Genomic DNA, 121,896 nt, shown 5'->3' with positions numbered 1-121,896 from the left:
TGCCGGATTACTTATTAGCCAGGATGAGTTACTTCCTGGAGTCTCCTTTGGTTGCCTGGCAACTACTCAAAGACATGAAATAGTCATAATTGTACATACTACCCGTGTTTTTACACTTTGTTTTTTGTATGAATTAAACTAAAAATAGCGTGCTAATAATTAGTGGGATTCAGAGGTTCTATTTTGTATATGTTGTTACCTTTGGGCAGAGCCAGGCTAGCTGTTTTGTGTTACTGGTCTTCTGTGAAGTGTGAACAGCAGCCTGACAATGCACACCTAATCCTGACACACAGATTTTTAGATTAGATTAGATTCAACTTTATTGTCATTGCACAGAGTACAAGTACTAGGACAACGAAATGCAGTTTTAGCATCTAACCAGAAGTGCAAAAGAAGCAGTAAAAGGTGCAGTGCAATGTGCCAGATAAATAACAGTATAAATAACAGATAAATAATAATAAAAAAGAAAAATGACAGTATGAGTAGTATGAACAGTGGATATGAAATGCAAGATATATACAGTATATATATATATATATATATATATATATATATATATATATATATATATATATATATATAGTATAAACAGTAAGATGTAAGCAACATTAACATGCATTTGGAGTTGGGTTTCCACCTGATGAATGTAAATCCAATAATCTCTCTATTAACTATCTTTCTTTCGGTTTTTTTGTACAAAACTGGTACCTGCTGATAGAGACAAAGGTTAAACAGTAGCTTTAAATGACATTTTTATTATAATTGTGTGGACCTGGAGAGCTGCTCTGTAGGTCAGCGACACCTTAAGGCTACATTTCACATAGTCAAAGTAATTAATATACAAACATTGATAAGTGGAGTTCTAAATACCAAAATGTTATCTAACATCCTTGTCATAATCCTCATTATATGCTGCTACATATCCCAACCCCCATTGTGCCCGCCTGCGCCGTCTGTCCTTTAAAAATCATTATTTCCCCTTTGCATTTTTTTTTTTTTTTTTTTTTTTTTACATCCCATCTTAACGCGGAAGTCAGTGACGCACCACTACACACAGCTGCTCAGCGAGGGCAGCGCAATAAACACAACGTCGTCATTCGGTGCCAAACACGGAGGTGAGTGTCTTTTTGTTCTGTTAATTGGAATATGGAGGAACATTTGGTCCAATGCAGCGACGCGTCCGTCCTCACTCCTCCGTCTCCGCTGCGCCTCTCGCGTTATTAACACCAACCGGAGGCGGCTGACGGTCGGACGGTCGGTCGGACTGACGTGCGTCTGGACTGTACTGGGGATGTGAATGTGTGAGAATTGGCTTTTTTTTTAAATTATTATTATTGTTATTATTATTATTATTATTGCCCGTTGTAGAAGCCGAGAGTGGGATCGTAGCCTTTCTGATTTAAGGTATGGAAATGCAGTTTAATGGCAGCGACCCGGTGCGCTCTGCAGCAAAAAAAAAAAAAAAGAAAAATCACCAACGCGTTTGTGTCGGTTTTTAATGAATTTATTGTCTGCATTCAGCATGTGATTGTGACTCAGGAGAAGACGTAACGTTATTGTTGACTGTAGCCTTTTGTTAGTCTTCCCCGAGCCTGTGAAACGCTATAATACATGTCTGCGGTGGAATAAGATGGGACACCGATTACACATCTCATTTATTGCACTCCGACATGATTACGCCTTGTTGGAGCGGATGCTTTTTGGGGGCATTTCTTAACATCATTGCAGTCTGGAATGCTGTAGACTTTCATTTCCATGCATTTGAATCAGGGGTCACAGTGCGATACATCAGTGGGTCTGCCTCCTCTTGAGTTTAACATGTATTGATTGGGATGTTAATTGTGAAATGTGCATGATGGCCCACAGCAGCTTCCTTTATCCTACAGAGCATTTGCTAATGTACTTTCATATTTTCACATTTACTGTAGACTTCATGTTTGAGGTGCACTGTCCGGCCGGATGTTCAGTTATTATGAACCATAAAGCAAAGTGCCCATGGCTGCACTGCTCCCACATGCTACTGTAGCCATATATATATATATATATATATATATATATATATATGTATGTATATGTATGATAAAACAGTGTTTTCTAGTTGTATATAATCAGCTTGATACCAACAACACAACAATTCCACAAATAGATTAAACTGTACAATGTTGCTTTGCCTGTTAAATAGTGACATTTACCCTTTTCTGCCACCAGTAAATTGTTACAGTGTCTCTCACATTACACTCTGTCTTCTCATTGGCTGCAGTGTAGTCTGTGTGTGTGTGTGTGTGTGTGTGTGTGTGTGTGTGTGTGTGTGTGTGTGTGTGTGTGTGTGTGTGTGTGTGTGTGTGTGTGTATATTGCAGTTGCAGCTTGTAAAAAATATTTTTTTAAAGCAGAGCACTCTTGTGCACTCTTCTGTCCTCGCTACCATCTTGTGAATTCCTACTGTGGTGTTTTCTTTTTTTCTGTGGGAGGGCCAACCTTTCACTTATCTTCATTCCAAGGTAACAAATCTAGGCGTCATGTCAAAGACAGCTTCTTGTAATCAAACCTTTATCAGGATGCATGCTTCAGTGTGGTGTTCAGCTACTGTCAGGGTTAGAGGGATACCAGCTGTGTCTGTTTGTGTTACATCCCTATAGCCTTTGGTATTGTCTTTGACAGTGTTTTGAAATACTGAGGGCTTGTTGCGATAAGAAGCCTCATTGTCCCGTTGGTATCTGTGGCGTGTGCATGCACAAACTTGCAGAAAACACAATGCGTATTCTCTCTGTCATGCTGCGGTGTAACCAATCCTGCCCCCTCACATGGGATTACAGCATGTACACTGGCTTCTTATTTGCACAAACCCTGTTATAGTTTCTGACACAGTTTATACAATAGAGAAGGACGGTGGCCTTTTTGTAGGCGAGCAGTTGGAGCTTTAATAATCTTGTTATCATGCGTGGAGTTGAACATAGGACAAATCTTGACTTTGAACAAAATGAATCAGGAACTCTTTTAATCTACAGTAGCAGAAATATTAAAAAGCAAAAAAAAGAGAAGTCAGCCATTTTATTCATGAGCTGATTTCAACACTTTCGATACTTTATATTTTTTAGTTGAATTATAGAAGTGACTTTTTTAGCTTTTATACTTTTATAGAAGTAACACTTTTAAAGTGTTATATAGTCGTGTGATTTTTTTTCCAAAAGGTGTCTGCACTTGCACCAAGTTATTTGCAGTATAAAATCCCTTTTATATGAATACATTCTACACTCCAGACACTGTCCTCTCCCTCTGGTTTCCTCTTCCTGGTATAGTCTTCCTTCATGACCGGCTGACTTAGTGCCCTCTGACAGGGAAGGATTTTGCAGGTATCAACAAGCTATCTGCTGTTATGAAAAATCTCATCTATTCCAAACCCCGAGCTGCCCAAGCTGACAACGGACTCAGAAGTCGTCAGCCGTCCTGTCAGGACCGACTGCAGGGTGAAATGAGAAAGTAAAGTCGTGATTATGATTCCAAATGGGAGAAAGAAGGTGACTGAGACTGTTCCTAAAACTGCTAGCGAAGGAGCCTGCAGTCTTAATGGGCTGTGCCATTGTGCTTGCAAATTAACTCATACTTTCTGTCTTCAGAGATAGGTTCTGAGGAAAGTAATTGGAGGGTAGAAAGAATGCAATCAAAAGTATCTGAAGGCTCCAACAGTAGCTTTCTGCCAATTAACTGCCGTCATTGTTTGACACAATTGGTTGTGATGGTGAAGTGTGCCTCCCACAGTATTTAACAATATGGAACAGAGGATGTGTATGACAGCCCCCATTGTGCTATTCCATAGAGGTTTCAATCAAATTCAATTTAACAACACCCAAAAACATTTCAACTCGCACAAGAGTTTCACAAAAAGTTTTTTAGCTCTAGTGCCCCCAATCTTTATCTTCATTTTGCCTATTTAAATTGTTACAATAGCTGATGTCTGACCTTTCAGCACATTTCAAAGGGCATTGAAAAGCCTAACCAGCAGTTTTTTGTTTCGTTAAAAGTAATGGTCATTTTCTTGACTAATTGTTTTGGCTATATATGAGTTTCCTTGAGCCCAAGTTCACGTATTCAAATGTCCTTTTTTGTTCAAACCAATAGTCCAAAACCCAAAGATATTACATTTACTATTATAAAAGACAAAGAACAAAGCAAAGCCTTCCAACTTGTGAGAAGCTGTAACTAGTGATTTTATTGGCATTTTTCTTGAAAAATGAACTTAAAGGTACTATGAGGAACTTCCATTTTGTGTTCATTTGATGGTCCAGGTGGACAAACACTTTTGTGTTTCAGAGCACCAGAGTCACTTTAGAAAAAACTCCTTATTTAACTGCAGCAGGGTCGGACAGTCTTCCCCGCACTCTCCTGGTCCTGCCCTGCCCCACTCTCCTCCAGCAGGCCAAGTATAAGGGCCTGGTCCTCCAGCAGCATGGTGTCTGCTCCTGGCTCCTTGGGCCAAAGGAGGAGTATCTGCTGCTGGGCGCAGACCTCCGCACCCCCACTGGAGCTCCAACTGCAGGCGGAAGGCTGCAGCAAAGCGGGATCTGGACTGATGGAGGTTCGGGTGAAGCGGCGTGCCCGAAAATCGTTTTGTCTATTTACACGGGGAATAGGACCTGATTACAGGCATTGAGAATAACCACCATCACTATATAGAAATAGCTACTATTCTAGCCTATGGTCTTGTTTTTTTAAGTAGGTCATATAGAGGCATCAGTTTTTAATAGACATTAATAAATAACCAGTTTAAAGTTCCTTATAGTAACATTTACCAATTATACCCTTTTGAGCCAATACATTTTTCATTACTGTTTCAGCAATACCAATACCTTTTTTAATGATGAATTTATTTGAAAAAATAAGGTTAATCTAAAACATTTATTGATTTTTGTTTTTCATATTGTTTAAACAAGTGGATTATTATTATCAACAAGACAATGTAACCCATCCAATTCAATTGAAAAACAAACCGAAATCTTTTAGGGGGAAAAAAATTAAATAAAAAACTTACAATAACCTGGTTGCATAAATATGCACACCCTTAAACTAATACTTTGTCTATTAGCATGGCACATCTTGACTTGGCAATATTTGCCCACTCTTCTTTGCAAAAGCGCTCCAAATCTGTCAGATTGCGAGGGCATCCCCTGTGCACAGCCCTCTTCAGATCACCCCACAGATGTTCAATTGGATTCAGGTCTGGGCTCTGGCTGGGCCATTCCAAAACTTTAATCTCCTTCGGGTGAAGCCATGCTTTTGTTGATTTGGATGTATGCTTTGGGTCGTTGTCGTGCTGAAAGGTGAAATTCAAGAAAATGTCAGGAAAATCCTACTAGAACAGCTGAACTTTATTTGGGATTAATCAGAGTCACTTTAAATGATGGCAGGTGTGTACTGACTACTATTTAACATGAGTTTGAATGTGATTGGTTAATTCTGAACACTGCCACATCCCCAGTTATAAGAGGGTGGGCACACTTATGCAACCACATTATTTTATTTTTTTATTTTTTATTTTTTCCCCCTAAAAGATTTCAGTTTGTTTTTCAATTGAAATGTTCACGTTATAGGTCACATTAATGGTGGAAAAAGTTCTGATATGATTTATCTTGGTCTCATTTTTTTACATCACAAAAACCTGGCATTTTAACAGGGGTGTGTAGACTTTTTATATCCACTGTACATTAACTCTGGAGGAAGTGATAATGGTCAAATGAATCCTGCCACTTGTCATTTGAACCCTATTCTCACCAACACTCTTCATTAGTCCTAATATATTTTTATTTCAATATACAATGTCAACCTGTTTCAAAATGGCACCTGCAGAGGCCGTTCTCTGACTCACACTGCAACTACCCCTCAGTTGTTTACGCCCGTCTTCTTGCACCTTGGTGTTTAATCTGTAAAATAATATTGCTTGCATTCCGCAATGGGGCAGGAAATAGAACCAGCCAACGAAAATCAGTCGTCACACGTATCCTGTTCCCTTTTACCGGAATATGTGCTTGCGTGAGTTTTTCATGATGTGGTTTTTCCTGGACTATGGAACTGTAAGGAAGTTGTAACTGTGTCAGTTGTTACATCACTAGACTTCCAGTTAAGCAAGTTTTACTTTTGAATTGATTCTTGGCTAAACTAATTAAAAGTCTATTAGCAATATTGCCACCATATGGCTCTCTGCAATCGTATCACAAGGTTTCCTGTGCCTCGTAGACTGTGTGCAGCTGTCCCATACTGCTTTTGTGATCTAATCCCGGACTATAGTCGTATGAACGCGTCCCCTGCTAGTCGTTTTGTATCAGCCTCTGGCTGGGCTGTAATCTAATAACATGATAAAGGTATGATACTGTGTCGCTTCTCTTTGCCTCCTGTGCACTAACTCAATCCTGGCCTGCCCTGCTGCTGTGCCCCACTGTGGCTGGTCTTCATCCGTAGGGAATACAGAGTATTGATCCAATCTAATGACTTCCTCCTGTGGATGATGTCATACACCTGTGTGAACTAAACCTCACTGGGATAAAGCTAATGGCAGTAGTTAAAACACATTGGTTATCGGACCACAGGACAGTGTTTATATTGATATTTCTTACAGATCCTAAGTAGCCTTCCTCACTCAGACTTAAAACTTTAGTGTGTGTGTGTGTGTGTGTGTGTGTGTGTGTGTGTGTGTGTGTGTGTGTGTGTGTGTGTGTGTGTGTGTGTGTGTGTGTGTGTGTGTGTGTGTGTGTGTGTGTGTGTGTGTGTGTGTGTGTGTGTGTGTGTGTGTTGCACGGGTGCAATGAAATGATAATGTACGGGATGAAGACGGGGGGGGGGTGCTCGACAGCCGCTATACATCAGCCGAGCAGAGGTGCTGGCTCAGCTGAACGGACCATGGGATGGCACTGCTTCAGGTTGAGGGTTATGGTTGATGATGTCATTAGGGCTTTCACAGTCTCCCGAGGTTTCTGTATGCTTGTTGCAGCAAAACAGGAAGAGGGTGTGGAGAAGGAGCCACATCAGAACAATTATGTGTGTTACTGTAGCCAGACACAACACACACTTGTGCAATTGCAAAGATGTATGTTTTTGACTTTGATATATATATATATATTTGATACTGTTTGTGGATTTATATTTTTATCAACAATCCAGGAAATTCAGAATAATACCTAGCTGTTTTGTGCCCCCGGCTGCTCTGCTATTGCTGGATATGGATTGTCTTTTGTTATAAAAAAAAAGAAAAGCCCTATCCAAGACCAGCGCGTCCACTGTGCTGTATTTCCCTACTGTGTCTGATTGGCGGACTGACTGCAGACTTGACACAGCGTACTTAATCAGCATTGTTGACAGTGGCGTCTTGAAACAGGAACAACTGAGGCCACGTCCACACTAACCCGTTTTCAAATGAATCCGCATATCTTTTTCTCCGTTTGCACCGAGCGTCCACACTACACAGCGTTTTAGCTGTGAACCGAAAACGAATAAGTTTGAAAACGCTCCCGAGGACGGAGAAGTTTGAAAACGCCGCGTTTTCATGATAGTGTGGATGACTGAAAACGAAGAAGTCCGAAAACGATGACGTAGGCACCGGCGTTCGCTATTTGATTGGTTCTTAGCAGTTATGACGTGTCATTCCGTGATTCGTCACCCCCTTACCACGTGACCCCTTTCCGCAAGAGAACAACAACAGCCTTGATACCGATCGACTACCAGGTTAATTCAACATGGATAATGTGGTATTGGTTACAAATGTTTGTACATGGATGTTCAAACATGTAGGGACTTGGGACCCAGGGGAGCACAGGTGACCCATGGCAACCCGGAGGGGGTTAGGTCTTTGTCTTCTGCTGTTATGGAGAGATTAGAGGGTCGTGTCCCGCGGCCTTATCAGCCCTACAGAACACTAATCACGTACTTGTGTTGACCAAATGTATGGACCCATAATCTAGTAAACTTCGTTTAATGACTATTCATTTAAAGTACATGTGCTGTCTGTGTGGAACTAAGCTTGAAAAATAAAACTTCTAAAAACTTCCACGAAATGTGTCTGTTTAGAGTTTATGGAGGAAGATTTTAGAGGAAGTTCTTAAGTATCAAGCACGACGAGTATCAAGAGTAGTGTAATCGTATTATCTGTAACCAATGTACTTCCTGTTTACACCGGCACGCGCATGCCCAGTGTACGTGAATAGTCACGTGATATTCGTTTTCAGGGGAGCAAGTCTGGACGCACATAGTTTCGAAAACGATGCTGAAACGCATGTGTGGACGGAGATCTTAAAACCCCGTTTTCATTTGAAAACGAGTGAAAACGGGTTAATGTGGACATGGCCTGAGAGCAGGGTGACAAGCGAGTGTGGAAATACGGATGAAAATGGTCTTCAAGCTCCACATTAAGAGCAGAGGCTGTGCGTCTTTCATTTATATAGAAGTCTTGTACATGTCTGTTGACAGTCTCTTCAGTGTAACGTCACTACATTATATTTAGATGTACTCCATAAAGCCACTCACATTTATTCAAACAATATTAGATATAGTTTTTGACAGCTGTGTGACAAGAAGAATCAACCAATAGAAAAATATGTAGCCTTTTTATTATAATATAATTCCTAGTTTGTTGAACCTTGCTGTTTTACTGAAATTTTATTCATAAAAGTAAAGCCTCAAGCTCCAGTCCTTCTTTTAGTCTAAACTAATGCACTATACTGCATGCTGATTTACATCTCTGTCAACTATTTTCCACAGTACATTGAAAGCCAGTCAACTGTCTATTTTCATTACTTTTGTTGGATTAAGAAATCTACTCGCAGAAATGTTTTTTGATAGCTAATCCATCATAGCACACATAGCAATTTAATTGATGCACACTGTTATCAAAAGTGTTCATTTCTTTGAGTACATTCCTGTGTTGGTGATAGCCTGCCAAATGTAATTTCCACTTTGACTGTCACAACTCGAGCGAATAACAATCAACATAATCATTTTGATTCTTGATAAAGAACAGAAGTTTCCTCCTGCATTCAATCACACTAGAATCTGACATTTCAAGTCAACATGTGCAACAGTGAAGTCCGTATTCTGATCAAGTAAATCTAACCGTAATGTTCAACGTGATTTATTTTCTCTAAGCCAAACACTCTGTTGTCGTTGAGTTTCAGAGACTAAGGCTGTCTTGGAATAAAGACAATATAGTGTGATGGTATGCTTTACCTATAATCTGTGAGCTTTCTTTATAAAATATATTTTTCAAGCCACTGTCTGCGCCACTGATATAATGCAGTTGCAACTCGTCCTTCAGGCATCTCATGAAAGTTTAAAGTTGTCTCTAAACACGTGGCATCAACAACAGCAGTGCTTTGTTAGGACTAACTAAAGGAAAAACTGTGTAATTGGCCTGAGCAGCAGCAGCCACTGTGGCCGGGCAGACAAAGAAAATAGTTTACGTGTCGTTGTATTATAATCACGGATTGTCATGCAATCTTTGGAAAAACTGTTTTGTTTTTTTCTCCCTTTGGAACATTATCAATCCACCATTTATATATGTAATTCACTGGAGTGATTGTAAACAGAACATGTATAATCAACTGCTTTAGATGTGGATTTCTGCAGAACCAACCAAGGAGATCTCAACAGAAGAGTTCCTGCTCTCATTCAATGTGAATATGGAATTAGTTTTTATTACTAAAGTCTTTTCTGTTGTTCCCCATCGATTGTGTCTGCTCGTGGTGTTTGCATTATGTCAGGAAAAAGGAATCGTCTGTATGACTTAAATCTCATTTAATTATACATTCACGTCAGAGACAGTCCCCTGTTAATCTGGCAAAAATTATCCGTGCCTTAGAATACAGCACTCTTCTATGATTATTTTAAGTGTGTTGCAGGTTATAGTGATCTAAATAATTAATTCATCCTGTTATTGCTTGTGCAAATTGGTTTTGTAGACCTAATGTCATGTAGAAGGTTTTAATTAGGTTTCCCAGCAATACATTTGTTTGTTTGACAAATGTATTATTATGGTAATTATTATTGATTCAGCTGAATGAATGCAAGTTTCTCAGTATGTGTGGAGTTGATGATGCTGGTGTGATCACTCAGACAGCTGTGGTAACATTCTAACCATTCAGGTGAACAGCTGTAATGAAGGCTCAGATGGGACTACTGATTTCTCTTGGTAACCATTAGCATAATATGTGCTGACCTGGGAGGGATTGGCTGCTCGCTGAGGTCTCGGGTTATCAGGCTGACAAGACACGACCTGCTGCTGTATATGACATTTTTTAGGAGTTCAAACAGGCAAAATGTGGTTATGGTGGCTATGAAACCACCGCCCGTTTTAGCCTCTTTAAGGATGATCTGAGCTGAACATCATAAAGCCACCAAAGTCGCTGGTTGACCAACAAACATTGTATTTGTTTGAGTCAAGCGTGTAATCTGTGCCCATTGGTGGATTTTGTTTTGTCAGGATGTACAGCATTGGGGGTGGGTTACGTTGCTGTCACATTGGTCTGATTATCCCCATTACAAAGAGATGAGGGGTGTGTGTGTGTGTGTGTGTGTGTGTGTGTGTGTGTGTGTGTGTGTGTGTGTGTGTGTGTGTGTGTGTGTGTGTGTGTGTGTGTGTGTGTGTGTGTGTGTGTGTGTGTGTGTGTGTGTGTGTGTGTGTGTGTGTGTGTGTGTGTGTAGGATGCTTGGGTTGTCAAACCGACCTGACATCCATTCTTTTGTACCGTTGGATATTGTTGCTGTGCTGAAAAGTAGGAGGATGAGGATCTAAATCAAGACATGTCTTAATGTGTCAAAGGTTGTGTGATGATTCCAACCCTCGGTTTGTGCACCATGTCTCATCACCCCCAAAAAATCGATGTCTGATCTCCAAAGACACAAAAAAATTTCCCACAAAAACACATATTTTCTACATTCCCCGTAGTGGAACGTAGCCAGCATGCAGAAAGCTCTGGTTTTATTTGCAGAGATGTCAGGATGTTTTTGGTGTATCAAGTGTTCACAGTCCACAGAATTTAAATGAGCAATTTCGACAATCATTTAGTTGTTTCAGTGATTTTCAAGCATAGATGCAGAACATTCTCCTGTTTCAGCTTCTCAAACGTGAGGATCGTTTGCTTTTCTATTTCATAAAGGCTTTGATATCGAACTGAATATCTTCTTGTTTGCATGAGACATGCATTTATAATTTGTCTTTCTGGCTCCTGAGCAATTATTACACTGTTGTCTGAAATTTAATAGACAAAATGAATAATCAGTTAATCGAGTAAAGAACAGATCAGCTGATTAGTCGATGATTGTGATGTCAGTTGCAACCCTAAATGGAAGTCAATGGCTTTTGTGGTGTGGTTCTCAATTCATTGAACAACACAGAATCAATGTCCCACTTATTCAGGATAATCCACAGACTTTGTTGTGAACTGTGAACACTTATTGACTTTTCTTTAAAAATACTTAGAGGGCAATTTTTTCTTTTTATTAGATAGAGTTGACAGGAAATAAGGGAAGAGAGAGGGGGAATAACTTGCAACAATTTCCTCAACCAGGCTTGAAGCAGTTCCTGCTATTACACGGTCACTGTTTGAACCCCAAGGCCATAAGGACATCCTGAAACTGCTTTCCTTATGAAGAATAGTCCCCATAAAAAGTCACTTGATAAGGGAAAAAATATGTCTTGTATGTAGTTGTGGGTGAACTAAGTTTTAACATTTTTCAAGTGTAAGCCTCCCTGGGGTCATGAATGAGACTTGATCATCTCACAACAACAGCAGGTTTATTAGGGAATTGATTGCTGTGATAAGTCATGTGATAGCCTGTAAACACAGACTTTGTTGCTAGCTTTATCCTGTTTTTTTAAACACTTGGAGGTTAAAACTGTCTTTTTGGCATCGTGACATAATGTTAATTATTGCAGATTTGAATTGCTTATCAATGACCAAATTGTGTTTTAGAACCACACAATGTTTTCTGCTATTTCATATGAGCGGACACACCATTTTTGGAGTGAAGCAATCTGTCTGCATTAGAAAAAACAAAATGTGAATTTTTAGGAAGCATGTCCTAAAATTATTGCAAGCCCATCAAAATAGTTAACAGGTTTTCATGAATTTTGCTAAATGGCTATGTTGGCCATTTTCATTACACCGATTAAAGGGCAGGAGTGTACTGTTTGGGTAGATACCTCAGATCATGCCATTTTATTTGTCATAATTTAGTTCATAAGTAAAGTGAAACCTCTTCTAACAGTACTGTCTTTATTTTTTCCCAATTGTTCTTCCAAGTGAACAATTGTTCAGCACCAGTGATAAGAGCAATGCATAACAACTTATGTGCTTTACTTGACAACACCAAAACACCTTGTTGTCTAAAGTAATTATTGCATCGGCATTTATCTAATTATATTTCAAAGCAAGGTCGAAACAACATAGAGTAAAACACAAACTGTTCATTGTACACTGGACCTGCAATGAGAAGTTAGTCAGTTGTGAACTGTTTTTGATGACAAATCATTTTAAAATAAAGATGACAAACATTTAATGTTCCAGCCTCTGAAATTGAAGATTTGCTGCTTTTCCTTAACTTAAATTTTTGTTAAATATATTTGGGTTTTTGTTTGGATAAAACAAGACATCTGAAGACGTGACCTTGGGCTTCCTTTCTGGGGTTTAATCAACAAGTGATTAATCAATAAAAAAAAACAGCACATGCACTAGAAGGGATTTGTTTAACACCATATACATACACACTGAAATCCACAACAGAAATCCAGTAGTGTCACACTTTTTATTTGGCAGCGCCTCTCTTAAAATTAACAGCAGGTGTCCTCAAATCTTTCCTTTACAACTTTGACACCATCTTGACCTGAAGCAGACAGCCGAACCAACAATGAAGGGGCTCAGTGCGGTTTAGAACTCAGCGCTGCTGAGAATATCTGTCACTGATTGCATTTTTATTTCTTGTGCCACAGAAGTTTTCTTGGGTTGCAAAAATAATTTGCAAGTGTGATTTTCCCAACATCTAGACGCTGCACTGCTGCATCCCTACCGTAACTCAATTTGGATATCAGCTTAGGCTAACTTCACAAAATGCAAATGTGAACCTGTACCTGTGGGTTTCGAGTTTGAATCTGACTTGTGTGTTTGTTTGCCTTCACATAAATATCCTCTAACTACAGGCTAATTGACCTTTTCGCTAAGTCCTGCCCTTAAAGGCAGACTGGCCGACCATAGCGTAGCATCAGCAGGCTCCAACCAGGGCAGCACAACTCTCCTGCTCGGCTCTTTACACTCTCATACAATTGTTTCAGATTTTCAGGTTGGTTTTGTGGATTTCTAGCTAGTCTATGTTTAACGTTGTGTAATTGTCATACTTGTTACCCGGAGAGGCTGGAAGGAGATATGCGTTTCTATATAAAATACCTGTATAGCTAACTTTAGCATAGTACTTCAACATATCATTAACTAGTGTCAGCACTTCAATGCTACGCCAGCTACTGAAGACATACTGAGTGTAAGCTGCTTCTGCATTAAATTATTGAAATGGGGAATAAAGACTGACCCTGCTTTACAGGAACAGTGTTGTTCCTCTATTTTATTGCCTTCCTATCTCGATCAACAGGTGGTGTGGCGGTTTACTTTAACACTGTGATCTGTAGCCTTCTATCATTATCTTCTTAACCTGTTGCCACTGCTGAATCACTGTTGACATCCTGGATATATGCTTCAAGAGCATATTGTAGACGTTTTTCCAAAATATAAAAAAATAGTTATTCAGGGCGCAGTGGTAGCTCTGACAGCTTGACATGGTAGCAGCAGGGAGTGAGGCATAGTGAAGGGTAAATTGGGATTAAATTGGAAAAGTTCTTTGAAAATGAGGTTGATATTTAAGTTTGTCTGCATACAATAAAGTTAGCATCTGTGGCTTTCACTGTGTTCTACTTCCCCTTCACAGTATCAGCTGAACAAAAGATTACAAAAGCTGCATACTCAGTGTGTGTGTTTTGTGGAGTTTAACTACAATGCAAGTGTCTAACAATTTCAGTTCCTGTCTCCACGTTCTGGCTTTTTGATGCGCTTGCACTTTTCTCTCCTGCTTTAGCTCTCCAGATATTTCAATCTGCTCCTCCAGCAAAATCAGTACTTATTCTTCTTGCATACTGTTTACACTCTTTCTTTTCCTTATCTTCCCTTCACGCACACATACACACAAAGAATTGAACAGCATCATGTGTTGTTTTTTCGTTTTGCTTAGTATTCAAATGTCTTTCCTCCCTTGTGATGGCATCTTGTGAGGTTACTGGAAAAGGAACAAGATTTCCCTGTTAACGGAAAAGGAGGTTTTTCTTTTCAGAAAAGACAAATGTCAGACAGAGAGAACCCTACTTTGCCTCTTTGAGCTACAGCTGGTCTGCCTGCATTTGCCCGTACTACTACACAATCTCCTGTCAGTAACATGTTGTCTGAACACCTTTCATATATCTTTAATTGTTAGGGTTCTCTAACATTTTAATTGAATCTGAATCCATCTAAAATATCTTATCAAATCTCTTTATGCTCAGACTTCAACATTTCTAAAAAGAGTTACAATTAACCAAAACTGATTTTGAGATCAGTAATCACCTTAAATTGGATGAGAAGGCATGAACACTGCTGTTTTTTGTTCAAAACAATACATAATAACCATGTTTTTGGCCTGGGTAAGGTATTTAGGGAATTACCGTTAATTAACTACAAGCTGCAGCTGATATAATCTGCTGCTGGCCATGTTTGTCGTTTCAACCGGGTGAAACAGTTATCGTTGGATAGAAAATTATGCGAGGCCTGCTGCCTGAACATTTTATTTGTTCAGACTATAGTGAATAATTGGTGTGTTTACTGACCTCTCCTGAAACCAAATTCAAAATGTAGAAATTGCCAACTGAAGTAATGGGGCAGTTGTATATTGTTCCATAATTAAAGTTTGAATGCTTTCACAATACATTTACTTCCAGTTACAAGTCACAAGTAAATGGCATTTCACTAGGCTCTTGGATCGATCTATTAAACAAATATTTTAACATTTTGGGAAATAATGCCTACTTGCCTTTTTGTGAGAGTTAGATAAGAATATTGGTACGCTGTCACAGGTTAGCTTAGCTTTAGCTAGCAAATGGACTAGAAGCAGCTTGGCTCTGTCCATAGGTATCACAATCGACCTACCAGCACCTCTAAAGATTATTATAAGAACACATTTTTATCTTGTTTGGTTTATCCTCTGAACTCAAAACCACAAGTTGTGTTCTTTATAGGGAGTTACGTAATTTTTTTTATGGCAACAGTGTCTAACTTTTCCTGTAAGAGTGGGTGGGATAGAAAAAAAGTTTTCCATGTAATAAACTGTCACAAATTTTGAATTCTTTGAAATCAAATTCTAGCTACCATGGTGTCTTGGGGAGAGGGGGGCTGACAGATTTTTGGAAGTTGACACACAAAAATGCATGATGCTGTATGAATAGAACTTCTGTCCTGCGTCATCCTGAAACGGAAAGAGATCAGATGAAACTGCTCTTCTTCGAGGATGATGGGAAATTTTAGTTTTCTGGGAACTTTAAAGGAAGTTTTATGATTTCTTCTTGCGTCTGGAATTCGGTGATCAGTCTCCTCTCGTCACTAAACTGATTTGGGGAATTCAACAAGAGTTCATTGAAGGGATTGTGACTAAATTAAGTAATTAACTTAACTTTGAATGACCCACTTGTAGTAACTGTGTCGATTCTGGTAGCGATACTGAAAATGAAACGTTTACTGTAAATGAACGGCTCCTTCCTTTTTTTGAGATTAACAGGAGGGGAAGTTACTCTGGGTGTCGTGTATGATTGACTAGTGCGCACTTGCATTTGTGTCATCCCCTTCGTTCCTTTCTTGGCAGCTGAGAAAAATTGTAAAAAGTGAAGGTCATTTTGTTAAATGGTGGTAAAATCCCATGTTGGTTTATGTTCCTGCGTTTCCCTGACCAACAAGTATGTTTATTCCAGATGTCTGCTCATTTCACCAACCACACAATTAATCACATCTAAACTGGGACTCATTAGCATATAATCAAATAAGACAGCTAACGGAGGTATTATGAATAAGGTAAATTTATATATCAGATGCTTTTGATTAATCCTGCATACAGGAGAAATAAGCATGGAGATATTTAGGAGGTATAGCAGAAGTCACAGTTATATTCAGACCGCACTGGTGCTGATAAATAATGCAGCTACATTTGAAATGACAATGAGCTTAAAGAAATAGAATTATGATAATTTATTCCCAGTGTGTTTATGAAAAAGAGTAATCACCAATCTTCGAGCTCAGTGCAGCACAGGCCTGTATGTTTGCGTATTATTTATGAAATTATACAACATCTGTAACGGTTAAATTATCTCCCTGTTTAAGTTTGACAGTTAGATTTGTTTGACAATTTATCCAAACTCAAGAAGAACCACAGCGTCAAATGTGATTGAGTGTGTTAGGAAGTGAACTGCAGCAGGCCTTTATCAGAGGAGTCCATCAGGTTTTACTGTTAATCTGTGTGTGCGTGTGCGTGTGCGTGTGTGTGTGTGTGCGCGTGTGTTTGCGTTTCTGTGTGTGTGCGTGTGTTCTGGCAGGGCATTAAGTCCAATCACTGCTGCCAACACAGCTATAGGATCTGTGTCGCGATGAAATTAATGTCCCCTTCTCTCCCCTGATTCTCAGCAGTGGCACTGGTCCAACCTACAGGCATATTTATAGCATTTTATTTTTTTATAAAAAATCCTTCATCTCTGGAAAATGATTCAGAGACAAAATGACATATCCCTCAAGGGAACAGCGATCAAACCAAGAAATTACATTTACAAGCGTTGTACTGTACCTGCCAAATGAACAGTGAATACATTTCTGTGGAAGTCAAATTTATGAGAATTGTCTTAATGAGGAACACTCTGTGTTTTTGTGTTATTGCATTGGTTACGATAGTCAAATCAAATATTTTTTTAACAGATTGCAAACGATAATCTCTATTGTATCGTAATATCAGCATAAAATCACAGATTTAGAGGCAGGACTAACTCTTCCCTTTTGTAATGAGGCTTGATTGAAATCTAGTTTAGTTTTGCACGATAAAAAAATACACAGAAGTAAAACAGAGATAAATAATATCACGGGGCAGGACGAGGCAGAAAACCCGCTGGGCTTATTTGAAGCTTCCACCTAAATAATGTAAAAATGTCACCACATTATAGAGAACATAACATAAATATACATAAGATATGATTACGTAATATTTATCCAAATCCAAGTTATAGTTGCAATAGCTCCTTAACTGAATCAATCTTCTTTGTGCTTTAGATCTTTCATAACCAGCCAGTCCTCGGGTAAGACACTCCTTTAAATAAATACTTTAGCTGTAGTGCAGTAATGTTAGGATTGATTGATTGATACACAGCAGAGTTTTTCTGCCTGGTTGCGCATCAGAACCGGAGAACGGGCTCTCAGCCATTTCACGGGTCTGATCTGACAGCAGGGACACAGAGGGTTCTCCCGGCTTACTGAATAGCAGCAGAGATCAGCAGCGTGGAACGTGGAGGAGACAGGACTGTGATTTAAGGGGTGAATTGTGTTACTCAAGAATAGCAGGAGCTAACGTAGCCTCGAGCAGTTAGCCTCAGATAGAGTGCACTACAGCGGCCTGCTAAGCTCAGAATGATTAACTACAGGTTATTGTTTAATACAGTTTTACTGAAAATTACCCTCGCTAGTTTGACAGTTACGTATAACCTGTCAGAGGTGCATCCGTTTATCTGAAGCTGGTGCCCCCTTAACAGCTCACGATGACCCTGGAGTTGCTGCCATGGCAACAGGTCAGCATCAAATTGGAGCCACAGGAGATCTGTGATTGGTTGGAGTGTTGTTGGACTTGTAGCTATTAATATTGTTGCAGTGAACTCTTTGAACGACAGCCAGCCCGGAAGACACGCATTAACACACGCACACAAACACACACACAACCGGTGATCTCACATCCTGGCGACCTTCTGACAGCCTTATTGACGGTTTTAGTTTAGCTTTATTAATCCTATATATCCTATTCTCTCTTTGTATGTACAGATGTATTAATGACTGAATGAGAGAAAGAGCCATCCTAACGTTCTATCCAACGCATCTCTCTCCCCATTACTGCATCCTCACAGTTCAACACAGAGCGTCGGCTTGAAACACATTGCCAATTAAGAGTGGACTGGAGGGTTTTTACTGCAGTTGTTATTCTTTGGATGTACATTAACGACCTCTCTGGTGCAGCAGCGGTCTGTGTTGCGGCCGCAGTGATGGATGTTGTTTCATCGCACTGCCGCAAAAATATTTGAGTGAACCACAGCTCTAAAAAAACGTAGTGCACAAATACATGGCACAGACAGTCTTTATTTGTTTTCTTCATCCCTCTTGTTTACTTCACAACATAGCTTGGGAAATGACACGGGAACGCCAGCTTCTTAATTAATACAAACACTTGTGACTGAAATACAGCAGGAGCTTTGATGATGTGATGATGCCCTGCGGCGGGAAACTTTGCCCCCTGACCCACGCTCATTTACTGTAACTCATTAGCATCACACAAACACACACAATGTGACTCTGTGTGTTCTCTACCCATCAAAGTGTCTTGTAATCTGCAGCCATGGCTCACCAACTCGCAGTGAGGTCACATAAGATACTATATTACTATATGGCACAAGGTTGCTTTACTGGCTTTGTATTCACTTTACTTTTATAATAATAAATACTGATGGCTTTGGAAGGAAGGAATCAAGGCGTGCAGACAAAAGAGAGTTGGATGATTATAGACTGGATGTAAACGGACCATCCTGGATTTTCATGCCTCCATGCCATGCTTCTCTCTACAACTAGCTGCCAATCTGCCACCGCACGTTGTACAGGGCGTGAGAAGGATTATCCAAGATGGCTTCGATTTTGTCCCTCGTCCTCCTCACCTCCACACTGTCAAGCTCTAACCTTATCACCTAGCTGGCCTTCCTTAACAGTTTGTTTAAACTACTCACCCCCAGGCCTCGAAGCCACCACCCATAGCTGCTACAGACTGATAGAAGATCCGCATTTTATCTGATTTTAGTAATCAAAGCTAAATAACAACAACATAAGGCCACCGTTCACAATCAAAGAACACATTTGTTAATAAGAGCATTCACACAAGAACGTTGCAAAATCAGAGCGCTAAATATTTTTTACATTTTGGATAGAATGAGTTGTTTGCGACTTGCATCCCTCTCTCTCTCTCTCTCTCTCTCTCCCCCTCCCTCCATCCCTCCCTGCCTCCCACCCTCCCTCCAACCATGAAAAGCAATCAGGCTAAGAAATTAAGCTAACTGACATGTTCTTTCTGTTGATCTCCTCTGCGCCGTTTCATTACTACCGTCAGCGCGGTATATGTCAAATTGCCCCACAGTGACCAACATCGTTTGGCTACAAGTTTTGAGAAAAAACACGGATACAATTCTAGCTTTTATTCATTCAAATGTTAGGCCTATATCAGACTCCCTGGCCCCCCTGGCCAATGACTTTCAGTTGCCAGCACATGCAGCTACAATAGCATTGTAACATGCTTTTAAAAATGCAAAATGGAGGTTAAGGTTTGGGTTGAACATCAGTCAAAAAAGATGAGTCATCTAGAAGAACTCCTCCACCATCCTGACCTCCACAAAGGGCTTGCTGCCTCCTGCATTACCTCGGTAAATCGTGCACTGCATTGTTTAATATGCTTCTTTTTGTTTTTTCCTCCGGGAGACTTTGCAGTGTAACTCCTTTTTTATGTTTCACAACAAACAAACACTGTGTGGGTTTTTACTGGCATGTGAATCAGCAGATCAAATATAATATAGTATGAAAAAACAGGTTTAGGAAAACCAAAATGTCAGTCTTGAGTGAACACATATGTCAGTCAGTGAACTCTTCTTCAGTGGATGTTTTTTTTTCCACCTTGTTGTATTGAGTTAAACATGCCACTCAATAAAATCACACAACTTGCAACTTGCAGACTTTTCAGTAGTCTGCAAGGATAGAAAGTAGGAGTATTTATGGATGTTAATCTGTGACATGAGCAAACATAAAGGGGTACTAATGCTCTAAACGAACAATCATCATATATTTGTTTTAAATAAAAATGTTCCTGTGATGAGGTTTGTGATTCTGGTTCACCCTCGACTACGTCCCTGATCTTTCCACCGTGTCGTAGTGGATACTTTAGTTTGCCAGGGAAAAATATTTAATGAGTTCTAAGGGGCTTTCTGGTTGGTCTTTATTAAAAAATTATCTTTGGCACCGAGCTGAGACTGCCAGCTGTTGCACAAGAAGCACAAATGACCACTGACTGTTTTTGTTTATGAGATCATGTGAACATAATCACCTCTCCATCTTAATAAATACTTATCACAGACAGATGAACTGATGTGGCAGCTCCGGCTGTGCCGGTCTGAAGCCTCTTAGTGGACCTGTGTGGCATTCTCAGTCCAAAGCCTACAACACACCCAACCCCCCCTCCCGCCATCAACGCTGGTTTCTGATTACTGCCATTTCATTGACCTCCCATCTGTCTGCTTGCTTTTTGGTTTCCTAATCCTGTCATTTTCATACTGCGGAGCTTGAGGATCTGCTCGGTAAACGGGCCTGCGTGCAAACACACACACACACACACACACACACACACACACACACGGACTAGTGGTGAGAAGGAGCTAAGGCTTAATTGCTGTCAGTGGCAGTACAAATGGCCGCATTAACTGAAGTTAAAACAGCCCTTACGTAAAACCTCTTGTGTAACTCCCCAGAACAGCCCCACACTGCTGCTGCTTTCACGACTCTGTCTGTCTGAGTCTACCCAAGAACAACAGGGAAATCAAGTGCACTCTCAGATTCACCTCTATAGTGATTTAGTACACACTTCAGTCGATCACCTCTATGATCAAATATTACACCCTGTGCTTGTGCTATTTTGAGACAAACTCCTGGTCTCTTATTGAAAGTCAGAAGAGACTGTCCCTTTGGTGGTTTGAGATTAGCAAAAAATGTCTTACAATGTACTATATTTCAGCATATGCATGGTGTTTCTTTTTCACTACAAACTCAGATATATGACTTATATTTGTCAATTTAACAAAGAATATGGTACCCGAAGTACAAGAAAAATGACAGTCGGCTATATATTTAAAAAAACTTGATTAGAATAGAGCATTTAATGGCTGTAAGAAATAATGTTTCACTATTTTTACACACAAATACAGCAGCAAATGTCAGGAATACAACTAGTACATTCTATTTACATGTGAAAGTGATGAAGCTGTGACACTTTCATTTCATCGTGCTGACTTTCATTTCCTGTTTATTATTGTGGACTTCCTCCAGATGCAGTGATTTTAAACAGTATTAGTTATTTTAATGTGATTTTCAACTACATCTCAGCTAATCTTCACCTGTCCTCTGTGTGTCCTTGCAGAGCAGCACGGGCAAGGTGTCGGAATTCAGACCATCATGCCCTTTGCTCTGGTAGCAGAACAGGAAGTGTGTGTGTGAGCGTCCCTGGTTGGCTCTGCTGGGATGAACATGCCACTGCACCAAATCTCTGTCATCCCCCGTGATGTCACCTCATCGCGGGTGTCAGGCAGCGGGAAAGCTAAGGACAAGGACAAGGACAAGCAGGTATGTGAAGAGTTAAAAGGCTGGGGACTCAGCTGAGTATTATGGGTTTGTTTCATCCCATAAAGTGAAGTATTTATCCTACAGAGACATGATATAGTACTAAGGGGGGATCTGCACAGCTCCCAAACAAAGCCAGTAGAGTAGAGAGAGACAGAGGAGTAATATCGAGTGAGTCTTGTTTTTATCTCCTTCCAGAAAACAGTATGGGCTTCCATTTATTTTTATACACATTGAAAAATGGTTACCTCAGTTTTTACCACAGCAAAAAAAAAAAGAAATCCAACTTTAATTTGGTTTTAGGACAGTTTTAGATTTATAATTGTGCAAGTATGTTGACTGTTTGCATAACAGTGCCACTGTAAATGATGCTCTGCTGACTCACTGTCACTCACACACCCACAGGAAAAACACTGTTGCCAGATGCCTTTAAAACTTCATCATATCTGTTCCTTTTTTGTTTCCTTTGTCATTGTTTTTAAACTCGGTTTGGCAGTGTGAAATTAGTATTTTTGAGAAAACAACTCTTTGTTGAAAGAACCTATTGAAAGAATGTCAACTAGATGTAGAAAAAAAACAAATAAGTTTTAATTTTAAATTAATTTTTCTTTTTTTTAAAAAGGGGGTTGGCGGGTGGAGAAAGTTACCTGAGCTGTCCTGTAGTCATTCACAAGAGAACAATCAGGAAGTTAATTTTCTAATGCCAGGGGTGTCAATCCTAACACAGCGACAAATGCGATAAATCCTGCAATACAACATTTCTCTCACAAACAAATTATTTCTGTGCTGCCTGTGGGTTGAGCAGAGGTTTTCATTTAATGAGGCTGGTCAGAGTCTGGTCTTCTTATCCATTTGCAAATGGTGGTAGTGGACCAAATACCTGATTTTGTACCTTTCATCAGGTTTTTTTTTTTTAAATCATCTCTACTTCAAATTTTACTAAATCAGTAAAATACCAAATATTAAAATACAGTCAGGATAGCCACAAAAAATTGGTCTAAAATAAAAGCCTAAAGCCATATATCAGGCCTTACAGAAGAGGATTAGTGCCACATTTAAAAAAGTTAATCTGAGTCTATTACAGATTTCTGACTTTATTCTTTGAAATCTGACTTTTCTCAGAATCCAAAGATTACCCTCAGAAATGTTTAAACCTCTCACATCTGGCCATCATTTTGAATTATCAGGACGTTTATTTGTTTCTGAGGTAGTTATCACTTTTTATTTGTCAATATCAACAAAGAAAGTCAGTTGTACAATCAAAATTTGTTCTTGGTCTCACATGCAGCCCATCAAGCTTTATTGTCTTTTCGTCCCTCTCTGTCTCCTTACGTCAGCAGCATCAAACACCACAGTGAAGTGCTCTCAGAGTGCAGTTGCTTTTTTGAGCTCTGGAACAAAGCGAGGTGCTAAGACAATATGTCCGTAGGCTGCCCTTTCTCCTCGGCCTCATCAGCTCACAATAGATCCTGGTGGCTAAGTGCAGCAGAACAGGTGTTCTTAAGAGGCTTCTTCGTGCTACATATTGTGCTGTGTTTTGGCCTTCTGCTCTGTAGAACTGACTGCGAACAAACTGTAAACTGGCGCTAACTTGTATTTTTACTTTACACACATGCACAATCATTTGCTGTTCTCTATGAGGCTCAAAATAATGCCTTGTCATTGCAGAAGTAAAAGTGAAAATGCGATTCACTCTGAGCTAGTTTCATTTCTTGCAAAGTCCTCAGTCAAATAAAGGTGTGAGTTTGTGTAGCTGAGATAACTTTTTGTACAATGCACGGTTAACAGGATTAAGGGGTTTAAACTTTGAGAGCAGTCGTAGCAAAGGTCGTTTGCTGGTGAATAGAAGTGAAACTGTAAGCTGTATAATGTCTGGGAGGCATTTGGTCTCTGCCGCCATGTTTGCTAACAGTGTAAAGACCCAACCCTGCATCTCTCTGCTCAGCATCACTCTCTCCCTCTTTCTGTCTCCTGCTGGCTGAGCCTCCCTTTCCCCCGGAGGAATAAAGTGGATAAACAGCAGCAACTCCAGTCCTCCCTGTGGAACCATCAGCAGAGTAGAGAAAAGGAGAAACAGTGTAGGAGAAGAGGAGAGAGTGTTTTCTTTGAATGCTGATTAGTGTGTGTGTGTGTGTGTGTGTGTGTGTGTGTGTGTGTGTGTGTGTGTGTGTGTGTGTGTGTGTGTGTGTGTGTGTGTGTGTGTGTGTGTGTGTGTGTGTGTGTGTGTGTGTGTGTGTGTGTGTGTCTGCCCAGAGTTTAGTCACAGAGCGCAAGCCCATCTGGCCCTCTTAGACAACACGACTGGTCTTTTAGCGCCTCAAGAAAAAAAAGCAGAACTTTCCTACTACTTAGAATTCAGAGTTGGTCAGCTGGTCCTTTACAGAGCAACACATCTTTAACTGTTGCTTGCCCTTAACTTGCCCCTCTCCTCTAGCTCCACTCAAGTTAATTTGTCATCTTCAAAAATCCTCTTTGGGTTTGTACGTGTGGGCACTTTGTCTGTGCGCTGTGGGTCCTCCACTTCACAACTCCTGCAGATAAATTGAGGTTTAAGAAATATTTTTTAAAACGGCTCCAAAAGACTTGGAGAGGAAGAGTTTTATTTTGTGAGGGGAAAAAAAAAAAGAAAAGTTCCCTGACAGTTCTCAGGGTTGGCAAATAATATGGTTAGATTTATTTGAGTCCGGGGTTTTTGATAAGGTGAGCAGCGATTGAATTATGCATGAGTTGACAATAAATTAATCTCTAGAAGAGGTTGGCAGGTAGGGAAGGAGAAAGTCTTATCTGATATCTGAAAAATGCATATTTGCTGAGCTGCCAATGTTTGTTTGTTGATTATTATACATCTTTAACCCCAACAGCAATGTCACATGGTGGAGGTTTCTTTACGGTTAATACAGTAATTTACATGAGCAGCATGTGATTATTGTTCTTCCAGAAATATAGCAGAGCTTCAGTGGACGCAGCTGTAGCTTTCATTTTCACACATGTATTCACACCAACATGCATGACCTCCCTCACACTTATATTATATTTAGCAGTATATCTCTGTGACTGCGCACTCCCTGAACACTGTGATACTTGATACCCGCCCTTTTGATCCTGCATGTATTTTTCATGAAAGCACAGAGAGCGCTGGAAGCTTTGTCCTTCAAAAAGCGTGTGTCGGAGTCCAAGGACAGTTATAATAGCCGCAGAGCTCCCAACACTGATCTTGGTCTCCACAAAGCATCAAACACTGACCCCAACAGCAAACACTTTCAACACAGCCTTCAGGCTAGATAGGGATGGTCTAATGTGTCTGTTTTTGCTAATTTAATGAAGCGCTTCCTGTATAGTGACATAACTAGTTCACTTGAAACCGTGTTCTTGCACTTTTGGTGCAGTTGAAGCTTTTTTGGCTGAGATGGCAGATAGCAGGGTAGCCTTTTTACACTAAGCGCTACTAAATCTGTATAATATTGTGCATAAAAACTACATTTGATTAAATGTGTTTAAAAATATTTGAAAATATGTTTCTGGGCCTTGAGGCAGAGAAACCTTTTCCAAACATTTGGTGCATCTAAACTGTCCAAATCCTTCTCTTCCAGATTGCAGTGCCCAGAGGCTTGCAAATGGAAATGCCATGATTATCACCCAGGAAGCCTTGGGGCTGGCTAAACTAGGCATGAAATGCTAAATTATAAGGAAAATAAGTATTTACATGTGTTACTTGAGTACATAAGGACTAAACTCAAGGGGGTCACTTCTAGTTAGAAGGTGTTCTGTTTATTTTGCAGACTTAAAGGTGCAAATACAAAATATTCTGTCATATTAGTGTTTTTACTGGTGCACGACTGTACATTCACAAACTATATGTTAGTGTTAATCTATTTAATATTCAGGTAACACAAATGTAAACATGTGTGCACATATTTTTCTCTTTCTCACACACCTGCATATAAACACACATACACCAAGCAGACAACCGTTCGTTCATCCTGGTATAAATGTTCTGAGGTCAAACAGGTTTCCCCTGCCTGTCTACTAAGCAGAAGCTGGAGAGAGAAGATAACACTTAGGCAGAATGGGATGCTCTTTATTCTGGCAGATGTTTCCATCAAGGTGTGAATGTTGTGTGTCAGCAAACTAACCTACTCTGTGTATGCCTCTCTCGGAATTCAGAAAGATCAACGAACTCTGCAAACATGCCGTCTTAGCTGACATACAGTAAATACAAAGTTAAAGTTGAAGGGTAAATATTTTTCTGTGGGGCGTCTGTGTTCCAGTATTAGACAGTGGGGCTGTAGCTAACTTGATTTTATTCATTTCATTAGCTTTTAAAAGTTCTGTTATCTTTTTTATATATATATACTGTATATATTTGTGTCTATTTAATGTGAAAACATAGTAAAAATGGCCATCACCAGATCCCCACAGCTCAAAGTTACATCTACACATTGTTTGTTTTGTCTGACCAAAGGCTCAAAACCCAAAGATATTCAATTTACAATAATAAATAACAGAGAGAAGTAGCACATTTTCACATTTGAGAAGCTGAAACAGCTAAATGTTCAAATTTTTGCGTGATACATGCAAACCTATTTGATTAATCAACTCATTGTTTTAGCACTAACTTGCCGGACACATAGTATATTTATTGCATCCCATTAATCTGCTGTTGTTATTTTTCTTCCTCTTGACTCTCTGTGTCTCATTATCAGAGCTGCTCTTTCTGGAAACACACATGCAAGGACGTGCAGGTACATACAAACACGCGCACATGTCAGCAGCTGGTGTTGTTAGTCTGTGCAGGACTTGCTCGAGTTCCCTCAAGGACCTGGCTGCGATGAGCCTCTTGTGGTTGAAGTGCTAAAAAAGATAATTAAATGTGAAAGAGCGGACATGACGGCCAGGCCTTTGAGTGCCTTCAAAGTTGTAAGGAAGGACTTTACTTCCTTACCTTTTGTGATGGCTCCACAGGGTTATTTTATTTACTTTTGGAAGCTCTGACTGTGTGATATATTTATTTTTATATATGCGATTACAATTGACCCATAGCAGCAGAAATGAACTTTAAAAGCATGGCAGGAAATAATTACAGTCCCCTTACCTGCTCTATATTCTAGTAGGAATGGCATACTCTTGTATGATTGTGGAAGGAGAGTTTGCTTTGTCTCCACTGTGTGTATTTCAGCTCTTGGTTTCAGAAGAGCAGCTATAAGCAGAGGGAGAAACATTCAGAGGAAACTGTGTCTTCTAATTAACCCCTGCCTCATTGCCCTTCACCCACACACATATAGACACACGTTCATAGCACAAAATAAACCCTTTACTGTTGAATAAGAAGGCTCAGTAAGCTGCTTTCAGATGTTCTCTTTGGTAAAACACATTTACAAATGATAATCTCACGATTTACTATGTGGGCTGTTGTATAACCTAATCCGACATATGTATAGCTATTAACCTGTTAACCTACAGAAATTTGTTCAGCCTGTCACACACCGCAGGAACAGAAAGTGCACCTGAACACAAAAAGCTCTCAGCTATGAAAGCCACTGATTTTGCCAGAATGAATTTCTAAGAACCAATTTAATTTTTACACATGGTTACCAAGGTGCATTCTTCAGATATTGAATATCTCAGTTGTAGGAGTGACTGTGGATAAAGAGACACAAGTGAAGAGCCAGCAGATAACCAAGGACAGACATGCAGACAGACAGAGATGAACAAAAAAAACCAGATGAAGTTAATGAAGTTATTTCCAGGTTGGAGAAATGAAAGGCTGCATCTGCCGCTCCCCTCTCCTCTTTCAGACGCTGCTGCCTCAGTCTTTGAGTGCTTCTGTCGCACTTCTGTTCACTGGAAGGTGTCTCTGCGGGGAGTCTGAGGAGACCGTTTAATTGAGACTGTGACATGCTGATTTGGCTTCTGTGACTCACATGGCCCCGAACATTCAGCCACTGCCAGCCAGATCAATGGTGGAGGCTCTCTGAGCTCTCCCACAGCGGCCACATTCATCTTCCAGAGGAGACACAGCACATGCTCCCCTCACAGCAGCCTGTCCTCTGGTTCTGTGGAGATTGACGCACAATATCTGCCTGATGAATGCATTTTCTATGCAGCCGTACACCCCAGCTGTGTAATGAGTCTGATAGGACTCATAGCTGTCATACTCCACAGTGGTGGCCAGTTTATGGCGAGCACACAGGCTCATAATACGTCTCTTGTGCATAAAGGGAAAGAAAGTGGGCAGTCAGACGCTTTCCAGTAAGATGTGATGATGAGATTCCCAATTGTCTCATTTAGGGGAGGAGGAAGTTTATGCACAAATACACACTAGAGTCTCTTACAACAAGGCTGCATTTTATTTTTGTCCAAACCCCGTCACCCTTAACATCTTGGACCGTCTTTCTCCAGCTCCTCCTCCACTCCCTCCTCCCACCACCTACTCTTTTCATCCTCCTCCATCATCCTCTCATGGGGTTATCCAGTGGAAGATTAGCGCAGTTAATCTCTCAGCCTATGAATTCACTCCTGTGACCACACTGTGAACTCCTCCTTGTTGCTGTCTGTGGAGACAGATGCCCAGCAGCTGCAGATGTTGACTCAATTACAGACTTTTCTCACTTGTCTGTGTAAAATGCCGTGACTGCTTATGCTGTAATTCTGCTACCATGAGCTATAGGGCACACAAAGTGGGATCATCTCCTCAGTCAACCCACGCTAGTGTATTCTGTTGTTGTGGAAAGCAGCATTTTAGACCGAGCCTATGAGTAGAACTAGAAGCTAGCTTCTAGATATTTTGCAATGTCGGTCTGTCGATCCTAGTGACTTTGGTGATCCACTGACTTTGCATCTAACGCAATCGTCAAGGCAAATTATAGATTTTCCTTTGTCCAATACTTTGTTTTATGACCAAATACCTGCTACCAAAAAACTACCAAAAAACTATTGACCCATCAGCCTCAGCTGGACTTGTATTCCCTGATAATCAATTAGCAAATGTTAGCATGTTAACACATTAAACTAGACAGCTCCCATGGTAAACATTATACCTTCTTCAGAACTATTACATTAATGGGTACGTTGTTTTCTATTACCGATTTAGAATTATGGCCAAAACTATTCAAATGAGACTCATGTATTGATAAACTGTTTCTTGGACAGTTCTTGTGTATAACTGGAATGACTTGACTTTGACCTTGCACCTCTTTACTGAGAGCCTAAAATGGCACAGCGGAGTAACCAATCATTACCTTTGATTAAGGCTTAGGGTGGAACAAAACAAGACCGATTTAGTCCAGTTGTTTATGCTGTAGACAAGAGAGCCAAAGAATGGAGGCAATAATTGACATCTGCCGAGTCAGCCTGAGAGACTGAAAAAGAGACGGAATTTAGACATATTTTAAATTTAGCCCAATGTAATTCCCGTCCTCTGAGTAAATTACCACTGTCAGCTATGCACATGTTTTCAAAGGTTTAAGGTGCAGCTGAAATCTGTGAAACTATTTTCAAATTGAAAATCTGCATAATATGTAGGTACCTAATACCAAAAAAACTTTAGGATGTTCTGTGCTTTTCTTTTGTTTTTTATATTAGTGATGGCTATAACATTTTAATTGGTTTGTGCTGTTTCAGAAAATGAAACCACCAAAGCTCTAAAAGCTACACAACATTTCTAATTGCCTTTTGAAGCACATCTACAATACGCATAATTGCTTATTGCTTTTAGGTGTGATGTAATAATTATTGATATCAAATAAGAACAAGGTATTGGAAAAAAAATATCAAATGATATATATAATTCTCTGTGTGCACATTATATGGAAACAATACATCATTTACACTTTTATTAATTGTGAAAAATGGTATTTCCCTCCAAATGATGATTCTGAGGGATATTTGTTGTTCATCTGTGTTGTGCTGATCTTCATCTGTGATCTTTAGTACCTAGATTTCATTCAGATTAGTTATATATCCTATTGTTATAGGAGAGGTGCTAAAGAGCAAAGTAAGCTTTCATCCCACATCTTTCTTCCAAAAATATTGAAATCTTTGAATCAAATGATGGACAGATCAGAAAAAAAATCCATCAGCTTTGTTTCTAAATCAAAAGTGAGAGCACCATTGTACACCAAGAACATTTAACTAATGGACCAACCTGCTACTTTTCCTCTATTGTGCTTTACAGGAGGGGAACATCTGTTCTAGTTATGATGTAAAGATTGAAGAAGGACAGCTTTCACAAAGAGCTCCCATAGGCAGAGTGGAATACCAGATGTTTGGAAATTTCTGCTGCTTGAAGTCCAGAGAACATTTTTGAAATCTTGTGATCCATTCTCAGCAGGCAGACAGCAAGTGTCTCAACAAAGATTTATCTTACGAGGCTTTTCTAGAGAGATGAAATCTACTGTCTCAAGATCAGTGCTTAACTCTTAGCCATTTTTAGGCATAGAGAGTTTATGTCAATTCATTTCTATTGCAGGAAGTGTTTGAATCTAATGTTGACTCTTGAGCCCGCAAAGTAAATATACTATGTTGCAATTATTGCACCACTGGACAAGTTCATGATAAAAGAGTAATCAATGAAGATAATGGCAGCTAGGGTCATGATGCCATGTATCACAGGTCATAAGCCACTTTTCAATCCAAACAGTTGTGTGCACAGTGCTTGTCTAATCCCTCCTCAACCTGTGGACAGTACAGCTGCATGAATGCACTATTAGTACCTGGTCTCCTGATGAGGCTTTCACAGAGCTCTGCAGAGTACTGAGCACTGCAGCCCGGCATTGACATTCACCTCACAGCACAGAGAGAGGGTCCAGGTGAAAGAATAAAAAGATAAGGTGAAAGAGAGCACAATTACGCTCAGTTGTAAACAACTTGAAGGAAGCGAGAGCGAGAGAGAGGAGCATGTTTGCTGCTTTAGAAACGAAGCAAAGGCCGAATAATAGTACTATTGGTAAGACTGGAGCAGCAGAGGCAGAATGTGAAGAAGTAGTGTGCTGTTCACTCCACCATCCCTCGGCTTGGCTTCTGTCAGAGCTGTCAAGCGTTTTATGTGCCAGGAGCGCTGTGGTTTCCCACTTTGCCTTAGATAGTGGTCTCTTGAAGGACCAGTGACATCCGCCATCCAAACCAATGCCCTGATTTCAAGCCTTTCGCTAAGGTAACATGAATGAGAAAGATGTTGTCTCTGTGAAATCGAGGTGAAGCCTATTTGTAAAAGCAGGAGCTGTCAGTCTTTTGTCATTCTGATTGATGTGTTTATTTGAACCCACAGGACCTTCCACACGTGCATAAGGAGGCTGGTGGCTACTCCATTATCTGTTGCCCCCGGTCACGCTGCTAGGGCTGACAGCAATCAGGCTGTCTTTTGAATGCTTGCTTGCACGAACACACTTTTTTACTCTTGCAGGGCTGCGGCCTCCCTCCGGCTTGCTAATAGATTATGACGGTGCTATGTGTGACACATGAAAATCTCAGGCCACTGAGACTAGAGGAGCATGGTGGTAATGCAGGCAGAGAGAATGAGTCATCGCCATGAAAACTACCTCCCAAGGACTTTGTGGAGCTACTACCAAAACCAGCGTTGTTTGTCTCTTTTGAATTCACACCACAAGGAAATCTTTAATACGTTTTTATGTAACAGACTCGCTTAACCATTGTTCAGTTAAAGGTTAACAAACTCAAAATGACATATTTGGCTCACACCGAGAAGCACACCGCTTATATTAGCACTAATGTTTGGGAATGCTTTGTACACATTTGCACATGCGCCCATTGTGAAGGATGGAGATGACAGTTCTTAACCCAGAACAGAGTCCGCTGTGTTTAAGGCTGCACATACTGACTCCAGGAAGTGTGCAGATCTGGGCAGAGGAAAGGGATTTTACTAGTGGAATGGCAGCAAACCTGTTGTTGTTGTTGTTGTTGTTGTTGTGTGTGTGTGTGTGTGTGTGTGTGTGTGTGTGTGTGTGTGTGTGTGTGTGTGTGTGTGTGTGTGTGTGTGTGTGTGTGTGTGTGTGTGTGTGTGTGTGTGTGTGTGTGTGTGTGTGTGTGTGTGTGTGTGTGTGTGAGATCCGACATAGAGATAAAACAAAGCCAGCCACATGATTGAAAGCTGAAACTGCAACGCTATGATCAACAAAGATATGTGGTGATACAGAGTGGAGCGAGGACAATGGAGTATTAGTGGCTTGTGGAAGAGGATCCGATGCGTTCCTCCTGTTGACCACTCGAAGTACTCTGACTGAATACAAAACTTCTAGGCCGCTGTTGGTCGCCCAGGGAGCTGGATTACTCCGCTGAACAAACAACTGAAACTCTAGCTGCAGAAAAGGGGCACTTTGTACAAGTGAGGAGAATGTAAAAGATGCTGCCTCCATAAAAATGTTATCACTCTTTTCCTGAGGATATCTGATATCTTGTTATTAGCTGGTTGATGTCTTTTCTCCCAGCTATCTCTCACAAATTCGGAATGGCCGCTTATGTCTCTCAATTTTGCAATACAAGCACTGTTATCTAGGTGGAATTAATATGTAATCACCACTTAGTCATTCTACTGCGCAATGTGAATAATGCATTTTGTTTTTAGTTTTTGAGCTTGGAGCAGAGCAATCCCCTGTTTCAGTTCTAACGTGAAATGTAATTCCTGTGTGTGTCTTTTGGAAGCATCTTTACTCTATAACACGGTTTAATCTGGGCTGAGATAAAGAGCAAGCAGCTCACAAGGCTCTGTACTTTGAGGAAAGGTTGTTGAACTTGTTGTAAGATCTCCAGTGTGATTTTTTTTTTTTTAAAAAGGGAGTGATGGAACAAGCGGTGCTGAATCGCTGTAAAAGCCAAAAGATGTGATCAGGAAAATATCACCATCTGCTCCCTCTTTGAGAGCTGATTTCAGTCCCATTATGTGTGGAAAAGGTGCTCTTTACCATGATATTTGTTTAACACTGTCTGCACACAGATGGAGAGCTGACCAGACAAATATTGACAGGCTGGAGTGAGATTGGTAGGAGGTATGCGTAGAGAGAGAGAGAGAGAGAGAGAGAGAGAGCGAGAGAGAGAGAGAGAGAGAGAGAGAGAGATTGATTCTGATGGCAGCAGTGGGAGATGGAAATTAAGAAAAAGTAAGGGTTGGAGTGTGGACCAGCTGGGAGCGATGGGATTTTGACTTCATGCTTATCACTTTAAAAAGACCTGCTGTAAAATGCGGTCTGCTCTTCTGCACAAACCTTCCCCCATCTCCCTCTCTCTGTCTCTCTCCACATCACCCGGAGGGGAAGTGGATCATTTTGGAGAATGTGAGGCCTAATAGTTACGGTTTGATGTGCTGTGCAGTTATCTTTCACAGCAACAACCTCGATGTCCCAAGGAGCTAGCGCATTCAGCGCTGCATGTAAGCTTTGGCCCTTTACTTAATGTGAGCGGCAGTGGTCATGGAGGCCATATTTGGAGTGTGACATTGTTGCTGTAACAGTTGATACAATCATCAAGGGAAGTTTGAGACAATCAAAATGCAGCACATTGGTTTCAAAATGCAGCACATTGGTTTCAAAACCAGCGTTGTTTTGTTTCAAGCCAAGATGATGTGCCTCACATCCATTTTACCATCGTATTTTAGTGTCTTTAAAAATGATCTGAAGTAAGTCACAACAGCTCGCTGCAGCCTCATCGTGAGGCCCTCACAGCTGTGTCATGTGGCCCAAAACAGAGCTTCAGCCATATGGAGATGAAAAAATGTGGCACACATGTTGATGAGCAGAGAGCTATGTGAAAACCTACGTCAAGCTTCAGTTCAGAGACAGCTGTTTGGATGTTTGAGACTGCAGCAGAGGAGAATGATGAGTTAAGAATGAATAGAGGTTCTTGTTTCCTTGGGTTGAAAGACACTGAAGAGTAGACTGTCACATTTTATGTATCTTGTAAAGAAGTCGGCATGATGCACCAGAAACCATCAATACTGTAATTATGTTGAAATACCTGAATTTCATAGCATGAGTCATTACATTTTACTAAAAACCTGTATTATTATCTTATTAACTCCTATTTTGGTAAATTTCTAATATTTTTAATTCATTTAATTTAATAATAAATTTACTTTTCACTTTTTGGCAACCAACTATTACATTTGACAGTAATTTGAACTTTAATAGAGTTCAATTGCTACACTTTCAGTTAAGTAATTCTAATTAAATGCTAATATAGGATAACCAAGAGTCAGTCACACCATTCAACAAATGTGAGGAATATGATATGTAGAAGTATAGTATAGTACTTTTTATAAACTCAACTACCCTTAAAAAAACTAAAATAACAGTATCAGACATTTGTATTTTGTAGTTCTTGTCATGAAACTTTCATTCAATATTTTGAAGATAATCAGGAAAAAATTGACCCGTAGAATAAAGCCTCACTCTTTTGTCCCCAATAAAAGTTTAGTTGTTTTGTTGTGGAGTTGAGTTGAGGGTATGTACAGGACCAGGTCAGCAGAGGGCAGTAGAGAAAGCAGTGTATCTGAGCTTTGAGCAGCTCTTTGTGCCTCTGCCCTTCCTTGTCCAGGGGATTTGAACCAGGAACTGCCCTCTAATGCATCACAGCACTCCCTCCAAACCAGTATAATGGATTTTCCCAAGCTGTGGTGCAGCCTCGAGAAAGATTTTCGCCAAAATGTGACCTGGTTTCTCCTCATACTTTGTAAACTTTATTTTAACATGTCCTTTTTTTTGGTTAAGCTATAACAGCCCTTGAAAATCAAAATATTTTAGCTACCTGGTTTTCCCATCTAAGCTTTTGAGCATTTTCAGAGATTCAAAAAGCAAATGTACCTTTCACTTAATTGCAGGCATGTGGCATGTAAGACGACCAGACTTTAAATGCAAACTGCTCCGGTGGACCATATTTATCTGGGAGCCAAATGAAGCCGACCCTTGAAAATGGCGATTGGATTAGGTGGGTGGACAGATTCGTGGCTTCATCCTTCAACATTAGCACATGGAGAGGAAGAGCATACGTAAATCCAAGGTTACTTTGCTCAGATAGCTGTAGTGTAGAGGAATGAATAGAGTCGCAGCTCACCGGTATACAGAACATCAAAGCATCCAACGCTAGAAACAAGAAAAGAAACTGTTGGAGTAGTTTCTGTTCACTGTAGTCCTTTGTTCATCGGCAAAATAACACACCTCTGAGGAGTATGTCCTCTAATGGTTGGACTCAGAGGAATTAGTTATACTTCCTCTTTGTGTAGTTTTCCTTTCTGTGAACAGATGAATGCTGTGTTTCTGTTCCGCTAGATCAGAGATAAAGCAGTTCAACTTTGTTCCATTTCAACATAATGCCTCTGCTGTGTCTCCACGCTGGACTAATAGCTAACACTCTTCACTGAGGTTATCTTGACCTGTTGTGTGCTTCAAGTAAGGTAGGGTTGGAAGGTTTTCATGAGGGAGCTTTATAACCCCGGGCATGTTTTTGTGCCAGGAGCTCCACGCTGAGGGGTCGAATGCTGCTGGGAAGCTGCTTACAACCCTGCAATCCTGATCAGATCTTTGAAATGCAGGAAAAGGAGAAGTGCAGCTGTGGTCGAAGAGAATATTATTGTATTCTGTGTGTGCATGTGTTTAAAATACCCCAATCATTTTATTTGCAATGCAGACTTCTCCACCTGTCCAGGTTAAATAATGGTGCACCATCTGTTTCAACAGCAGGTGATGATTGATGATGTCATAGCTAGTGGGCGAGGGCCAAATGGGAGTGAGGCGGTTACTGAGGAGGGGGATGCGTTCATGTTTGTTTTATTAGTACATATGTAAACTGAGGTCCTTCCCCTAGTGATGCACATTTATAGCAAAAGTTCAGCACCAATGATAGATATAAAGTTTAAAGAGATGGCTGGATAGAGTGTATCAATCAATTTCAGAAATCCTTTGAAAGATCCTCTGTTCTCCTTTCCTGCAAAGGCTGATAAGGTCTGGGAAATTGAAAGACTGACATGTGAACCTGCTAATGTGTCTTATTGGAAAAAATATAGGATAGCATTTGTAATTATCTTTATCAGACTGCGGATGTTTATAGGAGACAGAGCTAAAGCCAGATGATTTTACTTCACATCAAACTGTTATTATATTTAGTCAGTAAAAACAACGTAGAAAAAAAAGTGTACATTTCTAGTAATTTGGTTTCAAATTTGAATATCTGTGCTGGTGTTTTAGCCATTTCTGTTCATCTATCCGGTGGTCAGACTATGGTCTAATCAAACACACACTCACATGCTTATCGTGGCGGTTTAATTAAGTTAGAGAGATTCTTGTTCCTATAAGCACTCTGCAGCAACTTGGGAAGTATTTAGGATTCATTGATCCACTCTGAGATTGTTACTCAGGGTCTACTTCTGTCACCGGTTTCTGCTGTCATCCCATGCTCCTCATGGGACCTAATGCACCGGTGAAATACTAATCTAATTTAGAAGGTTATTGTTGGCTCCAGGTGCTGATGTGCAGACTGATAGAGTCAATGCTTCAGTCTACACAGCGAATGCTGCAGGTGCTTTTTTTTTTTTTTTTTTCAAACACTGATAAACCCAGATGATGGCAGACGTTAAATAGAGGCCTGTGAGGCTGCTGGCTGATGCATATCTTTAATGTGAAGTTTGTGTGTGTGTGTGCGGATGTTAGTGCACATTAAATAACAAACATGAGCCAGGACCTAAACTCTGAGGAAATCATCAAAGAGCCCAAGATCAGTCTTTTTCACCATTGACCGGCAGTTTGTGGTGCTTTTAAATTCCAAATTTAACAGTAAGACACGCTTCTCTTGCGGTTAAAAAAAGTCTTCATTGTCTTCTGTACTGTCCATGTTGAGTAAAAATACATATAGATAAATAAATCGCAGTGTTTACAGACTTGCTCACATCCTCCAAGACACCATGTGTTTGTGATACACAGGCTTTTATTACATTGAAATGAGATCCAAACCTGCTGGTACTTTTTAATGTTGTAGCATTTTATGAGATCATGATTATACAGTACTGTTCTAGTGTGCTCTGGCTTAAACTTTCCACAAACTGATACACTTCAGTATTGTCTTTTCTACTTAGTTGTATTGTACTCCAACTTGCTCTGGTGAGACACCCCGACCCTGTCTATCACAACATTTATTCTAAGTACAGTGTGTTATGCTCCATGCAATGACAGTGAGTCACTCATTAGTGATACAGAGCTTTATCTTTTCTGTAACGAAGTCTGCAGCCAGGAAAACACTAGGAGACTGTGAAAAGAGTCGACCTCACGACTGACGTTTGCAGATTGCACTCTGAGAGAAGAACACTGCGTTCAGTTTTTCCTCAGGGTGGACAGATTGGACTCCAGATGAATTAAATTAGACATGAGTGACGTAAAAGTAGCAGCTCAGACTTGTTTGAGGCCAAAGCGGGAGGTGAGAAACTCAAATCCCTAGTCCTTGAACATTACAAAATACTTTAACTTGTGCTGAACTGTTCAGAGGAATTGACATGTATTTCAAAACCGTTTTTTACTTATGAGACATTTATTTGAACAGAGAACAATTGATGCATATTGTTCATAATGACCAGATGTTGATGCCATTTTGGCCCTCCTACCTACCACACGCCCCGTCGCCTCACACTTCCCTTTACATCCAGTGTATCCAGATCTGCTCCCATAATGAAATAAATACCGAATTTGTGTTGTATTGAGGTAAATCGCTTTGAAAAAGGAAATGAATGATAATGAAATAAAAAAAGTGTTTTTCATGCAACAGTATCTATGGGCAACATGAGGGCTGTGAGTTTGCGTGAATGACACCCATGATATCCACCTGTTGTCCCAATCAATTCAAGTCAAGTCAACTTTATTCAAATAGAAAAAAATGACTTTTGTATGCTTCTCATGAGTAAACCATGTAGCTTTTTTTTATTGTGACTTAAACAAATAAATGTGTGCCTGAAGTTCTTTCTGGATCTTTCTTGACTTAAAACTTAGTTATTGTGGCCAAATTAGTAATCAATAATAATTCAACACTGAGTTGACAGCTTCCTACTCCTTTGTTTGGCTGAATGAATCATTATTTTAAATATTTTAATTGGGAACTCAGTGTTGTAATGATCATCTCCTACATCTTTCTTTACTGTTTGCATGTGCATCATCTTGCCACCAGTGTGAACGTCTGGATTTTGTCTGTTAAACGCAGCAATCAGGTGTCACGCTCCACAATTATGTCGCCAACCCAGCCAGAAATAGCCTTTTGAAAGTGTGGCTCCAAGAAAGAGGTCATTTATAGTCACCTGATCATCTTAATAGATGTGCTCCATTGCGTGTCAAAATTTAAGAGATGGCGAGATATCGGGCAAGAGGACAGTGAGCTGTGAGGAGAGCCACAAATCAATAAAGCTGCTACAGTCAGCCACTTGATATTTTGTGCGGGTGAATTGGTGGCATTGTGTCGTGGTGTGGTTGCCGCAGCGACGGCCCACTTAACGTTTGTGCTTACGTATTCTGGTCTGAGGATTATGTACCATGAATACACGAGGCTCAGAAGCCATCCTCCGCCGCATTACACAGATATGTAAATGAAAAGCAAAGCTCCAGATCAAAGCCTTGCATACGGTTACAGAAGATAAGTAGCAAAGGATCCCCGTGCAGTTATTCAACATTTTATAGAATATTAAACAAGGAAAAAACGTATTATTTCTCAAGAGTTTGTCTTTGATTTTTCTCACCACCCATCTCCCCCCTTCTTGTCTGTCTCTCTCTCCCCTCGTCTCGTTTCTCTAATTTGAGGTAAATTTGATTGAAAGGCAGACAAGCTTTAGTGTTGTAGTTATCAGTATGCATGACTGTATTTGAATATGAACTCAAAAGGCTATTACAGAGCAATTTCACGCCCAGTAGGATATCTGACATCGCTCCCACTCAGTTTTCTCTTTCTGCTTTCTTTTTTTCCTTCTCTGTCCCTTCACACTTTGCCTTAAATTTCTGTATTTACCTCTTCACCCAACTCTCTGATATATATATATCACCTCCGCTCCTCTCGGGTCTCTGACTTTGTACGGCCCTGCTTTCCTGTTTTAAACTCGATCAGTCTTTTATACATCAGCTGTGATTGATATTTTCTGTCAGGGGCTATAATCAATCCAACCACTGTTTTCTATAACCCACCTTTACCCCTTAGCTTTACATTAGAACGCCAGGCAGTGCTGCTGTCAACCTGTTCTGAAAGATCACCAGCTCATTATATGTTGTTAACGTGACGGGGCTCCTAGCTGGCTAAGCGACCACAATACTGCAATATGAATGTATTCCATCACATGTAAAGGTCTTTTATTAAAATATGTACTGAAATAAAAGTACAGAAGAATTATCAACATGATAAACTTTAAAATGAAAGTACTCATCATGCAGAATTATATATAATAGTATTTTATAAACTGTTCATATAGTGAGCTTGTAAAATATGTGAAATCGTTATCTGCAAATTAACTAGCAACTAAAGATAGCTGTATTATAAATGAAGTGTGAAAATGCTATATATTCATCTGAGATATAGTTGAGTAGAAGTATGTGGTAAAGCATAAATGGAAGTCGAGTAAAGTACAAGCACCTTGAATCTGCACTTGAGTAAATGTACTTTTGACCACTTAAAGTTAGAGACTAGTATAAAAACTGCGATATGGCATTTGAAGTGTAAAATCTCTTTGTTGTGGTAGCTGGCCAAAGTCCACGAGCCAGGCCTAGTGGACATGCTGTAAGACTATTTAGAGGCCAAAGCCGTTTAAGCAGTGTTACTCAATGAAAGTAAAGTGCTGCTCAGCTCATTAGCCAATGGAAAAGGACCTGGACTACCCTTACTGTAGAGAAAAGTAGGCCTCACTTCTTGCATAACCTTCTTATCAAAGTCCTCATTAAGGCCCCGAGGTAGTAAGCATCCAAGGTATGAATCTAAGCGTTTTATCAATATTGACCCTTTGAACAGGGTCAATTCTGCTAAATTTGGTGGCATAAAATAAACACAGCATGAATTTATACTCCACAATAACACAGCGTTGAGTCTTAAGGATTTCTTCAAATGCCTGTGAATAGTGATGGCTGCAATTAGCACACCATGTTGGATTATTGTTTATCTCGGCCCTCCATGATTCTATCCATCAAAAGTTGGTAGCATCTTGCTCCTTATCCGCTTACTCAGAACAAACATCATCATTCTAACCCATATAGCTGTATTAGAAGGTTTAATTGGCGTGTTTATTAGTGGCCTGTAGTATTGCTCAGTATTTGAGTGATTGTGCTGTGCTGTTACTCTGCCCTTGAATACAGCTGTGAGGACATGTGTGATACATTATCCTCTGTCATCTCTGCTCCACCTTGCATCCCTTTGTGCCTGCATGGGATTGGTAGAACCATCAGCAACGACATCTTTGATTGGTGGACAATGATAGTGGTTTATAATAGGTGTGGCTGACTCTTTGTCATAAAACAGTCAGATTCAGAGGAAAGAGTCTGTATGTTTGTGTGTGGTGTGTGTATGATAGTGTGTAGAAACTGCAGGACAGGCTTAAGTAGAGTTACGGGAAGGTACTTTAGGGTTAAGCTCAGTGTGCAGAGCAGAGGGAGTCTATTTAAAGGACACCACCTCCCTCTCATGAATAATTCAACAACAGTTTGCCCCTCCCCCACCAAGATCAGCTGGAGGAAGTGGATGCTCGGCCAATGGGATTACAGTACAGGATTGTGTGTATTTGTGTACGTGTGTTTGTGTGTGTGCAGCTGAGAGGGAGAACAAGCCTGGACAAGTAGCAGCAACACTAGCAGCTCTGCATCTGTGTTGTGTGTATGTGTGTGTGTGTGTGAAGAAAATGTAGGGCAGACACTTGTTCTCCCTCCCTCTACCATCTCTCTCCTATCTTTTCCTCTGTCTGTCTTTGTTTCTGCCCTGAGCCGCCGTAGCTGCAGTCGCCACGGCGACGGCTGACATTGTTGCCGGGGCTCCACTTCCGTATATGCAGAGGCTTCTCTCTCCCTTGCTCTCTTTCTGCGTCTCCGGCTCACCTCAAGGATTTACAGAGGGGGCATGCAACCTCCCTGAGGAACCATTGTCTGAGTGAGGGTGAGGGTGTGTGTGTGTGTGTGTGTGTGTGTGTGTGTGTGTGTGTGTGTGTGTGTGTGTGTGTGTGAGTGTGTGTGTGTGTGTGTGTGTGTGTGTGAGAGTGTGTGTGAAAGAGGTAGCTTCAGGATCCAGACATGAATTCCTGTTGGAAAATGAAGATTCAGGTACAGATATCTTGTTCTTTGATGGTGTTGCTGTTGTCGATGTTTGTCTCTTGTGTCGTTTTTGTTGATGGTGTTGATGATGCCGATGTTGTCATTGTTGTGATTATTTTCATCACTGCAGGGTGTACGCTCTACATCCATTACATAAAAAACCCACAAAGCTTTATATAATACATACATCCGCTGACGATCAAATATAAGGCGTGTATGAAGAAATGACGATCTTATTAAAAGGAGAGGGGACTCATTGTAGTTTCCATTGAGTGGTCGTTATGGTGAGGCCTTCTGTCTCCGTGGTGATGGCAGAGCGCTTCTACTGCAGTAGCCGAGAGATGAAAGAGTTGCCAGGAATGTGTGGTTTTGTCCATTTCATTTGTGTGAGAAAGAGAGAGAGAGAGAGGAGGAGGAGTAGATAAATGGAGAACAAAATGAGTGGAAATGGTCCGTCTCTCCATCCAGTCGAGCAGAAGTGGCGATATCACAGTAACGTCTGGGGTTGTGATTGTGTTTACGTTACGTTTGTTTTGCACTTCTTTCATATCAGCGTGTGTCTTGGTGTATTCAGCGTTATCTATCGAGGACTCTGAACCCTGTATATAGTTTTTTAGAGTCGGTACATGTGCCTGGGCGTGCATGCATGACAGTGCTATACATGTTTGTTTGTGCGGTTCAGAGGAGCATCTGCCACCGCTTCAGTGTGAAAGGTTGACCCACTTTCTCTGGTGCCTCTGCCCTTTGTTCAGGATGAGTGGGGGTGCACAGAAATACTGTACATGACTCATGAAGTTGAATGTCCCATGAGGATTGTTATATTGACTTTACTGCAAACATAGTCGTCTCCTTTTTTAAAACAATCATTGTTTTGTGCAATAATCTCTTCGGGCTATCTGTGTGCTGCCATATCTGGTAGGATTCAGCCCACATGAACTCAGTAACCCCTCTGCTCTGTCATCCTTAGTTTTTTCTATTTTCTCTGTGCTCATGTGCTCTGGCACCCAACCCTACCGATGGTGTGAAAGGCTCAAGAGAGGCAGCAGTCTTCTCTTTAAAGTGTGTGATAGCTGCCAATAGGTGCACAAATGAACTCTTCACAAACACTTAAGGCCTCAGTGGCAGAGTGACCTGACATAAATATATTTTTCCCCATCTATCGCTTAGCATATCACATCATCTACCGATGCACCAAATCATAGAGCTTTGTGTCAAATCTGCAGCTGGGGGGGAGGGAGGGGGAGATTAATGCAGTCAGTCACATGTCGTGGCACAGCTTAAAACCTGTTGGAGGGGGGGAGGAGGAGGGGACAGGGGGAGAAATGAGGAAGAGGAAGGAAGAAAAGGCAGAATTAGCTAAGGCAGGAGAGGAGACGAGAGGAGAGGACAGCACAGCACGGCAGAGTTTGTCGTGCACACAGGAGTTTGTGGTGTATGGTTTTCCTGCAGCACTTTGATAGTTTCACTCATCATTTTACCACAAGCCCACATAGCACCACCGTTAACAGCGTTGTTTTCCTCATCATCTTGCTTGCTTTCAAAACCACCGAGCACATTGAACAGCGTGTTAGTAAGGAGAACTCATGCAGTTATTATTCAGCACTTCAGACTTTTTTGATATATTTTTTTCAACTTATTTGTTATTTACTTGTTTTTCAATTGTAACACTTCAAACTGGGTGTTATCCCCAGTGGGTGCTTCTCTAAGCAGCTGCTGCTAGATATCAGGAAGCTGTTATGGACTGTGAGTTCCTTCTTAAATGAAGTACTACTGTATTGGTGTTTTTTATCACTTGATATTAATATTGGTCAGTAATTCACCCCTTCCTCTCTTGTCTTTGCTGAATGGACCTCTTGGCCCATCTGTACGCATTTCTTTGTTTCTTTAAGCCTGTTATTGAAGGATTATATCCACAAGGGAACTGATGGTTCACACACTAACAACGGAGCTAATTCAGATACACTGCGCTGAACTAATTATCTGGAGCTTGACTATTTCACACAAGTCATAAATAATGACTTGTGTCATGGGGAAGGGCCTGACCCCCATTGCAGCTAATGAGGAAATGTGAGTCACAAAAATACTCCCCCACGTCTTTGGATCTCTTGCTCTCTTTATAAAGCAATTCCCTACTGTTAATGTCATATTCCACTTTTCCTTCATGATCCTCTGGTACTTTCTTACTGTAGCTCTCATTATTGTTGGTTTATACTCTGGTATTGCATCTACAATTGTTTCATATAGCCTTACTAGAGGCACAGCAAGAATAGTCTACCGTCCACATGGTCCTGCACTGAATTTGATGGTCACTGTCTTCTTTTCTCTCATATCCTGTTTGGACACACTGATGTAATTATGACCGAGATAAAGAAAGATGAGGGGGAGAGAGGAGGAGGAGGAGGAGGAGGAGGAGGAGGAGGAAAACCACAAGCTCACATCCTGTCCAGAAGAGAGCGGACAGACATGCTCATTCACACACAAGCGCAGTAGATTTGTGCACAAACACACAGAGTGTGGGGTTGTCTCCTCTGCAGTCTCACTTTACATGACATCTCAGTTTGATGTGGTTTTATGATACATGCAGAAAAACACATGCACACGCACACGCACACACACACACGCACACACAGATGCTGGAGGCTAACACTGTGTGAGGCTGTAGTTTCTGTCTAGCTAATGCGTAACATGTAAAAAGAATACAACCTCAAGTAAGACGATAGCCTTTTTGGAACCTAAACTCTCTAAAGTGCTTGACATCTCTGTTATGCGAGACACAGTTCTTCTAGGTCCGGTTAGACGTCTGTGGTCAGCCTAGCTCTCCTGTGGTTGTCGATGCTGTGCATAGTTAAGATTTCTCATCTGCTCTCCTGCCCAGCTGCCCACTCCTGCATTTCCTCCCGCTGGACATTTACAGAGGTAGGAAACCACATGAAGGCCAACCTGCTCTCCTGAAGGGATTCTTTGTCGGGATGTTTGATATTGCTTTTGCTACAAGGATGTATGTCTGTGACCTCTGAGGGGGGAGGAGCTACGCAATGCAATGTTTACTCAAAAATGTCTGTGTGCATTTTTGTGCATGCCGCAGCTGTATTTTCAGACTGTTAAGAGTGTTTGAAAATGGCCCACTTGACATTGCTGGCATTAAATTTATGTGATTTGAGAGAGATTTCTCTGAGGAGCTGAGACTATGTGGAGGAATCTGTTATCTCTGTCTGTGAGGGAAATTGTGTGTTGGCTATTCTGCAGCAACTTGTGCATTTAAAAATAAAATAAAAGCAGGATGGCCTCGTTTTTAGATCTGCATTTGGCAGAATGATCAGCCCTAAGCAAATCATGGTATGCTGATGCCATTTATTTCAGTGAAAGCTATTCAGATGTAAACATCGCCTTGAGCAGTCTGCCACAGGCTTTCTGTCATACCTGCAGATCCACAAGCTTTACTCCCTCACCTGTCAGTCTAACGTCTGATTATCTAAAGCTTCATGGTGTTTAACTGGAGACAAGATGGTTATGGTTGTCTGCTTTGGCATGCTGTTGTTTCCGCTGAAGTCCTTTTCATAGCCATTTTTATCATGGTGCTCATTTAAGAGTGACATTGACAGCTGAGATGCACGAGTGCATCCATGCATAACTTTGTGTTCTACTCACATCAGACCAAACAAAATGCTGCAAGCAGTCTGAAAGTGAAATCTGGTGTGCAGTGTAAATCTGTTTAATAAAAGCTGACATGAAGTTGACCTTCCTCATCTACTTTATAACTTAAGGAGAGCATACTTCCCTCACAGTGTGATGGGATTTTCCTAAAAGTTAGGTTTATTTATTTCAAACAAATACAATCAAACATTGAACAAATGGTATTCTTCTGTAGCATATAGATATACAATCCAGTTCTATAATCAATTAGTTAAAGGAGTTTACTTGCACATGTCTGTGTCAAATTCTTCTTGCTCCTTTGAATAAAGACTTGACGTTTATCTATTAATATATATTTTCAAGGCTTTATTGCATTCAAAACACTTTTTACATGCCCATGTAGGACTGCCAGCTGCTCTAAAGGCAGGGAGTAGCCTTATTTCTAACGTTTCAGTTGTATAAATTCTACCTTTTTAAATACTACCACAACACATTACATGTTTACTTATTTTTCATAGAAATAGAGACACCTTTTCAGTGTGTAACAGTGGGTGGCAAATGTTCTAATGTACTATAGTATAAATTAGGAATGCTGTGTTGTTTAAGCTGTCAAAGACGGAGGTGTAGGTAAGCTGCTGGACATTGAACTGTGTTAACTAAGAAATGACACCACTTCTGTTGAATGAAGAATGAAGCAGCTTGCAGAGGTCATTTGAAATTGTAATGAATTTACAGAGAAATAACAAATAAGGCACAAAGAGAGACACACACGCAAACCCATGTCCATTAATTTTACTGATTAAATTCCTTCGACAGTCACCTCATTACCGCTGTCTGATATCTATCATTCATTTGGCTCCTCTGTCTGTTACTTTGCAGTATGTCTCTTGCTCCGTCTCTATTTTCCTACAGTCTCTCAGTCGCTCCCTCTTAGTCTTGTTACGACGTTAGCTATTTTTAGCCGGAGATTATGAAGTGAATTCCTTGTCTCTTTTTCAACAGAGTAACTGCCACATTCAACAACTCTCGGTCAGTGTTTGGGACACAGCAAGGAGCTTTCTAATGTATGAAAACCCATCACCTTAAATATGTTTTAGAGCTCAGTAGAGATATATCTTGCATTTCTTGTACAGAGGTGCCATTTTTTTAACATTGTATGGGATGAAGGCCATTATCCAAGACATCTGGTAAAATGCCTTTATTGTCCAGAAAACAACTTTCTGCCTCCTTGCATCCTGAAAGAAGATGCTTTCACACATGCCGCCAATTATCAGTCCAAAAGCACAGTTTCTACCTCTGTGTGATTCCATTATTGTCTGGAAACAGGTTGTTTGTTGTAACAGTAGGTTGTGGAGCTGCATGTAGTCTATGGTTGGCTCTGGGGCAGAGGAAGATGAAGGTATTAATTAGTGAATTATGTTGCTGTAGTGACTTTAGGTTAATGCCCTTTCTATTGTAGTATTGTATGTTTATAGTGATGATGCATCTACAAGTGGTCAGAGTATTACAGGCGGAAATGTTGGCTTTCTACATGTCTGAACAGAAAATAATTACAAGCTAAAAGGCTTGTTGTAAAGGAGCTCTAAAGTTGTTTATTCACAGCTAGAAAAACAACTCTTGTGACGTTACTATTTCTACATGTATGTCAATCGCTGTCACTATTTCTTCACTGGTGAGCAGATGTCCAGGCCAGATAAGTCGAAGTAGATGAAGTCAGTTTAGGAAAATGGATACAACAAAAACATTTCAAAAGTACAAATACATTCACAATATCTGATGCATAAGCAGTAACAAAAGTATTAAAAACTGGATGTTTCATTTGTAAGATACATTTTTTTCCCACAAACATCTCCACCACAGCTGTTGTTTTAAAGCTGTCTCAATCCCTTATGACCAAAAAACGTACAAGATAAAGGGCTGCAAATTGACTAGTAGCTCTCATTTGTGACCCTGACCTATGGTGTGAAATTCCATTTCATGTCAGAAACTGTTCAGATAGTGCAGTAAGCAGCCTCGCGGTCGGAAGGTTTCAGGTTTGAATTCTGGGAAGCTGCTGACCTCAAACACAAACTTATCTTTATGCTCTGCCTCTGGCGTGACGCTGGTGTGAAGTGGTGCAGAAATCAGGGAGAAGAATCTGATTGCAAAATTCAGTCCTTTAGTGTTTCTCATTAAAAAAAGAGACATTTACCGTCCTGTTCTATGTTCTTCAGCAGTATTATTGAAAAATCATATTTTCTCTTTGTGGTTGCATTAAGTGTTTACATGTATTAAAAGATATATATATATGAATCACTGCAACGATTAGTCAATGGACAGAAAATGTATTAATCAATTGGCAACATTCTTCAATGTGAGGATTTGATGCTGTCTTCATCACATATGATAGTAAGCTGGAAATCTTTGGAATTAGGCCCGTTGGTTGGAGAAAACAAACTATGACAATATATCATATTTGGCTATGGCAAATAATGAATCATTTTTACTAGTTTCTGTAAACTAAATCATGAATTGATTAAGAAAGTAACATCAATCTGTAATCAAAATAATTGTTGGTTGCACATCCAAATATTGTGTAGTTGTAGATATATCTAAGCTGTCCCAAGACACATGAATTTTGAGACGACATGTTTTAGGGATGCAACAAATACTTGTTTTTACTATCAATTTATCCATCTACTTATTTAAAAAAAATATATATATATTGTCCAACAAAAAGTCCACAACCAAGAGATATTAAATTTACAGTGATGTTCAACAGAAAAAGGCAACATGTCTTTACATTTAAGAAGCTGGAACCAGAAAATATTTGGTATTTCTGCTTGATTAAACAACTTTGCTCTAGCCTGTGCATCCGCTCCATATAAGCTACTGCCCGATCTGTGACATCTTCATCAAAGACTGCTCCGATGTGGTATTGAACTCCAATATTGAAAGAGTTGTGTTGAGGATAGAAACTTTGTGAATTTTACCCTGCCTCTTTGAAATGCATCTTTTCGCAAAGGTTTTTATCTTTTTAAGATTTTTGCATAGAGCAAGCTGAGCCCTCCTCCCTGTGGGCCGAGAACAGAGCGCTGAAAGACGCAGCGATCCCTCTGAATATGACCTCTCCTCTTCTGTCCTAGTCTCTTGAGCTTCATTTTCTCACAAGCCTTGAGTCTTCAGAGTCCAGTCTGAAAGTTGTGTTATCAAAGGCTGGGACTGCAAACAGACCCACAGAGGAGGTGGAGAAAGACTGACACAGTGGCGTGTGAAACCTGAACCCTTCTTTATCAGAATTATGCATGAGCCCAGAGAATAAGGCCCCTTTTAGTCTACAGTCATGGCGGCAGTGAAGGTGACTCCCAGAGCTGGTACAAGTCACACAGTTTGAGAGCATTTTTTTTTTTTTTAATGGGGTTAGAAAGAGAGGACACTCTTCATCTTTTGTCATTTGTCTGCATTCTCCCTACTCTAATCACTGCTGTCTATGAAAGTCATCGGTCCATTTGTGGCCTTGTTATTTCCCAGAAACCCTCTGTCTGAGAAATAACTGCTTGTTACTTCATTTTTTGGTCAAGATGGAAGGATTAAGTGCAGGGATCGTCAAAGATCTGTTACCCCCATCCGTCAAAAAAAACTAACTGAATTTGTGTCCTCTTCGGCAAACTGACAATTGATATACTGCACAAATTGCACCCATTGAGAGCTTTATTTATCATTTTATGACATTGTTGAAGGCATTGAATAAGTAATGACATGGAGATGGAGGAGAGCTTCTTTACTTTAATCCACTAGTGCAGTAGAGTTATATCTGCAGAACCACTCATGTAAAGGCCATTTTTAAAGCATTTTCTGTCCTCAGTGCTGTACTTTTGCATGTGAGTCCGAGCCTTCAGTATGTGTCATTGCATCAGTCAGGAAATGCGTTACCAGATTAAAAGAGAAGATGAATACAGTTTGAGATTGAAGATAACAGCCACACACTTACAGTTGGCATTTAAGTTTTATCAAAGTGACAGGAAATTGTATGTAGATGTTTATTTAGAATTTTGTTTTTCTTCTGATAAAATGTCAGCTCTTTGCCTTATCAGATAATGGAAAACTGTTGCTGTTGCTCTGTGACTAGTTGGCTGTAGGAGTATTAGAAGTGAGATGCGAGGGATGACTGATGTGTGTTTAATTATACTTTCTGCACTGACCGCAAATACATAACCCTTTTCTCCCAGTAAAACCAGATGGTTTAACAGTAGTTTAAAGGAATTTGTATCTTTTAATGCAAACACTAGTTGGATCTTAGAAACTATATCCAAATTGTTGTTTTATCAGCATGGCTGGGAAGGTTTGTGTGTATGTGTTTGGTGTGTGTGTGTGTGTGTATGTGAATCTTGTGTTTAAATGTCCTCAAGACTGAAGTGAGATGGGAGGAAAATAAGGATGGAGATAGAAGTAAGCAGGGAAAAGCAGAGTGTGATGGAGAGGCACGCGCAGTGGTCCTCTATCACCATGGCAACTAGTCACAGCGAGGACACGAATGAAGAGTTTAAGTAATTTGGAATTGGTAGCACGTCGGGTAGTCTCTTAGTGGTATGGTGTGTGTGTGTGTGTGTGTGTGTGTGTGTGTGTGTGTGTGTGTGTGTGTCCGTATGTGTGTGCATGTTTGTGTGTGTTAGCGTGTGTGTGTGTCTGTGTGTTAGCGTGTGTGTCTAGACTCATAGTTAGGGAGTTTCTGGTGGCAAGGTTAATTCACTTCCTGTTTGGGCAAGGGTGGCAGAGGTAACACTTAAGCTGCTTCAGCTTCTTGACATCATGTGGAAAGTTCTCAGGGTCAAGATTTCCACACAAACAAATTCTGTGTGTGTGTGTGAGAGAGAGGGATAGTTTGTAAGCTAGTCTTCATGTGTCAGGTGTCCTCCTCTGCAAGGCTAGATGATCTACTGGCCCCAGACTGCCAGGGTCCCCAAAAGTTCCAGGTTCACTACAATATCTCCTCCTTATTGGATCATTTCTTTCTTTTACTGAGTTCCAATAAACGTTTTAGAATAAGAATATTAAAATTTGTTTCCAACAGAATTAAACCTTCTTTAACAATTTTTAAAGAACCTTTCCGAGCTGCTGTTGAGATAGCCAGGCCGGCTGTGCGTGACTTTAATGCATGTTAGTATTCATTAGTGCCTGTTAGGGCGTGTAAGTGTTTCCCAACCGACAGTGTTATCACAGAAGCGTAGAACCCACCCTCCGGTTTCCCCTCAGGTAAACACTGTTAGCTAAGTCAGCACTTTTGCCATTGTTTGCACTTTTAGTGCTGTTAAAACCGTTAACTAGGAAGCCTTCTCAATGTTGAGAGCCGTTGAGAGCTTGAAATGCTCCCAATCTCGTATCTTGTTACATTTAATTAAATTGAACTTAATACATTATCACAAACCAATCAACACACTTGAAATATTGGATCAGTTTGTGTTTTTCCTGCAAAGACATACTGATTGATTTCTGTGACTCCTGTTGTATAATAATACTGCCCTGTTTGGTCTGCTGTGTGTGTTTATAAGAGCTTGGAGGACATTTTTATACATGCCCCGAACAGTTTAATCTGGGCACGCTTCTACTGTATGTGTCAACTTAATAGAGCTGATTTGCCTTTAGAAAGATTTGTTCATGTCCAAAGCACCATAGCCCTGTCAGACCCGGTGTGAACTCAGCATTATGTAACCATGATTGATTAATCGTCATTAAGGAGCCAAGGCTTTAATACCAACACTGAATGCAGTATAACACCCCAATGGCTGTTTATCTGCGTGTCAGAAGCAAGCAGCGAACACTGAGCGGGAATCGAGGATCATTAACCGCCTCAGAACAAAACTTGACTGTGTGAAGTTGGCTTGCTTCGTTCCCTGGGTAATGATAGAAATATTGTGACACCATTTGATATGGAGTTTGGACAGATGCGTTATGTAATCGGCTTTTCCTCTTTAGTCTTGCGCCAGAAAAACTTGATTAACTCAAGATGCCAAACAGCTCTGGCTCAGCTGCAGAGACGTGTAGCTTTGCTGTGTTCGTTCAAGCACAAACTCGAATCAGTCCTTCCTATTCCCGCAATAGCCTGTAACAAGATTTCTTCATTCATAATACCCGATTTACACCATAAAATACCTTTGTATTATTACTTCAATCTGCTTGTCATTGTTAGTTTATCTATGCTAGCAGCATGAATGTAGGGCTGGCAATGTTGGTGTGTTGGTCGGTCCACCACTTTGGTCCAGACTGAAATATGTCAAGTAATAAATTGACTGGAATGAAACTTGTTTCAGATATTAATGTAGTCAAGAGGACATCCATGTTCCCCTCAGGATGGATTGTAATAACTTTGGTGATCCCTTAACTTTTCATTTTGCCATCATCAGGTTAAAATACCTGCACAACTACTGGCATTCAAGCCTCCGCTGCACTTTGTGTTTGATGTTAGTTAGCAAATCTTAGCATGATATTACGCTAATATAAGCTGGTGAGCATGGCGAACATAAATTACTGCTAAACATCAGCAAATTTGCAATTGTCATTGTGAGCATATGAGCATGCTAATATTAGCATTTAGCTCCAAGCAGCTGGGTGTACTACACACATGGACTCTCTGTCTTGTATCTTGTGAAAAGTAACATTTCCTGTGAATGTCTGTTCTGTTTCAAATGATCAAATACAGCACTCGCGCATTACAAATTAAGTGTAATACAGATAGTAAACATGGGGCATATGTGAGTTCTGATTGTGCAGGATGCGTGTGCAGATTGAACAGCATCTGTTTTCTGTTTCTGAATTTAACTTTTTCTCCCTTCTTCTCTTTTACAGAATGAAAAGCCTCTGGGTCATTCTGCAAGCAGGTCCAGCAATATATCAAAGGTGAGCAAAGCACACACAAATGGGGGAAAAAAGCTGATTGAATGATGTATCGCCTTCCTCCACCTCACAGAGAAGACATGAGGGCGGTGGTGAGGTGAGCTGTGGAGGAAGACGGAGATTGTCAGGACAAACAGACAGACATGCAGTGGAGTGAGAGTAGCTGATGGATGACCTGCTCCTCTCACATCACCTCAATCAGAGCTTCCCCTCTGATCATCCTCCAGAGAGCAGACGTGGCTTTACACCTCAGCTCCTCAGCTCACTCTGTCAGACAAGATGTTTCTCTGTGACGCTTGTCTTTCTCTTTTTCTCCCCTTCCTCCCTCCCTCCTCGTCTTCGCTCCCTCGAACAAACCTACGTCCTGCATTGAACCTGACTCCAGGGTTTCAATCCTTGTTCACCTGAGCTTCTTACAGGATAAACCCTTTACTTGTGCTAACAGACGTCAAGGTCACTTCATCAACAGGGGAGCGCTCCTGCAATAAAGTTTGATCCAAGCCAGTCACTGTTATTACGTGAGTGAGATGGAAGTTATTGCACCTGAGAGACGAAGATACCAGCAATAAATGTCCATGGCCACAGCTAAGGTTCAACATAAATATAGTGTTTATGTAGACATGTGCCGCTCTTATTCTAGAGAGCTGCTATGGCTTAGTAAAACAAACACTTTACATAAACTGACTCACTAATTGTTATTGATTTATTGATTAAACTCATAATTCACTTCAATATGTTAACTAGTCAGTGATCTTCAGACAGTTACCTTTTTGAAAAGAGCCAGACTAGCTGCGTTTTTAAATGTATCAAACGTGGTCAAGAGTGGTTTCAAACTCTCAGAAAGAAAGCAAATATTTCCCAAAATGTCAAACAATTTGTTTCATGGTTTCCAACATGGTTTTGTTTGGTGTCTATATAAACAGCAGTGTCAGTTTGGGGCTGCTGTTATAGGATAGTTTGATGAGGCTTAAAATAGCTGAAACTGATCAATTCAAACATGCCTTGTGTGGCTCAGATATGGGTCTTGCAGAGCGGCTTGGTTATTTCAAACATTTATATATTCCGTTTTATTGTTCAAACCAGACTGAATATGTGATGGTAATGATTGAGGGTTTAGTCACATCTGAAAAGTCTGGATGATAGAAATTTCTCTTGTTGCACTTGCTTTCTACACATACAAAAAACGCCCACATATGAGATGGCCAAGAGATCGAAGTGCCAGGTATATTATGCGTAAATAGAAGGGTGAATTTATACAGTTAGCCATTTCTGGACATGGTGCATTGTCATTGAATGTCCTATAGACCGCCATTCCTTTGACAAATGTGTTTAAAGGATAAACATAAAGTACGAACAAGGCTCTTAAGTTTGACAGCTTTAATTAATGACCAGCAGTCTGCCTGCCAGCTGGTGTTTCCTGCTTATTCCTAAAGGGAAATACCACTGACTGGCAGGTTTCAAATCAGTTTTATAATTGTTTTCTGTACAGACAAGTCTACTGGGAATCTCAACGGTTAAGAGACTGAGTCAGCCTGTAACTGGAAAGGTTGCTGGTTGGAATTTCTAGACCAGTTTCTAGACCAACTTAAACTGACTGTTATAGTTTTACATTTCCTCCTTACTGAAACCACTCTCCCAATAAGCTGCTTTAATCAGAATATGATCTGAGAGACATCAGAAGATTATTTTATGCATGTATGCAGTTTCCACTATCTTCAGTATTGGCAAGATGAGATGGAAGATTTTTATATTTCTGGCAGTGACTCAAACGTTCCTTTGTTGCTGAAAGAATATAATATAATAATTTATGTTGCAAAGCTCCATAAAATGAAAGAAATAAAGGCAGTTTTTTGTTAAAATGTACAGCTAGTTAGACCATGAGTTGCTTTACTCGTGTGCCACTGCTGATGACCGCTTAATGAATGATCTAGATTGACGCGTGTTTGTTTTTCATTCGTTTTCACATGAGCTGCAGCCAGACTCAAAATAAAGACTCCAAAACAAACCCTGCGTTGCTTCACATGGCACAGATTCAAGCCAAATCACTAGCTCATGTCAGATCAAATATAAAACGAATGTGCTTGTATCCAATCGTTGACCTACTTAAAAAGATATCTCTCTACATAAATAACCACAGCATCAGCCCGAGAGGAATATTTCATAACATCTCTGGCTTGGCACACAATACAGTCTGGATGATTTTGTATGTGAGAGCTCAAACATCCAAAGAATTTGTTCATCCCGTCAAAGCGCCCGCTCTAGTTTTATACTGATAACCTGGCAGGATACTTATGGTCCCTTTTTTGTGTAGAGGGTCACTGAACTGTTGGTGTATTCTTTAATCAAACAGCGTTGTCCTCTTTAAGGATGACTCAGAAAAACCTCCACTCTCCAGTTACTTCCAAAACTCGCTGGAATACCTGCCATGAGACACACCAGGACAGAGAGATACTAACAGGAAAACAAGCTGCAGCATTTAGCCGGAGGGTAAATTCTTTCATAAAGATGATATTGCCTCCATCAGTGCGCTTGTCACTGTGGGGGATTAAGGTATATAGTCTTAGATATGAATGTATTGGAGAATATGAAAGCAAAAAAACTAATTATTTCTCACCTGCTGTGTATTTGTTTGTTCATTGATTCATGTATTCGAAAGGTGTCTTTTATCGAGCTATTGCTGTCTGGAGATTTGTGGAATAAAAGGTGTAGTTGAGGGCAAATAATCAGCATTTTTTGTTAAATGAAGGAATGGTCAGTGTAGAATATATAAAAAAAACTGCTCGGAAAGCCTTCGCAGCCGGAGGGTTGCCCGGTGATTTGGCAGGAGTAGATTTTCCACTCTGTGAGGTCAGAAGGCTTAGCTGTCGCTGTTTGTCTCTTTAGCACAGTGTGCAATGCCTCCTACGCTGTTTGGGAAGGAATTAAACTATTACAGTCCTCGTAAAGACACAAAGCAGCGACCGAATGCTCCGTGGGCTGCTTTTGATAGTCAGCCAAACATCTGGTTGTCAGCTATTTAGGGATATCGTCTCACATTGGAGAAGCTGGAACAAGGAAATGTTTTGCATTTTGGCTTAAAAGATTGCTTTAAAAATTAATCAAACTAATTTGCAAAAATGTTGCTTATTCGTTTAATGTAGAATGAGTTAACAATAAATCGGCCGATCATGTCAGCTCTACAGCTATTAGAGAATTCCATCAAGCACTTTAACATTAAAGCTTCCAGAAAAACATTTGACAACAGAAGTTAAAAGTTAATTATTGACCTTGGAAACAAAACAGTCCTCAAGGCCTGTACTGTTTCTATAATACAATGTTAACCTCATTCGTGTCAATAGTTCCATCACTACTAAACAACCTCTGGACACTGATAAAGACCGTGATCTGGTCAAAGGAAAAGCTAGTGAGTGAACCTTGAATTTGGATGGTTTTGTCAAACAAAGTGTTTTTTTATGAAGAAAATATCTATAAAATAATGTTGATGAGGATAAGTGGATTTTGACACCATGGGATGGTTTTGTACTGTTTTCAAGGTCAGCAATAAATTCTGATGCTTATCTGTTGCATTTCTTTTGGCATCCTGAAAACGTCAGGCCCATTCACTTATCCTGTACAACGATTTTTCCGGCCTGTTGGAAGCTTCTGACTGGGAGGCACTGAATCATTGTGCCTGTTAGATTTTTTGACATTATTCTTTGAAAGGCCCCTGTGGCTAGACAATGAGAGGCTATAGTTCTCTCAAGGTACAGATGGAGAAGTTAAAAGAAGAATGAAGGCTGATGTAATAGCAGATGTGATAATAGAGAAATAAGAGATAGAAGTAAAGACACAAAAAGTGTAATAGAGGATGATTAATGTGTGGAGGAAGTGTGTGTGGAGATAGGGAGTGCTTAAGGAGAGAGGTTAAATAAGTAGTTATGATAATGACTTGAGAGACTGTTTCCAAGCACAATAAACAAGGATTCATTACAGTATGTTTTGAGGTTGGATTATGTCTAATTAACACATCAGAGCCAAAGAACAGAATGGAACATGAGCTGAGTGGATCAATTAAAGTGTGTATGTGTTTTCAAAGTTTCTAGAGTAAAATGTGGCCACTTGACACAATTGTTCATCAGTGGTTGAGATATCACGACACAAGGGTTTTAGTTCTCCATTACATGCTGGCACTCATTTGCTTATCAAAGGTCCTAGTCATAAGAGAGAGCAGTTAGGAGAGAGCAGATGTCTGGATAGTCGTAATGGCCGTTAGGAAGTTAATCAAATCATTACTATCTTGACTCTGTTATCATCCCACAGCTGTTTGCATCTGCTCAGAGACCAAGCTAGTTATCTATTTGCCAACTCGCACGAGATGACAACATGAATGATTAACAGAGGCAACACGGCACTGGAACATTATGTTGAAGATTAAAATAAGGAACAAAGGTACCATCCACTGTCATTAGTGTAAACATGATCTACCACTTTTCAGTAAGATGATGCTTTAGCTCAGCATCTTAGAGCTGAATCAGCGTGTAGTTAAATATAGTGATGGGTGCTATAATAATGTGTGTTTTTGCTTTGATCTGATCTTTTTCTATCCCACACACTTCTCAGAGTTGTCTGGTTATTTCACAATTTATATTCCAGACGCCTGCAACAGGAGCCGCCCCAAACAGCAGCCTTGGATGTTAGCTATTCAAAACATGTTAATAAAATTAAATATTAAAGAGACATTTAAAGCAACCTTGGATGAACTATTAAATAAGGACAATAGAAAAGAGAGAGTCAGAATCTTTGTGAAAAGAGAAGCTGCACTGTTCAGAAAAACAGACCAAAGGGCAAAGCTGAATATTGAATTTTCTATTGACTGGTGTCAGGCCATGAGCCATAAATTTCCCCTTAGTTAGAAATGAAATCAATAGGTAATTAGTTTCTTATTGAATAACCAGGCCCCCCGTATCTTTATGTTAGCAACCTAAACACTGATCCTGTTGTTTACCATCCCTCCACACTATGTAGGCTGTCACACTGTGGACACGTTGTTAAAGGAATAGTTTGCGTTCTTGTTGAGAGTAAGATGAGAAGATTGATACCACTCTCTTGTCTACATTCTTGATATAAAAGTAGAATTAGCCTAGCATAAAGACTGGTGGATGGGATCCAGGAGTAACTGTGAGTGGAAACTGAATGAAGTAGTTTTCTTGAAAAAAAAAGAGATGAGGTTATAAGACTACTAAGAGCTGATCAATACTCTAAAATTCTTTAGTTTTTCCAGAAATTGAAACTCTTTAACTGAGGAACCTCTACAAAAACACTACGAGTTGCCACATCCTTCTATCAATGCTCAAACTGCAAAACAGTGGAGCAGTGTATGCAGTGCGCACAGCAGTCTTGCAGTGACCTCAAGTGTCTGTGATTCCTTTGCTATCTAATTTGGATTTGTTCGGTGTCGGTCTATGAGAGGTTACACCAGCATATGTGTAAGATAGTACAGTATAAATGATAATACATTTCGAAGATATTTTTCTATAAATTTCGAAAAAGGGCAAAAATTGTATTTTTTGTGTGTTTGTTATTCTTAGAAATACATTCATGGTTTAATGGTTTGGTTTAAATAGTTTCAATAAACCAGAAGATTCCTTTTAAACCATCTTAAGTTGTCCTCACCCCATTTGTGTAACATGGATATTAATGAAAACCACAATAGATAATGCTGAAGGTATTATCCCTGTTCCTGCAGGTGCATCTGTTCAAAATTCTCTGTGGAGTCTGAACAAGTCTGCAGCCTCACGTCCTACAGCTGTGCCTCTCTCAGCACCTCATTCTTCATAACTCTCCCTCTGTCTCACGGTCTGTCTCCTGAGCGCTTCGCTCCGTAGCAGCCTGGTGTTTCGACTGCTCTGTGACGCACAGATTTTGCCCGGCCATACTTTAATCAGACAGATTAGCTGCCAGTATTGTGTTTTTTTTTTTCCTTTTTATCATCAAGTGCACTGGTGCGTGACAAGAATTTACTCTTTCTATAAAGATCAGATTCACACGCTGATGATTCTCACCACACACAGGACCTTACCTGGCAACTCAGGGAATATGATTTAATCCTGTCTGTTGAATATTACACTTTTTATTTATTTAGTTATATGTTTGCTTTGTTCCTCAGGCAGGGAGCCCGACTTCAGTCAACGCTCCATGCAGTTTCTCAAGGACCTCAGTTTCCCCCTCCAGCCAGGACATCTGCAGGTACAAACCACCTCATTTCACTGATATGAACACAATTAATTAAATCTATTTGTCAGTCCTTTACTGCTGAAGAACCTAATCCGTGGGTGAAGTATACCCTTGAGTAAATTCACTGTCACTCTGTGAAGTAGCTTTGGTTGCGTGTTAACTGCTGTAAAATTAGATTTTATAGTAAGACGGGTCAACCTTTGTTTGTTTTTTTTCATGCAGAATCAAAATTGAAAACCCTGAAATTTCTATCTCATTTTTCTAAGTTCCTTTGTTTTCAAATGCATGATGTCCTTTTCCATTTATCTTTTTTGTCTTTTCTCATTCCTTCTCCTGCTGTCCCTTACCACTGTCTTCAATCACAATCCTCGTTCATAAACACACATGCACAATCACTTTTCACACCAGCAGTCAGGTTCAGGACTATCAGAAGCAGACTGCAGTGGTCCTGTTGAATTCAAACGGAAAAACCTGTCAAGGTTCTGGAGGTATTTCAGTGACCACCCTCTGCACAAACGCCCTACCAGCCTCTAAACATGCCAAACAACGAGACTGGCTTTCCCTGCTGCGCCCTTCCTCCGTCAACATCCACCCCAGCGGGGCGCTCAGGTTTTCCGTGTCCCTGAATGACGTGGGCCAACGTGTGGACAGCCTTTGTCGCGGTCTGCACTTTATAGACCGCACCTGCTCCGAGGGAGAACTGGAGCTGAAGCCCGAGCCCACTCAGCCAGCCGGTTCGGATCGAAGGGCGCACACACTCAACGGCAAGCTGGCCGCTGCACCCACACACCAGATCCCAAATCCGACCTTCTCAACATGCCCCCACCCCCACCTCGTCCCTGCCTTCACCAACAACTACAAAGACATGTTGGGCAACCCTCCCGCTAATTATCTTCCATCTGACCCTTCCATCATCGCTTCTGCTCCTCCTCTTTCCAACTCCCACCTCCACCCACATCACGGTCAGAGCGCCAACGTCCTCCGTGTCCTCCTCCCCTTCTCTCGATCCTCCACCTCGGCCAGCCTGCAGTGCTCCGAGCTGGGCAGCTACGCCTCCCACCTCCACATCACCAAGTCCTCCAGCGTCCTGCTGGAAGGCAGTGAGTCAGGGTTCCCTGTTGATGATCTACTGGGAGATGACGACGTGTTCGAGGAGGACCGACTCAGTACAGCTTCAAGGAAGACGGGCCAGCTGGCCACCCCAAAAACAGTCACCGTGGCTGGGAGTGGAGCCCTCTTAGCCCCCCTGTGCTTAATGGATGAGGATGCCGACTTGGACTGCTGCCCCTCCCCTTTGTCAGAGAAAACAGGGCCACTGTCACCTTATTCACTTTCTGGAGACTGGTGCAGGTGGGTGACTGTCTGGATGGTGTAATCCACACCCACCCCTCCTGTGACTTTGTAGACTATCCCTGTGCCGTAACGTGGAAGTGAACCCCAGAGCCCTGTGGAGTAGTGGAAGCTTCTCATCCTGTAGTATAACTACCTACCAAATATCTTACACCTTAGAAACATTAGTGCTCAAAATCCCTGCTCAGAGTAGAGCTGTTAATCAGGAGAACCCGACACGTAGATGCTTAAGTCTACACACACTGCAACACTATAATCTGTACTGATTCAACCCCTCAAGTGTCTGGAACAGAAATATATCTTCATTCCATTTCTTATCATTTCATTTTACTTCACAGTTGTCTCAAGGGTGTGCATAATTTTCGCAGTGCTGTCAAACTGTTGTTTATTAAAATTATTTTTCAGTGTTACTAGATCGATGAGGCATTAACGTGTTTTAGGCTGCGAAAATTGATGATTGATTTTGTCTGTAAGCTTTAATCTTTGCAGTAGAGGCAGGAATAGGGGGCAACGACAACGTGCAGGAAAAGATAGAAGGGCAGAGGTCAGGGTAGAAAACGTAATTGTATTTGGGAACGACGTGTGTGTTTGTGTCAGAAGTAGTGAAACAGAAGCAGACGGTGCACAGAAATAGACTTTGAACCAGAGTCCGCCTGATTGGTTCAACAGGGTCGTCATCTTTTCACATGACTGTCTGTGTGCAATCTGATAAGCAGAGCCAGGACGGACAGATTGTGAGTGATATGTAATAACAGACCAGGTCATGACTGTTTGGCCCCTACAGATCAGCCCGGGTAGCGGTAGATGTTACTTAGTTGCCAAGAAATAAAATTTAAGCCCTACATAGATCACGTAGAGAACTTCTGTCAATACTCCACCTGGCAGCTGTTCACTAGATTGGTGAGAGTTGAGTCTTAAGGACAAAGGAATGTCAATTATATGTGTCCGTCTCGTTTTTTTTTGTCCCCCTCAACTGTGGTCTGTGCATGTAGTCCGTTTCAGATTATTCGTCTTAAAACAGTACGTCAGCTGCGGACCAAGAGAGAAACCTGAGCTTAGAATTGGCAAGGTGACAAATTCAGAGATCAGGAGACAGATTATTGGCTTCAAATAGCCTTCGTACTTTCACACAAACAAACACATCGTGGAAGCTTTCTGTCAGGTGGCTTGAAGTGTGAGCTCAGAGTGCTGTGTGTGTGTGTGTGTGTGTGTGTGTGTGTGTGTGTGTGTGTGTGTGTGTGTGTGTGTGTGTGTGTGTGTGTGTGTGTGTGTGTGTGTGTGTGTGTGTGTGTGTGTGTGTGTGTGTGTGTGTGTGTGTGTGGTTGTTTTGAACAAAGGAATGGCATGTTAATTATTAGCTAGCTCTTTTATTGACAACTTTTTTAAATTAATGATCAGAAGTCTTACTCTTATCAGAAATGTCACCTTGTAGAGAAACGTGAAGGTACAAACATGTTTACATTTACAGTTTCTCATAAAAACACCTTATGTGTATCCTGACAAATGCATTTCATGCATTTCCTTCCTCTTAAATATTTCCAAAGCTGCTTTCTTTAAATATTTAAAAAACCTGCATTACTTATTTGTGGCTTGTAGTTGTCTTCTTACCCGCCTTTTACTGCCACATCTGTCAATCAGCAGAAGAGCATAAGCCGGGTGTCATTTAACCCCTCTGTCATTTGATAAACATGGCCAACCTTTGAAGTAAATTATAATTATTGCAGTCAGTCTTATTTTTCTTAGCTTCTCCAGCTCTTGCATCTTGCTTCGTTTCTTTCCTTCCTGTTGGTGTTTTAAGGCTTGCACGCTCTGCTCATTTGCATTAAAATCCTCTCTGGTCCTTGTGCACGTATTAGTAGAGCACCAGTTACAAACAGAACGGGGAAAAAAACATGGTTCCATAAACCTGCTGGTATTCAAAATATCCACAGAGTACCTTTAAGCTTTTACGTCTTATAATTTAAACCACTAGAATCTATGTTATTCCTTAACCTTTTTCCTAAAAGTAGTTTCTCAGGAAATGAAATCCTCTCTTTTAAGGCAAGCATGGCCCCAGATGTTGAGACAAGTAACTTATTGAGGCGTGCAGAGAGGGGAAAGGAGTCAAAGGGGAAATGGCTTTACAGTAGAGCCTAACCGCTTCGGACTGAGAACAGTCTGAGAACAGTAGAGAACAAAACGCCTCAGATGTCACACTCTGCCCCATACCTCCCCCATCAAAATATGTTTAGCAGAAATGCAAAAAAATAAAAATGGATGGTGTCGAAAAATTATTCGGGAAAAAAATGAATAAACATTTCAGGTCCAGGGCAGAGCATGAATAGCTGGAGGAAGGGGATCTTAAAGCAACACATTGAGGTAGTGAAGAGTGCAAAGATCCGATGATTGCCACAGGAGAAGTACGAGGAAGCAAACAAGAGTGAACAGGAAGAAAGTGAATGTCTCCCCAGGGCCGTAATGCTGCCGAGCTGTTTCCCTCTCAGATTGTGGTGCTTGTGACTTCCCCATTCTGTTTTGCTTTCCATATTTTAATGCTGACAAACTGTAATGGGGCCTCTGTCATCTTAAAAATCACTGTTAAACAGGGTGTGCTCTGGCTGCTCAAGTGATGCAAATTTAATTTTAACATCCCTCCCATGCCTAACAGTGCTTGGAATGTGCTGCTGCCGACACTGATGCAGTAAATTTAGCTGTTTGGGATTATTCTGTTAAATGTACCGATGAAGCACACCTCACTTTGACTGGCTGAATTTGGTTTGTTTGCTCCATTTGTGAGATCTCTATCTTTTAAAGTGTGTTTTGCAGCAGTTTACAGAAAATCTAGCAGACATCTAGAATGAAACCTAAAATCCTCAGCTCAAGATGAGTCCTCTTCCACTCATGTTGTTTACTGATCACTTTATTTCCACCATGATTCCATGTGGAAGTGGGATTTCTCTGTTGTTATGCTCTCCTATGTTTTAAAAAAATTCACAGTAACATTTGAATAATTTATCAAATCCATTTCAGCAAGTGCCAACCCTTGATATGAGCACCGAGATAGTCCAGGTCCTCGGGCTGGTTTCTGCTTTTTTTGGAAAGAGGAGTACACAACATTATGTGTGGGAAGAGAATCTGCAGTTCATCATCTTGTGATCCAAACAGCAAAAATCACACAAACAAAGCAGCTCAGCCACAACCAATAGAAAAAAGACCTCTTCTAGAGATGTTAAGGGGGACATCTTAATTAAGATTAAGGGATAGGGGAGGCCCCCTATCCCTTAATCCCTCGCTCCTCATTCCACTCCCTCCACCTCCTCCACCTCCTCTTTTGAGAAACCTGTTAAAATGACCTATTTTTATCCTCCTTTGTTCACTTTGTCTTTTAATCTTATAAGGCTTTGGCCGGATCGGTGTAGTCTGCAAATAGACGTTATCTTGCTCCCTCACTTTCTCAACATGTGGGGGTTGCGTGTCTTTATCATGTGTCCTTATCCTCCCCTGAACCGGGATAAAGACAAACCCGTTGGAACAACCTGCTCTCTTCTCCCTCTCCACCTTCTTTTGATGCGATTGTTTACTTGTTGATTCTCTCCCAGAGAGAAGAGCCACTGGTCTCTGCGTCTCACTCAGGGGAAAACACACTAGACGCCTTTCCTAGTTTATGCATCTGCTCCTAGAAATGGGTAGAAAAAGTGGACTTTAAGTTGATGTTGAAATAACTGCTTGAGCACTCCCTTGTGCAGCTTGTTGTAGTTGTATTTCCCTGGAAAAAGCAATAGCAGATTTTCCCTGGAGGCCCTGGTCTGAACGGCTGCAAAAAGGGCAATGTCCTGACATTAAATCCTGAGATCATAATGACTTTAGTTTGTGCTTCCTGCAAGTTGTGTGTGTACGTATGATATTGACTGTATCTGGCCTACTGGTGAAGTACATACAAAGTCTGGATTCTCGCATCTATCAAAGCGTTAGACTAAAGCACTCTTCCTTAATGTGGGTGACCAATAGCTCCTGCCCTCCAACCTCAGTGTCAGTGTCCAATATGTGAACTTGAGGGGGAGCCGGGGACCGCTTGGGTTTGATGTTAAAATATGATGTTTTTTCCTAACATGTACAGCTGTCACATGTTAAAGTAAATGCAATTAGATGCAGTAGCATTGCAACAATTACCAGATCTGAGAAGAAAAAGGTGTATTGCAGTGACCCCAGAAGGTATTTTTGCAGTTGTCAGGGTGTACATGATGAGTAAGTAGTACGCAGTGGTACTGTATGTAACAAGTGTATACATACAGAGTTATACACCAAAACCTAAAACACCAACCCACTGCAACCGCATCAGTCATAGACCAAGAAAAAAAGTTAAACCTGTACACCACATGCTGCAAATGATGAAAACTTTAGCATGCATCAGAGTGGTCTATATATATATATATACTATATATATATATATATATATGAAAATAAATACATAATTGGCTAAAAGTTATGTAAAAAAGGCCTGAATAGTATAAATAGTACAAATGCAAACTAGATCAAAGCAACCAAAACATTGAGTGTGTGAAAAAATATTGTAGCAATATTCACTTTTATAAAGTGAACAGTGAATAATATCCAATTTCATAGGAACAGATCATTACAGGCAACTTGTATCATTTCTTCACTGCTACAACTGCAGAGTATCTGAGATTCAAATTGCTGTGATCTATTTTGTGCTGCGACGTTGCAAGAACACAGGAGGTTATTTTCTGAAAATGTCATTTTGATTTGCAAATGAAGTGCTTTGAATCAAATGAGTTAGACTTGATTGAGTTTATTCATGTGGGACATGGATTGTGTTCTGCGTTCAGCGTCGCAATATTTGTGAAATAATGTTCCCACCTGTCTCGCTTTCCTATATCAGTGGCAAGTGAGGAATAAATGAGCAAAAAGACAACACCTTGTCTTTTTATATTTACTACTAGAGAATGCTACAAGTCTGCTGACATATCTTCCAAAACTCAAGTTTCCTGGAGTTCAGGGAAATATGTCAGCTTTGCCTGCCAACTTTTCTCTTTTGGATCTTTCCTCTCCCCTGTCTTCCTCCTATTACAGCCGTCTTGCCTCCTAGCTCAGTGTTGACTGTTTTCTTTGGCTCCTGTAGGATTTGTCACTGTGAAGGGGATGACGAGAGTCCTCTGATCACACCATGCCACTGCACGGGAAGCCTGCGCTTCGTCCACCAGTCCTGTCTGCAGCAGTGGATCAAGAGCTCCGACACTCGCTGCTGTGAGCTCTGTAAATATGAGTTCATCATGGAGACCAAGCTCAAACCACTGCGCAAGGTAAGACTCAGTTTGTATGTGTTCATATTAGTATGAAGTCAATTAATGCACTCATTCATTAGTTCAGCCTCAGCTGTTAAAATCAGGTCACCGCAGCTCCAAGTGTCCCAACTTAGCTCACATCACTCTGTCGATGTGAAGCAGAAAAATGCCAAAAGCTGCCTCCAATCCGTCACACGGATAACGCAACCATGACACTGAGCTTTGAAGCGGTTTTCATAAGTGGAACTTGTCGGGGAGGAGGGGGAGGAGGCAGAGATAGTGCACTCCCATTAACGGCTCTTATCAATCGCTGTGGCCTGGAGATAGAAGGACACTAATTAAAAATCCTCCACCCTTCATTAGCTGCACAAAGGGCCTTAAACAAATGCTCAGCTGTTAATAGCTTCTGTATGCCACTGTGAACATTGAAGTTGTTTATCATAGGACGCTCGGTTTCTTCTCACACTGCAACGACCGCTTCTCGTCAAAGTGACCCTGCAACCAAAGGAATGCATTTTTGGATGTTGAGAGGCTATACAGCTTATTTACAGAGCTGATCTGATGGTGCTGGCATCGTATTTTGTGTTTTCCTCATAACGCTGGGCTCGGTTCCTGATCATGTATTGTGAAGCCAATGACAGAAAAGGTAGCTGGCCTCTGTGTTTTACTCGCGTTGCCAAGAAACGGCATGTATTGCATCATAATCACAGAAGCTGAACGCTCTCCATCAAATACTTCTGCTCCAGAACAGAGAGCCAACAGTTTGATTGCCTTAAAGTGTTGAGTGTGTGTTTTTAAAGCTCCGGTCTTTGCGTGTGAATGTATAGTTGACCACCTCAAATGTCCTTCCTCTGTCCTCTCCTGTCCTCTGCCGCAGTGGGAGAAGCTACAGATGACGGCGAGCGAGAGAAGGAAGATCATGTGTTCGGTCACCTTCCATGTCATCGCCATCACCTGCGTGGTGTGGTCGCTCTACGTCCTCATCGACAGGACAGCGGAGGAAATCAAACAAGGTCAGCACCGACTCGGACGCACACACAAACATACATTTACATAACGTTGTTGTTTGTGTTGGATGTAGTGCGGTTAGATATCATCCATTCATCCACATTAGTCTACTGTCTCCAAATCATTCATGTACAGTATTTACTGAAAGATCTGCATAAGTGTAGTGTTATTTCAGCAGCGTGAGTATTGAGTTCAAATAGTGTGAAATGTCCTCTAAAACTGGAATATATATGTGGGCGTAATTCACTTGGCATCAAAGGCACGAACAAATGTGTAGACGGGTGTGCTGAGATTCTTAGAGATTATTTTCTGTCTGTTCGTATTTTTAGAATTTCACTTCAATTCAGTTCGCTTTGATTTCAGACCTGTAGTCAATAAAAGTTCAGAGTTAAAATAAAAGAGATTTTAAAAGTAGATCTTTACATCTATCATTAAAAGATCCAATTTTAAGATTAAGAATTTCAGAGTGAGGTTATTATTGCACAGTGAGGTGGTTTTAGTTCAGTCTTAACTTCTTCGAGGGAGTTTGATCGGGTTTTGTGTGCGTGGTGTGAATTAAAATTACAAGTTGAAAGTCACTTCAGTGATAAATCTTGTCAACAAAAGGCCCTAACAACGATAATTACGTATGTAAGTGTGTGTTTTTCGATGTCTTTGTGCTTGTGTGTGTTTGTGTGTGTGTGTGTGTGTGTGTGGGTGGGTGGGTGCGCCACAGAAAATTACTTAATAACTTAATGACTGGACACAACAGCTGTGCCGAATTGAACAAATATAACATGTAAAATAGTGAGCTAACCGGCTGCTGACTGTAGAGGGTTAAAGCCAGTGGTCAGTAAGGCGTTAAAGTAAGAGGAAAACGTGACTAGGAGTTAATCGTCTCCTTTAGCAGCCCCTAGAGCCTTAGCTGCTTCTTACATCCTTCTCATCCTTCTCAAAAGTGGTCAGCAGCACTGAGTTACGGACGGATTGATTGACGGAGCGCCCTGCTCCCATTTTCGGGGCTAAAATTGGAGACGGCTGCTTTAACGATGAGCTGTTGCATCATCCGCTGGCACCACGTCTGCTGCCGCTCACTCCTCTCTGGCATATTTGGTGCTTCTGAGACAGCGTACAGATGGAAGAGCAGGCTGTGCCTGTTTAGCCCGACCTGATGATTCAGACTTGTTAGAGTCCCCATGGGCTGTCAGGTTCAATCACCATGGTGATGCCAAATAGCTCCTCACCAGTCCTGTTTGTCCTCTGCCAAGTCACACAGAGACACGGTTATGTTTTTCTCTCAATTTTTTCTTGCAAAGATTAGTAAAATCTAATATGACTTTAAATGTTTTCTATTGTCTACTCTGATCTGTGAAGCGGCTCTAATGTTTATGATTGCATGATGAGTTACATCCAACTGTAATATCTGACTTTTCTTTCAATTTCTGCGCATTTCTATCTATCTGTTTTGGTGTCTTTGGTAATACATGATATTTACACTTTTCTTTACTCATGCAGCCGGAAGAATCCCAGGTAAACATTTCAACTTTGGCCCTTTGGCTTTCAAATTGTGTTTTCCCCGTCAGCTTTTGTGTCAGCTTTGTCTGGTTCTCTTCCAACTGCACTGCCCTTCCCTTTCCTTCCCTTGTCTGCCTTAAAGCCTAAAATATATTTATACACACAATTTCACTGAATGTTCCAACCTAATGAATGCGGACCGACACCGACTCGAGGAACATGCTGTGATTTATTTTTCGTGTTATACTTTTGTGGTTTAAAAGAAACCTCGATGTAATATTCTCACACAACAAACAACACGTTAATCTCTCTAAAGTTAAATAATCATAGTTAAGACCTGACTGATTTTACTATGTTCACTTTGTTTGAATTGGTATTCTTCAAATTATATGAAACATTTTTGTATTTCATTCCATATATTTATTCTATCATCAAGGTTAGGATTTAGTTATTAAATTGTGGACCCTTTTTTGCCTTAAAATCTCAAACTATCTGTTATATTACAGCCAACATGAAAATAACAGCTGTGACTATTTTTGTTTTCTCCTTGTTTTTTTTTTTTTTTGAAGATCCCTTTTATGCCTTTTAGCACTACAGCTTGTTAAAAAATGTGCACGTTTCAGGGTTTTTGCAATTTGCAGACAAACTGCAACTGCCTCAAGAAGCATAGAAATGTTTTGGCACAGTTTAGCAAATTTACTACAAATTACTATTTTAAAAGCCTGCTGTAGTGTAATTTTTTAGGTTTTTTTATATGTAATTGTTTTAGTTGGCATTTTGATGCCTTGAATGGACCGAAACAATGAGAGATGACAGGAAATGAGGGGCCACCCCGGGGCCCTTATTTTGTTTTTATTCATGTTGCTTTACAGTTTGCAGACTTAAAAACTGCATGGGAGAGATGATTACACAATGAACACTTACATTCCACTTATTTCAATTTAGTTGCAAGTGCAGACTGTTCTTAATAGTAGTTGCTAACATGCATAAATCCTCTATCACAGTATATGTAGTTTTATGTTACATTGTGGATAAATGTAATGAGTTGCATTTCCTGGAAAATCAATCTACAAATATATTCAAAACCATGTTAATTGAATATCTGAGAAATCAGGAAACTTTATCGCATTCATGCAGAAGTAACACTAAAATGCAATTATTTTCCAACTGGTTTGCATTTGTTTTGCATTATTTCCTTTCTGGTCTGTGTTTGACTGGTGCACATGTTTCTTTTCTGTCTGTTCCTCAGGACTCCTTGAATGGCCTTTCTGGACCAAACTGGTGGTGGTGGCCATCGGCTTTACGGGTGGACTGGTGTTCATGTACGTCCAGTGCAAAGTCTACATCCATCTATGGAAGAGACTGAAGGCTTACAACCGGGTCATATACGTCCAGAACCGGCCAGACACGTGTAAAAAGCTGGCGCTGGAGAAGCCGCCCCTCATGGAGCCGAGTCTGGAGAACAAGGAAGCTCTGGCGCCGACCCTGTCCGACACAAACTCCTCCCAGTACACAGAGACAGAGGACTACAGTATGGAGGTGCTCCACGTCTGAGCACTCAGTCCAAGCCATTGGTTGTCTGACTCATATTTTACACACAGACAGGCCCGCAGTGAAGAGCAGCCGGTGTGGAAATGCTTGATGACTGAGGAACAACCACACACTCCCTTTCCTCTGATCCCAGACTGACCCACTGTCCTCCTCCGGACACGTATAGTCCACAACACTTCGTCCACAGAGACAGACAGACAGACAGACCGTGACTATCTTCCTCTTTCCACATTGATCCTATCAGATCTTATCCCTCCCTCCACCTGCACCCTGAATCCACGCCCTTATCTTTTCCCAGGACCGGACTGTTTTTACGGACTTCTACAAATGTCTGAAGAGGCCTGGAGCAGACCACTTCACACACACACTCTTGTTTGTACACCTCTGGGGGAGCAGGACTGAGACAAATAGACTCACAAACAGCCCCGGAGGTCTACACATTTCTGATGCGTGGTTTCTTTGCTTGGGGGTTTGTTAGATTTGTTTGTTTTTACCTCCCGTGAGTCTGGCTGAACTGCCGTGGATCAGTATGTAGCACCGCGCATCGGATCTCTGGAACATTCCAGCTACTGCCATCTCTGTTGCTGTGGTCTTGTCAGCCCCGAGCTGGTCTGGATCGGACCAGACCATGATCTGGACATGCATCGAAGCACTTTTGTTTTTTAGTTCCCACAACAAATCCCCTCCCTTCCCCTTGCCCTTTTTTTTTCTTTAATATGAATTAAGTCTTACTGTATATGTTGTACATGCGGGAGAGCACATTCGGACTTCAAACTCCTGTTTTATTTGACATTTATTCATACACACATATACATGTATATGTATATTAAACCTCCTGTGGATGACAAAAAAAGGAATTGGGGGGTTAAAGAAATGGAATCGTGCTGAAAGAAACATCTGAGTGTTTTTAGTCAGAATTGAGTTTTGAAAACGATATCAGACTCAAAGCTCTAATGCAGATAAGGGAAAAACCAGCCACATGACTTCTGCACCCCAACATGATCTTTCTGAAGGCTTTGAGAATGTAAACTTTTTTTAATAAAAAAAATATTAAATATATAAAAAAAAAAGAACAGCAAGAATTTTTTACTGGTCACAGGAAATTGGGAGTTAATTTCAATGTCTTGAGAACATTGCGAGAGCCTTTGGGCATAAACCGCGCCGCTCATGTTTTTCTATCATGCGAATGACACAGTATTTACAGTGCGATATTCCATGTGCAGTTTTTAATATGCTGATTTGTTTGCTTGGTCACGGGAAACGCCCTGGGAAATTCACAGCTGCCTATTTTCAGTCTGTCCTCCCGTCGTTCAGTCAGTGCATTGATTGATCCCAAATAGATGGTTTTGATTAAAAAGCAGGCAGACTGTAACTGTGTATTTGAATTTGACTGCCGAATTGAAAATGGGCTAATTACTGCTCTGCAATACCCACAAATTAACAATCCATCCCTTCAGTTATTTTAAAACGCTTCAGAGAATAAGGTGAAAGATCTGATAATTATCAAGCGTTTCAGACGAGCAGAAAAGTCTGTCTCAGTGTAAGTTTCTCTTTTCTTTTTGCAAGGCTCTTATCACATGATAGAGTGTCTATTTTAGTATTTAATCACAAGACTGCCAGCATGTTGCCTCCCATTATAAAGAGTGTTAATTTCTTCCCACATCTGGCCTTATGAAGCTCAAATTAGACAAATTGCTCCAACAGCTTTTTTTAATTTTAAAAGGAAGCACAACTTAAATAAGTCATTCTAGGGGATTTTTGTATCAGTGCAACATTTTAGGTTGTTGCATTCAAGAACAATCAGATGCAACGCACGCATACATACATTTGCTGCCTGTGACAGATATATTCAGTATGAGTCCCCTCTCACTGATGAGCTGACTGGAGCGCCGCCTGCTGGCGAGAAGCTGGAGGTGCAGTCTGACGTAGGCAGCGGTTGATTTCTCAGGGTGGTGTGTTTATGGGCTTACAGTCATTGTAAGTGCTTTGTGTATGTGGGAGCACAGTGATGCCAGGCTCATGTTGAGCCTCTCAGCCATTCCAGCAACACACACACACTCATTTAAAAAAAAAAGAAAAAACCTGTCTTTGATACCAGTGTACTGTGTGTGAACAATGATGGTCCAACAACATGTGTGACAATTACTGCTCAGCAGCAGCAGCAATAACTGAAATCTGTGCTTAGTTTTTTGCAACAATCCATACTGTACTTGTGTAAATGCCCCACGGTGACTTGAGATCTGGAGTCTAATATAATTTTAATACATAATATGAGCCGAGGGAGTTTTTGTGTGTCAAGTTGGATTAAGACCTAGTAATGAGAGGCTTCTCTGAAACTTTGATACCCGCGAGGCTCAGTGCAAATAGACAAATTAAAAGTGCAATTACCCTTTTGTTGATATTCTATTCTATAGTTATGTAATGGTGTTTAATGTCCAGGGTGTCCTCTGGGTATAAAAAGATTATTTCTTCATTTTGTGTTGTATTTATTTTTAAAAGAAAACAGAGTACAATTTGTTCATTAAAAAAAAGAAAATTCATTAGTAATTTTATGCAACTTACACTTTTCTTTTTCCCAGGCATAAATACCTGAACATCACTCTTTGATTTGCACTTCAGATATTAGGGTTGTAAAAATAGCTTGGTCGTGAATATCTGCTTTTAAAATGCTTGATGAATTTTGTCTTAAATGTGCAGAATATAGACATTTAACTGCAGAATCACATTTAATCATGTCATGTTTTTTTCAAATAAACAACATGGAATAATTAGACATGTAGTTTAAACGAGATGGAAGATGAAAGATGGACTGTGGATTGTGATTTTTTTTTACTTTCTACTCATAGGAGCTGGCTCCTTTCATGAAGTCTGAGACAGAAGATTTGAGGCCATATTTGGACGCTTTAACAAGCAGACATGTTCCTCTCTGTGAGCAGCTTTTCTTTCTCACTTTCTTTCCCGTGTCTCTCTCATCATGACCTGATTTCTCCATTTTATAATCCTATTAAGCACATTGTCTTGACCCTGTCGCTTATACGTTTGATCATGTCTGGGAATAGTGTAACTTGCATAAAGCTACATTTGTTTACTACTGACTGGACTTGAACATATATGACTGTTCCCCTGTCTTATGATATCATTCCACAAGTTTGTCTGTGAATTTGCTTTGGAATAGTAACTGTTAAGAATTTGTAAACGTACTTATGTTTTTAAAATAAATATTGATGTGTTTTCAGTTTTAATTTCCCATTATTGAACAAAGTATGTAGAATTAAAAAGAACAACCAAATAAAAATTAAGTTACTTTTACGGCTTTGTGTCTTTCAATGTAACCCATGAGTTTTGAATTTAAATGTTGTGGTCACAAGATTTGTTAGCGGCACTGTCACAAAATATATGAAAAGGTTAATATTGATAAAATATTTTTTGTCAGCACATTTTTATATATAGAAGTAACACACTCGAGTGACAAAGAGTTTTCTTACAGTTCAGGGATATTGGCAAAACTTCAATGTGCTTTTTGCTAAATATTAAGCAGAAACGTGATTTTGTTCCTCAAACGGCGACACTGTTTGGGATTTTGTCGGGGGACATGTTGTAGTAAGGCAGCTTCTTTCCGTCGTTCCTCTTCTTGATGGAGCTGCTTATCTCCGTCAGCTGCTTCCTGAACGTCTCCATGGCCGCCTTCACTGGTTTCTCTATGAAGTGCTCGTCAGGATACATTCCCAGGTACAGCTGTAAAGAGAGAGAGAGAGAGGAGACCGTTCATTCAGCCAAGAGGCGCCCTAAAACTTGTGTGTAAGAATGATTGCCTGCGTGTTCGGACTCAGGGCGCCCTCTTCGTACCTCTCCCTCCTGGTACTGGCTGAGGGCCCAGACGGCCCCCAGGTGCCAGCTGGATCGTCCGCGATCAGGGAGGCTCTCGATGATCAAGTTCACGTCTGCCAGGCCTTTCTGGTTGGGCGGAGGCTTTCTCATGGTAGATGGAGCGTTGGGGATCCAGGAACACCAGTCATACTACACACATGTACACAAAGATACTTAATGTTAATGTAGTAATTTTTCACTCAAGTAATGTACTTTTTACTCCACTACATTTATCCTACAGCTATAATTACTAGCTACATTACAGATAAACTCAGAATATGCTATGCATTGTTAAATAATAAACCAGTGAAAACAAAAAGAAATTGTGACCCGTTACAAAAAAAACTGTGTCTAGTTTGTGCTCATTTGATTGATATTCATTTATTTCACAAAAAAGCAAAAATCTGAGAAAAGTATGTAAAAAATGTATACAAATTTGTGGAGCAGAACTTCGTTTTTTTCTCCAAACTTGCCGCATAAATAATCTCATGACCCTTCAGGTTTATCTTGTGATGCGCTCATCACTGGAATAAACTGCCTTACTGTTAATAGTAGTAGTTAAAACATGATGCATCAGCATTAACAATCCAATAATGCAATGCCTAATTAAATACCAGGTGCATGGGCTCTGTTACTTTTGATATTTTAAGTACATTTTGCTGATAATTCTTCTGTACTTTTACTTAAATAGGATTTTAATAAAGGAGTGTTTTTATGCTGTTGTTCTGGTAGTTTAACTGAAGTAGAGGGTATTGGTACTTCTTCCCCTAAACAGCAACAGTCAGTGGACCTTCAGAACTCACTTCACTTGAGTCATATCAATTTGAGATATTGAATATTAGGTTCCTGATTATCTATTACTCACCTGTCCAAAGTTGACCGCTGCATGCTGGGCCGAAGCAGTGAACACAATGACGGTCAGATACTCGATCAGCTCCTCACGTGATTTCAGGAACTTTGGAAATTCTGTGCACAGATTAGATTGACAAAATGAAGTTAGATTTGTACAAAAAACCCTGTGTGAAATATCGTTGCACAACGCAGGTAATGGAGAAATGCAGAAAAGGTTTTACAACACTGCCGTAATGACACAATCACCATCCTGTGGCTTCGTGTCTTCACCCTGAAACTAGTTGTCATTAACAGAACAGACATGAATTTGTAACGCTGTCCGTTCACTTCCACACCTGTCTTCTCCGGAAATCCCTACACTAATAAAAATATTGAAGGTTGAGTGAGCTGCTTCTCTCCTCGGGAAAATGTACTTTAAACATTGGTTAGTTGCTGCATTTTGATTGTTGTTGCAATGCTAAAGGAAAAAATAGGACTTCTGTAACGTGAACCCACCGCAGTGATCGAAGTCCTGCATACCGAAGCTGCACACATCTTTAATGAAGGCCTGGATTTCTTCGTCTTCCTGCACCGTCTCATCGCTGGCGTAGTAAATGTGCATCACATCAGACACAAAACTGCCAGAAAAAAACAAGACAGAAGTGAGGTATAGAGAAACTTCTCACACACACTCACAATAGTAGAAATCTTCCCACACTGTTTATCCTTTGTTATGGCTGTGTTCTGTCCCTCAAACACACAAACTGTTCTTCAGTGCCGTCTATAAAAACTCCTACAAAGAGTTGTTCTTCACCTCTTGGTAGCCTCCCACACCCTGTAGCCGTCGTCTCTGTAGAAGTAGGTGGGCAGCTCCTCCTTGTTGTCCACACCGCGGGCTTTGATAATATCCGGGAAGCACAGAGACCTGAAAGTCAGAGACTTCAAAGCCTTTTGGATCAGCTGGACGTGACCACCTCCACCTGTCGCGTTTGCCTTTACGAGGATGGAGAACATACAGCATCACTCTCATTACTCCTGCAGCTAATGATGGTGCTTTTGAGAGTCCATTACTGAATGCACTATGATCCATTTAAAGCAATGAATCAGCATGAGTCTACATATAACTTTGACATGTCATTTTATTAGAGGAAGTTAAAGGCCTTTTGGGGTTATTTTCCTCGTTTTTCGGCTGCTTTTAACTCGGAATCTGTTAAGAGTACTACGTTTTTTGTTTTTTTTGTATCCACATCCCCAAACTCACCTTGTCGAAGATGCCGCACTCACAGATGAGCTGCTCTCTGGCCTTGGTGTTGATCGCCATGGTAAAACGAACATGTGGGATAAGTAGCTGGGAGAAGGAAAGTCAATCCATGAATCAATCAATCAAATGAATCAATCAGTCAGTTATTGGAGTCAGAGTTTTACCTTATACACGGGGTGAACGGCTGGGAGCTGCCTGTACATGGCAACAGCAAACACCTCTGTCATCAGATGAGTCCGGAGCAGGTGTGTGATGGTCTGGTGGTACTGGAAGTCAGCTGAGCGGACCCAGATCTTCGCCAGCATCCAGTCGTACTGACCATCAGTGGGCAGGAAGATCGGGTTGTCCTTCCCTGGAGTCTGCCCAAGCTGGGAAAACACGGAGGACATGGGAGAGGCAGAAATAAATTGATTCGTACTGAAATGTTTCCCTCATTTGCTGCTCAGCGCCACTGTACCTGTATGGCTATGGGCAGGATCTTGTTTGAAGCGTTCTTGTAGAGCAGACAGATCGGAGCTGCCAGGTACTGCAGCGTGCACGGGTCAGTGGTGTTAGGACTGATGCCATCCAACACCTCGTAGTCCGCGAAGTACATGTTACCCGCCTGGAGCCAGAATGTTGATTCACACAGTACGTCAGTGGGAGAATTAAAGTGAGACATAGCTGAAAAGGTTCACAGAAACAGACGCTGTCTACCTCTATTTCCTGCTCCAGAGTCAGCTCCCTCTCCAGGCTGACAGAAACCATCTCATGAGTGACAGGAAACTTGTCAGGAAGTTTGGTGCACTTTTGGATAATTACGGGGTTGCAGCCGTTTAGAAATTGGTACCCAAACATGAAGTCCTCCTTCCAGTGTTTCATCACATACTCTGGATACAACAAAATGAAATATATAACATAACATAGCATAACATAATATAACACAACATAACATAACATAACATAACATAACATAACACAACATAATATAACATAACACAACATAATATAACATAACATAACATAACATAACATAACATAACATAACATAACATAACATAACATAAAATAATATAACAACATAACATAAAATAATATAACAACATAACACAACATAATATAACATAACATAACACAACAGAATATAACATAACATAACATAACATAACATATTTGAGGCTGACCTGAGATTGTGTTTTTGATTCTCACAAAGATCTTCTCAAAGTCAGATAAGTCGCTCCAGGAGGACTGGAACATGTGCATAAACTGGTTCACAAACAGGTTCTCTATTCTGGAAAGTCATCATCATAATCATCATCATCATCATCATCATCATCATCATCATCCTCATCCTCATCAAATTTGTCACCATATTCAAATCAAAAAGATCACAGTATTTGAAATCAGATGCTTGTTCTTTTAATATGTCAATTGAACTCTAAACATGTTATATTTTAAATAGTTATGATGATTTTTTGCAGAAAGAAGCAACCTTAAAAGCAAAATAAATTAAATTATACCATAGTTTATGTCAACAAAGATGCAGCATTTTGGTCAACCCCTTTGAAGCTAACTGTGCGAAATTGCATGACTTTCATTTCCATCTCACCTACTTCTCCAGTCCACGTATCATTATCATATTTCAAAGCATTGCTATTTTTGCAGTGTACTGCGTGATGCAAACTGTTTTGGATTTGTTTTGTTATTGTGTCTATGTGCAGACTCTCACTCCTGCATGAAAGCACAATGCAAATGTCCCTGGTGATAAACACACAATGACCCCTCTGTTTTTCCAGGAAATTCATGAGTACAGAAAATAGCTGGAGCTCAACATGTGATCATGGCATCATGGAAGCTGGAAAACAACTCAGAGGGTTAAAGCTCCACTGACTCACTCTGTTCTGCACTGAGGGGGGTGCGTCAGCGGCCCTGACAGCTACTGTAAACCTGTTAAAAGCTTTTACTACACCGGACTGTTTGAAGGAGCACGTACGCCTTACTGTAGTTCAGCACAAAGTCCACTCCCTTCTCACTGTCAAACTGGATGTCCCGGGGCAAATCCTTGTGTCTGTTAGCATCTATGCTCATAGGAAAGCCTGGCTGCCACTCCTTCCATCTGTAGAGGACGGCAGATATGTTAGTGAGCCGCCTCGGCCTTCTTTAACACACAACCACACGCTGCATGTGCAGAGGGAACCTGCCTGTAGGTTTTCCTCCTCCTGTCCAGCTCTTTTAGTCTGTGCTGCTTGACCAGGCTGGTCTTATCATCCTGAGGCAGATGTGCTGCAACAGACACAAGACATGATGGATGGGACTGAGCTCTGACTGATGACAGAGAGGTCTGTTAGGCAAACAAAACAAAATAAACTGATGTACCTCTTCCATCGCGCAGCACCACTTCCTTGTCATCCACCAGCCAGCGGAAGCAGGGGAACTCCACGTAGTCTCCAGACGGGGTCTTGACTGTGATGTACCTGCAGTACCAGTCATCCTGCATCCAGTACTTCTTCTTCTCGATCTTCACCAACAGAATCTCACCCAGGTCCTCCCCAACCCTCACCTCATAAGAGTCCACCTGCAATTTAGTCAGGGGCTAAATAAACAAGCTTAAAAAATAGTCTTACCCACTGAATCAGGTGTGTATTGTTAGTTTTGTTTTTTTAAGAAGAAGGGGTATAACACATTTCACACAAAATATCAATGCCAGATGAAAACATTAATGTGAAAATGCAATTCACATACATGTGAGAATTCACACATGCAGAGAGAGTTGAAGGAAGCTAACATATGTGAGTTGAGCATCTTATATAATAAATTATTTAGGTTAATTAATTATCTTTTTGAATCTAATTTTCAGGTTTGCAAGGGGAAATATATTACAATGGCAAAATGGGTTTATTCAAAACACTGTTATGAAGACTGCAAAGATAATGCTAAATTTTAATTTAATACCTCATCCCACCTCCAAAAAGCCCCACCTCTTTAGTATTTCCTTTGCTTAGTTTTAATCTCTTATTTATTAATTACCTTTAAATTGTCTTGCATTTATGTTTTTATGTCAACACTATGTAAAGACAGATGTAATAATAAACTACTTATATCTCATCTTTCTGTTATATTTGTGACAGTTTAATTAGTCAAGAACACATTTTAGTAGCATTGTGGAATGACCTCCACTTATTTCATTTTAAAACACTTAACAGTGTGCAGTATAATGTAAAAGATAACATAATTTTAAATTAGGTTTTTTTCTACTCATTTATGTTTCCCCTCCAAAATAAAAGTTATTCATTTTCAGAGTCAACTTCAAGTTACATCCCTGTCGTAACATCTTCCTCTTTCATGTCAGCATGCAAACTATCTCACCCAGCGTTTGTGCGCAGTTGTTAATGCTCGCCAATCAACAGAATTTAAAATGCATTGTGTTTGTAACACAGTCATCTTCACAGCTCTACAGCAGGGTAACGTCACTTACCGCCCCCCTCTCAAAGTCATCGTACAGAGATTTGTCCAGCAGCGTTCTCTCGCTGCATCCCTCCGTTCCCACCAGAGTAATGTAGATATAATCATCCGTCCCTGCGAACCACTGGCTCCCTGTGGAAACAGTCACTGTGTAGGAAGGCATGGCGGTCACACAGGTACAAATTAACTCTGAAGATGAAGAAATCTGCAGAAAAGCACCAACGAAATGTTCGCCTCTAAATTTCACTGATGTACACTTCTCCTAATTTCTGTTGCAGAACAAGAAAGTGTGAAATCAGGCAGGAGAGGGAGTTGCAGGACACATTCCTCCGCCCCTCACACTGTTAATGAGGTCAGAATATAATATGTCCTTCCTAGATGTGTTATCAATGGCGATTTCCAATGTGCAGACATGAATGTGACCGCAGGGACAGGTGTCCTATGCCAGAGGGTTGATATCAAAATGCATAGTCTTTGTCTGCAAACAATAGGAGGGTGTTTTGTAATCGTAGATCACAGGGTTTTTACATTTGAGCAGTTTTACTGTGTTGAACTGAAGATGTGGGGGGAAAAGGAACACCAGAACATACACATCTTTACACTGCAAATTTACCAGTCAAATCAGTAGGTGACACTGGACAACAACAGCTAGTGTTTTCCAGCTTCAGTGAAATAAATGCAAATGCATCTGTGGTACAGCTGAAACTATTTACAGGGGTCTCTGTGTGTAGAACTCAAAGTGGGAAACAGAATTAACTTTTTCCTGCTCCACAAGTTTGATTAAAAAAAAACTCTTTAAAAAGATTAAAACACATCTGGGTCAGCTTCTGCTCCTTGTAAAAAAGGTATGACAGTATTGGACAAGATCACGGAAATGTTCACACTCACAGACAAAATAAAGACACAAGCGTTGGTACTTTAAAGAAGGTGACATGTAATGTAATTCAGACACTACTTGTAAAAAGCAAGGCAGGCAAAAATGAACAAATGTACAAATAGAGAAAGAAACTGACAAACAAAAAAGGCATTTTCATTGTTAAATCATTCTCCAAATATATATTTCTTTCAGTCACATCTAACGTAGCAGTACAGCGTACTCTTAGTCATTTACATATATAAATATCTTCCTATAAAGTAAACCTCTGTTACAGTGAGCAGCAGGAACAGAGCTGATCTGTTCTTGAAGGATTGATAGACTTTGTTCACATAAAAAAATAAAACAGCACTAACAGTGAAAGTTTATATACTTGAAACCAAAGATGGAAATCCAAAGAGCAGTGGATGAAAGCACAGCAGTGCTGTACATGTATGAGTGGCAACGTAAAATGCCGAAATGTTGCTGAATACTATATTTTGTTTCCTCTAGCTGCCACTTATCACCAGTGAGAGTGATTACACCCTCAAGCCTGCACAGTTTGATACTGTGGCTCATTTATTGTTGCATACACTTGGCAATCAAGACTTACAAAGAGGCGTCGTATTCACAAGCACTTTCCAAGGTAATTTGGGAGAATTATATGTTGTGAGATTCTTGTACCCCTGTTTAACTTCACCTTCACGCACACACAAGGCATGCTCACAATCTAACTGGCCTGCAATTTTCTTTTTCTGATTGATGGGTGGCAAACGTCCAACTGAGGAGCTGCTGAGAGGTGACTGACTGAAGCCTTTTCCACATCCCACTTCCTCCAACAGTGAATGTATTTTAGAGTGTTCAGTGGTGCATGTGCATTCCTCATATATTTCAATATCATAACATAATTAATGTGACGTCGCCTCATTATGTTTGGTGTCCACTGGTATGCAAGACTTTTTTAGATTTTTGGGGGACCATCTGACAAAATTAGTGGATGGTTTCTGAACAGTTTGGCGTTTAGACTTTCCTTTTAGCTTTTTTTGTGAAATATTGGGTAAATTTCCCTCTTTGGGCCTGCAGCAATTATTCAAATGAAACAATCTGAGAAGTTAAGAGGACAAAAAATGACTTGTTAGTAGATATAAGCAAACTATGATGAGTACATAGACATAGACATGCTTCATTTTTAGACAAATCCAAAAAGGTTCCGCTCTTTGCAATTCCAGCCTTTCATATACAGTGATTTAAAAGCGGAGACATCAACTGAAACCATATAAAGAAACTCACATAAAACACAATAATCACTCCGGTGAAGTAAGACATTTTACACAGGGGAAGACAAGAGGCTGAAAAAAGAAGGATGCTGACGAGGTTCACGTTAACATGAAGGCCAGCGGTGCACTTTAGATTGAAAGCGGTTAAGATACTATTTCATTCAGTAAATCGCGTTGAGCGTTTCTGGGGCAATAATTTTAAAAAGCCATACAGAAGCTCTCGTGAGTAGTTGGAAGTTTCGGCTGAACTGGGTTAAAAACACTGCGTATATTATACTCACTATGTGGTGACTTTCTTTGTAGAGAGATGTATGAGATGCTTATGAATGCCGTCTCCAGCTCTGAAGGTGAATAATACAATTCATATTCAATGCTGCCACCCAGTGGCAACAGGACATTAAATCAATAAATAAATGAAGAAAAAGCTACATTGACTAAGTGCAAATTTCTCCTGAGTCCCTTTACGTCCCTCCAGACATGTCAGACCTACATCCATATCATGGTAAAATAATAACACCTTCAACTCAAAATATCTTTCTGATCACTGCTGATGTACATAAATCAATATTATTACATCTACAGACTAAAATAATCTGAGTGCACAATAACACAAAAAGAAAGTTTTTTCATCAGATAAAACACAAACAGAAACTGCTCTAATACAAGGTTTGGCAATAACATTTTAAATTGTATAAACCGAAATCATGTGCCACCTCAGTAACTGCATATCTTTAAGAAAACCTGCAGGTTGATTAAATTAATTTAAGATCTGTGTAGAGGACAAAGAGAAAGACGCTCTAAAGTAATTGCACCCAAAACCTGCACACTAAATTTTAAAGACACGCTAAGCTCTGAGGAAACAAAACATTACAATTCATCAGATTACTTAAATCTCCAGGCACATTTCAACAAGAGCCAAGCATTTCATCACCAAGTCTGTAAAAAGAGGAACGTATGATAATGCATTTCACCGAGTTCCCTTCTTTGTAAAGAATCTGTTGAGAAAGACACCGCAAATTTGATCATTTTAAGCTGGAGTCCATCTTTAAACCACTTCTGTGTGAATGAGGCCACATGTCGTGTGTTTTTGTGTCGGCACACAAAAGCAGGAAGTAAGAAGGAATGAAATAGGACAGACACGGAGTCCCTTACTGCCAGATATCCCGTTTCCTTCTTCAGCGTTTACTGACCTCCCAGGTGATTCCCACACCGAAGAGTTTAAGACATATAGCGAGTGAGCATCCGATTACTCTACGATTGGAAGCATTTAGGTTGATCTGCTTAATGACTCGGAGCGGACAGGCCCAGGTTCAACTCTGAGGTTATGAAAACAGCGACTAGTTCAGGTGGAGGGTCTGCTTCATGAACTCATAGGTGGTGAAGGCGACGGCCTGGGAGGGGACACAGCGGATGTAGTTGAGAGAAAGGCCTCGGTACAATCCCTTCTTGACCCCGTACTCATTATACACGTACTTCAGGGTCTTGCTCAGTGATCTGTTCAGGGCAAGACAAGAAATCAAACACTTTTTAGAATTACAGAAAACAAACAGAGAAATCTACTGTTTATGGTTTTTGCTGTGTGTGTTGATGTTGTTGTTGTTTTTATGAGCTCACCAAAGCAAATTCCTTTTTGTTGAGCTGATAAGTATTACATTTTGCATATTTGTTTTAATTATTGACATTACAGGCATGATAAATCAACGTGTTTGTTGTTGAGGTTTGCCTGTGCTATGGGGATCTAAACCCTGCTGATGAACAGCAGCAATATAAAACACAAACAAACTAGGAGACAAATTACCTTCTAAGGCACTGATGTATTGACTGAACCTTCTGAATGTGTTCCTCTTAAATATCAAGGAGAAGAACATAATGCAAGAACAATGGGGCGGCTGTGGCATAGTGGAGAGCAAGGTAGTTCTCCAATCAGAGGGTCGGTGGTTCGATACCCGGCTTCGGCAGTCGATGTGTCCTTGGGCAAGACACTTAACCCCAAGTTGCTCCCGAAGGTTTGCCATCGGTGTGGACTGGATGTTGCATGAATGTTAGTTCAATGTTAGTTCATGCTAGTCTGATGGTGGCACCTTGCATGGTAGCCTGTCATCAGTGTGTGAATGGGTGAATGATATGTAATATACTACTGATTGTAAGTCGCTTTGGATAAAAGCGTCTGCTAAATGACTGTAATGTAAAGAACAATAAGCCGCGTTTTTGACTGGCATTGTGTTATTGAACTGGTATGAACAGTATGTTGTTGTAGTTTTACAGCTCAGCTGCGATTATGCCCGTTGAAGTTTTGGGCTTTAAAATATTATCTAATAAAAACAGCCCGCCGACCCTCTGGAGTTCTCTCTCGAGCTGCAAGCACGCACTTCATCATCAAAGTCTGCTTATAAAACCAAATGTGGAATCAACTATTCCAAAACACTTCAATTCAAACTCGGATTTTAAAGAATAAAGAAACAGGGACCAAACATTATTCATTAAGGAGCCCATATTACAGAGAGCGCAGGACAACTTACCCGAGGAAACTCCACCAATTAGACATAAAATCAGGAACGACTTCTTCAGTACCAATTAATCCTCTAGCTAGATGAGCACTTGACCTATTACTTCATCAGCACTGTGTAGTATGAGCAGCTTTCATCTCTATCATTCCCCTGAATATCACAGCAGACTCTTACAATTAGTTCTCCTTTATTTATCTTTTAAAGGATCACCAATAAGATTATAGTTTCACGGCAAAACTCCCAAATTGAATCAGACCAAATGAGAGCAAAATACTAAAGCAACCATTTGTGTCTTTGTTGTTGTTTTTTCACAACAATATTCTTCAGTGATACCAAGATATCTAAGAGCAAAGGATTTGTGCAGCTGCAGAATACAGTATAACAGATTATGGAGAGTGGGAACATTGGTGATACTTACACACATTTCTCAGAGTCAGGGAGCACGGACCCTAACTGCATTCTTCTCCTAGCCACATCCAAGGGGTACCTAGAGAGAAAAGGCACAATGTGACACATCAAACATTAATTAGTCAGTGGGATCCATAGCAAACTTTGTCAGCCTGATGCTTGTAGGCTTCCTGCCGACAGCACTTACGATATTGTCTGAGCGATGGCACCGGCAACCCCTCCACAGAGCAGGTTAACGTGTGTTTTCAGAATGTGGACATTAGGGTTGTCTGAGGAGGGGCGTCCCAGCTGCTCTGGGAAATGTTTCAAGCCGAGGCTCTTCAGGGTGCCAAAGGTGAAGAATGAGAAACCTGGGGGGTAAAAGCGGACGGGAGACAAAGAGTCAAGCTAATGGAGGACATCTTATGTGGTTCTGCTCAGCAATCTTGGATCATAACCAAAAGCTGGTATCAATCTCTGCAAAATAATCTCAGTAATCACCTGCATAAGGGGCCATCCCAATAAGTGTTGGAACGAGTCCCCTATAGAAGCCCAAGACGCCCCCCTCCTGGACAAAAAAAAGAAAAACAGGCCAGAGTGCATGAGGAAGATACATTTAAATTATTTACGATATCAACAGGAAAACCTAAGTTTTCATGTATTTTTGATAAAAGGCTATAATGTCTGTGAAGACCGTGTTGCTTGTTTGAGAACTTGAACCCTAGCACACTACCTTAAGGTAGATGGTGTGGAAGGCATTGGCGATTCCAGTGTAGCGATGATCTCCTGTCACCTGGAAGGCCAGTCTGGCTCGGATCACATCCAGAGGGTAGGTGCATATCACCGCAGTCATCCCTAATAACACAACATACGTATGATAATGGTTATGGTTATGCTTCAACAGGATTTACGCAGATTAAGCACTCACTCATTGTAGCTGTATTTAATTTCATGTGACGGACTTTCCACTTTCTCAATCTCTTTATACTGATGCAAGCCAACTGTGAGCCTGACCACTTCAATATATTTTTTTAAAGATCTATTAACACACAATAACAAGGCGTGACGCTCACTTGCATTGTGTTGATACAGTTTTTGTCACATTATGAGAAAGTTTGTACCAAGGTGACAAATGTAACCAGTCAAGTGTAGCAAAGAAAAAAATGTCAAACATCAAAAATAAAAGGAAGAAAAAGTTAAAAGGCACAATTTCAATGCCAATACAGTACAGGATTTATATAACTGACAACGACTTAAAAGGCAATTCTTATCAGCGAGAAAGGTAGATACCTGCCAGTGATCCCGCCATGAGGCGGTGGATGTGTCCAGAGATCCCAATCTGTTTACTTAGAAGCTGTAAAGAAAGGAAACAAAGGTCAACAGTTTCACCAATAGTAACAATGCACAGACATGTCACTGGTACACTTTGACTATAGCTAAATGTCATTATAGCAAAAGCCACATACAGTAACAGCATAAAAGCATTTCACATTTCCCTAGACAACTGCTGCCATCGGTTTTACTATCACCCAGTATTTATAACATTGCCATTTCAAAGTGTTATTCCAAACCTAAGTACACACCGCACCTTTTTATACTTGTCGAAGGCCATGAACTGGATGGCTCCATAAGGAAATATCCTGACCATCATTGCCCCGTTACCCTTGTACAAGCCAAGGAAGCCTTCTTTCTGTGGCACAGCTTTAAGAGTGGAAAACACTCCTGCAAAGAAAGACCAGAAGTTTCACTCATGTGACAAAGATGTGTGAAAACAAAGACTAAGTGGCATTCCATGTTTGGCTGCTGATGTTTCTACCTAGATGTTTGTAGTGGGGGTTCTGGGCTTGGAGAAGAATCTTTATTCTGTCCAGAGGAGCAATGGTACTCTTGGCACAGCATCCTGCAACACCTGATCAAAAACAGAGAAACACGGCATCAACCCATTTATTATTAAAATGTTTAATTGCTAATTTCAACCTTTCATGTCACCACAGGAGAATGGTTAGTAGTGTTTTTTGTATTTGTCTTGAGTGAATCTGGCATTGAAATAGGCTCATCATTTATCGAGAGGTGATTAATTACACTTGGAACTATAAGGGTAGCGTTGGTCGTCATACAAGTGTTATAAAGTAGCTAACAGTCAGATAAAAGGGGAGCAAATGTAACAGTCAACAAGCCAACTGTAGGATGTGCTGTTGTGATAAAAGTAGAAAAGCATGCTTTAAGGATAAAGAATGTGAATAATTATAAATGTTGTAACAAAGTACTCATACTTATGTGCTATGTTTACAATGATGTTGAGTATGTGAAGTCATGATTAAGTGTCTTTAATGCTCTTTGAATGGACGTTCTATCTTTTCTTGCCAAGCTCCAGAGGTTCTGATGAAGCAACCAAATAATAATAATAATAATAATAATAATAATAATAATAATTAAGCCTTTATTAGTCCCACAATGGGGAAATTTTTTCTCTGCATTTAACCCATCCCGGAGGAGCAGTGGGCTGCAATGAAGCGCCCGGGGAGCAACTTGGGGTTAGGTGTCTTGCTCAAGGACACCTCGGCATGTTGCCGGTAGAGGGGTTTGAACCACCAACCTTGTGGTTACGGGACAAGCGCTCTACCTCATGTGCCACAGCCGCACAAATTAAGTACAGACAGTACAATCAAGATCAGTAGGGAGGCTGTGTCAGATTCTGGGTCACAAAAGATGGAGGGAGAAAGTTAACAAAGTTTGCAAAGGCTTGAAACTGTGTCCTCCCGGTCTACCTCGTGTAAATCATCACAGACCTTAAACTGATGCAACAAACTGATGTCAGATCCTACCTCCAGCTGCAAAGGAGCGAAGGAAGTAGTAGTCCCTCTTTGCAGGTTTGCTGCTGGTTATGGCAGGAGATGTGGAGACCGCAGCCTCTGATGTCATCCTTCCTGCTCAGGAATCTGCCACATCCATGACTGTGCAGTTTGGGGGAAAAAAAAAATCTGTAAATGCACATGTGGTTATCAGAATGTAACATCATCCTGACAAATGTATTTATGGTCAAACCAGACTGTCCCATTGCTGTGTGGTTGCTGATAAGTCATGCTGCTTTACAACGGGACACAACTGTCAGGGTTTAGACACGAGACTGAAGGCTGATACTCACAAGATAATCAAAGCTGTCAGAGGCACACAAGTGGAGGGTCTGTCCAAAACAGTAGCTTCAAATTATCACATTCACTGAGTCTGCAGCTGCTCTCGTTTCACTAACGTTGACGTTACTTAAAATATCGCGTTACCTGTTTCGGTTGAACACCAGATAAAACACTAATTGAAGCCTTGAACCAACCAGAGGCACTTTTAGGATTCACGTAACGCACTTGTGCCCTTCGCCCGTTGCAGACTGACTACATCTGACCTAAAAAACAGTCGCACGGTGATGACGCGGGTTGAAGCAGACGGAGGGGGGCGGGGGGGGGGATTTAACTGCGTAACGTGTTTATGACAACGTGCGTCGCTGATGAGATGTTTGCAAAATGATGTAATGATTATTATAACAACGTAAATATTATATTATTACATTTTTTATTTTTTATTTAGCGTCTTTAGAAAAAAAAGCCAGCTGGCCTGCTGATATGAATGTAACGTTTACGATGAATTATTAATGAGTCATTACCATCGTGTTGAGCGCACCGCTGCGGTTCGATCCGCGAACACTCGGACGAACCCGGCGACTGTTCGTTCGAACGTCACTCGCGAAGGTTCGAACGCGACTCCATCCCGGGTTTTCCTCCCCACTCCTCCCTCCAGTGCAGACGACGCGTTTTTTCTGGCCAGAGGAGACCGTAGGGTTGCGTCTGGTGGTGGAGGGAGAGAGTGAGCGGGGCTGCCCTGGATGGATTGACATTAGGAGGGATTTACGTTTTAAACGGGTGTCGTGCTCCGCAAATACTACACGGTGCACGCTGAAAAACAACTATTCCGCTCAGTGTGTGTGCGTGTGTGTCCACGTCGGTGCTTTGATCATGTGTCACCGTCGAGAGAGGATTGAACTTGCCAGCAGTCTATATTTGCCGAGGAGGGAAACCAATACAAGGTCTCGCTGTCTCGCTGGAGCGGAGTATTATTAGCAGTTCAGACAGTGCAACTGTCGCTCTCTGGTATGTAAAGCATTTCAGCCGTAAACGAGTAAATAAAACCTCACGGGCGACGAAACGACCCACATCCACACGGCGCGATGGACGACAGCGGTCAAGTGCAAAGATAATAATAAACAGCGGCGCTGAAGGCGTTTTTACACGGTAATAAAGCGCTCTTCCGCCAGGCACAGAGACGAAAACAGGATCCGACCTCCGGCTCCAGCCCACCCCTCAACGCGCCTGCCCTTTAAACTGTTTGAGCCGTCTTAGTCACTCCTAAATGTCTTGTGATTTTATATTTGTTATTGAAATATGATATTGTGTATAAGTGCATTGGATTTTCGTTTTCCACGTCAATCTTCCAAGTGGATCTTTCAGGCGGGGCAAAAGTGTCATTTCCAGCAGACAAAGTAAACAACAATAAGTCTATACATTTATATATTGTACTTGTATGCTGGCAGTCATGAAATTGTATCTGATGTCTTTGAGTGTGTTTCTTTTTTTTTTTGCCAATAGTTATGTCTTTATTACACTGAAAATACATTTAAACATGCTCAGACTATTTGTGTTTTCATTTTCCTTCTGTTTACTCTGTCTTCACAGATCATGCACTGCAAATACACGATAATGACAGCATCATAATTTTTAGTTTAAGAGTAAAACGCAGAAGAGGAAGGTTTTTAAAAAATAAATTAAATTGTGCGGTGCAAAAGATAAACATTCACCTGGCTCCCATGCTGGCTACAAGTAATCCTCCCCTCCACACGCTCAGCCATGCCTGCTACTACCAAACGCACCAGGAGACAGACACCTGCTCAGAGAAAAAATGTCCAGAAGGTGATAAGTACCAAGAGGCAAACCTGTAACTCAAACAAACCCAAGGGAAAAGCCACAGAGAAGCCCCAGAAAACACCTGCAGAACCCAAAAGGTCAACAGCCAAGGCCCAGGAGCCGTCGGGCCGAAGCCACCGTGGAAGAGCGGTTAGTGGGCCAGCAAGTCAGGGCCCTGGGAGGTCGGCTGGCAGAGTTAACCGTACTGTAAACGTAACAGGATCTGCAAGGCTTAGACGGCCGAGCAATCTGCCTGACCACTGTGGCGAGTTACAAGACCCCCTAGGGCGAAGGAAGTCCCTGCGTGGCACCCTGGTGTCTGTTAATCCCTGCCAGCCTCCTAGACCTTGCAGAGGGGGGAGAAACAACAGAGGGGTCGCAGGGAAACGAGCTGCATCCCAACAAGGAAACACAAGAAACAAGCTTTCAAGCACCAGCACCAACGATAACGATTCAACTCTTGATGAGGAAAATGAGAATCTGGACACCTGTGATGCAGAAGAAATACTTCCAGTCTCTCTAAAGACTGATTTTGAAGTCCCTTTGAGAATCACAGATCATGGTCTGGGAGACAACAATGCTAAAGAGGGAAGCCCTCTCAAAGCGGATTCGCCACCGTGTAACGACGTACTGGAAGACTGTGTGCAGTGCAGCTGTGACAGTTCTATAACCCAGCAAGACAAAAACACTCTCAATCATGACAGTGAAGGTGACCTGAGGTGTGTGACTGGGGTGTGTGATGATGCTGATGGACAGCTCAAACTCTGCGGTGACAGAAGTAAAGATAGTCCCTCTGTGCTGAAGAGTATTGGCTCACCAGGGGTGCGGGCCGGCTGTGAGGTGAATGGCAGTTCATCTATCCTTGAAAATAAGCGCGATCATGCCAGTGATGGTAAGCAAGATGATGTGTTTACTGTCCATCAAGAGGAAGATAACGTGTTGGGTTTAAAAGAAAATAGGACGGATAAAAGAGGGATAGTTGCCACTGAGAGAAAAGAAAAGAAAAATCATGAGAGAGAAGAGAGTTTGGAGGAAGAGAAACCTGTTGAGAGACAAAAGGAGACTGTGGAAGAGATGGAGGAGATTGCTGAGGAGCTGGGTAATTGTAAGAGAGGGGAAAACAAACAGGAGACTGATGTTTCCATCAATCCTGCTGACTCCAGACCCAGCACTCCAGTCTCCCAACCTCCTGATCCACCTCACTCTAACAATGGACTGACAGCACAGTCAGAGTCACCTGTATGTGAGCTATTTGTCTCCAACGCAGCTACCTCAAATCCCACCAAAGCCCCCTCCACCTCAGAGGCACCTGAGCCAGAGTTTCTAAACCAGGGTAAGACGGACATGCAACCAACCATTCATGGTGCTAAAATTCAATCCACAGGGTCCTCAGTTGTCGCTGAAACTGCCCTGATGGTCCAGACTGTTCTAGTAAAAAGAAACACGCCGGTTATTATCCGTAGTGACTCCTTCAAACCCAGGTTCTTGAAGGATTCAAGCCATGGGGAACCGCACCAACTGCAAAGCCCAACGATCCATTCTCCTCTGGAAGAGGAACAAGCTTGCACACCAGCAGAGACGCAGACCAAAGATAGTGAATCTGATCGAGAGACGTTCGAGCACCACAGCCAGAAAGACAAACCGTCGCCGTCAGTGTCACCCGTTCCTCACCTGAGCTCAGATGCCCTTACAGCTGAGTGTCAACCAAACCTCAGCAAGGATGGCGAACCGGACCCAGTGCCGAAGATCTCGACTCCTTCTCTGGACAGCAGCTTCACCTTCTCCTGCAGCTCAGAAAGCACACGCTCCTCTTTTTCTTTTGACACTGAATCAGAGACAGGGTACGGGGAGTCGAGTCCCTCTCTTCTACCTGGATCCTGGGGGCCAGAAGGGGCCTGCTTTCCCTCCTGGACCGCTCTGAAAGCACAGAAGAAGGAGAAGAAGAAGCGGAGCAGGTGTGGGACGTGTGAGCCATGCCAGAGGAAGATCAGCTGTGGCCAGTGCAGTTGCTGCCTCAATCGCAGCACCGGCCACCAGATCTGTAAGCTGAGAAAGTGCGTGGAACTGAGGAGGAGAAGAACGTCATCTCTGCTCACTCTCTCTGCTGCAAAGGTGAGATTTGTTGTTACACGGCACAAGTGCATTTAATTACGTTTAAAAGCAACACATTTCAGTGGGTTTCATTGCAGTCAGGACTTCGGTTCATTCTCACAAGGAGGTCAATTTAGTTAATGATTTCAGTGGGAATTTTCTCGGGCTTCTTTTTTACAAACAGCTGATTTGAAGTAAATGAAAGGAGAGCGGTTGTTACTGTTTGACAGCATTGCTTTGGATCTCCGAGGTTTTCACCAAAGCGCACTGGTCGCAGCAATGATCACGAGTTGAATTAGCCAAACAGTTGAAACAAAAGGATTCACTTTCACATTGTGTTCTGTTACAACAGACGCTGCACTCTTAACTTCTTGGTGTCTTCCTGTTTAAATGTTGGGGAATGTGTTGAGTGATAAAAGGGGAACTGCTTGTGAGTGTATGTGTGTGCACGTGTAGAGAAAAGAGACGCTGCGAATGCATGTGCTACCTCTGTGTTGATGATTCCCAGCTTTAAGAGGGGAAGGAGCTATCACATGACCAGCAGCTTAACACGTGCGCGAGTATGTGTCTGTTTTTTTTCGTCAGCGTGTATGTGTGTCATGGTGCAAGCAAGAGACGAAGCTATTTTGTGAGTTGCACATGGTGACTCTGTATGTGCATGCTTGTGTTTGTGGATGGGTTTGTAATTAAGGCCAATTTGCGCTGGATGTTTTTGCACAGTGACACTGAATGGCATTGTGAAGGCGTATTTTAGAACCATTAAGACCACAAATGAACACTCTGGAAGCTATCACGAGAGGAATATTCCCAGCCAATTTTAAAACAGCTATCATCTATATGTTTCTATTAAATGACAATGTGAAAACAATGAGCCAATGTGAAAAGAGTTGCTTGTGGAAAACAATTTCCGTTACCTGCTCAGCACCAATCAGCAGACAGAGACAGTTAGCGACTAGCTGGTGAACATATTAGAGCATGTAGCAGCTAAAGGGACATTTCTTTCCCTCAGGAGTTGGTGGAGACCTAAGATAAAGCTAAAAGAGAGTCATTATTGGACTAACATTCATCTCCAAATGAACAGCCCACATATTTTCTCAGGTTGAGACCAAAAACAGAGCAAAAACGTTATTGAGTGTCGGCGTTAGATCCGTCAAGTGTCCAGAAACACAACTGCAGTGAGGTTTTAATATTGCTCACATGCAGCATGAGTACGAGGGCAACTATTCGCTTACATTAGCAATACCAACATTTTGTCAAGGCTTTGTGGTTTTCAGCTTGTATTGGATTTCTTCTACCACCTAGCGGCCACAATGATTGATGCAGGGTTACATTGTTTTATGGTTTGTGCATGAAACTTTGTAAAGTAGTATTAAAATGATTCAGACGAAATCTTAGCTAAAAGAAAATCGTATTGTGGGGCTTTTTTATCAATAACTTTCTTATGTGAGGACAGATGGCTAATAGACAGATTCTCAATATTTTGGTAAGTGAGAATATGAGTTCCTTACAGCAGCTGGCTACCAGAGCCGCTTAACCATGTACATAGTTCAGCGGTGTCCATGTGGCTGGGGGAGGGCTCTGTGTGAACAACTGTGAGTGAGGGTCCATGTGGCTGTTTCTGCAAGCAAGCATGCATGCACTGCAACAGCCCTCCGAGTCGTAGCAGATTAAGGCTGATTATATAATACCTGGCGGATAAGTAGTGATCAGTGTCAGAAATAGTCGGGGGCAAAGGGCAATTTCCCTCAAATTCAAGGTATTTGCCTCATAAAACACTATCAAGGGTGAGAAAGTAACGTTTGAGATATATTGTGTATATAAATGGCTCCAAATTTCAAACAATAGTGAGCAAAAATTGGCTGGCTTAAAATATTTAGTTTCCTACTGTTGTAGTTATGACCTTTGTGCACTTTTCTGTTGAAGTGTAACAGGGGGTGAGGAGAAAAATATCAGGCCAGGAAGATATTTCTGAACATAATAGTTAGAAAAGAAGGAAATGTGGGTCAACGCTATATGTGGATGTTACTTTTGACATTATATATTATACATATATGTGTGGTGATTGCATGCTGTTGGACAGCAGACACAGATGAAATGACAGAACAGCAGATCCTCTCTCATTCAAACAACAGAGACAGTTGTTCTCTTGTGACATCACATTGGCCTACGTGCAATGCCTGTAGTTTTGGAAACGGGTATGAGAGTTTACTTTATGTGTACTCATAGTCTGAGTAGTACGTCAAAAATTGTTGCTGGCCAGTCCTGCTGATCAAGCTCACACACCCTTTCAAGTTTCTTACTCCAGGAGATTGTGAAAAAAGGGCCAGTGGCCAAATAGGAGATCATGTAGTGGCATGTGAATCTGTTTCTGGTTTTACCATAGTGAGCTGCTATGGTGCTGTGGCTGTGGTTAAGTTCGGTTTTTACTGTGTCATAAAACATTTTATACTGAAAACACTTGCAAAAATAGACAGACCACAGATTGAACACTTTTAGGCTTTTGAAAATGAAGGCAAACAAAAACACTGAACACTGTTTCAAAAAAGGAAAGTCCCTGAATTGTATATTGATAAGAAATAAAAAGAAAAGAGTCTTTTAAAAATAGCAGGCTTGATGGCCCCCTCGTGGCCTCGCTTTGTATTTGGCAGTGAGGACAGGTCTCACATCCTTGTCTGATCTGGCCCTGAACACACCAACACACACACTAACAAGTACACACCAGAAACAAAATACAAGAGTTCATAGAGTGCAAAGCTCCAGTGTTTACAGGGTGAATATAACCGAAACAGTCCTGACATGTTTAGAGCTGTAGGCTGCAGAACTGACTCACTGTTATATGGACTAACCAGGCAGATGTCAGCACTCATAGATAATGTTTTTAACATTCACATTACTGCACAATAGTACAAACAAATAACATTATAACACACAGACATTCTCAAATCATCCATCACTTGTTGTGTAAACAGTTTCCCCTCAGTCAGGCAGAGCTGGCAGCTGGTTTGAAATATATTCCAAAAGCTCTTAAATACATAAGGAAATTCATAAATTGATGCAACTTTTTTGCAGTTCTGATTATTTCCATTATTAACAACTGATACAGTATTTCATAATGCATTGTATACATGCATAATTACTTATACTTACCTCTGTTTTTGTATATTATTGATTATTAACAGGACTTCTAGCATCTTTGGTTATTCAACCCATTATTCAACCCAATTAAATATTACGTAAGTACTTACTTAACGTATTTTAACATTTTTCAGTCAGGTTTTAGAGCTCTCCATATCTCAGACACAGCTTTGTAACAGTCTCTAAAGACTTACTTTACTTTACTCAGTCCTAATGCTTTTAGACTTGAGTGCTGCTTCTGATGCGATCAATCACTCTTTTCTTCTGCACCGACTAAAAACTTGGGTTTTTCTAAGGCAGGGGTCATCAACTACATTGGTCCAAGGGCCACAATTTTTCAAATTGTGACTTGCCTTAGACAAAAAGCAGCACTTGCAGAGAGTATAACTATTACCTCTGCTTCTCCTTCTGCCACTGCATTTATCAAGCCAATGCACCTGGTGAGTTACGCTTCGGTTTAGTTTGAGGTGCACCGTAATTACAGAGCTTGGGAACTATTGAGATCAGCACAATAGAGCTGCAGACTATACTTTTAAAAAATAGTAGTCTGCATGCTCCCAGTCAGCCAGCCAGCTCAGCCCCAGCTCCTCCTGGAAACTCATTTATCTCCCGCGCTCCACTCTTTTCTGCTGCAATGCTTTTGCCAGAGGAGTAGTCCAGCTGAGATAACACGTGTATTTTGAAAACACTTGCCGATCCCTCAGACAGCACTCTGGAAGGGAGGACAGGCAGCCTGCAGCACCCAACGGCGACTGTTTGCTTTGTTACTGATATTCAAAGCTGTGTGTGTCTGTGTGTGTGAATGATTCTTACCAGAATTTTTATGTCAAAGGGGATGTTCATGCACATGTCTGAATGTGTGTGTGTGTGTGTGTGTGTGCGTGCATGAAGGTTTTTACAGCTTGCAGTTCAGTCTGTTATGCAGCAAAACCCCTCATTGTTCTCAAATGGAACCAGCTTAATGTAAAGTGAGAGTGATTCGTCCCAGCAGACGCTTGTGTCAGTTCTGAACTCCTCTTCCCCCTCTCTCACACACACACACACACACACACACACACACACGGAGCGGTGGAAGTCTTCAGCACGGACGGTTGCCATGGCGACCTCATTGTCTGGAGCTGACCTTTGACCCGCCACGGTTGTCTGATGGAGTATTCTCAGGGTCGTAAGGAGGATTAGTGGAGATAACCAGCGGACACGCACTATGGGTTTTAGGGCTGTGAACTCGGTAACCTATATCCAGGTAATTAGGTTAAACTGCTCAGATTGTCCAGCTCATAGCGGGTCAGCAGCAAGCTGTGGCTGCCTGCAACGCCTTAAGCAGAACAAAATTGTCTGCATTGTCTCAGTAAATCAATCCATTCAGTAGGCTAATTGCATTTAGGTTATTTTGCCAATAAACTCATTACACGATCCATTTTCTGTTATAGATACTCTTTATGCACCATTTATATATTTGTAACACAGGCCGCTTTCAATATATAGTATTTTGTGGCACTGTGTTACTATGATTTCAAGATTCTCAACTATATTAGGAGCAAGAATTTGACAACACAAGTTTTCACAATTTAACATTCAGTCTGCCTGTTAAAAAGAAATACTATACTATAAAATATTATACCTTCAATGTATGTTGTTATGATATATATTTCAGTTACAACAGGATATAAAACCACAACTCGTTAAGAGTAAGAAATATATGCATTAACAAGTACAGATTCATTTGAATCTTCAATGGTCTACATTACCATACAGTAATATCTACAACTGTTAAAGTTAACATGGTGTTCACTGTGATGCATTAACTATCTCAAATAGTCTCTTCAAGTCGATTGTTGTCCTGAAGTGAAATGGAACAACTGGCATTTGTACATTACATTTGTTATTACTCTTCACATTTATTTTCTAAGGCGTGATAGAGTTTGATGTGTCACTCTCCTTTCATAAAAATGAGAACAGGTTCTTCCACAAGTGCATGTGGGCACTCGGGCAATGAGCTGAAGGAAAAGATGCACATCCACAGTTTTTCCTTCACATTATGTAAATGTGTGGGACAGAAGGGGGCCGAGGTAGCGAGGAAGGTTCATGAAATGTCAGAGGAAAAACTGCCAACATTTTAACAGGGCCAACTCATTATGAGCAAGCAGATTGCGTTATGCTTTAGCCCACTCTTTCTACTCTGACTTCTTACTCCTCTGCATAGACACACATTTTATTACATGAGCCTCTGATTAGGGCTGCTTTGTATTTTCTGTTAAACTGGTCTGAGCCAATTAAATTTAAAACAACCCTGCAAGGTAGTTTATCTGTAATAGCTGCGGGGCTTGGGTAGTGGCCCAGAAAAGGGCTCCGTGGACAAGGGGAAATGTCTGTTTTATTTGATTTGGGGCTGAGTTATTTGGCCAGAGCCCCACTATACATCAGAGCCGAGGTATGGCCCAGGTGGTGCCAGGTTGGAGGCTTACATCCAACCAGAGACAGGGATTTAAGGACTTTAATGAAGGATTCCACTCGGTTTGCTTTATTGTGCATTCAGCTGTAGCAGCTCAGCCTCAATTCTGTTTCTTCAACAACAACAATGCAAAGATTGTATGTTTTTAAGTATCTATAATGTTCATAATTCAGCAAGATATTTGAGTTAAACATTGATACGGCTGTACTCCACTCCTGAGCTCTCCTAGGTCCGTTGCATCTGTGAGTTTGTACCGTGTCCTGACTGTTGTAAGGCTGTAAGTCGCTGGAAAAGCTTTGAAGTCGTGCCACTTGGTTTCTCTGGGTGAAAAGAAATTCTCACTTTGCCCCCCAAAAGAAATGCCACTCAAATCCTACCACGGGTACACAATGGCCTCCTTCTGGAGAAACCAGAGCTTATTCATGCATCAACCTGACCTGTCTACCTTCAAATATATCTTATACACCTGGCGGGGATATAAACGCTTCTCGCTCCCTCCTGTCATTTTTCTCTACCCTAGAATGCCGTCCACTGAGTTGTAATGATGTTAATCCCATTACCTTGTCCATATTTCCCTTTGTTCATCATTCATTATCCTCTCAGCCCTGCCTGTTGCTGTACAGTATCTGTAGCGGCTCCTCACTGCACCACTGGACTTTGCATGCATCTGTCTGCACACATATTTGTGTGTGTGAGTGCACGCGCACACACGTGCACTCACATGGCCAACATGCCTACTCAGCATGTTGTACTGGCGCAAACTTAAGTAAGCCTTTTCCTGTCTCATTGTGAGAGGATCTGGGGCCCCCATGCTGCTCTGCCTGCGTAGTGTTTGTGTGTGAGTATTTGGGTCAGTGACAGTGTGTGCGTGTGTGTCAGTGTTTACTTAAACCGATGGACCTGCTCCTCTTCCTCCTGCTAACCTTCTCAAGGTGAAACACATACATAGCCACAGCTACTCCAAAACTCAACACCACACAACTTGGATAAGAGTTAATACTTCAGTGTGTGTTTGTACAGATTCTTGTCTTATACTGACCAAAAATCTGCAGGTAAAGACATGGATAGTACAGACACAAGATTACAGAAGACATTTTGTCAATGCATACAGGTTTTAAAATCCCCCCCTCCTCTTTTGGCCAGGGCTGAAGAGTGTGAGAGTTGGAGTGACCCGCTGTCCCTTTATGCTGACCAACCACTGTCTGCACTTTAATTGAGTCCATGTGGGTTTAGGGTGTGGTGTTGGTATTCTGGTGTTGGTGGTTTGTAAACCCACCCCCATAACCCCAAAACTATCAGTACAGGAAGTGTGAAAGCTACAAACCTGCATTTGTATTTATGTGTGTTTGTATAGGAAGCAGAGAGCATGTAAAAGAGAGTGCAGAAGGCTATTGTGCACACAATTAGTCACAGTGTTGAGTCCACAGATGTTCTTTTGGAATAGTAATAGTGATAGTAAAAGTGTGATTCGTGAGCGGCCTCTGGGGTCTGCTGAATGTGAGCCAACGTGCTGCCTCAGGTAACACTGACTTTATGGTTTCAAGGTTCTCCTCAAGAAAAATCAGCTTTCAAACTGCCTCGGCCTGGATTTACAGAATCCAAATGCTAATGTGGGTGTTTGCATATAGATTAGTATTGCCTATTCTTAGTATCCAAATGTTTGTGTGTCTTGGTCTTTTAGGCTTTGAACTGTGCAAATAGTTGTTTGAGTTGGAGATGCACCGATCTAGCGTTTTAAATCCCAAAACAGATTCCTGGGCTTTGAGTATCAGCAGATATCCAGACAGATCTGAGACCAGTGTTTAAGCAACAAGCTGTAGGTCTCACTGTGTGTGCGTGACTGGGATCATTCTTTTATGTGTAAAGGCAACATTAGCTTGACTTAAACTTTACTTTTCTAGCTTTGCAAAACAAAATTAAATAATAAATACATAGATGTAAATGTAATGAATTGTTATTTATTGTTTGAAATCATAAATAGTCCACCAGGAACTTGGTAAGTAAATCTTTAAAATTAACAGGAATTACAAATCAACTGTGTAAACATTTTTATTGCGGCAAGAAATTGGTCAAAAGTTTAATTAAATTCCAGTATATAATGTATAATAATAGAATTAAATTGAGTAAATCGCCTATCTCAGCTTTTTGAGTCAGTATCGGACCGATGCATTACTAGTTTGAATCTCTGCGATTGTGTGAGAGATTGTGCATGAGCTGACTAGATGAGCAACATGGGGACAATACAAGCACAGAGTTATGTTTTCCAGTTTCCACATGGTTGTTACCACTGTGACCTCTGTTATCTTTCACTGAAAGTAGAGAGTCACAACCTAAATAAAGAAGAAAGAATAGGAGAAACCCCCAAACTACCTCCCTTCATCAAAGATCTGTAGATTTTTTCATGCAAATGAGAGACAAATTTATATTAGCGTCAGCAGTAATGGTAGTAATGACAACTTATTGGCAATAATGGCGCTTGGCACAGCTCCATCACCGGGCCGGGCTCCAATGGGTCAGACTCCAGATGTGTCAGAGATATTTTACGACTGTGGTGCGGAGCAACTTTCTTTACCTCACTTGCATGCTCATATACTGTAGCTTAGGATGATTAATGTACCGACTACTTGTTCCTAACGAGAGCTGGGTAGCTTGTTAAAGGAAAAAAAACACATGGGACACTTAAAGAGCTGAAAATTAAGGGTGTGGTGCAATATTGTAAGTAGTTGTGGAGTATTTTTGGATGCAGGAATGGAGTAGCAACAGCAGAAGGACTGTTATGAAGGCAGAGAAGCACAGTGTAACTAATGCAGTTCATGCTTGTGGTAGGTGTGTATCTTATACAGGTTTGCTCTGTTGTTTAGGTTGGTTCAACCTGTTGGACTGTCTAGTTTGTAAACCTGTCAGACCACCTGAGACATTCCCATTCAGAGGAGAGCTCACCTATAACTGCCACATGTATCTGAAAATATCAAATTGAAACCAGATATTGGACAATCCCCAATTTAGTAAGCTTGACTCATTATTCTTGATTCATAGTAGTGAAATGCTGAATTATTTCTATTTTGGCACATGTAAATAGAAGTGAAATACTCTTATGTGTGTACACATAGATTTGGTAGGTGTCCATACAAGTTTATTCTGTCCAGTTTAGAATTAAACTACAGTAAAAGCTACTGTATGTCTACAGGGGTATACCATATCAATTCTAAATCTAAAGGCACTAAACCACATTGTGACTAAAAACTTTTATGTGACTTTTTTTGTAATGTGGACTGAGGTTTCTTTTACTGACAGTGCTTGGTAAATATTATTTTGTGGAGATGAAGTTTGCTCCAGAACACCACACGCACATGCCTCGTGTATATTTCAAGTGTTTAGTCTGCATCTGTTTGTTTTACAGTGTGTCAGGAAACTTGTGATTATTACTGTTGTGTACATGACTGCTGTTGAATTTTACTTGTTTATGATGCTAACCATGTACTCACAGATGTACACTTAATCATGAGCTACCTGCTAACACTTAGCAAACAATATAAAATCTGAACACAGCCTGTTAGAGAAAAACAATCACACTCAGCAGCCACCGCAATACATATATAATATACATTCACTGTCTTATATTGTTCCAAGGCTCTGGTTTTGAACATGTTGTGCTGTGAGACTACATATTCATGAAGCCACAGCATGCAGGAGTGTGACCTTGATAAGTTATAAGCATCTAACTGACAAACTGACTGACTGTTGAACTCTGCAGTGTGATAGTTACAGATAAAAACATGCAAATCTTCATTATCAAAGAAGTGTTAAAACATTGTAGTTAAATGTTAATATGGTGTCAAAATGTTTATAAATGAACTGTGAAATGTGTTATGTTGTCACAGAGGAATCAACCTGTTACCTTGAAAAAGACATGTATTATATTGGCTATGACAAGGCATATTAGGTGAATACCTTTTGAGATTTTGACACGGCTTACTGATAAATCCCTTAATAGGGACTTCATCTTCCACCATGACAAGCTTTTCTATTATTCATCTTGATATTTGCATGCGTATTGCATGAACACTGTGTTGATGTAGTTCTCATTGTTATGTGTGGATTAAGCTGCACGCTCTCTGCTTCCATAATCAAACACTTGACTGATGTGGGTTACTAGAGTGTTACCGACAGGCACTGGCTCGGGCTTCCTTCATGTTTCCTTGTCCCGGTATGACCTCTGCGTCTTGGCCACATGGTTCCCTTTAAAAGGGGGGAGTACTTTACCCTCGCCTAACATTTTTCTCTTTTTGTCTTTTGCTTTCTGTCGCCTTGTTTTTCTCTAACCACAGTTTATTCTCAGGGAGTTGTTTAGAAAGAGAAAAACGCTTTGGGTTGGATGAGAGAGAATGAGGGGAAGGGCTGTTCAGACAGTGTGGATGTTGTGAACATCCTCTTTCCTGCTCCCGCCACAGTCTTCCACAACGTCTGGATCATGTGGGAATAAGATGTGCTGCAGGCAATGATTCTGCCACTAAATTGCATAAAACTTACACTTATTATATTCAATATAATAGATAACAGATCACATGACTTAAAACTCATGGGGTGTAGTTTAAGACAGAGGGAGACATACACACAAGCACATACTCCTATCTGCAAACTCGCCAGTGTCATAGTCATGTTATGCCGACTTCTGTGTTCTTAAGTGTTTTGCTCCGAAGCATTTTAACATTTGCATTCCGCACATTTTCACTGCGCAGCCTTTCCCTGCGGCTCAAGGTGGTAAATTGATCATCCTTCAGTCATAGGTGTATGTTTGGTTACCAGACTAGCTTATTTCCATTATCAATTAACGTTCTGATGACGTTTTTTTATCAGCTGATGCATTGTTTTGTTTTTAAAATGTCAGAAAATGCTGAAGAAGGACCATGAAAAGCCAGAGCCCAAGTTGAAGTCTTCAGATTGCTTAATTTCACAGTCCAAAACCTAAAGATATGCAGTTAACATTGATATTAAGAAGGAAAAAGAAGCATGTTATAGGCAGGAAACGTTTTTCCTGAAAGGCATTTTCCTTGAAATGGGATTTAAGCAATTGATAAAAGATCAATTGCTTACATCCAATTTTAAAGTTTATCCTAAAATAGAAATAAGAAAGAAATAAAACATTTATATTGGTCAACTAATAGTTTCAGTAGTTGGGCAAGAAAGGACTTTGGTAAATATCACCAAGATCAAAAGCAGTGTGGTGAGCTGCTTCAGGGGTTAATATCTCAGCGGTGATGGGAGTGTTTTCCTGTGATCCAGATCCAGCATGTGTTCAGTATCCGTTCCACATCTTGCCACAAATCCATGTGTGTAGGGCTGGAGTAAAAAGCCCACATAGGGGATCCTTTGTTTAGGAGAGTCTAGGCATGGAAGATAATTTACAAGCCACAAAGGTCCTCACGCCATTGGCTGATGAGGCTCTGTCTGCGTCTGCGAAAGGCATCCCGTATGTGTGTGCGTGTGTCTTTACGTCTGTGTGTGTGCAGCAACTGTGAGCGTGTCTGCTGTAGCAGCACTTTGCTACAGCGGCTCACGGTCGCACTAGTCATGACACCCAGGAGCTTGCCCTGCACACCGCTACTGTAGCCAGCGTTTTCTTTTGAGGCTGAAGGAAGGCAAAGCAAGATGGCCACCAATACCTTTTAGGGAAATGCTGCCTAAACCGGAGGGGCTTCCTCCGAGGACAGACAAGGTAAAGGCAGCCCCGGGGTCTATTGTCTCGCTGCAGATGGGTCAGCAGTGGAGCTCGTCTAGAGGTTGTCCTCAGTTGTCTCTCTTTCTCTGCCTCCCTGGATTTATCTGATTGGAGCGCTTTATTTGGAGGCTGGTGTTGTTATTGTTCATAGTCAATCACTGAGGACCTGGACTTCTGTGTGTGTGAGTGTTTGGCTTGTCTTTTCCAGGCGGGTTTAAAGGATGTGACAACAAAGTCAGCAATAAAGAGGTCAGTTTCCACGGTAACAGTCATCGCTCTTCTCTTTCCCCCCCGCTGCATGTCTTTTTTAGCTGTTATACTGTAAGAAGAACCCCTTTGCTTCCCCTTTTTCTTTCTTGCAGGGGTTTGGACAGCCATATTTCTGCACCTGCTGTTTTTTTGACTGCTTAGACGGGGAGAAGTGGAGTGAGCTTGTAAGCCGTAGGTCATAACTTGTAGTTTGGCAGGCTTTACTAGTTTGACTGCGGTAGTAATTATATTATCGTGTGGTTTGTAGGAAAAGTCCTTCTGTTACTGATGTTGTGTTAATCTGTGTAATTTTACTGTTAATTAAACTCTAATTCATTGGTGTACTGGGAGCCACTTCTTTCAAGTTCATTAGTTTTATTGCCACCTATAAAGCCTTGTTTGTGGCTGTAATCTTTTTAATGTAGTGTGTTTTCTGCGTTGACTATGTGTTATTGAGCTCAGCGCCGACAGGAAACGTTCACTCAATGAATGAAGGAAATTCTCACGTGTATAGAGAAACACGCATAAACCACTACTTTATCACACTCTCAGCCAGGAAGGAAGCATGCTTCTTCTGTGTATCGTTTCTACACAGAAAAAGTGAGGATCCTAACGGTGTAGTATTTCTGCACAGCATCAAAGTGAACAACATCTGAAGGTTACTCTTAATCACTCCAAATTTATTTTATGAATTACAGGTACTCTCTTTTTTATCGGACTAGACATGTTTTTATGTATATTTGAGTGTGTTTGTATGTCTGTGTTGTGGGGGAAGAATAGATACAAAATCCTTGGAGATCCAGAGAGAGAGTTGTTAGGAGTCAAGCAACGGTTACACTTCTGTTGCTAGGGTAGGTCTCTGAACGCCTGTTTGTGTGTAAAGCTCCCGCCCTTGGCTACTGCAACGTATCTTTTGTTGATATTCCGAGCTTTGACAGGCACAGCAGTTGGATGCGTGTCTAAAAGAGGAAGACTGTGGTTGCATTTAAAACAACAAGTACAGTGCTGTGTGAACGATTCTAGGCTCCCTGAGGACGACACGACAAACACTGAACACAAAAACACACAGCCCTAAACACATCAGAGATCCAGGCTGAATGAGAGCACATGACTCTGCTTTTACACCCTGCATTAGGCTTTTTTGTTATCAAAAGGCTTAATGTAACATCATTTAAAAAAACAGGGGCTGTACTTTGATGTCAGCTTCGTGTCATGAACACATGGATGCACAAAGGGATGCACATTTGCACAAATGCATACACATGCAAAGAGTCACGCGTGTGTCTGGTGCAGTGCTGGAAGCCATCCAGAGCTGCTTTGTCATTGAAAGCTGTTTGTTGTGACAGACACTCTGCCTTTTCCCCGCTCTCCCTCTCGCTCGCTCTCCCTGCTCCTCATCATTTTGACTCTTCCGCTCACTCGTTCATTTGAACGTCGTGGTGGACCATTCCCACATGGTGTGTGGAGCGGCTATCTCACCCTGTTGCACTGGCAGCTTCAGTATTGCCTCAGCCTGAGCTCCAACTATCTGTTGCATCAGCAGCGTGTTTCTAGTAATACGGCACACTCCTGACATGGAGAATATGGTGGACTGCGGAGAAATCAGAGAGGGATCAGGAATACCGCATCAGGGGAATGACTTGGTGATAAATTGGGTCCACCATACTATTCATGTCTAAACTCAGCATTCTATTAACTATGAATTGCTCCATAGTCACTGCAACTCTCCTTTGCATTGTTTTACAACAGTTCAACCTCTGCCTACTGTTAAATCCTCCCTACATCTCTCGCAATGTGCCTTGCATTCCTGTGGATAACTGGCCAAGTGCATACACAAAGTGGTGCAATGTTGAAATATTTCCAGCTCAGCTACACTGGAGTTAAATATCAGAAACATTTTCATCTATCTCAGCCATCAGGGGTAAACACCAGGTTCACCAGTGCCAATCCGGACCGGACATGGGGCGACAGAGCATTCTCAATAGCTGCCCCCTCACTCTGGAACTCTCTCCCCAAACACATCCGAGACTGCAATAATCTTTCAGTGTTCAAATCTGAAATCAAAACTCACCTCTTCAAAACTGCTTTTAATGTCTGACTAATGCTGTGTGTTTTAAGTTTTAAGTTTTTAGTGTGTAGCTTTTAAATGTCTGTAAAGCATCTTTGAGTACTCTGAAAAGCGCTCTATAAATAGAATGTATTATTATTATTATTATTATTATTATTATTATTATTATTATTAATCCCACATAGTCAAGGAACAAGGGCTTTCATCTGGACCAAATTTTGTCATAAATAAGAATGGAAATAATTAAAAAGATGTAGATAAAGACATTTTTTCCAATGTCATTGACTTCAATTATCAGCTTGAACACATACTGCTTTTCTGCTCTCTTTACTCTCTTTCCTTTACCACAAAAACTTGTTTTAGGCTCTTACAACAGGTCAAACAACAGCACAGCAACAGATCTTCTTAAGGCAACTCACAAGCATCTTTAAACACCCAGTGCAGGAGATGTTCAGTATTAATCCTCTTAGACCTCAGCCTTTGACACCTTTTATTTTCCATCTTTAATTGAATGCTTTTAGCTCTGGAAGACTGCTTCATCTCCTATTTCTCAATGCCTTCGTTCTCATAAAGGACAGATCATGCTCTTTCTCAGCAGCCAGCACATGTGGGATGTCACTAGGCTCAATTCTGTTTTCACTGTACATGCATTAAAGTCAGACAGACTGTTACCATTTTATCCATGATATCTCAGAACCTAGACCAAGCCCAGCCCCCATGTCTGATAGAAATAAAGAAAACAGTTGAATAGTGCACATTTAACTGGTAAAATGTTTTCTGTTTGGTCTAATGGTTCATAGGAATCTGGTTTATATTGAAGCATCTTGATATGTCAGCTTGGAGTGCACTTCTACTGCTGTAAAAACGCATTTAAACAGTGGCAGTGATGTTGTTTAATGGGAGTTTATGTTAATGTTTATTAAGATTATATTATACAGTTGTGCTAGTTCATTAGAAGGAAAATGGGAAGCCTCATATACACGTACACACACAGAAACACACACATAAACAGTACACACAGCTCACAGGAATGCACATGTATATTACAGCTCCTGCAAACAAGTTAAAGATCCTTTTGTCGGCTGAGTCTTGGCACATGATGCATGTGTTTTTTTCTTTATCTTTGTCACGCTGGAAAATTTGAATCAGTCTTTCACTGCTGAAGGCTTCAATTCTGAATGTGATGCAGAGTTAAATCCTAAAATAAGAAGCGGCTGTACTTGACTTCATTTGATCATATGCTCACTCCAGATGATGAAAAATAAAGAAAGCTTTTACTTATATATGCTAGATATTTATCACAAGTGTTTTGCGTTCTTGCCCTTTTAGTTTCTAAGATAACTTACATTACAATATTTTGACAGAAAGGACATCGTCAAACCTGCCTTAACTTCTTTTTCTCCCCAAATCAATGTGTTTTATTACTCTTTATGGAGTTATGGCTATGACTATCTGCACTTAAGACAGTCTGTGGGAGTTGTTTACAACATGGCTTTGGGAGACAATCAGTATGTCAATATTGTGGACCTTTGGATGGTCGTAGCTCTGCTGGCAGTCAAAATCCGAATTAGCCGAAGGGCCGAGCTGCCCTGTGTCCAAATAAGACCCTGAGTGGGTTAATCACTCACTTAACAATGCATATGGGTTAACATGGCAGGGCTGCTGTGTTAATAATTCCATGAGCTTGCATACACATGCATGCATGTCCAGGAACACGCTTACACACCCAGCACACACTCACACAACATGTGTCTGCATGTTGAACACATGCCCTCAGTGACCCACTGGTAGTGACGTAATTATGAACAGTCCGTGACTGCAAATGTTCACTCGCTGTCTCTCGGCTACCTCTGTGGCTGTCAACACTCAACAGCTCAGGCAGGAATGTTGTCCTGATTGAAGCCTCTACTGTGGACTAACTCAATTAAATTTTCTTTTTAAACAATTTGCTGTGTTTAGAGATTGGTTTCGGGCAAGATTTATCGAAGCAGATTCTTTGTTTTCACAGGCAATAATATTTTCCACAGACTTGGTAGTGGCTGCAGCAGATGCTCGGGCCATGCTGGGAGGCAATCTGTTGTGCTGTTAGCCGTGACTGTTTGGAACAAGCTGAATCACTGTATACTGCCAGAGCTTGTTGAGTCAAACTCTCTTCTCTTGTTTCTCTCTTCCTCTCTGTTTCTGTGTCTCAGGTGGTTCCCGAAAGTGGGTCGGTAAATGGCAAAGGCAAGGTGCAAATGGATGACACCCACACGGCAGCGGAGGAAGATGAGGGGGAGGAAGGCCACATACCTCATGAAGAAGCTCCCCCGATTACCCACTCGCTCACCCAGAACCTGGCCTCGGACCAAGGCGGACGGCCGGCACTTGTTAAAAGAGAGCCCGGGCTGGAGCTGACCAGCATTGCACTTCATCAACACGTATGCTCTTCTGTGACTTTTCAGAACGGTTCTGCTGAGAACCTGGTAAAACCTAACGGTGCTAATATGACCACTGGGCCACACTCTGATCTGAAGTCTGCATATAAAAGGACAACGATTGCATCTGAGCCTCAAAGGACTATAATCGCTGCAACCCCTAAAGACTGCCCCGAGAATGGCCCCAAGTCTCCGCCAGACGACATGTCAGTTCCACTGAAGAAGATCAAAATGGAGGAGCCGTGGATGTGGATAACTGAACAGGCCACCAAACAGCTGAGTGATGAAGATGAGGTCTGCGAAGACCCGTTGTCCACGCTGGCGGCCGTGGTGTGTCTCTCCGTCACAGAGAGGAAGGGACTGGAGGAGAAACTTTTCAGCTCAAGTTCTTCCATTCTGTGCTCCATCAAATCAGAGCCACCGGATTTGCACTTTGTCAAAAAAGAGCCGGAGGACATAAAGAATGACTTGTGTCAGAAAAGCACTCCTGTTAGCCTGCAAAGGATTCCCCAGCCTATCAAAAATGAACCTCAACCCAGTGTTTTGCAACAAAGCGTGCAGTCCTTGGCAGAGAGAAGAAATCTTAGCTTTGATCAGGCTATTGCTATTGAGGCATTGACTCAACTGGCAGCTATACCTCAAAGCACCCCAGGGTCCATTAAAGTTGAAAGTAAGTGTGAACATCCCTTTTCTGCTGCTGCCCTATTTCAAACTTCCAATGCAAATACAAGCCTGCAAGAAGCCAAACCCACAGCAGCCATCCGCTACAACAAAGTGTCGGTCATCAGCTCGCGACTCCACCAAACTTCAGTCATACGCCCCCCCGTGGCCAGACAAGGGAATGTCATCCAGCGCTCCCACGGGGCAGGCTCCAACACAAAGCTGTCTCTGCAGGACCTCTTAGAAGCCAGCTCAAACAGTGATAAAGCACCCTGCAGGAGAACAGAGCCGGGCTTAAGTTCTCATGTCATCAAGTCGGAATGCAGCTATAAATATCCCAGTGATATGAAGTTCAGTAAAGATCACGAGCGCTTGTTTGGGGAGGACAGAGACAGGGTTGTTGGTAAAGCGAGGAGAAACAGAGAGGAGGAGGAGGTGGCAGCTCAGTTGGCAGACCTTGCCTTCATCATCCAGTCTCGACACAGCCAACAGTCAGAGAACAACCCTCCGAAAGGAACACCTGTGTCCGCCATCAAATACAACTACAACTCCAAGCTACCCCCCATTCAGAAAAAGCCCCCCGTGAAAAAAACAAAAGCTACGCCCTCCAAGCCCAGAAAGAAGAAAAGTGATGGACCTAATGATGGATCCAACTGCAGGACCCCCTTCTCAAAACGCATGCCGAGTGGAGAGACGGCCAACAGGAGCAGAGGCCAGAAGATTCAACCGCAGGGGAAAACAGGCCTCCACCACAAGAGGAACCTGTTTCTGCCTCAAGCTCAAATTGACCTGAAGAGATACTTGGCTGAGGCTCAGGAGGAGAGGAGGCAACTCTTCCATCACAGTAACGCACACAGTGCCGCCCTCTTAGGGCCGCAGACTCAGAACTACAACACTTTCACAAGGATCAACCACCCTCTCGGTCAAGAACACCACCCACGGTCCCTTTCAAATGGTCCACTCCACCAACACCATCCGTGCAATGGTCATGCTGCAGGACCGGGGCAGGAGTGTGAAAGGCATTTGTTACCTCAGGTAGCGCAGCCCTGTGGTGGGCTGCATCACGGTGCTGATCCTAACACCAGCCCAGCTGATACCGCTTTCCTCAGCCACACCACTGGTCACCACAGCATGGCTAATGGCTTCTCAGGGGGTCACCAGTCCCCTCCTCCAAGCCAGCAGGGCTACTACAAACTGGAGAGGGCAGGTCCTGTCACTGTCCTGTCCACAGCTACTGATGGGGATCTGGGCCACTCCGCAGAATCAACTCCATCCAAGAACAGCGTCAACAGCTTTCTGGAGTCTCCCATGAGTTTTCTGGATACCCCGACCAAGAACCTGCTCAATACGCCTTCCAAAAAACTGGCTGATCTTCCATCCTGTCAGTGTGTGGGTGAGTTGGTGCTACCTAAGAGAAGACAAGTGTTTAGCGTCTGCATTAGACCCAGCATGGAAGTTTGCTCTCGGGTAACACGGCAGTCCTCAAACTGATACTTTCTGTTTCTGTCTCTCTGATGCAAACACACACACACACACACACACACACACACACACACACACACAAACATATACACACACACAAGCTGTGTCCTAATTCAAGGGCCAATTCAAGCAAAATGAGGCCACATTTCTCTGCCATATTTGGAAGAGGCTTTGTTGAGCCCTGTAGAGCAATTGTGATGTATTTGGTCTTGAGATGCGGGCATCCAAGGTTGCGGTCCCTGAACTGTGTATATGACATTTACTTTAGTCTGACTCATTTACCCTGAGCATCTATGTTTTTAATCAAAAATATACCAGCATCACATCAATATTTGAAGGTTCTACATTCTGTAAAGTGGCTATGATATTCAATAGATCTTGATTTGTTTTTGCCCTACAGAGCAGATCATTGAAAAGGAGGAAGGCCCTTACTATACCCACCTGGGGGCAGGACCTAGTGTTCCTGCAGTGAGGGAACTGATGGAGAACAGGTAGAGTGGCTACTTCCCTTCTATTTACACTGTGTATATGAGGGTGTGTTTTCTACCAAATATGCTGAGAGCCTACTAGTCAACCTCAGGCCTGGTGGAATGGGGTGGGGTCACAGCCAAAGAGTCAGTCATTACAAGGAAGCATTGCTGAGCAAGCTCAACACATTGTGCACCCTCTTTCTCAGATACACACAACATGTTGAAACACGAAACCCTTTAAAGCTGAGACAAGATGACAGCCTGTTTAAAATATCTTGAGGGCCATCGCAGTCGGTCCGCAACCACAGATAACTGGAAATGTGACATTCTGCAGTCATTGAGTTTTTTAACGGCAAATGTATTTTTAGTCAAAGTAATTAGTTTATTTTGTAATAAGCAGTCATTTTATCAAATGGATGTATGTATTGTCAGTTGCCCTCAGGTATGGTTAGCAATGTATTGTTAAAATATGTGTTGTCACTGGTATGTGCTCTGTGATCAATAGAGCAAACTTATAGTTTCTCTTATGTGTGTTACAGATATGGTGCCAAAGGAAATGCAGTAAGGGTAGAAGTTGTTGTTTACACTGGGAAAGAAGGAAAGAGCTCCCAGGGGTGTCCGATAGCTAAATGGGTAGGTCACTAGTGTTTATGTTTCCCAAATGTCCTGAATATGTCTTGAAGTGTTCTTGTGGATCCCGTCATAGTATATTTAGGAGCAGAGACGGAAGTCACTCTCAGATTCTTACCCTTACCAAAACCTTAAAAACATATTTACCAAAGACATCCCTAAACAGAAATGTCAAGGCTTCTACCTAAGAATTACCATCTTTAAACGATTCTATTATATCACAATCTCGTGGTTGGGCAGGTCAATCCCAGTGCTTTGAACCCATCACCCCGTCGGTATCCATCATTTTTAGATGTAACGTTTAGAAAAAAGGTTGTTTTTGCTGTGTTACAGTGCTACCGTTCATCTGTCTGTGTTCTGTGTGACAATCATCCGACAGGTGATCCGGCGTGGCAGCGAACAGGAGAAGCTGCTGTGTTTGGTGCGCCGGAGGCCCGGGCACCACTGTGACACTGCCGTGTTGGTGATCCTCATTCTGGCGTGGGAGGGAATCCCTCGACCGGTGGCAGACAATCTCTACCAGGAGCTCACACAGACCCTCTTTAAACACGGCTCCCCCACCAGCCGTCGCTGTGCCCTCAATGAAGAGTTAGTACTTTTTCCTTTGTTTTTGCAATGATACTTTTTCCTCCCAGCTGTGTTTCGCTTCTTTATCTTCATCCCGCCACTCCATCTCCACAGTCGTACCTGTGCATGCCAGGGTTTGGACCAAGACACCTGCGGAGCTTCATTTTCCTTTGGCTGCTCCTGGAGTATGTACTTCAATGGCTGTAAGTTTGCCCGCAGCAAGGTGCCCCGCAAGTTCCGCCTGCATGGAGACTACAGGGAGGAGGTGAGGGAGTGGTCATCTTCCAAAAATCCTAGGGGAAATCATCTATTACGATCTCTCCTATTTGTTTCCCTTGTTGTTATAGTGATGTGTTAGCAAATGAGAGGAAATGTTGTGATTGTATGACAATTTTAATTAGCTGTTATTCACCCCAAAACTCCTAAATCTGTCCATTAACTGTAGGAGGAGAAGATAGAGAGAAACCTTCAGGGTCTTGCCACTGATCTCGCACCACTCTACAAAAGACTGGCCCCTGAGGCCTTCCAAAACCAGGTATGGAACATTAAAAAGCTGCCACACTTACCCGAGGACCCCTCGCTGTCTTTGGCTACTATTGATGTATTTAATTGACCTCTCTTTGTTCTCAATTTACACAAACCAAGCTCTACTCATGTCTTGTCTTTTCACCTCTAATAGGTGGAAAATGAGGCAGCAGGGAGTGACTGCCGGCTGGGTGTGAGGGAGGGACGTCCTTTTTCTGGGGTTACAGCCTGTGTGGATTTCTGTGCCCACGCTCACAAGGACACTCACAACATGAATAACGGCAGCACTGTGGTAAGCTAGCTACAATTATGACACCGTGCTTTCTACTTCTATTTCATGTCTCCATCTCTTAAGGTAGGCTGCACGGTGGTGTAGTGGTTAGCACTGTCGCCTCACAGCAAGAGGGGCCGGGGTTCAATTCCCGGGCTGGACAACCTTCTGTGTGGAGTTTGCATGTTCTCCCCGTGTCAGCGTGGGTTCTCTCCGGGTTCTCCGGCTTCCTCCCACAGTCCAAAGACATGCAGCTTAGGTGCATTGAAGACTCTAAATTGCCCGTAGGTGTGGATGTGAGTGTGAGTGGTTGTTTGTCTCTATATGTCTGCCCTGCGACAGACTGGAGACCTGTCCAGGGTGTACCCTGCCTTCGCCCATTGACAGCTGAGATAGGCTCCAGCACCCCTGCGACCCTTAACTGGATAAGCAGGTTACGGAAAATGGATGGATGGATCTCTTAAGGTATTGATCGGATATGGCCCACTGTTTGGTTAAACATCATGCCTTTTGTCTTTGTCCTTTTTTCAGGTTTGCACTTTAACCAAGGAAGATAACCGTGCAGTGCGTAACATACCAGAAGATGAGCAGCTCCATGTTCTGCCACTTTACAGGATCTCTGAGAGGGATGAGTTTGGTCAGGTTGAGAGCCAGTGGGCCAAAATCCGAAGTGGTGCTCTGCAAGTTCTGTCTGCCTTTCCCCGAGAGGTGAGTGAGCAGGAAGTCGCTTTTGTTTATTATTTTGATGTTTTTTTTTCTTTTCTTTCTGACTGCACCATTCGTGGTTTGAGTCCTCTGTTGCAAAAACACTATTATAAACATGTATCATGTTTTGTATCTGTCAGGTGCGTCTACTGGCTGAACCAGTGAAATCAGCCCGGAAGATAAGGCAAGAGGCTCGTCTGAAGGCTCAAGCAGATAAACTGGAGAAGAAGCTTGGGCTGACTCCTCTTACTCCTGGGAAAGTGAAAAGCGAAACCCCCAAAAAAGGTAGTAAATCCAAATCTCTTGTCATGGTGTTAATCTATTATAATCAGTAATACATTGAAGTCAGAAAGCATAAATAAAGTTTTTCGTTATCATCAGTGTTTTAGAAATAAGCATATTGTCTATGCCCAAACAGAGCCACAGGGCTTCTACAACTCATACAGACTCCCACCCAGACCTGACAGCGTTGGACGGTACACACCGGAGGGGAATCAATCCAGCACTTACAACCAGAGCACCAGCAGCTACCCCACTCTGGGTGCAGAGGTCACCCCACAGAAGGAGGTCATCTCCCCCAACCACCACGGCCTGCCTGGCCTCCATTTTGGACAAAATGGCTCAGCTCTTAATTATAGGACAATGAGTGACGGCATGAATGGTTATTCTCCAACATCTGGCGACCAGAGTGTTCGTATACCTCCACATAATGCCCTTAGAGACTACCCCCACACTTATAAAACTGAGCCCCACGAGGTGCACTGCTCTCCTCTGATCAGACCCTCCCCCAGTGGGAGTGCTCCTCCTCCCTCCTCCTTCTCCCCGAGACCTACCTCTGAGGGCCTCTACAGCAGGCTCAACGGACTCCACAGGGCTGCAGAAGATGTGGCGGCAGAGGTCAGGGGTCATGGCCTCCCTCCGCTCTCATCTCTCCCCCTTCCCCCACAGACTCCCCCGCTTGAACCAGAGGAACTTAAGCAAGAAGAGGTGTGGTCAGACAGCGAGCACAACTTCCTGGACCGTAACATAGGCGGAGTCGCCGTGGCACCGTCACACGGCTCCATCCTGATAGAGTGCGCACGGCGGGAGCTCCACGCCACCACCCCTATCCTCAGGCCAAACCGCAGCCACCCCACCCGCATCTCCCTGGTCTTCTACCAGCACAAGTCTCTAAATGAACCAGGCCACGGGATGGCTATGTGGGATGCCAAAATGGCCAAGCGGGAACGGGAGCGGGAGGAGGAGGCTGAGAGATTAAGGATGGAGGAATGCCTGAATGGCATAGGAGCTGGAGGTGGGGAGCTACAGGAAGAGATAGGGGAGGAGGCGGAGGAGGCGAGGAGGATCATGAATGTCCCGACACGTCAAGCGTGGACTCTCCCGAGGGATGGTGTCGTCACCGTGTCCCCTTATGCTCTTACGCAGGTGACGGGACCCTACAATCGCTGGACTTAGTCAACATGTTTTACACACACTCACACACACACACACACACACACACACACACACACACACACACACACACACACACACACACACACACACACACACATACACACACACAGACAACTCCTACACCTTGTGCTTCTGCCTTACCTCAATCCACTTCAAACTGCTACTCTCATTTTTACATCGTGTTCATTGTGCTTTTCTAGTATCTGTTTGTTGACTTTGCCCTTCTTCATCTCTGCCTTCAAAAGTGATGAGGAAGACCAGAGTGTGTTGGCTTTTTAACTGTGAGTTTCTGTGTTTTTATTGTAAAGAGATGGTGCTTTGAAGCATTTTTTTAAAAGTTTTTAATCTGGTTTTATACACATGATTAAGAACAAAAAAGATGTGATTATTTATTCTGATCATAACGATTTCTATTTAATTCCTGGTGTAAGCCTGTTTACTGCAAGATTTCTATGATAACCTGCATTATGTGTTGACGCTCAGAATTTATGTTGTACAGTATGACTCTGCTCTTTATTTCAGCCAAAAGTTTGCTTTTCATCAGATGAATCTCATTGGCTTTTACTTTGGTGCCATTCTTACTGTAACCTCTCTGTTAAACACCATTACATCACATAATGTAGAAAGCAAAACTAATATTGTGCATATATTTACTACAGATTGTCACATGTAGCATTGTGCTTTTTCTTCTACTGCTTCAGACTTCTGTTGGCAGAAGAAGAAAGAAAAAGACTTACTTGTTTTTTTGTTTGTTTTTATTTCTCTTTATTTTGTCTTTTATCCACAGATATGTATGGCATATTACAGTAAGAAGCACTTTTTATTTTCCTAAACTTAACTTGAAAAAGGACCCAATCCATAGGCCTGATTATGTATGTACAGATAGAGATATTCAGTATATGAAAGTTTAGCATGAACCCGGTTTTATTTTTACAGTATTTCTGCATTTATGGGATTTTTCATCCATTTGATTGAAAATGGAATACATATCTAATGGAATTCAAAATGTAACATAATAAGGAATCATGAAATGCTACAACAATTAGGTGCTTATTATTTTTGGCACTTAACTCCTCTTCACCTTCTGAAAAAGGAATTGGAAAATTATTTCATAGGGCACAAGTGTGATTATAGGATTTTAAAAAATGTTGATGGTGCTATTAAGACCTCCGTCTTTCACAGAAATCCCAAAGTGTCAGATATGTCATCAGAATATTACCAGTTTTTATGTCCATACTCTGGATTTTAATTCAAAACTGTGTCAGCTGAATTTTACTATTTCTTCTTTTTCCTTTTTCCTGCTTTTGTTGGAAAACCACTCATACATCAAATCCCACTTATATAATTGCCTAAGACGATTTCTGGTGCTCGACCCTTGTGAAGACTTTGTTTACAGATGATAGCTTTTTATTTACATGGTCTAAATAAGGAGGTTGGTATCAACTCCTGGTGAATAAGATCTTTATTTTTTATTACCCATGAAATAGAAGCTCTTTATTTCAAGAACTCATTAATGAAACTTCAGCACAACCGACATCACTGATATTCACACTAACACTGGTGGTATAATGTTTTCATGTGAGAAACATTTTGGTCTTGAACACACTTTGACTTCCTTTTGGTGCTAATAGGACAAGATGTCAAGGAACATGCATTGACTTGACCAGGTTATTTACTGTACAGTGATGGCATGGTGCTTTTATAAAACTCAGCACACACTGAACTGGTATATGTTTCAGTGCAAAGGTAGTTTTGTAATTTATCTGGATGATTACTGGCTGACAGACTGAGGTGCTTTGCTATCTCCCAGCATTGATCATGATGTTTTTCAAGTTCCAGTGAAAAGCGAATTATTGTGCAGATGTCCATATAGAGTTAAAGAAAATGTCTTCCACGGATAACCAAAATCTGTAACAATTATCAAAACACATCATGCTCACAAAATGAAATGAATGTAAACCGTTTTTAAATCACTTGATTTATAAAGAACATTTTTGAACACATGACATGAAAAAGTTACAGTTGTAAAAAAATGTCTTTTGATTTACTGTGGGGGACGTACTCAGTCCACAATGAAAGTCTTTGTATCAACTAGCACCAGCATTAAAAAATCTGAAAAAAACCCTTTTATTAGTAGAAAATGTGTAAATATGTATGTGAACCATATTGTTTTTACTGTACTGTTAATGGTGTTTAGACAATGGATGATCTTGCTTATTTTGAAACTGAATTACTGTATGTTGCTCAAAGTATATCCAGTTTAGACTTGAGAAGAGACTAAATTTAGCATTCCTTATGTGGATGGCTAATCTCTTTTTGAGATTGTGAAATAAAGTCATATTTATATTTTGGACCTGAACATGATTTCCTCTGTCCTGATTATTTTAAGTCGATCTGTTTTAAGCAAAACAAACACAACTTATTTTATGAGTTAGTTCTTATTCAAAAAAGCCTTTTTCTTTTTTTCCTCTCTACATTTCCCACACTGTGCTATGACTCATCGCTGCGGAATTTCAGTTTAGTAATTTAGATTTTGTCCTGTTAATGTCTGGGGATGAATCCCCACTTGTTTTTGTACATTTTTTCTCTAGAACTGGTAATATGATTTGTGGGTTTTTTCCCCACTCAAATACCATTTATGATGTGAGAAAATCTTTTGCTGCTGAGATGGTTAATTTAATATTTTCAACAAACACAAGAGGGCTTCAGGATTTTAGTCAAATCTAAAGAAAATCTGAATCATAAATATTACCATTACTGCACAACCCAAGCATATTGAGAAATACATGAGTCAACATGCTGAGAACCGCTGTTTATCGCACTGCACTCGCCTTTTTGAATTTACAACAATTCAAAAAGAAAAATAATGTAAAAGAGGAGAGGGGTGTTTTGTCTTTATTTTTATTATAGATTCAGTCCAAGCTTAATTCCTCTATCATACTGGATAAATCAACATTTTATTTTTAGAAACAGCTTCACAATTCTGTCTATTTACATAATTGTAGTTTGACAAGAATTGTTAGTTGCATCCATCCAATTTTTGCTCCACTGATATTGATTCTGTTACTTCAACTTCAACAATCAATAATGCTCCAATACCAGCGCTCTTTTTTTCCCACATTTAACATCTGTGTACCACATGGCGCATGACTCATTGGAGTTTTTAAAACTGAGTAGGCAGTCTGAAGTGACTGAATGAAAGCAGAGATGCAAGAAGTACACCGATCTTTTATTTCAGTGTAAAAATACAAGTCATGCAGTCTAAACTTCAGTGCATAAGTACATAAATATAAGCATTAAAATAAACATGAAGTGCCAAAGCTTAATGGACCAATAACCATGATATATTTGGACTTTAACTGTTGATGTACATCATTTTGATGTTGCAGCTGGTAAAGGCGGGGCTAATACGAATTACTTTATATAGTAAGTGAATTTCCATCAATAAAGTATTATCTTAATTTATCATAATTGCTTTGTTGATTAAATCTTGTATTAGTAATCTGAATCTGTAAAGTAATTGGTAAATATGATTATTAAATAAATGTAGTGGAGTATAAGTGCAATAATTGTAGCAGTAAATGGAAATGCTCAAGTTAAGTATCTGAAAGTGCAGTACTTGAGTAGATGTACTTAGTTACTTTCAACCAGTGAATGAATGTAATTGACAGCTGAAACCTGGGATTTTGTAATAACATTGACAAAGAAGTTGAGTGTCTACATTTTCACTGTAAAATGTATGCACAATATAGTTTCCTGTCAGTGATGGCACAAAATAATGATTCATAAATGTCTGAAATAGCAATTGATGGCTCATTATGAAGTGAACTATAATGAATAGTGAGGGGGTGACACAGTGGTTGTCTTCACACACAGTTTAGTGCAGTGCAGGCCTTGAATACTGAAATTGGATTTAGCTACACTTGGAGTGATGACGTAGAAGTGATCACACCGTGGACACAATCTGAGTAATCTAAGACCTTTATCACTTCACTCTTGAAAGGTTGATGATGTACGGCAATATGAGGAACAAAACAGTCATAGTGAGGATTCAGGAAAATCATGGATCACATGTACATCTCAATCACATGCACTGTCACACCAGGCTTGATTTTTACATTACAGCAGGATGGAGAGTTGGCTTTCATCCACCACGACTGTCTTACACAAATAAAACACAAATAAAACACTTCCTTTTCCAGGAACTGGTGCATTGATTGGGACATTGGAAACCAAATCAACCACCCGCACCTTCTTCCAATCACCATCATTAATGGGTGCAGTAAGGATGCACATATACGGACAGTAACATGGGCCGCTTGTCCTCTCATATAAAGTTATATATAAATATAAAGAAGATCAGGGCCTGAGACTCCCTCACCGCTTTTAAATGAAATCTTAAAACTCACCTGTTCCTCTCTGCCTTCCCCTAAGGTCTTGGCTTTGTGTAGTTTAGATTGCGTTTCTTGGGTAGTGTTCAGTTTAAATATATATTCTTAGATTTTATTATGATTAAATTAATTCATTTATTTTATTTTTTATTTGTTTTTAGCATTTTATTATTATATTTAATTATTGTAATTGTTTTACCCTGTACAGCACCTTGATATTCCATTGTATTTTAAAGTGTGCTATAAAAATAAAATCCATTATTATTATTATTATTATTATTATTATTATTATTATTATTATTATTATTATTATACAGTATATTGGTCCTGGATTTATAAAAGCAAAGAACAAAACCGTCAAACAAGAAACTAGAATCCCATGTCAGGGATTATTGTGTTCAACCCTGTGAGTCTGGGCCATTTGACACTTTCATGTTTTAATTCTACACTATATATTCATTATACAACCACCTACAGTACCAGTCAAAAGTTTGGACACACCTTCTCATTCAACTACTTTGAAGAATCTAAAATATAAAACATATTCTGGTTTGTTGAGCATTTGTTTGTTTACCACATAAGTTTAGATAGTTTGGATGTAGAAAAAAAGAGAAAAAAAAAAAAAAAGAAAGAAAGAAAGAAAAAACATTGAATGAGAAGGTGTGTTCAAACTTTTGACTGGTACTATAGATTAAAAAATATATATAGTGTAATTTCGTTTCCCCGGTGAACTGGACTTCGGCGGCCTCCGTAGTTGAGCGAGTGGCTGGAGTGTGACGCAGAAGCGCTGAACGAGCAGAACATTTCTACTGTCAAGATGGCGACATCCGAGCCGGTAAGAGAGACCAGAGACAAATGAAATAAATCTACTAATGTGCATGGAAGGACTAGCCACATCTTCACCATATCCAACGACTCTGTTATATAACCTTACTCCCTCAAAACGGCGCCTACTACACGGGGGGGATGAGTGTGTTTCGGCGCACAGATGTGTCAGTTCGCGTGGATCCCAGATAGCGTTAGCAGTTAGCATTAGCATGTGATGAAAAAAGGCAGTGCCTGACTTTGTTGGCAGGGAGGGACTGACTGGACGTCGTTCATTCAAACTACAATCAATGATTTGTTTTAACCTTCTTCGGTATTCTAGTCATTATCTCGGTGATTATATTAAACCATCAGCACCTTTTTTAAATACTCACACTGCAATAGCATTGATTAAATGTTTGATGATCTTGACACGTGTGTATCGAGCTTGTAGCTAGCTTAGCTCGTTGCTAAAACTAATGCTAGCGTTGTTAACTCACCTAGCTGACAGTGACTGACTATGCATATGGTTGTTTCATGAGATATGTAATAGTGTGTGTGTGTGTGTGTGTGTGTGAGATAGAGCTATGGTCTCTGAGGAAAAAGCTTTAGCATTGCTGTGGGTGTAATGGCCTACCAGGTGGATGATTTTACCACTATTTTATACACTAAAATGGTATAAAATTACACTTTTTTTCGATTAACACCTCTAATAATGAAGGTTGTTGCAAATGACAATATATTAATTCAGATAGACCAGGTATACAGGCTCACCAAAGGGTTATTTACTTGTAGTAATGATTTCTAGACCAGGAAGAGACATGATTTAATCTGCTTTAAGACATAACCGTACCCACAATGCCCTATCCAGCCTCATTTCACAAGATTAGTCAACTATAAACCTCTCTCACCTCAGCTTTGCGTATAACCTGTACAAACTTCACATTTATGGCAAAGATCAGTAGACATACAGGTATGAGATATATCTGAATTAATATTTTTAATTTGTATTTAAATAAAGTATGTGCTGTTTGTGTTTCTCTCTGCAGAAAGCACCCGAACCTGAAGAACAACAACAACAAACAACTGACAGCCAAGTCGTTGCAAATCCTGAGCAGTATGTCAAGCACCCCTTGCAAAACAGGTGAGAATAAACCAGCTGCTTTGTGCGATGGGATATCGCAAGGTGCATGAGTTCACACAAATGGCAGTATTCTGATATTAGTGGAGGTTTAGACAATACCAATAGTCATACCGAATATGTCATGTAAACCGCATTTTTGGATCGCCAAAACTTTCACATCAATGGAAATTAAATGCCATTTTGCAACAAATACTGTTGCCTATCTTCTTAATAACATGTGTTTCAACATAAATATTGGGACTGGGGCTAACTTCTAGAAGGGAACTAATAATGTTACACAGCATGGAGGAGGGCTCTTCTGTCTAAAGAAAGGACATGTATACCCTGTAGCAAGTCAAAGGCACTAATACTGAACAGGTAACACGGTTTACTATCATCTCTTAGAATAGGGTTAATAGTCTTTTTGTTGCAGTGCATATCAACAGGTAATCACACATTTGATAGGAGAGTTTGTATACCACCTTTTTCAAGCACTGATGAGCACATTACGACTTCACCTTGTTTTGCCAGAAGGGTATTTACTGATTTTGAATGTTAGCCACTGCTGTGGAAGTACAACTTAAAGTGCTTAGACTTACTCCTTACAATGTTTTAGTACTGCTGCATTTAATGATAGAAAGTAGTAAAATTGCTTCTCCATAGTGACTCCTGAGGATGTGTGTTGACTGTTAAACGCCTTGTAAACTTGTGTTTTGTATTTATATGTTTTTAAACTATGACATTTTTAGTAAAATGATTTGAAGCACCATATTAAGCCTTATTTAAATACATTTTGTGACATCTAGCGGGTATTTTTGTCATGTTGAAGATGCCATAGTAAATAAAAGAGTCCCAAGGACATCATGATAGCAAATAATTTACAGGTAAATTATATATTATCTGTTTTGAGGTTTGAATCAGAAGTGGATGATGAATAACTCTGCCTCCTACTCTGCATGTTAGTGTTGCAATTGTTACTATTGTCCTTTTAGAAATGGTATCATAGCTCTGTGGTGGTGGCGGCGACCTATTCAGGAGCATTGTACAGTCGGTTTAGGAAATGCTGAATAGTTCACTTAGAAAGTCACTTCTAGGCCATTCTGCCTGTTCAGGCCAGCTTTAGAGGTCAAGGTTGTCCACATCTGCTGGTTTAGCTGTTCCGGCTTAAGGGGGTCATTTGATTTGATTCCTGCGCATATCCTGCATTATACAGAGATGTGGTGCTGTTATGTTGCCTATCCTTATTATTGATCTAGACAAAATGAAAGAATAACGCAATACAATTCAACAGCACCACAAACTACAGCCTCCGAATGATGATAAAGTTCAGTCAACATCTCTCATAACATCTTCAACAAAAACTGAACATTATAACCTTTTATGAAGGTAGGATTTATTGCAAGACCGTTGTATTAAACCGCATTAGTTTGACTAGGTGTGCCTAATAAACTGGAAGACTAAGTGCATGTTGTTGCAACATATCTTGTCTTGTTTCTGTTTGTGCTCTGCAGCAGAATGACTGAGTTAGGCGGATAAATTCAGTGATGGTTTGACAGAAAGATTATTAAAACATTTTCTTCCCTCAAAGCAAGTACGACAGTTGTCCAGACAACTGACTGAAACTGCATTGCTGGTTTGTGTTGACTGGATAAGTGTCATACTGGTCATTTTAAACTTGCAGAGACTCAAAATTTACCTGAGATTGGCAATGCAGCAATATTAATATCATATCTACATTTATTTTTGTCAGAGTTGTGAAGTTGAATCTACAGATTGATCTGAACAGGCTGCACTTCTGTCACTTAGCTGTACCATAAGTAGACGTGATGATCACTTTCAGGTTTCAAGTCATTTTCTTACGGTACTAAAATAAAGGGAAACCAACAGTTGCAGGAAGGTCAGATAAACACATTCAGTTTCGTAAAACCTGCAGTATCATGTGGAACATGTTCTGCTTTTATATACTGTCAATGGGCTAACGGTAGCAAACCATCATTATCATTAATGCTGATGCTCCCATGATTTTATTTCCAGACATGGCTGTTCCTTTCTTTAGAGATAGAAAATGGATGAAATGGCCGTATTTAAAAGGAAATGCCAACACCCTCTGATGATTCAAAGATTGACCTACAGTTGCTCTATGAACAGTAAATGCTGACTGATACAGAATTGTAAGGCAAATACTGATGTCAACATTTAGGAGTTTTACAAAATCCATAACAATATACCTGCCGATTGAAATTTTGTTAAAAAAAATTCCACAAACATAAAAAAAACTATCTTGATGGGGATCCCTTACATTTTTGCATGTGTGAACAAGAAACGTATGGAGCTGGTCATTTTACAGTTGAAAAAAATCAACTTGTATGTGCTTTCTACTGGACAAACTATTTAATGGTGACACTGTTTAGCCAAGATTTAGGGATGGGTTGTCGTAAAAAAAAAAAAAAATTCAAACTGGTTTAATATTAACCCAGATACCAGACTAGACCAGTGTGCTGAATATTTCCACCAAGTATCTCACTTGACTCAGCAGACACTCCAGAGTGGATCATAATGTGACCAAGAGAGCCAGTGAATGAGTGTAGCGACTCCAGTCCACTTGTTTGGTTAATATACCTGTAAGCTGCTTTTAACCACTAATAAAACCAAACAGGAAGAAGAAGTAGATAGAGAGAAGCGGCTGTCGTTACATCCTGCCCAAAAACAACTGACAGTGTGTTTTTATTACTTACAACAATCATTCAACTTTACATTTCTTCTGTTTGGCATCAAATTCAAAATAATGCCAGGTTAGTGCAGTTATAGTTTTCCTTAAAACTAACTCTGCCATAACCCCAAAAACACAGGAACTTTAAAGTAAACAAACACAATGTGCGCCTCATGTCCCCTCTCCAACCTCTACTGAAATTAGGCTTTGGTGAAAAGAGCAGAATAACAACTTTG

The 121,896-nt window shown here is 41.0% G+C and overlaps 5 protein-coding genes across 6 annotated transcripts in view; 3 read left to right on the top strand and 2 right to left on the bottom strand.

Annotated features, from left to right (window-relative positions):
* Positions 1-1,025: 1,025 nt before the first annotated feature.
* marchf8 (membrane-associated ring finger (C3HC4) 8) lies at positions 1,026-68,366 on the top strand. Of its 2 annotated transcripts, XM_054599764.1 has the most exons (9): positions 1,026-1,115; positions 21,510-21,712; positions 51,418-51,468; positions 57,611-57,690; positions 58,087-59,028; positions 64,148-64,328; positions 65,188-65,323; positions 66,813-66,827; positions 68,062-68,366. In XM_054599764.1, exons 2-9 carry the CDS (start codon positions 21,611-21,613, stop codon positions 68,364-68,366), a joined length of 1,812 nt encoding a protein of 603 aa, XP_054455739.1. In that variant the 5' UTR covers positions 1,026-1,115; positions 21,510-21,610. The 2 variants fall into 2 exon arrangements, with proteins under 2 accessions (XP_054455739.1, XP_054455740.1); XM_054599765.1 differs by lacking the exons at positions 58,087-59,028; positions 66,813-66,827.
* A 3,535-nt stretch (positions 68,367-71,901) lies between these two features.
* alox5a (arachidonate 5-lipoxygenase a) lies at positions 71,902-77,975 on the bottom strand. Its single transcript, XM_054599763.1, has 14 exons — positions 77,777-77,975; positions 76,678-76,876; positions 76,503-76,584; positions 76,295-76,417; positions 75,486-75,592; positions 75,019-75,191; positions 74,780-74,926; positions 74,487-74,690; positions 74,323-74,409; positions 73,876-74,054; positions 73,578-73,699; positions 73,096-73,196; positions 72,210-72,380; positions 71,902-72,098 (listed from the first exon to the last, which is right to left on the bottom strand). The coding sequence occupies exons 1-14, from the start codon at positions 77,924-77,926 to the stop codon at positions 71,919-71,921; spliced, it is 2,025 nt and encodes a 674-aa protein (XP_054455738.1). The 5' UTR covers positions 77,927-77,975; the 3' UTR covers positions 71,902-71,918.
* A 719-nt stretch (positions 77,976-78,694) lies between these two features.
* slc25a16 (solute carrier family 25 member 16) lies at positions 78,695-86,199 on the bottom strand. Its single transcript, XM_054600166.1, has 10 exons — positions 85,933-86,199; positions 85,613-85,741; positions 84,604-84,696; positions 84,376-84,509; positions 84,078-84,141; positions 83,521-83,642; positions 83,289-83,355; positions 82,996-83,158; positions 82,819-82,887; positions 78,695-81,387 (listed from the first exon to the last, which is right to left on the bottom strand). Exons 2-10 carry the CDS (start codon positions 85,707-85,709, stop codon positions 81,231-81,233), a joined length of 966 nt encoding a protein of 321 aa, XP_054456141.1. The 5' UTR covers positions 85,710-85,741; positions 85,933-86,199; the 3' UTR covers positions 78,695-81,230.
* A 417-nt stretch (positions 86,200-86,616) lies between these two features.
* tet1 (tet methylcytosine dioxygenase 1) lies at positions 86,617-114,991 on the top strand. The gene is made up of 12 exons (XM_054599657.1): positions 86,617-87,315; positions 87,509-89,848; positions 105,643-107,920; positions 108,410-108,500; positions 109,019-109,112; positions 109,489-109,697; positions 109,791-109,941; positions 110,122-110,211; positions 110,356-110,493; positions 111,004-111,180; positions 111,318-111,462; positions 111,596-114,991. The coding sequence occupies exons 2-12, from the start codon at positions 87,680-87,682 to the stop codon at positions 112,630-112,632; spliced, it is 6,579 nt and encodes a 2,192-aa protein (XP_054455632.1). The 5' UTR covers positions 86,617-87,315; positions 87,509-87,679; the 3' UTR covers positions 112,633-114,991.
* A 2,776-nt stretch (positions 114,992-117,767) lies between these two features.
* The window catches only part of eif4e1c (eukaryotic translation initiation factor 4E family member 1c), an 8,413-nt gene continuing 4,284 nt past the window's right edge, over positions 117,768-121,896 (top strand). The window contains exons 1-2 of the mRNA XM_054599658.1: positions 117,768-117,858; positions 118,877-118,971. Of these exons, the coding sequence (XP_054455633.1) occupies positions 117,841-117,858; positions 118,877-118,971 (113 nt within the window). The 5' untranslated portion in view covers positions 117,768-117,840. The remainder of the gene's footprint in view (positions 117,859-118,876; positions 118,972-121,896) is intronic.

Source organism: Anoplopoma fimbria, chromosome 6 (assembly GCF_027596085.1).
Source record: "Anoplopoma fimbria isolate UVic2021 breed Golden Eagle Sablefish chromosome 6, Afim_UVic_2022, whole genome shotgun sequence".
In the NCBI taxonomy this organism is placed as follows: domain Eukaryota; kingdom Metazoa; phylum Chordata; class Actinopteri; order Perciformes; family Anoplopomatidae; genus Anoplopoma; species Anoplopoma fimbria.
Note: the sequence above shows the minus strand (reverse complement) of the source record. Positions and strands in the feature narration are given on the sequence as shown.

Coding starts and splice junctions, on each gene's coding strand:
- alox5a (XM_054599763.1), bottom strand. CDS start 77,926: ATGCCTTCCTACACAGTGACTGTTTCCACAGGGAGCCAGTGGTTCGCA. Junction 76,877..77,776: donor ATGACTTTGAGAGGGGGGCG/GTAAGTGACGTT, acceptor ACTAAATTGCAG/GTGGACTCTTATGAGGTGAG. Junction 74,055..74,322: donor AGTGCGGCATCTTCGACAAG/GTGAGTTTGGGG, acceptor ATCCTCGTAAAG/GCAAACGCGACAGGTGGAGG.
- tet1 (XM_054599657.1), top strand. CDS start 87,680: ATGCCTGCTACTACCAAACGCACCAGGAGACAGACACCTGCTCAGAGA. Junction 89,849..105,642: donor TCACTCTCTCTGCTGCAAAG/GTGAGATTTGTT, acceptor TCTGTGTCTCAG/GTGGTTCCCGAAAGTGGGTC. Junction 110,494..111,003: donor TGAATAACGGCAGCACTGTG/GTAAGCTAGCTA, acceptor TCCTTTTTTCAG/GTTTGCACTTTAACCAAGGA.
- slc25a16 (XM_054600166.1), bottom strand. CDS start 85,709: ATGACATCAGAGGCTGCGGTCTCCACATCTCCTGCCATAACCAGCAGC. Junction 84,142..84,375: donor CCTTCGACAAGTATAAAAAG/GTGCGGTGTGTA, acceptor CTTTCTTTACAG/CTTCTAAGTAAACAGATTGG. Junction 83,356..83,520: donor TCCACACCATCTACCTTAAG/GTAGTGTGCTAG, acceptor TTTTTTGTCCAG/GAGGGGGGCGTCTTGGGCTT.
- marchf8 (XM_054599764.1), top strand. CDS start 21,611: ATGAACATGCCACTGCACCAAATCTCTGTCATCCCCCGTGATGTCACC. Junction 51,469..57,610: donor GGTCCAGCAATATATCAAAG/GTGAGCAAAGCA, acceptor TTTGTTCCTCAG/GCAGGGAGCCCGACTTCAGT. Junction 59,029..64,147: donor CTTTCTGGAGACTGGTGCAG/GTGGGTGACTGT, acceptor TGGCTCCTGTAG/GATTTGTCACTGTGAAGGGG.